General features: G+C 42.3%; 3 protein-coding genes across 4 annotated transcripts; all 3 read left to right on the plus strand.

Moving 5' to 3' along the window:
* The first annotated feature begins 1,826 nt into the window (after positions 1-1,826).
* Positions 1,827-34,002, plus strand: hars (histidyl-tRNA synthetase). 2 transcript variants are annotated; one of them, XM_060837434.1, is made up of 14 exons: positions 1,903-1,992; positions 8,872-9,211; positions 11,170-11,259; positions 11,885-12,004; positions 13,317-13,412; positions 15,176-15,301; positions 16,236-16,343; positions 19,651-19,749; positions 25,316-25,409; positions 27,720-27,847; positions 29,132-29,392; positions 32,040-32,156; positions 32,692-32,838; positions 33,562-34,002. In XM_060837434.1, the coding sequence occupies exons 2-14, from the start codon at positions 9,101-9,103 to the stop codon at positions 33,619-33,621; spliced, it is 1,557 nt and encodes a 518-aa protein (XP_060693417.1). In that variant the 5' UTR covers positions 1,903-1,992; positions 8,872-9,100; the 3' UTR covers positions 33,622-34,002. The 2 variants fall into 2 exon arrangements, with proteins under 2 accessions (XP_060693418.1, XP_060693417.1); XM_060837435.1 differs by lacking the exon at positions 8,872-9,211 and having other exon boundaries at positions 1,827-1,992.
* A 2,239-nt stretch (positions 34,003-36,241) lies between these two features.
* On the plus strand, positions 36,242-58,909 carry dnd1 (DND microRNA-mediated repression inhibitor 1). The gene is made up of 6 exons (XM_060836636.1): positions 36,242-36,267; positions 38,096-38,125; positions 43,748-43,857; positions 44,844-45,311; positions 48,942-49,466; positions 58,839-58,909. Exons 1-6 carry the CDS (start codon positions 36,242-36,244, stop codon positions 58,907-58,909), a joined length of 1,230 nt encoding a protein of 409 aa, XP_060692619.1.
* Positions 58,910-64,429: 5,520 nt separating this feature from the next.
* Positions 64,430-85,900, plus strand: zmat2 (zinc finger, matrin-type 2). The gene is made up of 6 exons (XM_060836959.1): positions 64,430-64,513; positions 74,752-74,845; positions 74,948-75,071; positions 77,073-77,146; positions 83,037-83,182; positions 83,795-85,900. Exons 1-6 carry the CDS (start codon positions 64,496-64,498, stop codon positions 83,936-83,938), a joined length of 600 nt encoding a protein of 199 aa, XP_060692942.1. The 5' UTR covers positions 64,430-64,495; the 3' UTR covers positions 83,939-85,900.
* The last annotated feature ends 58,279 nt before the right edge of the window (positions 85,901-144,179 follow it).

The raw sequence follows: 144,179 nt of genomic DNA on the forward strand, positions 1-144,179 counted from the left end.
ACTGTCTAATACAGCAAGCCAGGCAGCGTCAGGGATGGAGATCAATGTTTAAGGGTTACACTTGAAACGTTGACTTCTTCGCCTCCTGATGCTGCCTGGCTTGCTGTGTTCTTCCAGACTCCTGCTTGTTTATCTTGGATTCCAGTATCTGCAGATTTTTTTGTTTCTAATCTAGTTAAGTCTTTAATCACTTAGAATGGGGATGCAGTTTCGATTTATGAATATTGTAAATCCCAGAGTCTATGGGGTGAATTTGCAATTGCAGATTCTATTTGCAGATACATTCTATTTTGTTCAAAAAGCACATAATCTGTAGGCAGTCAGTCCATGTTGTGTAAAGCTAGTCTTTTTTTAAAGCAGTCCCTTAACTCAAGGATACTCTGTACTTGTTTTTTTCACAGGATTAATAAACCAGGCTGGGCTCCAATCAGTCTGGTTTGGTAGAGAGATGAAAAGGATTTTGAAAGGCATTTTGTTTATATGTAAATAAATGAGACTTCAGACAAAGTGGTCATGTTTGTTAAGTGACCTGTAGAATGAAAGGGGAGTGGTGAGCTCTCTAGCTGGGCAGTTTAGTTCAGTACTGAACTGGTTGGGAGTTCAACAGTGAGCTGTGTGGAAACTCTCTCTTCTGCCCTTCTAACTTCAACCTGTAAGCATCTGATCCTTTTTTGAACTGTGTTTTAAAGGGGGTTTGCTTATTGGGACTGTTTTATATATTCGGATCAGTATAATTAAGTCTAGTTTGGATAGACTGTGTTTTAGATTAGATTACTTACAGTGTGGAAACAGGCCCTTTGGCCCAACAAGTCCACACCGACCCGCCGAAGCGCAACCCACCCATACCCCTACATTCACCCCATACCTAACACTACGGGCAATTTAGCATGGCCAATTCACCTGACCCGCACATCTTTGGACTGTGGGAGGAAACCGGAGCACCCGGAGGAAACCCACGCAGACACGGGGAGAACGTGCAAACTCCACACAGTCAGTCGCCTGAGTCAGGAATTGAAATCGGGTCTCTGGCGCTGTGAGGCAACAGTGCTAACCACTGTGCCACCGTGCCGCCCATTCTGTTCTTTATGTTTCATTGTGTAATTTTGTGAATACATTTTTGTGTGTGTTTTAAACCTGGTAGTCAACCTTGCTAACTTAATCCAAGTAATTTTTACTGTACACTTACCAAAACAAATTGCAAAGTTATGGTCTGGGCTGCCTGCTTAAGAATGTTTTGAATGGACTGGCTTAGTCCTTAACAATGTGACGTTTTATAAATTCCTAATTTGGAGATAGAACCCGGGTTCAATTCCCGACTCAGGCGACTGACTGTGTGGAGTTTGCACGTTCTCCCCGTGTCTGCGTGGGTTTCCCCCGGGTGCTCCGGTTTCCTCCCACAGTCCAAAGATGTGCGGGTCAGGTGAATTGGCCATGCTAAATTGTCCATAGTGTTAGGTAAGGGGTAAATGTAGGGGTATGGGTGGGTTGGTGTGGACTTGTTGGGCCGAAGGGCCTGTTTCCACACTGTAAGTAATCTAATCTAATCTAATCTAAACTTTAACTGTTTGGGCGGGGTTAAATTTCGTGGGCGGGATCGGCGTATATTTGGGCGGGGTCTGAGCGTGACTGGGCGGGGTCTGGGTGCTTATGGGGATTCTTTGTGCCGCCGGTCGGAGTTACGTTATTCTGGGCGGGGTCTGTGTTTCACTGAGCGTGGTCTGATTGGTTCAGGGCAGTGTCTGTATGTCACTGGGCGGGGTCTCTGCGAGTTCCTGGGCGGGGTTTGGGGGTTTTAGGGCGGGGTTTGGATTAAATGGGCGGGGCCTGGCGTGCGTTTGTGTGATTGACGGCTCCACGCGGCGCCGGTTGACGGTTTGACCGGTTTCTCTTTCACTTCAGGACATGGCAGACCGAGCAGCGTTAGAGCTTGCGGTGAAGCAACAGGGCGAATTGGTCCGTAAACTGAAGGCGGACCAAGCTCCTCCGGACCAGGTCGGCTTATTAATAAAATCCGGCTCCTGCGGCCTGTGGATCCGCGGACTCGAGTGGCGGCTGTAGCCGGGAGATATGGCCTGAGCCCTGGGAGGGGTAGCTGGACAGTTAGGACGCAGATTCTGATCCCCGGCCTCTACTGAGGGAAACGACTGGCCCAGCAAGATGAGTCAGTGACCCTCTTTCCATCCCTGATGAGGGGCGGGGGATTCCTATTCCCATTCCTGATGAGGGAATGAAATCTGTACTCCTTCCTAACGAGGATGTGAACACTATTCCCATTCCTGATGGAGTGACCAGTCGCATCCCTGATAATGGGGTGAACTTTGTACCCATTCCTGATGCAGAGGTGATTCCTGCTCCTATTCCCATTCCTGATGAAGGGGTGAAATCTGTTCCCATTCCTGATGACAGGGTGAATCCTATTCCCAATCAGGGGAGTGAATACTTTCTATTCCTGATGAAATTCCTAATTTCCCCTCCCCCCACCTTGTCTCAGTCCCAACCCTCGAACTCAGCACCACCTTCCTAACCTGCAATCTTCCCGATATCTCCATGCCCACCCCCATTCCGGCCTATCACCCTCACCTTAACCTCCTTCCACCTATCGCATTTCCAACACCTCTCCCTCAAGTCCCTCCTCCCTATCTTTTATCTTAGGCTGCTTGGCACACTCTCATTCCTGAAGAAGGGCTCATGCCCGAAACGTCGATTCTCCTGCTCCTTGGATGCTGCCTGACCTGCTGTGCTTTTCCAGCAACACATTTTCAGCTCTGATCTCCAGCATCTGCAGTCCTCACTTTCTCCGAAATGAACCCTATCCCTGATCAGGGGATAAACTCTATTCCCATTCCTGAACAGTTGCCTGCATTCCCATGTCGCAAAGTCTTTGATTTTCCCCCACTGCCCCGTGCCATCATGGATGAGTGTCTGGCTGGCATTCATGTAATTCAAAAGTTTCCGACTTCCTTGTTTGTAAAGTTGGCTAATATGAAAACAAAATACTTTAGATTAGAGGAGGAAGTGCTGGAAGCCTTGAAATGGTTAACGGTGGATAAATCTCCAGGACCTGATCAGGTGTACCCGAGAACTCTGTGTTAAGCTAGAGAAGTAATTTCTGGGCCTCTTGCTGAGATATTTGTATCATTGATAGTCACAGGTGAGGTGCCAGAAGACTGGAGGATGGCAAACGTGGTGCCACTGTTTAAGAAGGGTGGTAAGGACAAGCCAGGGAACTATAGACTGATGAGCCTGACCGGTGGGCAAGTTGTTGGAGCGAATCTGAGGGACAGGATGTACATGTATTTGGAAAGGCAAGGACTGATTCGGGATAGTCAACATGGCATTGTGCATGGGAAATCATGCTACACAAACTCGATTGATTTTTTGAAGAAGTAACAAAGAAGATTGATGCGGGCAGAGCAGTTGATGTGATCTGTATAGACTTCAGTAAGGCATTTGACAAGGTTCCCCCTGGGAGACTGATTAGCAAGGTTAGATCTCATGGAATAGAGGGAGAACTAGCCATTTGGATACAGAACTGGCTCAAAGGTAGAAGACAGAGGGTGGTGGTGGAGGGTTGTTTTTCAGACTGGAGGCCTGTGACCAGTGGAGTGCCATAAGATTCGGTGCTAGCCCTCTACACTTTGTCATTTCCATAAATGATTTGGATGCAAGCATAAGAGGTACAGTTAGTAAGTTTGCAGATGACACCATCAGTGGTCAGCGAAGAGGGTTACATCAGATTACAACAGGATCTTGACCAGATGGGCCAATGGGCTGAGAAATGGCAGATGGAGTTTAATTCAGATAAATGCGAGGTGCTGCATTTTGGGAAAGTAAATCTGAGCAGGACTTATACTCTTAATGGTAAGGTCCTAGAGAGTGTTACAGAACAAAGAGACCTTGGAGTGCAGGTTCATAGCTCCTTGAAAGTGGAGTCGCAGGTAGACAGGATAGTGAAGAAGGCGTTTGGTATGCTTTCCTTTATCAGTCAGAGTATTGAGTACAGGAGTTGGGAGATCATGTTGCGGCTGTACAGGAGATTGGTTAGGCCACTGTTGGATTATTTCATGCAATTCTGGTCTCCTTCCTATCAGAAGGATGTTGTGAAACTTGAAAGGGTTCAGAAAAGATTTAGAAGGATGTTGCCAGGGTTGGAGGATCTGAGTTACAGGGAGAGGCTGAACAGGCTGGGGCTGTTTTCCCTGGAGCGTTGGAGGCTGAGGGATGACCTTATAGAGATTTACAAAATTATGAGGGACATAGATGGGATAAATAGGCAAAGTCTTTTCCTTGGGGTGGGGGAGTCCAGAACTAGAGGGCATAGGTTTAGGGTGAGAGGGGAAAGATATAAAAGAGACCTAAGGGCCAACTTTTTCACGCAGAGGGTGATACGTGTATGGAATGAGCTGCCAGAGGATGTGGTGGAGGCTGGTAGAATTGCAACATTTAAGAGGCATTTGGATGGGTATATGAATAGGAAGGGTTTGGGGGTATATGAATAGGAAGGGTTTGGAGGGATATGGGCCGAGTGTTGGCAGGTGGGACTAGATTGGGTTGGGATATCTGGTCGGCGTGGACGGGTTGGACCGAAGTGTCTGTTTCCATGCTGTACATCTCTGACTCTGAGATGGTGGAGATCTGAAATAGAAAGTGCTTGAGTCGCTCAGTAGGTCTGGTACCATTTGTGGAAAGTAAAACGTTTCAAATCCAATGACTCTTCTTAGTTCTATGTTACTGTAATCTACATTGTGTTGGGACAATCCTGAAATGAAATTTAAAGTCATAGTGCACAGAGGCAAAACTGACTCCTCTCCACATACCGTCATCTTAGTATTTCTTAATGCAATAAAGAGAGGAATAGGTCATTGAGTCACCCAGGACTGCTGTTCTGTTCAATTTGGTAATGAATGAGCTGTAGCCCAAATTGCCTGCTTTTATTCCATCTTTTATGCTACCCCTTACTGTACAAAAATACATGAATCTCAGCCTTGGAAGCTCCAATTAAACACCTGGCATATACAGCATTTTTGAATATTATTTGTACACTGGAATAACTCTGACGTTATAGATTCCAACAATTGCCTGAGCTGGGACATTGTTATTGTAAATAGCAAACAATTGGAAATAGAACAATCCAGATTAGTATCCAAGTATCTCAGAAGCTATCATAGAGTGCTGTTGATTTGCCACGGATGTCCAGTTTATTCCCCACTGTCTCTATCCGTAAAGAGTTATCACTATTGTGTTGTTTTTAAAATTGCTTTCTTTTGTTGTAGAACATTTCTTAATTGGAAAGAGGAAATGTTAAAATTGGAAAGACAACACAGCAGAGAAAGCTCCAGAGAGCAGGCTAGATAACATTTTGCCCTGTGTTGAAGCTCATTGAAATTGCCTATGATGTAATGAGATAAAAGTTTTCTAAGTGCTGACACTGGGGTTTGGATCTGGGTTTTAGGATAAGTAAGATTTTTAAAAAAAGCATTGCAACCCATTTTATACTGTGAGTTGAAATGCAGAATGAGAAAGCTAGTAACGCCTTCTCCAGTTATAATTGGGCACCCACATCCCATGAATGAATTTTTAAAAAGTTAATAGAAAACAGTATGTTTCCTGTCATAATTACAGGCGAAATGCAAGCTAATTGAGCTGAATTGAGATACAGCTGTGTTTAAATCTGCAAAGCCACATTTATTTTGAGCAGTGCTCACTAGACATAGTACAACTTTTTAAAAATTAATGTAATTCCAATAGAGTTTCTGTGAGCTTTTATGGCATTTTAATGTTGTAACGTATTTGTCAGCAATTTTTCCTGATACTATTTATTTATTGATTGGGTGGGGCAGTAACTGCATGATGTAACATTAGTTCAGATTGCCTCAGGCAGTAGAAACAAAATCATCACAGATTTTTATTCTTTCATGGGATGTGAGCATTGCTGACAAGCCCAATAATTGATGCTCTCACCTAATTTCACTTTAACGGAGTGGCTTGCTAGGCTATTGCAGAGGAACATTATAAGCCTTGACATTAAAGTGATTCCAGAGTCACATATAGGCCAAGTTGAGTGAGATTTCCAGAGTGAACCAGATGGATTTTTAATGACAATCAATAATTATTTTACAGTAATCATCAGTAAGATGAGCTTTGTATTTCAGATTTCATTAGTTGATCTGTAATTCCACCTGCTGCCATGCTGGACTGCAAAAGTCCAGCACAAAGGGTAAGAACATTGTGGAAGACCACACACCCCTCACTCAAACTCTTCTCCCTCCTGCCATCTAGCAGAAGATACCGGAGCATTCTGTATCTCACAGCCAGACTGGGCAACAGTTTCTTCCCCCAAGCCATCCGGCTTCTTAACAAGAGTATGATTAGATTCCTTCCCATCTGAAAATCTTTTCACGACTTCAAATTGCTGCAAGAAAAATGTCTACTATTTATCATGCTTCTATTACACTGTAACGTGCATGTTTTGCATTTTATGCCATGTACGATTGTGTAGCTTGTGCTGTCCATGTTGCATCCTTGGTCCTGGAGGACATTGTCATGTTTTTACTGTATCAGTTGTCTATGGTAGAAATGACAATTAAAACCTACTCTACCCATAGACATTAAAACGTCTTACATGATCCAGAATCAATTTCAATATGAAACCCAATGGCTTCAGATGTATTTTCCTGTTAGTATTATGGCAGAAGGTGCTACCCAGTATTGGAACCTGAGTTGATTAGTGTCTTTTTCATTTTTGTAGTTTTATAAAACTCTGGTGAATGTGGATGACCACATTCTTTGAACTATTATAGCTAGAAGGCATGCTCTTAATTTGCTGTTGCAGGTATATAAGAAACAGTGCAATTCTACAATCCAGCATAACCTTCCCCACGGAGATCTGTCTAATATTCTTTGTACAATGTTAATTATAATGTACAAGATGAATTACTCTGACATCTACAGTTATCAAGACTAGATGCTGTATTTTGAGAAAGCAGATCTTAGCAGGACTTATGTGCTTAATGGTAAGGTCCTAAGGAGTGTTGCCAAACAAAGAGATCTTGAAGTGCAGGTTCGTAGCTTCTTGAAAGTAAAGTTGCAGGTAGATGGGATAGTGAAGAAGGTGATTGGTATGCTTTCCTTTATTGCTCAGAGTATTGAGTACAGGAGTTAGGAAGTCATGTTGTGGCTGTACAGGACATTGGTCAGGCCACTTTTGGAATATTGTTTGCAATTCTGGTCTCCTTCCTATCAGAAGGATGTTGTAAAACTTGAAAAGGTTCAGAAAAGATTTACAAGGGTGTTGCCAGGGTTGGAGGATTTGAGCTAAAAGGAGGGGTTAAACAGTCTGGTACTGTTATCTCTGGAGCGTCAGAGGCTGAGGGGTAACCTTATAGAGATTTATAAAATCATGAGGGGCATGGATAGGATAAATAGTTAGGTCTTTTCCCTGGGGCCGGGGAGTCAGAACTAGAGGGTATAGGTTTAGGGTGAGAGGGGAAAGATATAAAAGAGATCTAAGGGGAAACGTTTTCACCCAGATGGTAGTACATGTATGGAATATACTGCCAGAGGAAGTGGTGAAGGCTAGTACAATTGCAACATTTTAAAAGGCATCTGGATGGGTATATGAATAGGAGGGGTTTGGTGGAAATGGGCCTGTTGCTGGCAAGTGGGACTAGATTGGGTTGGGATATCTGGTCGGCATGGACAAGTTGGACCGAAGGGTCTGTTTCCATGCTGTACATCTCCATGACACTAACTATTCTCGAGAGCTATGATACATAGATCTGTATTATGTATATTAATATATAAATAGTTGATCTTAGATAGTGTGGAGGCAGAGCTGCAGATGGAGAGATGGTGGTGGAGTGGCAATGTACAGGTAACCCAGAGACCCTGGACTTAGATGCCACAATGGTAGAATTTAATATTGCTTAATAAACCTAGAATTAAAACCCAGTCTCAGTAGTGGTAAGTATGAACCCATTGCTGTTAAATACCAATCTAATGGAGCTCAGCAGCCTTAAAGCTGGGGTTTATATTAATCCTGCAGCAGATTTTTTTTTTGCTCATCTGGACCCATTGCTAGTTCAGCATCTAGTTCCCAAATAACCTATAGGGCAGGAGTTTGTCCTTATCCAGCTTGGCCTACATCTGACTCCAGGTCCACAACAATGTGTTTGATTCTGAACCTGGGAAGTATCCACGAAGACCGCTGAAACCAATTCTGATGCCTATGACACCATGTTCAAAATGCATATGTGGGTATGCTGGTGAATTGCTGACGATGCAGGTGGGTGATCTCACTGTGTCAGCAACAATGAAGTTTAAATAGGTATTGATTGAGAAAGTGGGCAAATGTGTTTATTCGAAACCATTCTGCTATGTGCTTTCAGAAGGTGATCATGGTAGGGAAATTTATTAACTGTAACAGAACTGGAAGAACCTTGCCAAAATAGGAAAGCATTTGCAAAACAAATCTGATGAGGCATTGTGACATTTAAGAAAGTATGAAGGTGCAAAGTGGGTGAAACATTTATATTCTGATACAAGTGTCGGCAAAACTTGTCCTTAATTACTATTAAAATCCAGGTGGGATTTATATAAATTGAAAATGGTAATTACTTATGCGTTGCACAGCAATCAAGTATCAACTTCATGATATTTGTAATGTTACATTAGTTGCTGAAATAGTCAGCACTGATCTGTTTTGTTTTTATTTGGTAACATGATACTTGGTTGTAACCATCAATACAAAGAACCAACAATTTGCGAGAAGTTCTTCCAGATCTGTGTGATTGAAATTTGTTGTTTGTTTTAGTTAATTATCATTGTTACTCCTCCCACCATGTTTTGCTGCCACCTGAACCACTGGGTTAGTGGTAATTGCTGACCAGTTTTCTCCTGTTCCTTCATGCACGACCCATCTGGAAATTCCTTCCCCTTGTGATTTTTAATTATCGGACCTGGTGAATTCTGAATTATGGATGGAGTCTACGGGAATGGAAATTTTAACGGGTGGATTTCAATGGGACTTGAATATTAACATTGCTTTCTGGGACTTTGATAATTGTTGGAATTAAACTTTTGCATTGAATCTGAAACCAAAATGAACAAATTTGGAACATTTGCTGCAAAATACTGGTCTGGATTTATCTGCAACGGGATTGGACATCACAACATGATTGCACGGGTGATGTGCTCTCTGCCTAATGAGCAGGTGCGTAACTTGTAACAGATGTATGTAAATACTAAAGAAATGTTTTAGCTTGTAGTTCAATGCATTTACCACTTAATATTTAGCCAACACATTAGTGCTCAGATGTTCAGTGACAATAATAATTTGTCTGTGTAATACCTTAAGAATGAAATGACCCAAGTTGATTTGTATTTAAGGCGGGGATCGATTTTTGAACAGTAAAGGAATTTATGTTTATGGTGAGTAGGCAGGTAAATGGAGCTGAGTCCACAATGAGATTAGTCAGGCTCGATGGGCCGGATGGCCTACTCCTCCTATTTCTAATGTTATTATAGGATAACATTTGGCATAAAACCATTTCGTGCAATATTAGAGTAGATGGCCAAAACCGTGGACAAGAGTTAGGTTTTAGGGATGAGAGAGAGGCAGAGAGGTTTAGAGAGGCAACTGTCGGAGTTAAGAGCCTAGACTGTCAAAGGCACAGTTGCCATTGATGGATCACGGTCAAAAGGAGGGGTTAGATGTATGCAGATATCACTAAGCTAAAGCTTGAGGTGATTCCAGAAAACATGAAATAATGTGATATGTCAAGCCTAAAATTTGCTGTTTGAGAATCTTTCTCCCAGGTTGCTGTACCTTCACAAAAGTAAATCTTCCCTGAAGTGTACTTTGTCAGCCAGTCAAGCAACCTCGCTGATTTTCGTTTTTATATTTAGATATTTGTCTTCATAATTAAAGGACGACCTGAATGGAGGAAAAAGATAGTGACTGCAAGTAGTGGTTAGTGTCCCTATCTTTGAACCAGGAGGCCCAGGTTTCAGTAATACCTGCTACGTAGGTGTATCATAACAACTCTGAACAGGTTAGTTTGAAAATATCTGAATGGCCAGCCAAAGCACTGAGGAAAAGTACCACAAAATGAAACAGTCAAATTGCTTAAATAATTTATTTGCATCACTAGCTATGCTCCTCCTTGGAAAGTGGTTGAGAGAAATTCAGAGTTGAAGCAGAGTATGTTAACAGTTCCACAATCCATCATGAACCCCACTGTTAAATACCCTTGTAGCACTTGCAGTTGATACTCATACTTTGTGAAGGTAACTTGACAACCACATAACCATTTTATAATTTAGAGGTAATATTGCTTTTCAGTTACTCACACCAGTGAGACTTGTGAACCTGATTCCTGCAGCTATCTATTTTGAAATGCTGGCAGCCTACAGGACTGTATGTTTTAAATAGATAAAAACAATGACTGCAGATGCTGGAAACCAGATTTTGGATTAGAGTGGTGCTGGAAAAACACAGCCGGTCAGGCAGCATCCGAGGAGCAGAAAAATCGACATTTCGGGCAAAAGCCCTTCATCAGGAATACAGTTTAAATGGGTGTTCTAATGTAACTTTTAACTATTTTGTTCTACATGAGTGGAAGGTGTGTTCCAACCTACTGTAATTTTTGGTACTCTGGAAACTGCTGGGAATTGAGAGCAGAAGCCGTTGTTGCATTTATTCATATTGATTCAGTATTTTGGCCTCTGGAAATTCTTAACATGGAATAAGTAGCACTGAAACGTGTATAATTTTTAAAAATGCACCCCCAGCCCTGGAGTTTTCGTATTATTTCTGTCAAAATGCAGCAATTCTCAGCTTTCAATTTATGGCCTTAAACCAAAGAAAATGCATTTATATTGTGAGTTTCAAGACATACTTTTGAATTGTAGTCAGTGTTGTAACATAGGAAACTAGAAAGCCAATGTTCACGCAGCAGACTCTCACAAATGGCATCTGTGATACTCAATCTGGTTTTGTAGTTTTGATTGAATGACAAATATTGGTCAGGACACAGAATAACTTCCCTGCTTCTGTTTGAAATAGACTATCTGATATAGTTAAGAGAGTTTTTTTACTCATGATGAATGCTGGTTGAAAGAAAGATTTTAGCCCTTTTCTAATGTTTTAAAATTTATTTTTAAAATCAGGTTACAGAAGCATTGGCAAAATTGCTGGAGTTGAAAGCTCAGCTTGGAACTAATGATGGAAAACAAACGTTTGTCCTCAAAACACCCAAGGTATGTTAGATGTGATTGTAAATAAAAGCTTCAGAGAGAGGCAGAACTCCACTTTATGTTGCTGAATATTTTTAACAGCCAGATATCACAGAAATCTTACATGCAGAAGGAGTGAACCCTTTTTCTCATATCACTTTTTTGTTTCTTTTGTTAATCAACTTTTGCTTTTATGAGCAGGAACAGTTTCTCTATCTGTTAATGATTTTGAAAACTACTGTCAGATTTGCTCTAAGCCGCCTTTTCTCCAACAATAACAGGCCCAACTTCTTCAGCCTTTCTTCATAAGTGAAGTTTCTCATTCCTGGAATCATTCCTGTAAATCTCTTCAGTACTCTGTCTAATGTGATTATATTCTCCTTATAACTGAGGCATCCAGAGTGATGCATAATAGATCTGAAAACAACTGCGTTTGTCTGCAGAGAGGCAAGTGACTGAAGTTGACAGCCACATTTACGTACCATCATTGCTTTCAATATCCGTTATATTTGTGTCAGTGGTAGCCATTACACTGCAGTTCTGTTGAGAGCTTCCCAATAGGTTTGAATTTTATTATCTTTATACTGCAGAGTTACACAGAATGGATGTGCTTCTTTTTGTTATCTTAAGTAAGCTTTCAATTTTTCAGGGGACCAGAGACTATAACCCAAAGCAAATGGCTATCCGTGAAAAAGTCTTCAGCACCATCATTAACTGCTTTAAACGTCATGGAGCTGAAACCATTGATACTCCAGTGTTTGAGCTCAAGGTAAAACACTCAATGGGCCTGTGCAACACCTGTTCCAATTTGAATTGGGCAGGATAGAAAAATCTTTGACAGAACAGTGCTATTGTCAAGGTTGTTTGGTAGACTGGTATTTGTGTATCATTATTTGTGTATCTTAGTAGATAAAGATCAACATGTAGTAAGTTTTAGCCTCTGTGGGAAAACCTGGTATTATTCCTGTTACAATAATCAGTCCTGGATATTTAACCGTTGCTACTTTCCCTACATTGTAGAGTTTTTCTCAGTCTTAAGTTCAGAAACATAAAATCTGTCTTGAGGGTCGAATTTATTGCATGTGTTGCGAATGTTAAATACCATGTGGAACTTAACTATGTTCTCATGTAGGGAAGACCTGAGCAGGTTTGGTTCTTGGGCTTGCACAACTGTCCAGAGTTTTTCCTGGTTGCTTTTCTTTTAGTCTGTTGACTTCTGACTTTAATTCCACAAGTTTGTCATGATTTAATTTGAACTCTTAACAGCTGAGTTATTAGTCTATATCATAAATATCAGGCTGACATTTCTCTATGTCTCTGGTTTTGCTTGCAATTGAGAGATTGATAATGTAGTTATCTTGAAATCATCAACGTACAATATTTTTGCAGTCCTGGTGTAACACAGCATCTCCCTAATGAGTGCCTTGTGTCTGTAGCACATTGTGGTCTAATGTTTTGTTTCACCTGTCTTCACTGCACCAAGGCCATATATGTGGTTTTGGACAAAATTGCCATTAGCTTGACTACCACAGACAAAGAACAACAAAGGACAAAGAAAATTTACAGCCCGTCGGCCCTCCAAGCCTGAGCCAATCCAAATCTACTGTCTAAACCTGTCACCCAATACATACTATACAACATGATTAAATAATGCTTAAGTAGCCTGTCACCGCTGCATCTTAAACAGGAGTCAAGTGTACCTTTCTGTCAGTCTGTGTTGTATGTTCGTCAGTGGGCTTTGTTCAGAAAGGTAATAAATAAATGAAAGGGAGAGTTCAGATCATATAAGCTGTTAGCTCTCAGGTTTTGATGAGAGAGAACTGATTAACTGTCACAGCTTGTATTTGTCTTATGATAGTTCAAACCTTATTGGCCACAATTGCAGATAATGGGGAATGAGCAAAGTCATGTTTCAGTTGCTTCATATTAGTCAAACATTCAGTTGATCCCAGCAAAAGTTATTATTTATTGCATGTGAATGTTGCATTTATTCTTATTTCACTCAAAAGATCCTCATTAATTCCTGACAATATGTTTATGAATTATTTCTTGCTAACTCGTTGTTTATTTGTTTTCTTTAGGAAACACTTACTGGAAAATATGGTGAAGACTCAAAACTTATTTATGACTTAAAGGATCAGGGTGGCGAGCTATTGTCATTGCGTTATGATCTGACTGTATCCTTGATGTGAACTAAAATAGTCAAAGAAAACAACCCTATTGCAGCATAAACAGGCCCTTTAGCCCATCTTGTCACTGTCTGTCATCAAGCACCTAACTACTCTAATCCTATTTCCAGAACTTGGTTTACAGCCTTGTGTGTTTTCACGTTTCAAGTATTCATCTAAATACATTTTAAACATTATAATGGTTCTTGACTGTAGCCCCCTTTCAGCCAGCAAGTTCCAGAAATCTATCACACTGGGTGCAAAACAATTCTCATTGAACTCAGTTTAAGTCTCCTGCCCCTACTAAGGGAAATATTTATTCTTATTGACCTTATCTATGCCCCTCATAGTTTTGAGGACTCAGTCAGGCTCTTTCTAAAGAAAACCCTGTCCATTTACCATCTCTTCCTAGTTGAAACATAGTATTTCTCATTGTTGAGATGTGTCGAAGCACTTAACAGCCAGTGAATTACAATCAGCGTATTGTCACAGTCGTAATGTAAACAATTGTCAGCCAATTAAACTTAAGATCTTTTTAAGAGCAATCAAATAATAATCAGATAATCTGTTTGTGCGATGTTTGAAGGATAAATGTTGGCCAGGGCAATAAGGATAACTCAATAAAACCACAAGACCTGTGCAAATCAGAAACAAAAACTGAAATTGCTGGAAAAGCTCATCATGTCTGGCAGCACCTGTGAAGAGAAATTAGAGTTAATGTTCTGGATCAGGTGATCCTTCCCCAGAACTGGGGGAAGGCTCACCAGACCTGAAGCATTAACTCTGATGTCTCTTCACAGATGCTGCCAGACCTGCTGAGCTTTTCCTGCACTTTCAGATTTTGCACCAAGGATATGTCATTGGCCCAGCTTAAAATAGTGGTACAAGATCTTTCACATTCACCAGAATGGACATCTGGGGCCTTGGTTCAACATTTTGTCCAAAAGGTCCCATAACTGACATTGCAAAACTGCCTCAGTACTGCACTGAATTTTCACCCTTTTGTCTTTTCTGCTCATGTGCTGGAGCGATCTTTGAACTGAGAACCTTTTGTCTCAGAGTGCTACCAACTGAGCAATGGCTGAGGCAAGAGTAAGATAAATGCACACAATTCTATAACAGTGGCATTGTATGTAGCAGGCAGGACAGGTTGAATAATGCAATGGATTCTGGAGATTTGTCACTGTGACTTTTTATCTCTGAAAGCTGGCCTCAAGTCCAATTACATATGATGCAAAGGGATCTATTGAGTTTGAGTATATCTCCATCAACTTCCTAATCTGGGTGGACCCATGGCAGAAAAATGCCCCTAATTAGGTGCCTTCATTTGGAGGTCACAGGATTGCTTGTGTAAGAAATGGAAAACCCTCACAGTGCAGTGATGGTTGCTGTTCTGAGTTTAGAACTCAGACAGATTTTTCTGAAGTACTTGATGCTTTGTGTTTGTTATTTGATCTGAACAGTTATCCCTGCTAGGAAAGTCACATGCGGATTTAGATAAGCAGGCTGATGCCATTGAATAACTTTCCAACATTATCAAATTTGTCATTTGTCAAAGCTCAAAATGAAGATAAACTGATCGTGTTAGATACTGGAGGACAATTGGCAGTCAAGGCGCCAAACCTCTGCACTTCCAGAACGCAGATGAAACAAGAATAAATGCAAATTAATTCTTTCAATTCTCTGACAAGCTGAAAAATTATAATATTTCAAGTAGAGCTGTGCAGCCAATCATTGTTATCATTCTGTGTATTTGGCCTTGACCTTTTCAGGTTCCTTTTGCCCGTTATTTAGCGATGAATAAAATTACCAACATAAAGAGGTATCACATTGCTAAAGTATATCGAAGAGATAATCCAGCCATGACCAGAGGCCGCTACAGGGAGTTTTATCAATGTGTGAGTATACATGGAGCTGATGGTTTTGGAGATGCATTCTACTAAGAATTAATTCACCGAGCAAAATGGAATAGTTTTGGAAAAGCTGAATGTTCGTGGCTATTCCAAAAGGCTGCATGCATAATGTCTGAAAGCTGCTCCTTGAGAATCCATTGTGTAGGTAGCACTAGTATAGAAAGTGATATTTTTCAGCGCTTCCATGCTTCAGTTGATGTCTATTATGTACTGAACTGTATGTAGGTTTTCATATTACTGGGATTCTGCAATGTGAGCTGAGGAGATCCACAAAATCATTGGTTTCTCTGTTTTTGGGGTAATGACGGTACAATTCTACAATGTGCACTTTAACCAGTGTCACTGGGGCTTCGGGCTGAGGGTTGCTGAGAGCATGCTATCAATGGCAGGGATCCCAAAGAAGTTTCTCCACTTTGATGGGGAATCCATGGGAGTGAGTCACTATTGGAACGGGTAATTTAAAAGACATGTGCTTCGATTTAGACAATAAGTCAGAATTAATAAACATGATTATCTTTACATGATGCTTTTGTAGAAATTTGTTATTTAATCTGGTCATATACAGTTTGTGGAGTTGTTTTGCCTCTCAGCAAATCCACTTTGTATAGACAATGTTAATCCTAATGTACATTATTCTGCTCACATCATGCATATTGATTCTGTTTTGTTTCATATAGCATCAGCCTGTCTGACTTTTCAATTATTGTAAGTGAAATTTGTAAGCAAATTAGCTGTTTCAAATATGAATATGTAAATTAGGAGCAGGATCAGGGCATTTTGACAATGAGTCTCCTCCACAATTGCTTTCCATTGTTGTAATTTCTCATCAGCTTATACAGTATCCATTGCTGCAAAGCAAAATTTATTTATATTGCTGGGCCCTTTTTTAATTGTTTTAAAAAACTGTTTCCTTTCTCAGGATTTTGATATTGCTGGTCAGTATGATCCAATGATTCCTGATGCTGAATGTCTGAAAATTGTTCATGAGATCTTCAGCGAGCTGCAGCTGGGAGACTTTGTCATTAAGGTAAAGTGAGGGCATTTAAGTCATATTCAAAAGGTTTTAAAACAGTAAAATGTTGGAGATGCCACAGTCGGACGCCACTCCTTTCATTTTATTCCTTTCTTGGTTAGAACCCTGGGCATCAATGTGATGGCTTTGATGATGATATTAGTCTAAAGGCAGGTAAAAATCAGACCAGCATGCAGCTTTTCTCAATGTGCAAAGCTGACGAACAGACTTAGGATGTTTGGCATAATTTTTTTATCTTAACTGCCAGGCATATTTGAGACATTATCTAAGCAGGTAGACATTGTGTCAAAGCCCCAAGTGATCTCCCTACTGTTAGATAATCACTTTGAAACTTTCCTGTGCATCCTAAAGTAGTTAAGGTTGAACTTTGGATTCTCTGTTTACATTAAACCGTCCTGTTGCCTCCAGTTAAAATCAAAACCTAAGTAGGATGGTCAAGCCCATGTCAGAGAACACTGAGTGAAATAAGTTTGAATTTTAAGAATAAAGTGCATTTGTTGTGCTGTCCTGCATGTCCATTGCATGCTAATATTCTTTTTCTAAGTAAGCTGGTTAGAGCGTAAAACGAACTTGAAGGTGATGTGTTGCTAATTGAGGCGAAACAAAACTATAGAGGATATTAGCAAAGGGAAATTTATGAATATGTTATGGGTAGTGCAGCAATGTGAATGATTTTGTAGAACATAACTTGTTAAACTAAAAGCTTTTGTTACAGAAGAACTAAGTGCACAGTTTATTATTGCATAAATCAGGTTTAATCAAAGATGAAACAAATATGAGCAATTGGATTCAAGAACTAATAGGTTGGGGTTAAGAGAGTACATTTTAAGCAGATAGAAGGATTGAAATAGGCAAGTTGTTGTGAAACTTGAAAGGGTTCAGAAAAGATTTGCAAGGATGTTGCCAGGGTTAGATAGGGTAAATAGTCAACTTCTTTTCCCCAGGGTAGGGGAGTCCAAACTGGATTTAAGATGAGAGGGGAAAGATTTAGATGCTCTAAAGCGCAACTTATTCATGCACGCAGTGGTGCATGTATGGAATGAGCTGCCAGAGAAAGTGGTGGAGGCTGGTACAATTACATAATTTCAAAAGGTGTCTGAATGGGTATATGAATAGGAGGGGTTTAGAGGGATGTGGGCCAAATGCTGGCAAATGGGACCAGATTAATTAAGAATATCTTGTCAGCATGGAGATGTTATACTGAAGGGTCTGTTTACATGCTGTACATCTCTATGACTATGATTACCACCTGAAGGTTCCCCTACAAACTACTTGCCATCCTAACTTGGAAATGTATCACCATTCCTTCACTGTGGCTGGGTCAAAATCCTGTAATTCTCTCTCTGAGGACATTGTCGGTCCACAGCTCAACGGTTGCAGCTGTTCAAGTAAACAGCTCACCACCAACTTCTCAAGAGCAACTAGGGACAGGCCCAGCCAATGATGCCTATGCCCCATAGATGAATAATAAAAAGTCAGATAACTTCATTGATAGTTGCTAGTGTCTTTTTTTTAATTAATTCAAATTCAGATTTTCAAACCCTTCATTATTTATCCAGGTATTTAGATTAGCAGCAGCCTTTTGGCTTGTGAGGTGATCATTTGGTGGTCGACTCTATGTTGAGCATCACGTGATGTTTCAGGAATCCAGGTTTGGTGTGGCAGTCTCTGCCACGTACTGCAGAACTCACACTCTTGGCTGAGAAGTTTCAGGATGTGCTGGCCTCCGTTACCTCTGGACTGTCTTCTTAGCCAGCTTTCCCTGCACACAGACCTGATGAGCACCCAGGGGTTGTGACCAGTAGTCACTTCACTGTACAGAAGGTCTTTGTTTGTACATTGGCATCTGTATGAGTGTATGATGAAGGTAGCACAGATGTTGATGGTTTGGCATCTAGTATACACAATGAAGCATCTGGTTTAACCACTGTAACATAACCACTATGTTAGTTGAAAATGTGTTGCTGGTTAAAGCCCAGCAGGTCAGGCAGCATCCAAGGAATAGGAAATTCAACGTTTCGGGCATAAGCCCTTCATCAGGAATGAGGAGAGGGTGCGAGCCTGGCACCCTCTCCTCATTCCTGATGAAGGGCTTATGCCCGAAACGTTGAATTTCCTATTCCTTGGATGCTGCCTGACCTGCTGTGCTTTAACCAGCAACACATTTTCAACTGTGATCTCCAGCATCTGCAGACCTCATTTTTTAACCACTATGTTAGTCAACTTTGATAAAACTGGCCTGTACTTGTTTTGTGTCTGTTGAGGTTTTCAATTTTATACTTTTTGATTTATAAAATCCAGCTGCAATTGTTGTTAAACCTCAGGTTTCTGAAGGAGATTCAAATCTGACTGTGGTGGAAGGGAAACTGGAGTGGTACACATCATGAATACTTCCAGAACTAGTTAGGAACTCCTGTTTATTCGGTACATTTATCGTTTTGCTTGAGAATAGTTTAGAGACGAGCACAGTTCGGAGGTTAAATGTAATTCCTTATTCAACAAGAATAAATAAAACTGCTTAACTGCTTAGTCATGTAAAATTGTTTCTGAATCAAATGTACAATGTAATCAGGATTAAATCAGACATGGAATGTTGTAACAAATCAGTTGTACACTCCGACAACATGTAAGGGTGTTGCTTAACTCTTTCATGGTGAATTTCAGTTTTACTTGTATTATAAAGGGAAACTTAAGGACTGGAATTTTCCAATCAAAGAGAAGAAAGCAGGTCTTTTGCAACTTCTTTGTCTTGTATGTGATGCAAGGAACAGGTTACAAATTTAGGCTTCACCCATCCTGTGATTTATCGTGTGCAAATGTTATAACATACATGGTTCAGGAATGTGCGGAACTACTGTGTGATAAGATGTCATTAAATGAACAAATAAATCTGCATACAGATATACAAACAATTGTTTGATTATGTTATTTTATTACTTACCTGTGTGTCAGTGATTAGAACAGACAAAAGACCCGTGCTTCACTGGGTAGGGCCTATGTTAGTTGCAATGTTGCTGACTTCAAACTGACACTTGAAGTGAGCTCTGATTCTTCAAAAGATTTTTAGTGCAAATTTGTATCTTACTATCGGAAATCTAAATCAGGAGATAATCTTTTTTTCAAACTTAATGTGAAGAGAAAAATGCGCAGATTAACACTAATTTCTCATTAAATTATAATGTTGAAGATATAATTTTGCAGCTTGCAACGATTCATTCAAAGGATTGAAACTGTATCATGCAAAAAAAAACGCGATTCTGATTCAAAGCCATTGTAACTGTGTTCATTTGCCTGTATGCAGGTTAATGACAGACGTGTTCTTGATGGGATGTTTGAAGTGTGTGGAGTCCCAGCTGATAAATTCCGAACAATCTGTTCTGCGGTGGATAAAATGGACAAGGTAAAGGGCTGATGAACCAGACTCGTTAGCCTTTCATGTAGAATTTGTGAAAAACCTGTCCTGTTATTTTCTTCAAACTGTTCCAAACTCTTGTCTAAAATCATTGGTTTATGAGGCTTTATTTTCAGGAGTTTCCAATTGATAATACCAACTTGACTTCAAAAGCGAAAATGATGGGCATTTCAGCAGTTTTGGCAACCGCGCTGGTGTGGAGGATTCATGTTTAAAGTCAGTGACCACTTGTCAGCTCTGTTTAGCTAACCATCTCATCCAGAATGGTTAACGTGTCCCCATTTTCTCAAACTTATGCCACACCCGTCCTTCACAAAAGATCTTGAGATATTGGCAGAGCAATGTTCAGCCAATTCCTCATTGGCAAGTTGCATCCCTTCTTTCACAAATTGATTCATCGATAGATATCTTTTCAGTTTATTTGGGTTGCAGGATAAGCTTTTGACCAGATGAGCCAATGGACTGAAGTGGCAGATGGAGTTTAATTCAGATAAATGCGAGGTGCTGCATTTTGGGAAAGCAAATCTTAGCAGGACGTATACACTTAATGGTAAGGTCCGATGGAGTGTTGCTGAACAAAGAGACCTTGGAGTGAAGGTTCATAGCCCTTTGAAAGTGGAGTCGCAGGTAGATGGGATAGTGAAGAAGGCATTTGTTATGCTTTTGTTTATTAGTCAGAGTATTGAGTACAGGAGTTGGGAGGTCATGTTGTGGCTGTACAGGACATTGGTTTAGGCCACTATTGGAATGTTACATGCAATTCTGGTCTCCTTCCTATCTGAAAGATGTTGCGAAACTTGAAAGGGTTCAGAAAAGATTTACAAGGATGTTGCCAGGGTTGGCGGATTTGAGCTATAGGCAGAGGCTGAACAGGCTGGGACTGTTTTTCCCTGGAGCATTGGAGACTATGGGGTGACCTTATAGAGGTTTACAAAATTATGAAGGGCATGGATAGGGTAAATAAGCAAAATCTTTTCCCTGGGATGGAGGAGTCCAGAACTAAAGGATATTGGTTTAGGGTGAGAGGGGAAGGATATAAAAGAGACCTATGGGGCAACTTTTTCACACACAGTGGTGTGTGTATGGAATGAGCTGCCAGAGGAAGTGGTGGAGGCTGATACAATTGCAACATTTAAGAGGCATTTGGATGGGTATATGAATAGGAAGGGTTCGGAGGGATATAGGCCGGGTGCTGGCAGGTGGGACTAGATTGGGTTGAGACATCTGGTTGGCGTGGACGGGTTGGACCAAAGGGTCTGTTTCCATGCTGTACATCTCAATGACTCTATGACAGTTAATACTCAGCGCAGATACCCATAGTGTTTAATGTAAGGTCTGCATGTGTATCACCCTACTTTGCTTACTTACTTTATTGTATTGATCCTGATTTTCATTTATTCCTTCTGTTTCTGTTAGTCTCTTCTGCCAAAACATTACACGCCTTAAAATCCCAAATTATTGAACATCCCACTTTGCTGTGATGTCACTGTTTGATTTGTTTTTTTCTCAATCAGCAGTGCCCTGAAGCAGCAGCCATTCACCCAGGACTCCCATCCCTCTGTTCAGTTGAAGCTGAAGAATAAAGCCATACAGACTATAAAGCAAAACGAAACTTAGAAATTATGAACCAAGAAAAAAGCAAAATGTACCTCTCCCATTACATTGAGCTCCCATAGTCCTGCAAATTCCCAAAAAGTCCTCACTCCCAACTGCTCATGCAAAGTTTATTGATCATTAACTTTCAGTCCCACTATTGAACCCTGGGTCTCTCAGTTCAGGGGTAGGAAAGTTACCATTGTGCCACAGGAGGGCCCTCCACCTGTTTAATAGAACCGAGTTCAGAAGACTCGAACTGATTAAGTCTCAATAGTAATCACCACGTATTAAGACTCTAAGTCTTCAGATGATTGGCTGATAATACATTTGAATCTGTTCCATGATTAACCTTTCAACTGAACTGTTAATGCCCTTGTAGCACAGTTGTTATGTCCCTACCTTTGAGCCAGGAGACCCACGTTCAAGTCTCATCTGTTTCAGAGGTATGTAATAACACATCTGAACAGGTTGAAGAGAAAATATCCTTAACTAGACTACTACTGAACTTTAAATTGTTAAATAAAATGGAGAGAAAAATAAATATAAATTCATATGGTGTTTCATATTCCCAAAAACACCGTCACTCTGGCTGTGCTCTCTCCCAAATGAGTAAGAAGCTTACTCAGAACAGCACCCCTTCAGCACTGAACTGGACTGTCAGTCCAGATTTTTGTGCTCAAGTAGGAATGCAATAGCCTTACAGCATTATCATTAGATTATTAGCTAAAAAACCAAGGTTCGAATCCTGAGATGGCAGATGGTGGAATTTGAATTCAATAAAAAACTACCTGCAATTAAGAATCTTATGATGGCCGTGAAACTATTATTGATTGTCTGGCTCACTAGTGTCCTTCAGGGAGGAAAATCTGCCATCCTTTCTTGGTCTGGCTTACATATGACTCCAGACCCACAGAAATGCAGTTGACTCTTAACTATCCTCTGAAATGGCCAAGCAAGCCACTCAGTTGTACTAATCGCTCCAAAGTCTTAACAAGGAAATCAAATTGGACAGATGACTTGGCATTGAGCTAAGCATTGGAAACAACGATGGCAGAAATAGCCCTGTCAACCATAGAAAGCTGTTTCCAATGTCTGGGGTCTAGTGTCAAAATTGGGAGAGCTGTCTTGCCAATTGGTCAAGCAACACCCTGACATAGTCATACTCACAGAATCATACCTTACAGACAATCTCTCAGACACCACCATCACCATCCCTTGATATATCTCAGCAGAGGTGAGGGCACAATGGCGTACAGTGGGAGGGAGTTACCCTGGGAGTCTTCAACATATATTCTGGACTCCATGACTTCTGGTTAAACGCGAGCAAGGAAACCTGCTGCTGGTTGTCCAATACTGTCCGTGCTCTGCTGATGAATCAGTATTCCTCCATGTTTGAACAACACTTGGAGGAAGCACTGAGGTTGACAAGAGTGCAAAATATACTCTGGGTAGGGACTTCAATATCCACCAACAGGAGTAGTTCAACGGCAACACTACTGATTGAGCTGGTTGAATCCTAAAGGACATAACTGCTAGACTGGGTCTATGAAAGAGGGAAGAACATACTTAACTTCATCCTTACCAGTCTGCTGGCTGCAGATGCATCAATGCATGACATTGATAAGAGTAACCACCACTTGTGAAAGGGAAATCTCTCACCTTCTCATTGATATTAACCTCCATCATGTTGTGTAACACTATCATCATGTTAAATGTCAGGCAATTACCATCTCCAATAAAAGAGAATCTTAGCACCAGCACTTGACATTCATTGTGTTACCATCATTGAATTCCCCTGCTACAGACAGCATCCTTGAGCTTATTATACACCAGAAACTCAACTGAACTTGACATTTTTAAAGGTGGTGGCAGAGTAGTTGGGCTGAGCCAGGGGCTCATCCGCTACTGTCGGCTTTCTTCTCTCTTTTCTCCTTCTTTTTCTTTGTTTTCTTTTGGGTTTGGAGAGTGATGGGTGAGGAAGGAGTTGTTAGGCGGCTGTGACGACACCAGGTCAAGCCAGACACAACTCCACCCTAGCCTAGGGTCTCCTGGCAAACAAGGAGTAGATGCTGGGCTGACTCCTCTGGGCCGACATCACATGCTAGGCCAAGGCTCCAGGTCCATGGCTAGGCCAGAGTGACTGAAGGAGGAGAGGTGGTGTTCTCTGAAGATCCTTAGACAGCTCTTCCAAACCCACAACCACTTACATCACAAAAACAAAGCCACCAGATCCTGGGGACACCACCTGAAGTTAGCCTGCAAACCACTCACCATCCTGACTTGGAAATATATCGCCGTTCCTTCACTTTCGTTGGGTCAAAATCCTGGAATTCCCTTCCTAATGGCATTATGGGTCTACCTACAGCATATGGACTGCAGCACCACCACCACACCTCAAGCAACTAGATACGGGCAACAAATGCTGGCAAGCCAGCAAAGCCCATCCCATGAATGAATATAAAAACAAAGTCCAAGAACTGGACTTTAACTCACAATTGCTGCCTTCATGCTATCTGCAGAGTCACAGGCTGGCCCAGATGTTTGGAAATATTCTCCTAAACTATGACCATTCCTTTATACATTTGTGCTTCAGTAATAAGAATTTAGATAATGTAATGATAGGCCACCCTAGTTGGGAATTTTCCCATGATTTTTAATTGCAGTGAAATAAATAAACTTTTTTCATCTGGGATTTATTTGTTATCTTTATCAAATGGTTTATCATTGCCTGGTTCAGATGAAATCCTGGAACTTTAAGTGCCCTTGGTTTTAATTGCCTTGATCTTCATGGTCAGATAAATGTCCTGTCAGATGCAAATGGATCCTTATCTTCCTTCTTTCTGTTTACCTGGTAACGCAAGAGAAATTCAATGCAAATTAACCTCCCAAATTGAATTGACCTTCTGATGTACTTGTATTGCAGGAAAACTTCAAATGCTTCTGAAGTGCATTATCTTCTAAGCAGCACCTTAATTTTGTATCTCTCTGCTCTGAATTTATCTTAAAGTAAAAAAAGTAGCCTTTTAAAACATGATTAAAGTGATCCAGATTTAAATTTTGATACTGTTTGTGGTTTTTAAATTTTGAAAATGATGCTGCCTTTAACCTAATGACCTTTGTGTGTATGGCAAAAACTTGATGGGCCAACTAGCCCCCTCCTGTGCTATAAATCACTCTTGGCTCATCAAATGGATTTTGGATAGAGCTCAACATTTGGAAAATCTGGCTGATTTCTTTCTCTGTTTCTTATTGTGATCTCAATAAGCATTGACAGCAACTACTCTGGACCCAGCATAATGCTGGCTGAAGACCATTAAATTTAGGAGATCATTTGGCCCATTTGAATTTCCTCCATCACCCAATGAGATCATGGCTGATGTGATGATCCTTAACTCCTTTCCTCCCATTTTGCATAATCTGTCTATCTCAGTCTTGGATATATTTAATGACACACCCTCCTTATTTTCTGTTTTCAATGGGTGATGTCTTAACTCTAAACTCAACTAGTCAGCATCAATTATAGATCAAATCTCCCTGACCTAAACCATCAGTTCAGTACAGTAAAAGAGTGTAGTTTACTGAATCACTGGTAGACTTGATAAACCTGGCTTGCATTTATCCCTGGCATTTTTGTTATGAAGTTTATTTAATTAAAATAATATACCTTTTGCTGTTAGTTGGGTGATGCTGCGTAAAGTTTTTCATGTAATTGAGTGATGCTGCACTTCTTGTCTCTTTCAGCTAAGCTAAGCATTTGGAGTCTTTTTTTCATGCCTTCCATTGATTTATTTTAAAACATTAATCTGGCACTTTATTGACAGCCAATAACGCACAAAATAAATGTGTTTATTATATGTGTATCTTATTTTATTTCTTACTATTTCTTTAACAATTCTGCATTGGTCACTACATCCAGGTTTCTGTGCATTCACATTTCCTGTTTGATATTCACTTGTAGCTGCCATGGGAGGAAGTGAAGAATGAAATGGTTGCAGAGAAGGGTCTTTCTCCAGAAACTGCTGATAAAATTGGAGAATATGTTCAGCTTAATGGTATGCTTATTTGTTTAATATAGAGTGCTTTTAACTGAAGTCCTCAAAGCTATATCAATCTCCATAAGTTTGTGCTAAGTGCATGCTTATAGCAAGAGCAAAATGTTGTGGATGTTGGAGATCTGAAGTAAAGACATGTTGGAAGAACTCAGCAGGTCTAGCAGCATCCGTGGAGAGAGAAACTGAGTTAACATTTCAAATCTGATATGATTCTTCTTTGGAATTACTGAAGAAGAATCCAAAGAAAAGTTATTTGGAATGTTAACTCTGTCTCTCTCCACAGATACTTCATCAGCAGTTAACAGGAATAAAAACAATGTTAGCTTGTAAAAAAAAATCAAGGAACAAACACAGGATAAAAGCAAATTACTGTGGATGCCGGAATCTGAAACCAAAAGAGAAAATGCTGGAAAATCTCAGCAGATCTGTCAGCATCTGTAAGAAGAGAAAAGAGCTGACGTTTCAGGGTCAGTTAGACTCACAACGTCAGCTCTTTTTTTCTCCTTACAGACGCTGCCAGACCTGCTGAGGTTTTCCAGCATTTTCTCTTTTGGTTTAAGGAACAAACACATATTTACGGATTTAGGGTGTAAGAATGCTTCACAGTCAGTGGACCACTTTTTGAAAAATAGCCACTGGTGTTCAGGCACGTACTGTTTCTGTTTGGCATGCTGCAAGGTGTCACCGATAATGAGACGACCAGACTTTTTTTTATATATATATATACTACTCTGTACAATTTTGGCCCGAACATGGGAAGAGTTCCACTACTGTTCAAGAAAGGCAGTAGGTAATAAGCACAATATGTACTGTCCCCGTTGTCAAATAAATGTTGGTAAATACAGATAATGTGCCTGCCCCATTTGCATGCTTACTCCTGCGGTAAGAAATATGACTGTGATTTGATGGGGAATTTTTCTATACGGATAGACAAAGCTGCTTCAGTAAAAGACACATACAAAGCTCAGACCACAGTAGCTTTGCACAAATTTTCAAGTTAAACTGAAACTTTATTTATCCTTCTCTTATGGGAAATGGGTTTTGCTGGCAAAGCAGCATTTATTGTCCTTCAGCTGAGTGGTCTTAGGCCATTTGAAATCGAAGTCAAGAGTCACTCACATTGCTGTGCATCCAGACTCACCTTTAGGCCAGACCAGGTCAGAGAGTTATACAGCATGTAAACAGACCCTTCAGTTCTAACACCACTATACCGAACAGATATTCGAAATTAACCCATTCCCATTTGCCAACATTTGACCCATAACCCTCTGAACAGTTCTGGTCACCACACTACCAGAAGAATGTGGATACTTTGAAGAGAGTAGAGGAAAGATTTACCAAGATATTGCCTAGTATGGAGGATTTTAGCAGTGAAGAAAGTTTGGATAGACTGGATTTGTTTTCACAGGAACGCAGGAAATTGAGGGACAACCTATAAGATGGTGAATGGCATGGATAGGGTGGAAAGAATGAAGCTTTTTCCCAGGAAGTCAATTACTAGAGGACACAGGTTCAAGGTGCAAAGGGAATGTTTAAAAGAGATGGGCAAGGCAAGTCTTTTTCACCATAAGGATGGTCAGTGCCTGGAACACTTTGACGGAGGAGGTGGAAGAAGCAGACACAATAGCAGCATTCAAGAATCACCCAAATGAATATATGAATAGGAAGGGAAAAGAGGAATACAAATCTTGTAAGTAAGGATGGTTTTAGTATGGAAAAGCAAAATGTGTTGATGCAGGCCTGTTCCTCTGCTGTATTGTTCTTTGTTCAAAATCCTTCCAATTCATATACTTATCTAGATGCCTTTTAAATGTTGCAATTGTATCAACTTCCACCACTTCCTCTGGCAGCTCATTCCATACATCTGCCACTCTCTGGGTGAAAAAGATGAAGTCAACAGGTTTCCTTTCCACAAGCTGTTTTGGAATTTGAACCTGTGTCCCCAGAGCATTAAATCATAAGTCACGTGACACCAGGTTATGGTTCAATGAGTTTATTTGAAATCAGTGCTGCTCCAAAAGCTTGTGATTTCAAATAAACCTATTGAACTATAACCTGGTGTCATGTGACTTCTGACTTTGTCCACCCAGTCCAACACCGGTACCTCCACCCCAAATCATTAATCTGGGCCAAGGGATTACTCATTCAGTGACACCATCGCTATATCACAGTTTCCCTCAGTTTTTAAAGTCAGGTACCTGTTTTGAGTCAGTGATGTAAACCATCAGTAATGTAGTCATTTTTTTTCTTTATCAATTATGTTACTTATTCCTTCATGAAGCAGGGAAACTAATCCCGTGTCTTTTCCAGGTGCAACAGAGTTAGCTGACAAGCTGCTGCAGGATGACAAATTGTCACAAAGCAAGGTGGCTTTGGAAGGTCTAGCTGACATGAAACAGCTCTTTGAGTATTTGACATTTCTTGGTGTTGAAGACAAGGTAAGAAGCTCAGCTGTATACTCTAATATAACCTAATGCTCAGGTCAGCACCCCTGGTTCTCCTTGATGACCTTATCATTTGTGGAATGTAACCCATAGGAATTAATATAGGAATTTTCATTTACATCCGTTTGAGAGAAATGTTGTAATTTTCTTTATTCTAAAGGATTGCGTGCAATTCTGGTCTCCTTCCTATCGGAAAGATGTTGTGAAACTTGAAAGGGTTCAGAAAAAGTTTACACGGATGTTGCCAGGGTTGGAGGATCTGAGCTAAGGGAGAGGCTGAACAGACTGGGGCTGTTTTCCCTGGAGTGTCAGAGGCTGAGGGGTGACCTTATAGAGATTACAAAATTATGAGGGGCATGGATAGGGTAAATAGGCAAAGTCTTTTCCCTGGGGTTGGGGAGTCCAGAACTAGAGGCATAGGTTTAGGGTGAGAGGGGAAAGATATAAAAGAGACCTAAGAGGCAACTTTTTCACGCAGAGGGTGATACATGTATGGAATGAGCTGCCAGAGGATGCGGTGGAGGCTGGTACAATTGCAATATTTAAGAGGCATTTGGATAGGTATATGAATAGGAAGGGTTTGGAGGGATATGGGCTGGGTGTTGGCAGGTGGGACTAGATTGGGTTGGGATATCTGGCCGGCATGGACGGGTTGGACCGAAGGGTCTGTTTCCATGCTGTACATCTCTATGACTCTGATATATGAACAAGAAAGTTTTCCCCTCAAGGTGGAAATTGTACATTGTTCATTGGAAGGAATTAGCTTGCTGGCATTAATATTTTGTTTGTACCACTTCTATTCTCATAGACTCGCAGTTCATTGTTTGAACTCTTGTTTACAACAAGTCGGATAAAAAGCATTAAAGGGAGGCCAGTTTATATGTTTGTGAAATTTACTTGAAGGTTCATTGTCACCTTGCATTTGCTATTGTCCTTAGACAGTAGTGTAGGGATGAAGTGATGGTTGTTGGGTAACCTGTGCACACCGCCCTGAAAACGTCTTACATTTAAGTAAGTTCTTATGTATTTTCTCCGACACACTTTCACCACTTGTTTTGAGAATCTTGCTTCTAAAGCAGCAAATAGCAACCGCATTTAATCTACTACTAATTTATTTAGCACACTTCGAAATAAAATATGGATCTGATAAATGGTGTAAGAAGGATTCAAACTTTTGTTTAGATTCTTTATTACAAAAAATATTTTGGTGGCTGTGGATGCATGCAAATTTCATTTTATATTGATTTTGAGTTGACAATAATTATTTCTGTTTTTCAGGTTGTCTTTGACCTCAGTTTAGCTCGAGGTTTAGACTACTACACCGGTGTGATCTACGAGGCTGTGCTGGTCCAGAATCAGGCTGACACCCAGGTGCAACAGATCGAACATTGTGAACCAGTTGGTGTCGGCAGTGTAGCTGCTGGAGGGCGATACGATGACCTTGTTGGAATGTTTGATCCCAAAAATCGGAAGGTGCCATGCGTGGGAGTCAGCATTGGGATTGAAAGGATATTCTCCATAATGGAACAGAGAATGGAGGTACTACAACTGATCCCTTGTGCCATTTACAGCAAAAAAGGATATTTAAGATGAGAAGCATTGTGTTACTTTGACACTTTACACCTGTTGCCTCACTTTTCAGTCAGGGTTGCAACTTCCATTTTCCATCAAGTTCCTTTAGTTTAGTGTGGCTGTTCTCAAATCAGATTTCATGCATTAGATTGAATTGCACCCCTAATAAAGTGTACCTGCTTGGGAGACCAGAGACACTTTGTTATTTTCAGTGTATTCACCTTCTGGAAGCTATATATTTTAATGGTTTGACACTAAATTTTGATCCTGATACCTGGTCAGTTTGATTTTTGGTTTATGGTATTTATTTTCGATAAAACGGGCATTAAGTTTGTCAGTGTACTCTTTATGTCTCCTTTTGGTTAGCTTTTCAAATGTGACCACCTGTTTTTATCCTATTCACTGGTGCTGCAGTAATTAGGTGCTAGTATTGAGAGTCCTGTATTCCAAAGAAAAACAGAATTTGAATGTAGTTTCTTTAAAGTCTGGAAGTAAAAAGAACTGACAATTGATAAAGTGTTAACAAGTAGCTATTGGATTGTCATAAACAAACAGCTGGGCTCTCCAGTGACCATTTATGAATGAGAGGAGCTATCTTTTTATCCCATTATAGACCTATGTGGTTGTAGTCTCACACCAATGCAGTTAGTGCAGAATTTTTTTCTGTTTAGTTTATGCTATGTGGGCATTACTGACAATGCCACTAATTGCCCATTTCAGTGGACAACTGAGAGTCAACCACATTGCTTTGCGTCTATAGTCACATGTAGGCCAGGCCAAGCCAAGTAAGGATGCTAAATTTAGCTTCTCTAAAAGACGTTAATGAACCAGTTGGGTTTTTATAACAGTTGGTGATAGTTTCATGGCCACCATTACTGAGCCTACCTTTGAATTCCACCAGTCACTGTGGTGGTATTTGAACATATGGTCGAACAGCATTGGCCAGGGTCTCGAGATTACTGGTCCAGTAGCGTTAACACCATGTTACCATCTCCCGTGAAATTTGTAAAATCAAGTAAAATGGGGAAGGACAAGGAGCTAGCAATACCCTCAGCACCTACTTTCTGAAGAAAGGTCACTGGACCTGAAATGTTAACTCTACCTTCTTTCTAAGACCTGCTGAGTTTTGCCAGAAATGTCTGGTCTCGTCTCAGTTAGTATCAGAGATTTTTAATTACTCTGCCTTAGGAAAAATTATTTTTCCAAAAATGTTTTATTCATCAAATGTTATAAAAAGTGCACATAATACCATTCACCATTTACATTACATAAAATGAAAATAAGATCAGTTTTTTCCAATAATCTGCTACTCAGTACATTTAGATTACAGTTAATATTGACTATACGCATCACGTGTCAAATATGCAACCTGAGGGGTTTTACTTAGTTTCCAGCCCTTCTGTTAGCAATGGCCAGCCCCTCTGTTGGCAATGGCTGAAAGGCATTAGCTGGTGCTTTCACCCATTGTGATTTTGCAGTCCTGGAGCTTTATATGTGCCAGCCTTGAACATTTGATTGCAGGTAATTCTTTGCACTGGAAAACTAGCAAAGAGCTTCTTCTATTGATTTGGCAGCTCTTTGGCTCAGTTGATGTTTGTGCTCCACAAGCTGTTCTCCACAACCACCTGATAAACCTTGACAAAGACCACGATATATTTGTTCAAGCCTCCTTTGTAAAGCCTTGAGGGCACAGACTCCGAGACTCCTGGTATACTGGATTGATCTGACAGAGAGGGCTTTTCTCACCACCAACCAGACGATGCTTTGTTGCTTTCTGCCTTACAAACGATGTTCAAATTTTCACACTTATCAACAATGGGGTGTAATTCCACTCAGACTTTCTGGTTTCTTGCTTCTGTGTGACCTGCTTTGAAATTTATTTGGTTCCATTTCAAGTGACATTCAGTTAAAACTGTTGCTGAGTTCTGAAGGATCTTCCTTATCAGACAAAGAAAAATATTACATGTTATTCTCTCTAAATAGAAATAATTGTACTGTGGAGTTCCTACATTGATGAAGGAAATTGCTTTAAAAATAAACTCTCCCTTTCACCTCTTTCTTTTCCTGGAACTTCGATTTCCTCTTTAGACCCAGATTGAATCTAAATCTGGAGATCCAGTGTGAAGGTGCCCTATGTTCAGAAGTGGTGGTGCTTTTACAATTCATGAGGGTTAATTTCAATCAATCACACTTACTGCTTCCCTCACCTGAACCCTAAATGTCATTTCAGAAAACCTCATGGTCATTCTGAAAATATTCCACTAATCTTGCTTGCAATTAAAATGGATAATCTCATACTGCCCCATGTTGAATTGTGTGGTTTTTCCCAGTCACTGAATGTTTGTGTCCCTTTCCACCTTGCTCCCATCTATACAGCCATTAGTAATGTGAAATCTATCCATCTCTGTCTTGAACCTACTCAATGACTGAGTTTCCGCAGCCTTCTGGGACAGAGAATTCACCATCCTCTCAGTGAAGAAATTCCTTCTCATCTCAGCTATAAATAACCTGCTCCTTATTCAGAAACTGCAACTGATCATTAATCTGTTCACAGTATATCCTGAGATCCTTTACTTTGCTGATCAGTGTGTTGACTACTGTTCTGTTTTGCCAGGCCTCTGATCAGAAAGTTCGTACGACAGAGACTCAGGTCCTTGTTGCCACAGCACAAAAGAAGCTTCTGGAAGAGAGGTTGAAATTGGTGGGAGAGCTTTGGAAACATGGGATTAAGGTTTGTGATCTGCTGCAAATGTAGCAACGATGGGGTTGATGAGTTAAGTAGAGGAATTATAGGTTAAGGAGAGATTCAGCAGAGATTTTGAAAATAATGAAGGATTTTGATTGATGGGGAAGCTACTCCCTTCAGCACATTTATCAATAAGGATCACCGTCTTTGGGATGGGGAAAGGTGCTGAGGAGGTCAATAAAATTTAAGAGTACAATTTTTTTCATCTAATGGTGATCAGCTCCCTTCGGCTCACTGCAAGTTTATTCCATATGTAATTATTGCATTCTGCCAGAGTGTAGGATTCTATTGTAAGTGATCAGAATTTGGAATTTGTCTAGGAACTCGCCAGCCCTAGTGGGTAAAACCATTTCAGTGATGATTAGGTACTGTTGAACCCCAATGTTTTAATGCTTCTTCTAACACGATTACTGCAATGAAACTCCAACAGATTTATTACCAATGCCAACTTTGAGCAGCCTCTTGTTAATCCATTCCATGGTATTTACAGTTGTGAATTGTGTATTGTGTAATCCTGCAGGCAGAAATCACCTACAAGAAGAACCCAAAGCTCCTGAACCAGCTGCAGTATTGTGAAGAGACAGGAATTCCCCTGGTGGCTATACTCGGAGAACAAGAACTCCAAGATGGGGTTGTCAAACTTCGAGTTGTTTCTACAAGAGAGGAGGTTAGCTAAATAAAGATATTACTGCAAAAAATGGTAACTGTTTTCCTACATTTCTGTGCACAAAATACTTCAATACATTTGAACCTTTGTAAACAAATGTACCCAAATGATGGACTCCTGTAAAAAAAGATACATATTGAGAGATTCCAATAATGTGCAAGCTAAAACATACAGACACACATTACAACTCACAGACAGCCTGCAATGTATTGGATCCTTTTACACCTTAAAACACAGGGCATGTATATTGATACAGTGCAACAGAGGGTTTTGTGGAATGTAAAGACATAAGATAAAACCAAGAGCTGCAGATGCTAGAGATCTGAAATAAAAAACACGTTGCTGTGAAACTCAGCAGCATCTGTAGAGAGAAAGCAGAGATAACATTTCCAGTCTGACATTCTGATGAAGAGTCACTAAACTCGAAATATTAACTCTGCTTTCTTCCCATAAGAAATAGGAACAAGAAGAACCCATTTGACCCTCTACCTGATGCCAGGCCCAGAGGTGTCTGTGATTTACAGGTTTTATTTATGTATAATTTTGTGACCAAATTTGTGATGATCCATGAACCTTTTGTAAACGTAGTTTAAGTGAGATAATATAAGCAGCCAGGTGAAAGTACAATATTTTATTTTAAATGTTGTAAATGTAATTGGTATTATAAGTGTCTCCTATAATTGCAAATTGAATTGATAATTGGCTTTGGATTATCTTTTGCAGGTTGCTGTTGCAAGAGTAAATCTGATAGAAGAAATCAAGAAGAGATCCTGCCAGTCCTAACCTCTTCTGAAAGATGTAAAATGTCTCACCTTAGAATCTCTGCTACACATTGATCAGTGTCACGGAATACCATGCTACATCATTGACCTGAACCACTGTTCGTCAATATGCACTGTGAACAAGAAATCACCACTCTGTTTGCAGTATGAAACAGAAAAAACATTTTTTTTTGGAATTTACTCATACCGTACTCTAGAGTATATGTTCTATCTCAATCATGTTTGACAAGGGAGGCTAGAAATTGTTGGCCAGCCAATAAAAAAAGCACGCTGGCAAAGTTTCAGTCTGTTTATTGACTTAAAATATTGAATCATCCCCCTGTGTTAGATGCTTTTGGTTGGCTATGAATCTGTACAGCAAATAAATCTAATCTGTTCTGGAGTCTGATCAAATCACCTTGAACATCCAAACAAGCAGGAAGAAACTGTATTTCCTGTAAATATTCCTGCTTTGTGCTTTTCTGCTTCTAGGTACAGCCATTTCTGACCAATTACACCATCCCACATAAATCACAAATTGAAACAGTTTCTACTAGTGTTATAAGACATTGATATTCAAATATTTTTGACATGTCCTGTTTTAGTAATGATAAACTTCTGCTATCATTCCCCTAATCTGTTATAATTCTGTATAGGTCCCTCATGCAATGTACTGCATGTGAAGAGGGTTTGAATATTGCTATTACCTCAAATAGCAGTGCAATGGATAGACCTGCTTCTGACTGGGCCTAGCTAACTTTGGCAGTGGAGCACAGACCTGCAGAAGCTCAAGAACACAGGAGCACTGGGAATACACAACCTAGCAACAGCTGGGCTTATGACACTGGGTGAAGGGGTTGGGTAAGGGCCCCAGAGAAATGATGAGCACAAGCAATACCAGCTGCTGCCAGGTGCCCACTTTCAGCATGCGTGGACTGTCCTGTATCATCAACCCACTGACAAGTCTCTGTGGGCCCCAGAAGTCCTTGGATTTGAATTTGAGAGTCACAGATGTAACATTATTTTATGAATAGGAAATTTTCAATATTTGAGTAGTTATAAAATGTTGATTGCATTCTATATTTATAGTTCATTCATGTTCTAAAGGATTAGAACCTTTTGTGATTTACTACTGAAGAACATTGGCCATTTTGTGTCCAAAAGCAAAATGAGGTGGAAGCTGGAAATATTAAATAACAGCTGGGAGTACCCTGGCACAAATTTGGAGGATGCAACATTAAACAACAAGTTTAGTATTGCACTCCAAAAGATATGACCTTTGGACGAATTAGAAACAAAAGCCCAGCATCCCACACTTTGGGTTAACCACTTCCCAACTCAGAAGCTAGGTCAGCAACGATGATGGAAACTAGTAATTGTGGGACCTCTCTGGTCTCATACTCTACCACAAAAGATGTCTTTAAAGATGTGGATGGCAGGATTGTTGCTGTTCAAACACAAGACACTACCACTGTACCAAGAGAGCCCTCAGGTCTTCACCATAGTGTCCTAGGCCTAACCACCTTTAGCTGCTTCATTAATGACTTTCCCTCTATCATAACTTTGTCCCCATTTCTGATTTTAAGTACAACTTGCAAGTCCTCAAATACTGAAGCATCTTGTAGCAAATGCAGCAAGACCCAAGCAATATCCAGGCTTGGGCTGATAGGTGATAAATAACATATCATTTAAGTGCCAGGCAATAACCATTCCCAATAAGAGAAAATCTAACCGTCTCCTCTTTGAATTCAATGGCCTTACATCAGAACAGGAATAGGACAATCAGCCTGTCTAGCCTGACCTGCCATTTAATATGATCATTTCCTTTTATGCATGTTATGCCCCAAACCCTTTAAGCCGTTAATAATCTCAAAACACGTGACAATAGATTCAATTCAATGAAAAAAACTATCATCCTCTATTTGAAATACAATCAAAGACTGAGCTGCCACAGCCCTCTGGGGTAAGAATTCCAAAGGAACACTACACTTTGAAACAAAGTTTCCTCATCCCAAAATAGGGGGCTGTCCCCATTACTTTTGGATTAGGGAGCCTTGTCCTAGACTTTACCTGCAACTCCTAGTCTAGGGTTTGTAGGTTTTAATGCGATCAACTTTTATTCTTCAAAACTTAGTCTTTGGGTACAAGTTCAGTTTGCCCAATCTCTCTTTACAGGACAGTCCTTCTATCCCAGGAATAAGTCTGGTGAACCTTTGTTGAATTCTTTCTGTCACTGATCTCTCCTAAAATAAGGAGAACAAAACAATACTCAGCACTCTAGATGTCATTTAGCCAAGCTCTAAACAATTGAACTGAGGCTCCACTGTTCCTGTACTCAAATCCTCCTGTGATAAAGGCTGACATTTAATTCACCTTCCTAATAAAGCTTATTGCACCTACATGTTAGCCTTCAGCAACTTATTGACAAGAACACCTAGGACCTTTTATATATCTACACTTTCCAATCTAACCTTCTTACCATTGAATGTCTAGTATCATATCACCATCCTAGAGGTTACCGTTAACTACAGAATGAGCTGGACCAGCCATATAAATACTTTGGTGACAAGAGCAGGTCAGAGGTTGGGAATTCTGCAGGGATTAATTCACTTCCTCATTTCCCCTAAGTGTCTGCCATTTTCATGGGTCAAGTAAGGAACACCACCAAGTAAGTTCCCTTCAACGCCACTCACCATCCTAACTAGGTCATATATCGCCATTCCTTCACAGTCACTGAGTCAGATCCTGGAACTCCCTCCCTAAGGACATTGTTGGTCAACCTACAGCACATGGACTGAAGGGGTTCAAGAAGGCAACTAACCACCAACTTCTCAAGGGCAACAAGGGACAGGCAATAAATGCTGGTTCAGTCAGCGACACCCACATCCCACAAGTCAATAATTTTAACAAGTGAGCAGTGTGATAAAATACTTTTATTTACCTGAATGAGTTCAACTTGAGCAACACTCAAGACACCACCCAGTACAAAGCAGCCTGTTTGACCAGCACCCCTCCACCACCTTCAACAATCACTCCCGCACCATTCGTAGACAGTGGCAGTAGTGTGTACAATTATAAAATGCATGCAGCATCTCACCAAGACTCTTGTCAGTAGCACCTTTTCAAGCCCATGACAGCTAACACCTACAGGGATCAGTTTCCAGTTTCCCTGAAGGAGTTACATTTTTCAAAGATTTGGAGATGCCAGTGTTGGACTGGCATGAACAAAGTTAAAAATCACACAACACCAGGTGATAGTCCAACAGATTTATTTGGAAGCACTAGCTTTCGGAGCGCTGCTTCATTTTTTTTAAAATGCCTCAAGTAAAAACAACTGGGAATTGCAAGATGAAAACTAATCTCTTTTACATTAAATACCCTGTAAATTGTTAAATGTCTTTAATATAATTCATAATGTAACCTTCAGTCCAATTTTAGCAGCTATGAACTGCAGACAAAAGGTCAGTTAAATTGCCCATTGTGTCCAGGGTTATGCAGGCTCGGTGGATTAGCCGTGGGAAATGCAGAATTACATGGATAGGTTTGGGGATGGGTCTGGGTAGGATGCACTGCAGAGGCATAGGGTGGATTCAATGGGCCAAATGACCTGCTTTCACACTGTAGGGATTCTTTGATTCTATGAATACATGGCTCCAGAGCTACATGAGAATCTTTTAACATTTCCTTCCTGAACTCAGTCTTCTCCAGCTAGATTGCAATGATTAATGTGTGGTTTCCTATAGTTGTTGACCATTTATCTCTGATTCAGTTCACTGATGTTAAAGAATTCAGCATTCATAATTAGTTGATGCTGAAATTTCCTAAAATATAGATGATACCCTGAGAAATATCTCACACAGGAAATTTATTGCCTTTGCTGAAGGAATAAGTTTTTTTTATTATCAAGACAAAAGACTAATTATTATTCTGCTCTTTGCAGTTTCAAATTATTATCTTAACAAAAAAGTCATGCTTTAAATGAATTTATTAGAGTGGTATAGCTCTGCTATGCATCCAGATAATGTATTCGGTTTGAGGAATAGATTTCTCAGGTTGGGACCAGTTTTATTTCCAATAAAGATGAAATGATAAATTATTCCGAATGTGTGCTTCAAAGCTTTTTTAATCACAAGAAATGACTTAATTCTCTGCATCTTAAGTCAAAGTTTGTTTTAAAGATGATTTCGCTAACAAAATTGCAGTGGAAACAATAAATCCATTTATTACAAGCATTCTTTCAATTTTTAATGTAAATTTCTCATTACAATTTTATTCAAAGTGGAAATGTGCTGTCTCCATACAAAATAAATATGGTTCACCAATTTTACATTTTATTTCCAAACATGTATAATTCATAAAATTGGTGCAAGAAGACCAAGTACGAGCTATATTAACTATCAACATGCTTTCTCCCTCATCACTCCAAAGACCCTCCCCCCAACCCCCATCACCATACCACTACTGCTTAAATGCTGCCCCCGCACGCTTCACTTCAGCTCTGATGAAGAGTCATCTAGACTTGAAATGTTAGCATGCTTTCTCCCCATGGATGCTGCCTGATCTGCTGTGATCCCCAGCACTTTTTGATTTCAGTTCAGATTCCAGCATCTGCAGTATTTTGCTCCTAGTCAGACTTTTTTTCTGTTGATACATAACTTGAATGCATGTACTTTACTGATTACATATTCAAAACATTACATCCTGCCAGAGGCAATAATAGTCTGATGGTATTGTCACTGGGCTAGCAACCTAGTAACCCAGGTCATGCTCCTGTGAGCAAAACAAAAAAATTGCAGATGCTCAAGATCAGATTTGATCTGCTCAATTCACTTGGAAGAAAGAAGTAGCATTAATTAGTTTGGTAGAACTTTTCTTGATCCTACCAACCCCCTTTGCCTGATGTCAGAGATGGGAAAAGATACAGCATCAAATGAAAACAATAAAGATATTTACACAAGAGCAGTTAAGGCTTTTAAAAGAATATAACATGCATATTAAAGGCCCCTGCGGTGCAATGATAATGACCCTACTTCTGACGCCCGCGTTCAAATCCCACCTGCTCCAGAAGTGTGTCAAAATGTCTCTGAACAGATTAATGAGAAAAAATATATAAGCTGCACAGTTTAAATTGAGCCAAAGGTATTAGACAGAATCAGTGCCAGCAGTGTATTCCTCTCTGCAATACTGCTGTTTCTTCCTCTCAACATTATTTTTAACATTGCCTCATTACTTTTTGGGAGTTTATTTTAACGTGTGGATTTGAACATAAATAATATCATTATTAGCAAGTTGTCCTTGTGTTCATTACAGCTCAGTTGGTAGTACTAGTACCTCCAAGTCTGAAGGTTCTAGGTTTAAATCCCAATTCAGCTCAGATGTCTAGGCTGACACCATGGTCAGAGGTGCTGGCATTTAGATGAAATACTAAACCAAAGCGCCATCTGCTTTCTCAGGTGGATGTAAACAATCCCATGGCACTCTGATAAGGAAGACTAGGGGAGTTGTACACAGTGTCTTAACCAATATTTCTCCTTGAATCAAAATCACAAGACCAGAGACTAGATTATCAAAGTGCTTTATGGGTGTTTACAGGAAATGCAGGGTTATGGGCGGGTGGGGGTTCTGGTGGGAGTACTCTTCAGAGGGTCAGTGTGGACCTGATGGGCTGAATGGCCTGTTTCTGCACTGTAGGGATCTATTAGAGTCATAGATATACAGCATGGAAACAGACCCTTTGGTCCAGCTCATCCATTCTGACCAGATATCTTAAATTAATCTAGTTCTATTTACCAGCATTTGACCCATACCCCTCTAAACCCTTCCTATTTATACGTCCACCCAGATGCCTTTTAAATGCTGTAATTGTATCAGACTCCACCACTTCCTTTGGCAGCTCATTCCATACATGCACCATCATGAAAAGATTGCCCCTTAGATCCCTTTTATATCTTTTCCCCTCTCACCCTGAACCTATTCCCTCCAGTTCTGGACTCCCCCACCTCAGGGAAAATACCTGTCTCTTTACCCTATCATGCCCCTCATGATTTTATAAACTCTATAAGGTCACCCCCTCAGCTTCTGATGCTCCAGAGAAAACAACCCCAGCCTATTCAGCCTCTCCCTATGGCTCAAATCCTCCAACCCTGGCAACATCCTTGTAAATCTTTTCTGAACCCTTTCAAGTTTTACTTCATGCATAAATATTGGATTCAGGATCCTGCTTCAGAAATGTGGAATCCTTTTACCAGCCTTCCTTTAACTATTTTGAGTTTGCCATCACATATATTGTCACATCAAAAGTGGCAGAACTCTCTGATACAACTATTGGTAAACTATATAGGCTCCCTTGGGTTTATTGATAGAGGTGAGGAAGAAAGTAATGATAACTGTTATAAATTATTAGTTAGACCTCATATAGAGTATTGCACTTAATTCTGATCACTGCACTGAGGATAATTAGAGTTGGTGCAAAGAAGATTTGCCAAAGTGAGTCCAGGAAGATAGTTACATTGAAGGAGACTAGGGAAGCTGAGATTGCCTTTATTTAACACTAATCATTCCCAGGTGGAAACAACAAATGGAGGAGATAACGGCAGGTCAGACAGCATCCATGGAGAGACAGCAAACTAACGTTTTGAGTGTGGATGACTCTGACCTGCTGTTATCTGCAGCATTTGCTGTTTTCAGTATAGATTCCAGCATCAACAGTAATTTATTCCTAAATCATTCTTAGATGAGCTGCCTACTGAACTCAACAGATTGTGATTCAGGTCAACCATGCACCCATTAATCTGTGACCAATTAATTCAGGATTTTGGGTTGGGGTAAAGGAGTCATCACTTAAAGATGACTTGCTTTAACATTGTTTTACTTGAAAGCTGCTAATGAAATAGGAACCAATGTGTTTGTTTTAAGCAGTGAGTTTTGGTTTAAGGTTGTTTTCTACAAACCTCCTGTTTTCAAAAACTAGCCCCATGTTTCCATTCCCATATTTCGTTCTCTCTGGCTTTCCCATGTTCCTGTCTTCATCATTTACCATTTAAAAATTCTTTCTTTTAAATCTCCACTTTGGCTTTCTATGCTGCCTGCTGTTCTCAAAGTCCTGGGCTCCATCTCATGCTGAAAAATGTTAAGACCTAACTACAGTTTTTGCTAGGTTTGATAAGTTACTTTGTAAATTACTTAAGGTAGGAATATACATTTACTGCATATGCAGTACAGTTTTTCAGTGTCAATTCCACCCCCCCCCCCCGTCCCAAACAAAAAATGGCTATAGGAACCTGACACTGACTTTAACAATGATTCCTATGGGAGTCAATGTTTCACTTATAGAATCACATAGCACGGAAACAGACACTTTGGTCCAACTAGTCTATGCCAAACATAATCCCAAACTAAGTTAGTCCCACCTGCCTGCTCCTGACCCATATCCCTCCAAACCTTTCCTATTTCTGTACTTATTCAAATGTATTTTGAATGTTATAATTGTATCCGCATCCACCACTTCCTCTGGCAGTTCATTCCACACAGGAACCACTCTCTTAGAAAAAAATCCCTCATCTTTTTTTAATATCTCTCCTCTCATCTTTAAAACTGTGCCCCCGAGTCTTAAATCTCACATCCTAGGGAAAAAGATACCTACCACTAACCCTACCTATAACTCTCTTAAAGTTGTGATTTTCAGAAATTTAAGTGATGAATTCTTGTATTTTTCTGCCTGAAAATTAGGATTCAGCACCATGAGGATTAAATTAATAAATGGAGATGGTCTGAGGTTGTCTTGGAAAATGTTTTTTTGAGCTAGACAGCATATTGTGAGTTTAGCGAATGGGCTTGACCTATCACTGTCTGTGTTTCTCTTGGGAGAATGATCAGAGAGAATGGAGTTTTTAGAACCAATAGTCAATGAGAAACTGTTTCTGCTGGCAAGATCAGTAACAAAAAAAAATACAAATTCAATTGCTGAAGAAGCTGGTAGAGAGATGAGGAATGTTTACCCAGCAAGTTTTTAATAATCTTGAATGCAATGTTTACAACGTGGTGGCAACGGATTTATTCTTTATATTTAAAAGGAGCTTAAGGACAAAATACAGTGCTCTGAAGAAAGGGCAGGGAAATTTGCAGAATTAGGTAATTCTTCTAAGACCAAGTGCACTCTAAATGGCATCCCTCTATATCTGATATTCTCTGAGGGGCTGCAGCTATGGAAAAAAAAACTCTTTAAAAATGCTTTGATTTAAAAATTGATTGGGAAGGAAATCGCATGGCCTAATTAATCATCAAGGTAATAGATTGTTAGTCTGAGTTAAATAGAGTGTCTCCACTGACTGGCAGTGCAAAGATCACAAAGTATAACGGGGATTAGAGATGAGTTTCTTTATGCAGAGAATACTGTAGATAGAACGTGGAATTCTCTGCCACAAAAGCAGAATCCGCAGTTATTTTTAAAAATGGAATTGGGGTCGTTGAAAAAGATAAGATGCAAGAAGACATGTACAGCAGTGGGACTAGACTATCTTCAAGTAAACCTAGTTCAGAAGGTGAACTTATAGCCTGCTATTTACTTTCACGTTGCAACTTGAAATGTTCAACACTGAATTAGTAAGTTAAGAGTTATTTGCGAAACTTAGAATCAAATTGTAAGGCTGTGAAAGCTCCACGTACCGTTTGAGGGTAGTTTCGACTTTGAAAGGTAGATATTAAATATTTGAAGGTAGTTGCTGATTTTAAAAATAATAGTGGTAGAATGATCTAGAAGGACTTTGTTCTACCTTTGTCGGATTCAGAGTTTCTATTTAAACTGCACCTCCACTCACCCCAAAAAAACAATATCTGGCTTTCCCCAAGAGGCTCCTCTCCCCTTCAATCTCTGTTTTCAGACACAGTTTGACCAATGGTTACAATGGGACTCGGGGTCATATAAAAGGGTGGAGAGGTTCAGCTCATAGTTCGACCCCGGCGAGAGAGTAAGTAGATCAATGAATGGCGCAGTTAGTTTGGGTCTGAATCGGTAATTAACAGGTCAGTGAATGGGCTTTTAATCCTAGGGAGGCAAGTCCCAGTTAAAGATTTTTATGTCGCTCAGTTTAAAGAGCTGACACGTTTTTCGTAGTGCAGTATGCATATGTGTTTGGAAGATAATGCAACTTTGCATCATGTACGAATGACGGTAATGAGTTTTGTGATTGTGTCCTGAGACTTTTTCCCCCGTTTGATCTTGGGAGGACTGTAACCCTGGGAGTCTGTCCACTACACAGAGTAAACTTTGGGTGGGCCAGTTCTCTCGCTCGGCGTCGGTCTCCAAATGTTCTTCCTGCTGTGGGGAGCTGAGTGTGAGGCTTGGCAGGTTGTCTCCGTGTTTGGGGAGTATCACGACTCGGTCTGATCACAATTAGCTGCCCTCACGCAAAGCGTGTGGGGACACTGGAACAGCGTTATGATAAGGAACCACAAGCCCTGGTCTTGTTGAATTTTTTTTACCCCATCCTACACCTGGTCCATCCCTGAAGTGTGGAAGTGACACTAGTTAAAAATCACACAACACCAGGTTATAGTCCCAACAGGTTTATTTGGACTGTTGGACTATAGCCTGGTGTTGCGTGATTTGTCCACCCCAGTCCAGCAGCGGCTTCGCCAAATCATAAGTTACACTAGTGAGCATAGAATGGGAATAAATTACCGAACAGTAGGAGGCCATTCGGTTCATTCTGCCTTGTTGGTGCTAACCGCCAAAGTGTAAAGAGAATTTTACCTACCTTAAAATTCAAAACTACCCAAAGTCTGAGCTGGGAGCAAAAAAAATCTCTATACTCTGATAGACCTCCTTTGTACAGTGTTTATGTTTGATTGGGCACTCAACATTTACAAATGCAAAATCTCCAAAATGCAAAGCATTTTAACATTTGACTTTAATTAGCAATATTTAACTTGAATTTTTATTTAGGGAGTCCCCACCTTTATGAATATATTGTAGATTTCATTGTGTGTATATTCTGCAAAAAGGCTTGACTCAGTGCTGAGTTTTTGATCTTTCAAGTACAGTATGTGAGCAGATTACCTTTTCCCTCTTTAATGACTATTGTGCAGTAGAATTTCAGTTTCACTATTCTGTATGTTTTGCAATAATACTTTCCACAGAAGATGGCAAGTGATTTGTTGAACACGCCAAATAAGTTGGCATTCGAAGCATGGGTAGAAGAAACTGGCATCACTCTGGTCCAGATCAATGGTCAAAGGAAGTTTGGTGGACCTCCTCCAGGTTAGTCATAGAGGTGTATAACATGGAAACAGACCCTTCGGTCCAACCCGTCCATGTCGACCAGATATCCCAACCCAATCTAGTCCCACCTGCCAGCACCTGGCCCATATCCCCCTCAACCCTTCCTATTCACGTACCCATCCAAATGCCTCTTAAATGTTGCAATTGTACCAGCCTCCACCACTTCCTCTGGCAGCTCATTCCATACACGTACCACTCTCTGCGTGAAAAAGTTGTCCCTTAGGTCTCTTTTATATTACCTTTCCCCTCTCACCTTAAACCTATGCCCTCTAGTTCTGGACTCTCTGACCCCAGGGAAAAGGTTTTGCCTATTTACCCTATCCATGCCCCTCATAATTTTGTAAACCTCTATAAGGTCACCCCTCAGCCTCTGACACTCCGTAAGGCATTTTCTCTTTATTCCTGAACTACCTGCTGCCAGTGTAGGTTCTATCTTCGTTTTTGTCTGGTGTGACCACTGCTGTAATTTCCAGTTTCCAATTTGTTTTTTGTAAGCTTGTATGAGCTCTGAAGAAGGGTCATTGTTTGGAATGTAGGAACAGGAAGAGGCCATACCCTCAGAGTGACCTCTTGATTCTCATTTTCCCCAGCCAGAGAAAACATCTTCCCTGCATCTAATCTGTCTAGCCCTGTGAGAGTGTTTTTTTTTGTACATTTCAACAGACGTGCATTTCCTCTGAAAAATTTTGTTTGATTCTGGCAGTGACTGCATAGGCAAGCACCTGCAGAAATGCACGTTAATATTAGCAGTATTTACCAGTGTTCTTGGGTACTGGATAGTTTATAAATGTTAGACAAAAAGAACAACGGCTGCTGGAAATCGGAAACAAAAACAGAAATGACTGGAAATTCTCAGCAAGTCTGACAGCATTTGTGAAGAGAAATCAGAGTTAACGTTTCGGGTTAAGTGACCTCTCCTCAGAATGGAGTGTGTGTGTGTGAGAATGTTTCTGCTTACTCCGCAGGCTGGACTGGTCCCTCTCCTCTGGCTGGGTGTGAAGTCTTTATCGGCAAACTACCCCAGGACCTCTACGAGGATAAGCTAATCCCGTTGTTTCAGATGGCCGGGAAACTTTACGAGTTTCGTCTCATGATGACGTTCAGTGGTGAAAACCGAGGATTCGCATATGCCAAGTATGCCAATCGCTGGTACGCTCAGTGTGCCGTTGCCATGTTCAATGGCTACCCAATACGTGATGGTCTCCCCATGGTAGTTTGCAAGAGCACTGAGAAGAATGAGCTTTGTGTCAGAGGCATCCCTTTGGGAAAGCAGAGACTGGAGGTCCTGGAAGTCCTTAAAGAGCTGACTGAGGGTGTAAGTGACCTGTCGCTTTATCTCAACATGGACCGGAGAAAAACGATGGCACTGTTTGCGGTTGTGACATACGAAAATCATCGAGCGGCAGCGATGGCAAAGAAGAAGCTTGTAGAAGGTAGTTCATTCTGTATTTTGCAAGATTCCTAGTGCAGTGACATGACTGTGTCATTCTCCCATCTTCCCCATGCAAGAAACACCTTGTAATCATTTAAGAGTCATCTCTTAGAAATGTCTCCAATCCATCAAACAAATTATCTTGGTTTTCTCTAGATGATCCTGCTAATTTCCCTCATTGTTAATCACAGCCAAACAAGTTTGACCTTTTATCCAGCTCATCACTACTTATCCTATCCCAAACTACACAAAACAGAGGTTGTATTGACTAACACTTCAAATGTTGCATCTTGAACATACTCCAGGGTTTTCAGAAATCCGATTGTGTGGTCAGACTTTTAACCATCTGCTTTCTTCATGTCCATGTCAATGCATCTGAAGTCCACACTGGAATCTTGTTTGAAGAACCAGAATTAACCTTTCAGATTTCATTGAATGGAACAGACTGTGAATCCGTAGCCAGGAGCAATCTGAAAACTGACCCCCTCCCTCCCAACTAAGAGATGGATCAGGTCTCTATGCCCACTCCCCAACCTCTGAATGAGGAATCAAATAACACTGGTTACCATAGTCATAAAGAGGTATACAGAATGAACAGACCCTTTGGTTTAAAATTTCTCAATGACTAGATATCCTAAATTTGATTAAGTCCCATTTGTCAGCAGTTAGTCATTCTCTCTGAACCCTTCCTATTCATATACCCATACAGATGCTTTTTAAATGTTGTAATTGTACCAGCCTCCACCAACACCTCTGGCAGCTTGTTGCATACAGGGACCACCCTCTGTATGATAAAGTTATCCCTCAGCTCCCTTTTAAATCTTTCACTTTTCAGCTTAAACTTATGCCCTCTAGTTTTGGAATCTGCTACCCAAGGGAAAAGTCCTTGTCTATTCACCCTATTTATGCCCCTTATAAGTTTATAAGCATCTACTAAGGTCATCCCCTCAGCTTTTGATATTCCAGGGAAAATAGCCCTAGTCTATTCAGCCTATCCCTATAGTTCAACCTTCCAACCCTGGCAACATCCTTGTAATTCTTCTGTGAACCCTTCCGAGTTTCACAACATTCTCCTTTTTGTGAGGAGACCAGAATTGAATGCCTGGAAGGTTGTGGTAATATACTCATTTCTTTTCTCACAGACAGTTAAAATTGTGGACTTCTCTCCCACAAAGAGCATAAGCTTGAGGGCTGAAGGGCCTGTACTGTTCTATGTTATATAAATAGCAGTAGCTCTTGTGTTCTGCACTCCGCTGAAAATTGCAGATTCATTGGAAGATGCTTTTCATGGGTATGGAGGGATATGGAAGTTGAGGCAGGTGGGTAGTGTTCAGGTATAAGTTACTAAAAACCTCAATGAGAAGTGGTACCAGCTAGAGGATTGAATGCCAGTTTGGATTTTCTGCTGCTTTTCCACACCAATAATTTGCTGGTACAAATCCAAGTGCAAGGTTTGAATCAAGAACACTTCACATCCCATTAGATCTTTAGTGCAAACTTTGTGCTCCCTCCAAGTGTCCTCCCACTTCATCTTCTTCCAACTGCAAAATCCATGTTTAAAACTGAATCCTCATGGTATGAGCTTGGGTGGTTGGGCCAGCATTTATTTCTTATTCCTAACATTCCCAGACAAGGTTGAGATGAGCTGTATTCCTGACCCCCTGCAGTCCATGTTGTGTAGAGCCAGCCAGTGAGTTGTTAGGAAGTTTCAGGATATTGGCCCAGCAATGATGAAGGATCAGCAACAAAGTTCCAAGTCAGCGTGATGTGAGGACTTGATAATCTCACTAATCATTACAAGTGGATATATATAGTTTAGGTGAAGGAGCCAAATTTTGGTAGCTGAAGTTTAAAGATAAGTGTGAGGTTAATCATAAGTGGGATAGAAAAGAGATTATTTAAATGGAGGGAAACTTCAGTGCAAAGGAATCTAGGTGTCCTTGTGCATGAATCAAAGAAAACCAGTATGCAGGTAATAAGGAAGGCAAATAGAATTTTGGCATTTTTTACTAAAGGCATTGAGTATAAAATTAGGGAAGTGTTGCTGTAACTATACAAGACATTAGTGAGACTGAGAAAGTGAGGACTGCAGATGCTGGAGAGTCAAGAGTCTAAAAGTGTGGCACTGTACCTGGAGCATTGCACACAACTTTCTTTCTTCTCCTTACTAGAGAAGGGATGTAGTTCTATTGGAAACAGAGGAGGTTCCGTGGATTAATTCCAGAGATGAGTGGTTTGTCGTATGGAAGAGAGACTGAGCAGTTTATGTCTATACTCTCTCCCTCCCTCATTTAGAGGAGTAAGAGAAGATCTAATTAGGGTATATAAAATATGAAAGGTAATTGACAAAGTAGAGTGGGCATTTCCTTGGGCAATGTAGAATGAGAGCTCCTAGTCTTAGGATGATGGGTGACAGATGTAAAACAAATGAGGAGAAATTAGTTCTCCTAAAGGATGATTAATCTGTGGAATTCATTACTCCTGAATATAGTGGATGCTAGAATGTTGAGTAAACTTTGAGGAGATAGATTAAGGACATGGAAGAGTTATGTGGAATGAGCAGGAAAATGGAACTGAGGCAAAGATATGGTCAGCCATGACTGTACTAAATGATGGCCATGGTGTGGAGGTGCTGATGTTGGACTGGAGTGGACAAAGCCAGAAATCACATGGCACCAGATTATAGTCCCAACAGGTTCCACAACCAACTGAAGAAGGAGCAGCGCTCCAAAAGCTAGTGCTTTCAAATAAATCTGTTGGACTATAACCTGCAGTTGTGATTTTTAACTTGGTTTATTTAAAAGCACAACCTTTTTGGAGCACTGTCCCTTTGTCAGATGAAGCAGAGAGAGGCACAGAATACACGGATGGAGAGATAATGGCAAACTAATTGCAGGTAATTAAATTATTTGGAATTATCTTGCCATTATCTCTCTGACTATATGTTCTGTGCCTCTCCCCACTCACCTAATGAAGGGGCAGTGTCCTAAATGATGGAAAGCTGGCCTCAGTTTCATGATATGATAGAAATGTCTCATGAGAAAGTTAATCTGCTGTCCTTATCTGGTTGGGCCTACATGTGATGCCAGGTCTGCAGTAATATGGTGAACTCAAGTCACCTCCGAAATGGCTGCAAAAGCCCCTCCGTTCAGAGACAGTTGGGGGTGGGCAAAAAATGCTGGTTTTTCCCAGTGACACTCTATCTGATGAAAGGCTAAAGAATGCTTTTTTTTGTAGGTTATAGTTAAGGAGTTGGAGTTTTGCAGATTGTTGTTATTATTAAAGTTTAGAGTCACACTGGGAAACTGAGTAACTGAACCTTGCAACTTTTAAATGTGTGTTAAGCTCTTTTTGACAAGCATTGAGGCAGCTGAAGGCTTACATTGTCTCCAATATGTACCAAGTGTAGAACCTTAGAACAATTGAACTAAATAATTAAACCTTGATCTATCTGCTGTCTAATTTGTTTAGGGGTGAATTGAATTTATTTTGTGGTTTAAAGTTGGTTGCCATGTGGCTAATTCAACAGCTGTAAAAAAAATCACAATTGTTTAATTCAACAAAGTAATGGGTGAAAATTAATTTGCTATTCTGGTTGATGGTAATTTTTTGCTTTTGCTTCTGGTTTCAGGGTGCATTGAGCTCTGGGGCCGAGCCATTGAGGTTGACTGGGTGAAAATGGATGGGAAACAGAAGAATCACCACAGCCTCCTTTCCCAAACCCAGCTGGGCTTGCCAATAGCTCCGTGGTTGGCGTTGCCTCCTGGGCTCTCCCTACCACCACCAAAGGGTTTCACCAAATGCTTCACGCCTGAGTTAAATGTCTCTGCCAACCATGGCCAAAGCATGGCATCAGCTGGATCAATGGACCTGATGACTCGGTGCCTTCACTCGGAGGGTTTGGGTCTCGGTCTCTTAAATGCCCGATGTGATGATGTTCAAATTCTGAATACCTATTGTGCACGTAAGAAGCTAGGGACTCCAGTGTATGACATCCATCCTGTGAGGTCTGACCAGCGTCGCTTTCTGTTTAAAGTGTTCTTGCCAGGGCTTGCTGCCTATTTCAGTGGGACAGTGAGCCTGGCTCCTGATGAGCTGGCTTTGGGGAAGAACAAAGCCAAGCAAGAAGCTGCCCACCAAGTCTTGACGTATTTGGGTGAGTAAATTTACTTCCTTTAGTATTGTGGGAACCTGTTTACTCCACCATCTTGAAGGTCAAGGGCAATGTTGGTCAAGGAACATCCTCCTCCCTGCCGTAGTGTCTCATCATCCTGACTCAGAACTACGTTTCTTTTTTTTTAAAACTGGATTGGTACAAAAATGAATTAAAACAAATGTTGGTTTAAGGAAACTAGAGTATGAAGTGTGTAAGTTAGAATAAAGCTAGAGAGGTGCTATCCAGAATTAATATATTCATTGTATGTGGGGGGTGGGGGGGAGCAGAGAGCAAATGGACTTAATTAACAATTGGCTTTGTGCAGGGAGGCCATTCCTCTCACTTGAGTTTTTTTTGAGGACGTGACAAAGGTGATTGAGGGCAGAGGATTGATGTCGACATGGACTTGACCAAAGCCTTTCACGAGACGAGGCCCCTCATGTAGGTGAAGGTGAAGTCTCACAAGATCCCTGGTGAGCTGATAAGATAGATACAGAATTGGCTTCTTCAAACAGTCCTGGTGGAAGGGTATTTTTCTGACTGGAGATCTGTGACCATAGGTGTTCTACAATGATCAATGCTGGGAGCCCTGTTGTCTGAAATACATGTAAAGTGATTTTTGCAGGAGAATGTTAAGTTTAATGATTAAGTTTTCAGACAACCCAGAGGTGCGGGTTGTGAGGAGAATTGTCAGAGGATACAGCAGGATAAAGATAAAGGAGACTTGGGCAGGGAAATGGTAGATGGAATTTAATCTGGACAAATGCAAGGTGATTTTTTTTTTGGAAGGTCTACTGCAAGATGGAAGTTTACAGTAATGGTTAAAACCGTTATTAGCATCAATACGCAGAGGGATTTAGATGTAGAAATAAACAGTTCCGAGGAAGTGGCAACATAAGGTGGTCAAGAAGGCACGTGGCCTGCTTGCCTTCATCACTTGGGGCACAAAGTATAAAAATTATTAAGTCATGTTGCAGCTGTATAGAAGTTTAGTTAGGCCACATTTTTGTAATGTTATGTATAATTTTGGTCACCATGCTACAAGAAGGATGTGTGGAGTCTTTGAAAACTGTTTACCAGGATTTGGGGAATATGAGCTACAAGGAGAGATGAGACAAACTTGATTTTGTTTCCATTTGAACGTCAGAGGCTTGAGGCATGACCTGATAAGAGTTTACAAAGTTGAGAGGCAGGGATAGAATAGATGGGAGATTTTTTTTCACCGGGAGTAGAAATTCAAATATGAGGAGATGTGGGTTTAAGGGGAAACGTTTTTAAAGGAGGTGAGAAGCAGGTTTTTTTAATACAAAGGTTGGCAAGTGCCTGGAATATGCTGTCTAAGGTAGTGCTGGAAGCAGATACATTAGCAACATTTAAAATGCAGCTGGATAGATATAGGTAGAGAATAGAGGTGAAAGGTTTTTAGTTTAGAAAAACATCATGTGTCTGCATTGGCCCAGTGGGTTGAAGTACCTGTTCCCTTGGTGTACTGTCCTTGTTCTGTTGTGAACACTGAATCTCACAAAGGGTATGTTATATTGGAGATGGTGACATACTAACTCACTGGAATGATACCAGCGGCTCAGCAATTGAAATAAATTAAAGCTGTATTCCTTCAGCTATAATCCAGGTTTTAAAGAGCTTTGTTGGATAGGAGGAGTGACTGGAGCCTCTGGGGGACCCCAAAACAGGGGGGGCGCTGGGTGCTGGGGGCTGTAACCTTAAAAAAATTTAGAACTAGGCCATACAGAGACAATTCCAGGAAGCAGTTCTTCAATGTGCTGGAAGTCAGGAATTCCTCCACACCTGGCTATGGACTACCCCAGTGTTTTTTAAATAAAGGAGCCTCGAGTATTTTTTTTATTTGAGGGGAGGGTAAGTAACCAACGAGTTTCAGTAAATGACCACCAAATGTTAATTGTTGAGGAAAGGAAAGATAAGATTTCTGTTTGAGAAATTTTCAAATTATACAACTTCTAATATGGGCTGCATGAGTGTCTTCTACTTGTATATTCAGAAAAATGTACATTTTAGATTTCCCAAAGAAGGCCCTACTCTCCTCCATCCCAGCCCTTCTATGTCTTGGTAGCAAATATTGTGAGAACGTAAAGCCAAACCTTAACTTCAGCACAGATTAATCCTTTAGAGAGTATTAAGAAGTGAGGGATGAAGTTATCGTGCCTCAAGGTTTGATTAAATGTTGGAAAAGGGTGGACAGGTTGAATAGCTGACCCATGTCATTAATGGGGAAAACACATTGGAAGAAGTTTGACATTCTTAAATGTGCTGATTTAAATTTGATGTTCTCGTTGCATCATTGTTTTACTCATTTGTGGGATGTGGGTGTTGCTGGCTGGCCAGCATTTATTGCCCATCGCTAATTGCCCTGAGAAGATGGTGGTGAGTTGCCTCCTTGAACCACTGCAGTCTACCTGCTGTCGGTTGACCCACAATGCCATTAGGGAGGGAATTCCAGGTATTTGGACCCAGTGACCGTGGAAGGGATGGTGATGTATTTCCAAGTCAGAATAGTGAGTGGCTTGGTGGGGGTGTTCCCATATCTGCTGCCCTTGTCCTAGATGGAAATGGTCTGGGTTTGGAAAGTGTTGTCTGAGGATCTTGATGACTGTCCAGCTGCCTTAATCTGCACAGGTAAGCAATGAATTGTATGTCATTAATTTCTGTCTAGGAAATAACTATATATTTGTGATGGCTAGGTGGTGAAAATTGACTTTGGCTCCCAATCTGGTAAGCAGCAACCTCCCCTCCAACTTTAACTCCTGGGGTCCAGATGTGATCAAAAGCTGGTGGGGTCGCACAGTAGGAAGGGGACATGAGATTGGATTGGCTGGGGAGAACGTGTGTGTACGTACGTGTGTGTGTGTGTGTGTGTGTGTGTACGTACGTGTGTGTGTGTGTGTACGTACGTGTGTGTGTGTGTGTGTGTGTGTGTGTGTGTACGTACGTGTGTGTGTGTACGTACGTGTGTGTGTGTACGTACGTGTGTGTGTGTGTGGAGTCTTGATGTCTGTGGTAGGTTGTTCAGAGACCATCCATGGAGCATTCCTGGAGGAGGCAGGGAGATTAGGTTGGAGAAAGTCAACTAGGGATTTATAATCTGTAAATGGGATGGGAGTGGTGCTGGTGGGGGGAGAGGGCATAAGTTTTCACCATTATTTTACAGATCTGCCATTTTTAACTTGGAATAGAGGCTACATGCATTGTTAATAGGCCCACATTCCCACTTATTGTTTTCTTAATAGATTCTCAATTTGCTTTCTATTTAGCTTTTAAAAGCAGTGTTGGAGTTTTTTTCAATTTATTGCACCATTTGCTTTCTTCATGAGGAGAACTCTTAAAAAGCAACCTGCTTGGTTTCCATTGTTTTCCTGCATTTGTGTAAAAGCTTCTGGACCAAGTTGTCGTTAAAAGCCTTGGGACTCCATTTTATAATGCTGCTGTTGTAACCAAGGATGAAATAATGTCTCTGTGGATGTGTACAGTCCATTTGTGCATGTTTAAATCGACACAGGTTTTAGTCTTGTTTGCCTAATACACTTGAGATAGAATACTTAAAACACCTTTCTCTGTGCTGCTAATGGTCTTTATTTCCATTACAGGTCGTTCCTTGGGTTTTGATGGTTTTAATCTTCCTAATACTCTGACTGTGAACAACCCATTTTGAATTCTAGGCTTTACTCTGAACTATAATTTTTTTAATTCTGTAATTGTTTTTCAAAGAAAAATTGTATCTGAGCACAAGTTTATTGTTGTTGTTGCACCTTCACATGTTTGTTTCTTTTTTAATCTGAACATGTTTGCCACTCCTTAAAAAAAAGTTTAATAATTGGTAAGTTTGCCTACTCATTCTAAGCTCTGCCAGGATACTTTCTTTTGCACTTAACTAGAGATGAGCGATCAAGTATGATTTTAATTCCTTTGTCTGTACCAGTTTAAGCTGAGCTCCTGATATGTTTACACTTTATAAAATTAAATGAGGAAAGACACCTTTAATGTGCCAATAAGAAGCTTGCTTTTTTTCATCTTTTTTAAACCATATTTAACTCTCCAGGAACAGACTTTTAATGCAAGATTTTCAAATAACTTTTTTCCTTAAATTTTCAAGTGTCCAAATTCTTGATGGAGCCAGTCGTTTCATGAAACTCAAACTGGTTAATATTGGAGGACCTGAAGTATTTATAGCCACGTTGAGTGTGTTATCCTCCCCATGTACATGAGTGCTGAATTATCAATAGAAGCTTTTTTAGCACAATGTGAACTATCCAGTCATTCAGACTGACTGTGGACTGTATTCAGTTGCTTTAGAAAAAAAAATACTGAAAATAAAGAATAAATGTAGTTGGATTTCTGTTCTCTTTGCGATTGGGGATTTCTGCTGCATTTAGTCAGCTCACTTAAGTATAATGTTGTAAATATTGCATTGCAGTCCAGTGACTTTTAAAGAGAAAAACCTTTTTTACTTGTGCTTTTTGGTATTTTGCCCACTGGGACTGAGACGAGTCATTACGTGTTAGAATCTAGATGGAACACAGATGGATTAAGGTTTTGCTCCCAAGGTACAGGTGCAATATTGTTCAGTATTTTGTTGAGGACCGCAGTAAATGGGTCACAGCTTTCTAACTACAAAAGGTCTGTAATGTTCTCGAATTTTCAGTCTCACTTTCTGCTGCTGTGATTGTTTGATAGTGTGCATGCTGGGGTTAACACATCTACCAGCTACAATCTTGCTCACAAATGGTTTTGATATGACAGTCTAGAAGATAAAACTAAGGAAGCGGGAATTCAGCACCCCTTACCTTTTTACCCCCATTTTATACAAACATGGCTGATCTCATCTGGGCCTCAACTCCACTTCCCTGTCCACTTTCCATAACCCTTCAACTCATTATGGATTAAGAATCTGTCTGTGCCCTCCTTTTAAATTTTATATAATGTCCCCAAATCCACCACTGTCTGGGATAGTGAATTCTAAGGTTCACAACTACTGGGGAGAAGTAGTTCCTCCTCGTCTCTGTTTGAAATCCGGTACTCCTTAACTTTCAGACCATGACAAGTGTTCCCTCTAATTTTCTTTAGGGCTGTGCAGGCCTTGAGAGGCCTGTGCACAGTAGCAGCTTCCAATTGCAGGAGTTAATGCCACCATTGCTGTTGGCAGATCATTAGAAAGGCTGCACAGCTTAAAGAAAGCATTGACTGATTGCTTCATCAGGAGCAATGTCCATTCTCCATCTATTTTGTTAGTCCCCTTTTAATATCTTTGTATCTCAAATGGATCTGATGTCATTCTCCTAAAGTCTAGAGTGTAGGCCTAAACTGCTCAATCTCTTAAGACAAAGTCTTTTTTACTGGAATTGATCTAGCGAACCTCCTCTGAACTGGAATGTGGAGAAAAAGATCATTTCTAGTTAGTTATTGACCTAGTAAATGCCATGGCCTGGAATAACCAGATTGAGGCGCTAACAGTAGGTTAACTCTGCAATGCTACTTCCATTTGATACCTGCCCTTTTGTCTTCCCACATGAAAAGTTCTGCAAATCAAAAATAGTCTGTCTGTAGTAATGCTGTTTAGCTGCCACTTGCTATCACACAAATCTCTCTTTAAATCCAATTGTGCCATAGCTATGCAGTGTGCTTGGGGAGAGTAAATGTTCAAATCGATAATAGATTGTTGTATTATTTGACCCAAGCCCATCAGTGTTGCATACACATTGCAATCTCATATCAATAAGATGCCCCCTCTGGTGAATCTCCATGCTGGCCTTATGAAAGTGAGACTTGATTTTAAGATTGATGTTTTCTTACTTTTTGCGCAAATGTTTTTGTTCCAAATAACTTAATGTTGTAAAAACATGTTCTTGTTTAAAATTGGCTGTGGTTTTGTTCATGTTTTTGACTTGTACGAAGTTCTGTTGGAAGGAAGTATTACTACTTAATTTTATTAAACTGCATGCTTCAAAATAGTGTCTCTTGTGTCTCTTTCTTCTCTCTCTCACTGCCCCTTTGCATTATCAATTGAGACTGATGTCTGGTCAGTAACTGTTTAAAGTATAAGGGGACAGCTTGAATTTGCTGGGACATTAGTCAGCATGGAATCTAGCAGTCCTCATATACTGCTCTGAATTCCTAAGGTTTTTTTTGTGAAATTGCAATTCATTTACAAAATGGGTTTAGTTCTAACTCCTTGAATACACAGTGACATTTGGGGCGGGGGCGGAAATTAAGAAGCTTGCGTTGAGCCACTCAGTGGGCATACAAGATTTTAGGTGAAAGTGAGGAGTGCAGATGTTTTTAGCAAGTTCAAGTCAACAAAGTGTTTTGCACATTTGCTAATAAGAAAGGGCTCTTAAAATCAGAATGAGAGGATTGCCAGTCTGTAGAATTGAGTCTTGCTGCAGAAAAGCAGGCCTTTTCAAAAAAGTTTTAAACTGGGGCTTGACTTACCGTATTATTAGAATCATAGAATTCCTATTGTGTGGAAGTAGGCCATTCCACCCATTAAGTCCACACTTGCCTTTCAAAGAGCATCCATCCGAGATCCATCCCATCTCTATAATCTTGTTCTTCCCATGGCTAATCCAGATTTCCTGGACAATTTAGCATGGCTAATCCACCTAACCTGCACATCTTTGGACTATGGTAGGAAACCAAAGCACTCAGAGTAAACCTACGCAGACACCAAGAACATGCAAACTCCACACAGTCACCCGAGGGTGGGGCGAAACCCAAATCTATAAGACATAAGAGCAGAAATTAGGCCATTCAGCCCATCAAGTCTTAGCTACCATTCAATCATGGCCATTTTCTCAACTGGAGATTCCACTGGCCCTTTGATCCGAGTGTAGTGAGTCCAGCCTTTCTCCACCGTCCTTATTGCCGTCTCAGTCGTTAAAAGAGCCTGGTACGGCCCTTCCCAGTCCGGCTGCAATTTAATCTCTGTCCATGATTTTACTAAAACCCAATCTCCCGGCTGGATGGGATGAACGGTGAATTCTAGAGGTGGAGTCTATGCCAATAAACCCTGTTTCCTGAGGAAAGACAAAGAGGAGGACAAGCCCAGTATACACTTCTTTAAGAACAAATCTTTAGTTTCGGGAATTGGCAATTCTCCAATCGTTCCCAGATAAGGTAATCCAAATAAGATTTCATAGGGGGATAGTCCCAAATCTTTCCTTGGGGCTGTTCGTACTCACAAGAGAGCTATAGGTAAACATTTGGTCCAAGGGAGTCTGGTTTCTATTATCAATTTAGAGAGCTGTTGTTTGAGTGTTTCCAATATTGTTTTAGATACCCCACTCGCAGTGGCTGTAGCTAGGGGGTATGCCTCAACCTAACCGGATAAATGATCTACTATGACCAACATATATTTTAGTCTCCCTTCCCTGGGTAACTCAGTATAATCTACTTGTATACTCTGGAAGGGTCTCAATCCTGGGTCTCTTCCTCCTGGGGTCTGTTTTCTCAAGACTTTTTTATTTACTTTTCTGCTGATTATAAATTGTATATATTCCTTTACATCCATATTCCCTAAGAACTAAATCACACAGTGTTTGTACTCCCCAATGACTGCCTTGGTGTAGGACAGCCATAATCTCTTGCATCATCATTTTGTTCAACATCTGTCCAAATAAATTCGGGGATTCTGTAAACCCCTGAGGGAGCACAGTCCACCAGTATTGCTGTGTCCCCAATCTTTCCTGTCATGGGGTCTTCCCATTCAAAGGTGAAGAAATTCCTACTTTTCTCCGCCAAGGAACAAGCCCAAAAGGCATCCTTTAAATCTATCACACTAAACCATTTGTGGTCATGATGGATCTTACTCAATCTCTAATCAGTCCCTCAATTACTGGCTGCAGTCCTCGTTTACCCTCTATAGAAATGGGATATTGTTGCTCACAGACAATGTCCCCTTTCCTTTCTAAATTTACTTCAAGGGGAGGGATCTGTAGTTCTCCACAATTCCCTTCCCTAGCCCATACAATAGGGTCTATCTCTCTCTCCATATCCTCTGTCAACATTGCCAAATGTACAATAATTCTTTTTCCTGAATTCCAACCTCCAGTCCTAAGAGGATAATTAAATCTCTCCCTAATAAGTTACTTCCTATATCGGGGATTTACAACAATTCCCCTGTGACCCTGTCCTTAGGACCTTCTATCATCATAGGTTCAAATACTGGGACAGTAAATCCCTCCTCTTTTACCCTGGAAACAGTAATTGAACGTGTCGACATTTCTACTTTCTTCGGTTTAAAATTCAGCGATGACTGTGCTGCCCCCGTATCTACTAGGAAGACTACCTCTTCCCCACAGGGTCCCATCTTCAAGTTTATCAAGGGTTCCTGGTGGGTCCCCGAGGGCAGGAATCCCTGATACCCCTATTCATTATAAATATTCATAAGCAGAATGGCCCTTGCTTCCCTTTGTAGATCAGGACACTCCCGCCTAAAATGCCCTATCTTTCCACAATAATAGCATCCTTAATGTGGAGACCCCCATCTCTGCCCCTGTCGCTCAAACCCTCTATCAAATGCTCCCCCTTGTGTCTCCCTCTCCCCTTTCCTCTCTGCCCTACATGCTGTCACCCGCTGCTCCGGTTGCTCACTATCGGTTCCATTCTTTTCTTAATTACCTCATCAACCGCAGCTACCATCATTTTCGCCTTCTGTTTCTGTCTCTCATCCTCTCTCTTTACAAACACTTTCTGTGCCTCTCTTAACAGTTCACCTAATGGTTTTTCGCTCCACCCTTCTATCTTCTGTATCTTTCTCTGTGTGTCTGGCCATGCCTTTATCACAAAATGTACTCTCAAAAGACCCTGTGCCACTGGGTCCTCAGGGTTCATGCCAGAATATTTTCACATTGAGTCTCTTAAACTCTACAAGAAAGCTGAAGGAGTCTCATCTTTCTCCTGACTAACTTCAAAGGCTTTAATCAGAATCTGCGACTTCGGAACTGCCTCTCTTATTCCTTTTAGAATCAGGTCTTTCAATTCCCTCATTTCTGCTCTATGCTCCGGGTTTTGATTTTCCCACTGGGGGTCTCTGAGGGGAAACTTCATCTCTCCCTGTCCAGCATCCCCATATAAGTCCCCTTTCTTCCCCAGTAAATAGTATATTCAAAATAGACATTAACTCAGCCCACGTATACAGACTGGGCCCCAAACATTGATCAATTTGTTCAGACAATCCTATCGGATCCTCAACCAGGACCATCATTTCCTTTTTACGTGTTCTGACCTCCCCACTGGTGAGGGGGGTGCACACCAACCCAATCTCCTTGTCCCCTATTGGTACTTCCCGAAGGGGACAAGTCATTACATTCTTCCCCTTTTTCTTTTGTTTTGCCCCCTTAGGCTTTGATTTAGGCCCTCCGGAGGCCTCCTCTACGTCTACTTTAGCTTCTCTTTCTTCTGCCGAGGAGTGAAGGTCAGGAACAACAACATCCCCGTCCACCGCTTGTGAGTCATCTGTTCCCTGTCCCTGTCTGTCTGATTCCCCTCCTCCCCCGTCTTCACCTAATCTGATTCTATGGTTCAGGGGGGTGGGGGGGCAAACAGCTAAGAGGATCCCAGGGACTGGGTGGGGCAGAGGGGGAATCCTTTGTCTTCACTACCAGCATTCCCAAACTGCCCTTCCAACAGGACGCATAGTCCGCCTCCTCTTGGCTAAAAGGTTGCCTTGCGTGCACATACAACTCTAAATACTGACATACCCAATCCTCGTCTGAACCGTACTTTGGCCTAAAGACGGCGGGACGAAAAATTCCTTAGTCCATATAAAGCAACAATATTTAATCATTCTCTTTTTATCCTTTACCCTTGTACAAGTATTGTGTGTCCATTCACGCAACATCCTCCCCAACGGACTTTCAGGAGGTACACTGCAAGGGACCCCGTCTCCTCTTTCATTGCCTTGTTATCCCCAGAGGCTTGTCCCTTATCCACGGCACAATCCATATTGAGTTCCTTCGTTAGTCCCTTACTAACTACTAAAACTCAATCCCGGCCACTAAGGCAATACTTAAAAGTCAGTTTTCTTACCTTGGTCTGTGCACAGAGTTGCCTGCCCTTTTCCACCGTATATTCTATCAACTGCCTGTCACTGTCTGATTCAGATGTCTCTCTTGTGGGATTCGTACCAGTCGCCCAAGGGAGCAGACCAAACCGGGACATGAGACCGCTCCTCAATGGGGAACGGGACGCGTCTTCCCAGTGTCCAGGGCCAGCCACTTCCCCTGGCGATGGAAGAACTTCCCGGACTGCCCCACGTTGGGCACTAATTGTGAGAAACAAAGCTCACACACTTCAATAATTTCAGTCCGAGACAAAATCTGAATCAGCAGAGCTCTTTATTTCACACTTGCAAGTGGGTGTGATGTCCACAAGGCAGGGACAAAACACACCCCAAATTCAACAAATACTCGATATTTAGACAATTTGGTTCCTATATGTTTTTTTCTTATTTCATTGTTTCCCTCCCTGTTTACATCCTCCACTTCCCTGAGACCCTCCTGCTTATCTCACGTCTTATCCGGTCTTGTCTGTGAAAAACATGCTCATTCCTATTCTCAGGGCTGTTTGCCCTTACCCTGCTTCCCTAACCATGATTTACTCCTTCCATTGGTGCTGCTCCTCTCAGCATCCTGCCATTAAGACTCGTTTAATTGTGGTCTGCTCCTGCACCTCTGCAAAAGTGGGAAACAGACGTCCACACCAATTGTTTATTACAGGCATATTGAACCCAACCGTCTGCTTTCACAACATCTTATCACGAAGCCCTTTTAAATGGGGTTACCATTTGTTACATCCTTAGCAAACCAATTAGCATTTCCTCCACAGAGTTCACATTCTTGTTGACTCAGCTCCTGGCTGAAACAGTTACACACTAATGGAGTTCAGTTATTTTTTATATAATGAATTTTAGAATTGCAGAAGAAACATAAATTTCCTATATCCCACAAGAATGAAAACTATATGAAGGAAATACAAATTTGTTTTGGTATTAGCTAAAATATACATGCAAGAATGATAGATGTTACAGACAAATAGATAAGGTGCTGTGAGGGGAGGGGGTTAAGCGAGATATGCCTGTACAAACAGGAGTTATAGGTATCTGTTTCCCCACTTCTGCAAAAACAAGAACAAACTACAATCATAAGATCATAACAAGTAAGGGAGGATATATCTAACAATGGCCCACAGCAGGATGTGGTAAAAAGGCCTTGTGAGGCCAGAAATAAGCATTTTGTCACAGACAAGGCTGGATAAGGCAAGAAATAAAGAAGAGTAAATGGGCACCGGTCTTAGGTGGGAGATGTAAACAGGGGAGGAGCAATGGGATGAAAGAATAGGAACCAAATTACATAAATATTGTGTACTAGTTGAATTCAGTGTTTGTGTCCCTGCCTTGTGTACAGTGGACACCACACCCTCTTGCAAGAGTAAAATAAATGACACTACTGATTCAGATCTTGTCTCGGACTGAAATTATTGAAATGAGTGAGTTTTGTTTCTCACAGCTCAGTTTGTATCATCATTTGCCTTGTGGTCAGAATTACAGTGGTTAGTAGGTGGAATGGCATTGAAGATGATTGAGGTTAAGATAGTAGAGTCTAAAACCTGTTGCAATGTGAAGAAGATGAGATAGAAAATGTAGACATTAGGAAACATTAGAATGAGCAGAAACAATGGCGTAGCTGTTCATTAGGATGGCTTTTTTTCTTTGGAAATTCAGCTTGTCATTGTCAGTGAGCCTGGCTAAATAGGCTTATGGTACATAAGGCAGGTTGTCTCTGGAGATAATTAGATCTAGAGTGCAAGTTGTCAAGATGGAATAAATGGCCCACCATATCTTTCAAACTACCTTGGAATCATTGCATCTATGTTCACCAGCTAAGAAATTAGCTGTACATTTGCCCATAGTTTACTGGGCAGCATTTCCAAGTGTGGAGTCTCCGAGTACCTTCAGTGCAGCATCCTAGGGTGGCTTCCCCATTGCAGTGTGCAGTAGGTGACCCCATACCCCACCACTCTCCAAGGGCTGGAAATTCCCATCAAGGTCAGCCTGAAGCTTCCATCAGATGAGGTGAGTTACTTTACTTCTCCAACAGTTGTCATGTGTTACAATGTTTAATGCTAAAAATCAGGTTATAGTCCAATGGGTTTATTTGGAAGCACTAGCTTTCGGAGCATTGCTCCTTCATCAGGTGGTTGTGAAGGAGCAGTGCTCCGAAAGCTAGTGCTTCCAAATAAACCTGTTGAACTATAAACTGGCGTTGTGTGATTTTTAACTTTGTCCACCCCAGTACAACACTGGCTCCTCCACATAATGATTAATGCACTGATGCAGGAGGAATGGAGTCAGAATCTCCAGAATGTGATGACCACTCTTTGAAGGGAGGCGTTGTTGAATTGTGAAAAGTAGACAAGCGAAGCAGCCCAGGAAACTGATTTCCTCGGTCTGCAAGGATGTGCCGTAGTGCAGGCAGTAAAATGGAAATGTGTGCCCATCTTCAAATTCAGGGAAAAAAATGATCTGAGAACATAGGAATAAAATTAGACTATTCGGCCCCTCCAATCGGTTCTGACATTCAGTGAGATAACTGATGCATAGCCTATCTTTGGCGCATATCCTTTAATAAACCTTTGTTTAACAAAAATATATGTATCCCTGATTTAAAGTTATCTAGCATGTAAGCGACTCAACTATACACTCTGGATGATTGTGGATTAGTTGAATTTTGATGATTATATATTTAAGATCTATTTTTATATTAATGTTTGTGCTTGAAAATTCTGCTTATTTTTGTAAATTTGTCAAAATGTTAAATTCCCAATAAAAATATCTATTAAAAAAAAGTTATCTAGCATCAACTGCTGTTTGTGTAGGGGTTCCAAACGCGTACCACATTTGCCACGGCATCTGCACATAAGTTTTAAAGTGCTACTGCGTGGGTTTAAAGTGCAGAAAGGTCACAATTGTTTTTGTTTATTATAAAATACAATTGCATTGGCAATGCTTTCGACTTTAATTAGTTTTGTCTGTAAATACAAGCCAGCAACCTCCACCTCAGCAGCATACTTTGCAAACTGTCTCCAGTTTTTGCAAAACATGTTTAGAGATGGGGTTACAGCAGTCTTGCGGGGAAGGGGGGGGGGGGAGGGGAATGCTTGAAAGATTCAGCAGATTAGACAGCAATAATAGTTTCAGGTCAGTGACCTTGCATCACAACCGAAGGAAGACAGACACGTAAAAGTTTTTAAGTGGATGGACGATGGTAGTGGGCAGGAAGAGCAAAAATGAACTTTTTTGCAAGGATGGGAGGCGGGGGAGATTGGGATTTATGCACCAGTTGTAGCGGTCGTGAGGGTGCTGGGGTGGTGGGGCAAACAAATGTTGTGACCAATGAGCTATGAATGGCTACATTAATAACAATCTGAATACAACTTAAGGGGATATGGAAAGAAACAAGTTGAGTACTGACCCAATAAAACAAATAATGAAACATACAGAATGTGATGAGGCCAAAGTGCACGGGAACACCTTAGCAGGGTAGGACCAACATGGGGATTTAAAATGAATAGCATTTGGAAGGTCATGGTCACACTTATGGATTGAAAAAGTGTGTTCCCCAAAGCAGTCATCCTCTAACTGTTTTTATGTTTGGCTCACGAATGTGAATAGCAAGTCCAGCATTATTTTCCATCTCTAATTGTCCTTGAGAGGGTGACATCGAGCTGTCGTCTTTAACTGCTGCAATCCCATTATGTGTAGGGACACTCGCAATGCTGTTGAGGAGGGAGTTTCATGATTTTATAATCATAGAGATGTGTAGCACGGAAACAAACCATTCGGTCCAACTTGTCCATGCCGACCAGATATCCCTAACCAATCGAGTCCCACCTGCCAGCATCTGGCCCATATCGCTCCAAACCCTTTCTATTCATATACCCATCCAAATGCCTCTTACATGTTGCAATTGTATCATCCTCCACCACTTCCTCTTGGCAGCTCATTCCATACACCTACCACCCTCTGCATGGAAAAAGTTGCCCATTAGGTCTCTTTTATATGTTCCCCCTAAACCTCTGCCCTCTAGTTCTGTAATCCCCACCCCAGGAAAAAAAACTTTGTCTATTTATCCTATCCATGGCCCTCATGATTTTGTAAACCTCTATAAGGTCACCCCATAGCCTCTGACGCTCCAGGGAAAACAGCCCCAGCATATTCAACCTCTCCCAATAGCTCAAATCCTCCAGAACTAGAGGGCATAGGTTTAGGGTGACCTATAAAAGTGACCTAAGTGGCCATGTTTTCATGCAGAGGGTGGTACGTGTATGGAATGAGCTGCCAGATGAAGTGGTGGAGGCTGGTACAATTGCAACATTTAAGAGGCATTTGGATGGGTATATGAATGGGAAGGGTTTGGAGGGATATGGACCGGGTACTGGCAGGTGGGACTAGATTGAGTTAGGATATCTGATTGGCATGGACGAGTTGGACTGAAGGGTCTGTTTCCATGCTGTACATCTCTGTGACTCTATTCTGTACCAGTATCTGTGGGGAGGGTAAGGCTGGTTAAAGCTGCAAATGTGTTGCTGGTCAAAGCACAGCAGGCCAGGCAGCATCTCAGGAATAGAGAATTTGACGTTTCGAGCATAAGCCCTTCTCTTATTCCTGATGAAGGGCTTATGCTCGAAACGTCGAATTCTCTATTCCTGAGATGCTGCCTAACCTGCTGTGCTTTGACCAGCAACACATTTGCAGCTGTGATCTCCAGCATCTGCAGACCTCATTTTTTACTCTAAGGCTGGTTAAACCCAGGAACCGGTCCTCCCAATCCGAGAGGGGGCGCTGTGCTTCGTAGGTGGGGCTCCCACTGAGCGGGAGCCTCTTGTCAGGTTCGAGCGGTCTTTGGCGTGAGTGGTTGTTGTGGGGAGGGATTACTCAGTTTACGGCAGTGGGGGCGAGCTCCGCGCGACAGTTTTGCGGCAGAAGGAGAGGAGTCGGAATGGCGTCGGGGAGTGGGGTGAGTCCCCGGGGGGGGGGGGATTGGGGGTAATGGTCGGTTCAGCGGAAGTGGAGGGCAGGCTGAGTCCGGTGTGACCGGGGCCCGGCCTTAACCGAGATCTACCCCGGAATAAACACACACCGGGCCCGAGAGGAAGGGGGGGGGAGGGAAGGGGGGGGGAGAAAGGAAGGAGGGGAGAGGGGAGAGGGGAAGGGAAGGGGGGGAGGGGAGAGGGGAAGGGAAGGGGGGGGGGGGAGAGGGGAAGGGGGGGGGAGGGAGAGGGGAGGGGAAGGGGGGGGGGAGGGGAGAGGGGAAGGGGGGGGGGAGGGGAGAGGGGAAGGGGAGAGGGGAAGGGGGGGGGAGGGGAGAGGGGAAGGGGGGGAGAGGGGGGGGGGGGGAGGGGAGAGGGGAAGGGGGGAGAGGGGAAGGGGGGGAGAGGGGAAGGGGGGGAGAAAGGAAGGAGGGGAGAGGGGAGAGGGGAAGGGAAGGGGGGGGAGGGGAGAGGGGAAGGGAAGGGGGGGGAGGGGAAGGGGAGAGGGGAAGGGGGGGAGGGGAGAGGGGAAGGGAAGGGGGGGGAGGGGAGAGGGGAAGGGGAGAGGGGAAGGGGGGGGAGGGGAAGGGGGGGGGGGGGGGAGGGGGGGGGAGGGGAGGGGAAGGGGGGGAGGGGAAGGGGGGGGAGGGGAAGGGGGGGAGGGGAGAGGGGGGGGGGGGGGAGGGGGGAGGAAGGAGGAGGGAGCAGCGAGTGGGTAATGGGGAGAAGGGAGGGGGAGAGGGGGTTAATGAGAGGGGAGAAGGGAGTGGAAGAAGGGGTAGTAACGGGGGGGAAGGAAGCACTGAGTGGGGGAGGGGAGTGGGAGCAAGAACTGGGGGGAGTGGGAGAGAGAGAGAGAGCGGGCACTGGGGGGAGTGGGAGAGAGGGAGCGGGAACTGGGGGGAGTGGGAGAGAGGGAGCGGGCACTGGGGGGAGTGGGAGAGAGGGAGCGGGAGCAAGAACTGGGGGGAGTGGGAGAGAGAGAGGGAGCAAGAACTGGGGGGAGTGGGAGAGAGAGAGGGAGCAAGAACTGGGGGGAGTGGGAGAGAGAGAGGGAGCAAGAACTGGGGGGAGTGGGAGAGAGAGAGAGAGCGGGAACTGGGGGGAGTGGGAGTGGGAGAGAGAGCGGGCACTGGGGGGAGTGGGAGAGAGAGCGAGAGCGGGCACTGGGGGGAGTGGGAGAGAGAGAGAGAGCGGGCACTGGGGGGAGTGGGAGAGAGAGAGAGAGCGGGCACTGGGGGGAGTGGGAGAGAGAGAGAGAGCGGGCACTGGGGGGAGTGGGAGAGAGAGAGAGAGCGGGCACTGGGGGGAGTGGGAGAGAGGGAGCGGGCACTGGGGGGAGTGGGAGAGAGGGAGCGGGAGCAAGAACTGGGGGGAGTGGGAGAGAGAGAGGGAGCGGGCACTGGGGGGAGTGGGAGAGAGAGAGGGAGCAGGCACTGGGGGGAGTGGGAGAGAGAGAGAGAGAGAGAGAGGGGGGAGTGGGAGAGAGAGAGGGATCAGGCACTGACTTGAATGCTGTCCAAAAAAGGGAAGAGGAGGAGGAGAGTAGTGGGGGCAACAACTTGGAGAGGTCAAAAGTGAGTTGGCAGTAACAGGACGGAGTGTGAAAATAATTGAGACAATAAATGTGTACAATAAATTCATATTAATAAATATGTGCAAGATATATGGAAAAGGGCTACAGTTAATTTATGAAAACTTTTAGAAGTATTTGTGTGAGTTGGGAGCTCTTTAAAAACTTGGAGGTCTTTAAGTTTGGGACAAATTTGTCGCACTAGGTGCAGACAGTGTATGGTTGCACCTCTAGATGAGATGAAAACCAGGAAGTATCAATCTGAAAGGGTATTCAGGAGAAACATCTGTACCTGAAGAGAGTTAAGAATGTGGAACTCGCTACCAAAGGGGGTGGTTGATGTGACTGGAATAGATGCATTTAAGATTAAGTTAAGCATCTGTGTGATAGAGAAAGGAAGAGGATGGTTGGCATGTTGTGTGGAGCACAAACACTGACAGAAACCGTTTGAGCTGAACAGCTTGTGTGTGTCTGTGCTGTACAGGCTTTGTAATAAATACTGTGTTGTCAACAGGCAAAATAGTTTAATCTTTTAGTCTTTGGAATTTTTTTCCTTGAAATTAATCTCTTGTCGTTGTTGCTTGTGAACATTTACAAAAGGAAGTCTGGACAAATGTCTGTTTAGCAGAATTCCTGATCTATCCTCTGGTGATCCAATGTTGTTATCAGCCAAAGAATCGCTCGTTACGTAGGTGGATATATCTGAATAGTAAGATTCCATAGGGGAGGAAGCCTCAATTGCTAAGGCAACATAAGGGCAAATCCACTTACGTTAACGTTTTAATGAATAATATTTGGAAGGAAGTGTACTTTGGAGAGGGGAGGGCATATCCAAAAGCAAACCTTGATTTAAATTCAAAAAGAATTATTCAAACATGCATTCCAGTAAAGACATTTTACCACCTTTACTCTATTCTCTGCTCAATGAGATAGTTGTTGATGTGATGTAACACTACATACGCACCGTGGTCACATTGAGGTTAAGACCTGTTATTAACACATCTTTCAACCAAATTTTAAAATTTATCCACAGTGCTGAATACAGAAAAGAGTTCCAAAATTGCATCAAATATAAGAAAAATGTTGCTAATGCTGGAAATCTAAAGAAACAGAAAATGTTGGAGAAACTCAGCAGGTCTGACCGCATCTGTGGGTGAACTGTTCTGAAGAAGACTCTTATTGGACCTGAAACATGAACAGTGCTTCTCTCTCCCGAAATGCTACCAGACCTGTGGAGTTTCTTTCTTCTTATACTTTCTCATTCTAGTACTTTTTTTATTTATCTTAAATAAGATAAATAAAAGGTCAGGCTTTAGTTTTTTGAATGTGTCCTCTGGATCTTTGACTTCCTAGCAGTGGAAATAGTTTTCTGTTCACAAAAGGTTAATCCAATCAGCCTTTACCTTTCTAAATTCTGAAAGTGCAATCTAAAGTTAGGTAACTTCCCTTGTAATTTTAACTTTGGAGTTTACTTTGTGTGCTCCAATTTCAAGAGAAAGACCATTTAAATGGCCATTATGTCAAGATTTTGCTTTTCTTCACCCTGCTTCTCGATCAAATATTTTAAGGCTGAAGCTTCAACATGCACAAATACCTGTCTCTGGGTGAAAAACAAATCCAAACATTGCAAGTTTCCATCATTTGTGGTAAATTAGCAATTTTAGAATTTTAATAAATCAGTAATTTGATCTGCTCCAGAGATCTTGGTAAGAAAATCACAGGAGCGTTTCATGGAGAATTGGAGAGAATGAAATACAATTTGAGTATGTAACTTTGCATTTGGAGTTGTCAAGTTAAAAGCAGTCTGCTTGATTACTATCCCATCTACAATCTTTAATTCGTTCTCTCCACCACTCATGTATGATGTGTATCACATAAAATTTGCATTGTAACAACATGCAGATTCCTCAGGTTGTACCTTCTAAATCTGTGATATCTATATCGCAACGCCACCATTAAGTTCTCTCTCAAGCTACGCAGCATCCTAACTCAAAATTACTGCCATTTCTTCACTTTCATTAAGTCAAAATCCTGGAACTCAGAGTCATACAGCATGGAAACAAACCCTTCAGTCCAATCAGTCCATGTTGATCATATTCCCAAACCTGCCTAAGCTTGGCCCATATTTGTCCTATTCATGTACTTATTTTAATGTCTTTTAAATGTTGTACCTCTAGCTGCATCCACCACTTCCTTGGGAAATTCATTCCACACTCAAACCACTCTTGTGTTAAAAAAAAATGCCTCTCACGCACTTAAGTCTTTCTCCTCTCACCTTAAAAATATGCAATCTAGTCTTGAAATCTCCCACCCGAGGGAAAAGACACCTGCCATTCACCTTATCCATACCCCTCATTATTTTATAAAACACTAAGGTCATCTCTCAGCCCCTCACGCTTCAGTGAAAAAGTCCCAGCTTATCCAGCCTCTCCTTATAACTTAAACCCTCCATTCCTGGCAATATCCTGGTAAATCTCTTCTGAACTCTCTCCAGCTTAATAATGTCCTTCCTATAACAGGGAAACCATAACTGGACACAGTACTCCAGAGGAGGCCTCACTAACACATTGTACAGCCACAGCATCACGTCGCAACTTCTATAACCAGATGTCTGAGCAATGAAGGCAAATGTGCTAAACGTCTTCTTAAAGACCCTATCTATATGTGATGCAAACTTCAAAGAATTACATACCTGATTCCCTATGTGTCTCTGTTCTACAACACTGCCCAAGGCCCTACTTTTAATTGTATAAGTGTTGTCTTTGTTTTACCAAAATGTAATACTGTACCTCACATTAAACATGCTCCCTAACATGAAGGGCTTTTGCCCAAAACGTCGATTTCGCTGCTCCTTGGATGTTGCCTGAACTGCTGTGCTCTTCCAGCACCACTAATCCAGAATGCTCCCGAACAGCAATGTGGATCTACTTTCACCACTTGGACTGCAGCAGTTCAAGAAGGTAGCTCAGTGCTACCTTCATGACGGCAGTTCGAGATGGGCAACAAATGCTGGGCTTGATTTTTATCCTCATTGTTCCACGAATGAATAAAATGAAAGTGGTAGATGGTCGATAAAAGAAAATATAAAGAACAATCTGCATTGAAGGAGAATAAATGAGCTAATAATTTGTTGGTGGTGGTCAGGCAAGAGATGAAATTTAACAATAAATACCATGTGTTAAAAAAGAGGGAAATGGTCTCAATTAATTTTTCTACTAAACATTTATAGAACACGAAACATTACAGCGCAGTACAGGCCCTTTGGTTTCACAGGTCAGTGCAACATCGAGGACCAATCTGAGGCCCATCTAACCTGCACTATTCCATTTTCATCCATATGCCTATCCAATGACGGTTTAAATGTTGGGAGTCTACTACTGTTGCAGGAAGGCTTGAACAGTTTTGGGGTCTTTCATCTAAAAAAGACGAAAACTGGCCGTATAGAGGTCTTTAAATTGTGAACGGATTTGAAAGAGTAGAGGAGAGCTTTCTAATTGTCAGAGAGTTTAAAGCTAGGCTTCATGAATAGAAATAAAGGTCATTGATAAATTCAAGCATGAATCCTGGTGAAACTTTACACATATAGGGTACAGTGCGGAACTCTATGCAAGGCAAATTGAGGTAATTGCATGGGGCAAGAAAGAGGTTATGCTGATGTATATAATCATGGTTGAGGAGGTTTCTTAGAAACGCTATACACATTTTAATTTGGTGACCTCAATTTTTATTGATACTTCCCTCCTTTATCTCCCAAACAAAGATAAAGGTTTGCTCCATTGATATTGGTTCTAGCTACTGGTCACAAAATGTGCATGTGCATCCACATTCCACAACTCCTGAGTCACTTTCCTTACTAATCCTTATTAAAATGCATTTAGGCCTGTTTATGGTCCCAAAGTTTGTTTGCTTTAGTAAATCCCCAAGAAAGGAACAGAGTTTCCAATTTGCAGGATCATAAAATTCAAATGTAAACAAGGAGTGACCTCTTTCAGAGGTAGATTGGTCATGACTTCTGCACAGATACATTTGGAACAGTCTTTCCACTTGAAGCATTTTAAATTAGAGTAAGAATTAAAAATGGAATCTGGTATGAAGTGGACTTTCTCACCACTTTTAAATCTCTAATAAAAACTGTTGGAATAGATGGACAGGTGAGAGCTGCAATTTAAGTTGTGTGAAATGGAAGTGTAAATAGAAGTATTACAAAGTTGGGGTCTGCCTCTGATATCCTTTTGGTTACAGTGGTTCTGATCATTTCTGTATGAGATCTTGTGTCTTGCTGTTTCATGTCTAATTATAAATGAAGTAACCCAGGGATGCAACGAAAATTATGCATTTTGATGTAGTTTAATGGTGGATTCAAGAAAGAGACTTGGAAGTGTTGCTGCAAAAGGTAGGAAGATTGTTAGGTTAACAAAGCCATTCATAAAGCATGTGAAATCCTGGGTTTTATAAGTAAAGGTATGTATTGTGAAGGCAAGGATATTATGATGGTATGCTAAACGTTTCACAAAAGATTTGAGGGGCGCTAGCTGGAGTATTGGGTTATTTCTGATCACTATGTTTGGGAAGCACATGAAGGCTTTGGAAAGATTATAAAATGATGGAACAGAAAGTTTCCCAGAATTACAGTAATGTGGGTAGGCAGGGGAAACTGGATGTGTTTTTCGTAGAACAGAAAAAGTGAAGATTTTTTTTAAAGAGGTATTTAGAATAAGGTTTCCAGTGGCTGCCATATAAATAAAGGGGGAACATTTAATATGATTGTTGAGAACCAGAGGTGACAAAGCTATTTTTGCAACAATTGGTGTGGGTTTGGAATACACTGAAGATGCTGGAAACATCTTCATTGCCAGCCTTAAAAAGTAAATTTCATAAATAATTTAAGCAAAAGTGAATTACAGACTCTGTATGCCAGCCTATTCACTCTATAGGCTGAATGGCCTTCTATAACGCACTATTTGATGCTATCATATGATGTGGTTACCTTATTTTTTTCCATTGTGTATTTTTCTTGTCCTAACAAAGAGAGCCTGGCAAATACTTTTAAGTTCACGCTTCATTTTGTTAGTCTTGTGAATAGATAGGCCAACAGTCAAAACAAGCTCCACCCCTTCCACTGGACCCCAATGTTGCCTTATAATGTGAAGGGTAATAACTAATTAATTATGTGCTCCATTCTTCTTTGTGATAGTGCCCAAGTTGTTTCTGGCATTTACGTTTCTGTGCAGACGTTTATTACAAAAACTGACCTACACTTTGAGGTTCTGCGATTCGAAGCTTCGTTGCATCAATGCTCGCCCAAGTGTTTTCTCAGTTTCCATGCTCCCTTAAAAGCCTGGGGACCTCCCCTTCTGTGTTTGCTAGCAGGTCTATTGACCCAAAAGAATATTGTCATGACACTGTGATAGTGTCCTTGGAATCAACACTGCCCCATTCCCAGAGATTGATTTCTTGATGTTATCAGCTCAGCGATGATAAGTCTTTAGCTCATTAGTTGCAGGATTGGACCTTTAGAAGATTTAGATTTATTTCTCGTTTTCTCTCTGTGCTCAGACTTCAGGAGGTCTCCTTGCTTCTCACTGGGTGTGGATTAAACTGCAACCTGACCAATCAGAGGCTTGTTGCTATTCTGAGCTCTCCTTAACCCGTAACAAATGGTGCTACTTTTGGGCTCAATCTTTCCAAAAAGTAACATTGTTCCATATTCATCAGTTAGCTTCACTTGTTTTTCCAAAGCTGCAAACAATTTGTATATTTTTCTCTTTTTAAATTGGTATTTGTTTTTCTCATTTTCAGCTCATAGTCCAAAAAAAGTGGTCTCTTACAATATTATCTTAGTATACGTTTTTCACAAACTTAATTTATATTTTGTAACTGTTGTTCTTTAACCCCATGAGATATGAATTTAATCCCTCGCATGCTGCTTTTAACTTTGTATCAGGAATTAGATGAGGATTGTCCTGCAGTGACAGTCGGAAATCCTAAATGTGATGAAACAAAATGGAAAATGAATAGTAAGATGCTGATATGTGGATGGTGGAAAGATTGGGTTAAAATACATAATTCTGTCCAGGAATGGTAAGGTAATGCCATTTTAAAAAAAAACAGACCATTTCTTTACTTTTTATAATCGTGGCAAGAGTAAAAATAAATGATTGTGGATTTCTTGATGCTCTTCATAAGGCTTCGAATGAAATTGATTCCTTATTGTTCCAGTGTTATAACCAAGACCTGGGTGATTGTGCACAGTTCCTTAATGCTGAGCAGGACAATTCAGTTTCTTAATAATATTCAGTGAATGCCAGCAGATTATTTTACAATTGGGAGTATTGCAGTGGAACTTGTTCCATTGCTGATCCTATTGTAGTCTCCTTCTCAGTTGTACAGCACAGATGGAATCCATTGGGCCCATCAACCTGTGACAGCTCTTTGAAAATCAGATTAGATTAGATTACGTACAGTGTGGAAACAGGCCCTTCAGCCCAACAAGTCCACACTGACCCGCTGAAGCGTGAACCCACCCATTCCCTATTAGTTGAAGATGAATGTAACGCTGGCCTTTATATTGCCAGACACAGAATTAAGGGTAAAATTCATGTTTTAGTAATACTAAACCCTGATTAGAGCACATCAGGAGAATTGTGCGCAGCTCAGCATGTTGCAGTATAGGAAGGATTGACTTTGGAGGGATTTACCAGAATGATACTTGGACACAAACCATTAAACTACAAATAACATTAATGTGAACTAGGGTTGTATTTCTTGGAGCTTTGAAGGTTAAGGATTCATTTGATTAAAGTTTAAGATTTTACGGGAGATATATACAGTGAGGAATAACCACTTCTGTTGAAAGATCAAGCACACGTAGGCAGAACCTGCAGATTAGAGCCACACGATTCAGGAGAGGAATTAGGAAATGCACAAGATGGCAGAAGAAAGAGTAACAAATTTCTGCAAATGATAACAACTACAAGGTCAGTTATTATATTTAAATCTGAGATTGATGGATGTTATTCAGGGTATTCAGGGTTAAGTGGAAAAGCTGGGTGTGTGGACTTAGATCGCAGACTAGCCATGATCTCACTGAGTAACAAATTAGGCATGAGGTGTAAATTGACCTTATCTTGTACCTATGCAAATATTTCATTTCCCAGTTCTATCCAGATTCCTCTTGACAGTTACTATTACATGTGCTTCCACCATCCTTTTCGCCAGTTCATTCCAGATCACAATTGATTGCAACACCTGATTCTTTTATCAATTAACTTAAGTCTATGTCCTCTGGTTACTGACCTATTTACCAAAACACTGTGTCCAATTAGTTGCTTTATTGTTGAACACACCTCTGTTAAATCTCCTAATAATCATCTCTGCCTAAGAAGAGCCATCCTCTTTCATGAAACGTAGTCCCTAATCCCCTGTAAATCGTTGTTTGTTTTTTCACCTCCTTTGGAGGAGAAAGTGAGGACTGCAGATGCTGGAGATCAGAACTGAAAATGTGTTGCTGGAAAATCGCAGCAAGTCAGACAGCATCCAAGGAGCAGGAAAATCGACGTTTCGGGCATAAGCCTTCCTGAAGAAGGGCTTATGCCCGAAATATCGATTCTCCTGCTCCTTGGATGCTGCCTGACCTGCTGCGCTTTTCCAGCAACACATTTTCAGTTTTCGTCTCCCTTGCCACTCACTTAATAGCAGCTAGGAAGGGGAAGCCTGGCTGATTTTCTTCTCTATCCCTTTCTGTTTTCCCACATGCATTTGGAGGCATCAAGGCCATTTCTAATAACTCAGCAATATGAAATAAATCAGTTCAGCACCTACTTGCAGTCTTAATCACATTTCTGGGAGGTTTCCTCCAAGAAGGTTCAACAAAACCGAACTAAAAACTGTGTTGAACAGGAAGAAATCCAATATTTCCAACATTAGCACCATTCATCTGAATTGGATCAGTTCCTTTCTCTGAGCTGTATCCCTGTGGGTAGCATTCTCACCAGAGAGTCAAAAGGTTCTGCATTTAAATCTGTCTTCCAGGGACTTGAATAATCCAGGCTTTCACTGCCCAGTGTAGCACTGAGAGAGTACTGCTTTGTCAGCCTTGCTATTGCAGGTATTAAGCCCCTCTGACAGGTAAACAGATTCAATGGCACTACCTTCAGAAGAGGAGAGAATTCTTCAGTGCCTTTTGATCATCCTGCATTACAAAAACAGATTATCTGGTCATCGTCACCTTGCTATCTGTAGGATCTTGAGAGTAACATGGCTCATATGTTTTTGATTTTGTAACTAACTCGAGTTCAAGTATTCTTAATTGGTTGTAAGGTACTTTTAAGAAGACCTGAGGCAATGAAAGGTGCTATATAAATCTTTTTCTTTCTTTTCCACTCAAGCTGGTACCTACTTGCAGGGCACACGTAATTTCCAGGGAATGAAACACATTTGATTGTTTTAATAAAAGCAAAATGCTGGCTATACTGAAAATCGGAAATTTTAAAAAAAGTTAGAGAAACTCTACAGGTCTGGCAGCTTCTGTGGACAGGGCAACAAAGTTAGCATCTTCAGTCTGATATAACTTTCTTTTTGGAGCAGTTTTGATCAGTGAGTGTTTCATTTTGTTCTGTTCCTAATTTTATCTTGGCTCTGTCCTCCATCCAGACAAAAAACATGGACTTCCGCAAGAAGTGGGACAAAGATGAGTACGAGAAATTGGCGCAGAAGCGGTTGCAAGAAGAAAGGGAGAAGCGAGATGGTGAGTTGATGTTTGAAGTGGCCGATCTGACCTGTTACAGGAGGTACTCTGAAGTAACCTATAGCTAGCTCCATATCCTAATCCATTCTGTTTTGGTTTCAGCAAAGCCTCCAGTACCCATCAAGCGTGAACTTTTACGTCACAGAGATTATAAAGTGGATTTGGAATCCAAATTAGGAAAAACCATCGTCATCACAAAAACGACACCCCAATCTGAAATGGGAGGGTGAGTGTTTTCTTTCTTTCCTGTTTCCTCCTCTGAAGATACTGTCTGTGGCAGTACAGGCTGCCTACAGGAAAGGCTGATGGGATGGAGGAGGTAGAGTTTGTGCTGGGGTATTGTTTCAACAGAAGCAACCTGCCTTGCCCTCTCCACTACTTTAGATCTGCTATCAAAATGTCACTGGACTGGGCTCAAGAACCCAGGATATTGGTCAGGGACATGAATTAAGATCCCACCATGACAGCTAGTGGAATTTAAATTCAATTATGTCTGGAGTCGAAAGCTGGTTTCAGTAGAATCATAGAATCTCTACAGTGTGGAAACAGGCCATTTGGCCCTGGAAGTGCACCTTGACCCTCCAAAGAGTAATCCTCCCAGACCCATTCCCCTATTCTATTACTCTACATTTGCCCCTAACTAGTGCACCTAACCTATCCATCCCTGAACATTATGGGCAATTGTAGCATGGCCAATCCACCTAACGTGCACACCTTTGTATTGTGGGAGGAAACTGGAGCACCCAGAGAAAACCCATGCAGACACTGGGAGAACATGCAAACTCCACACACACAGTCGCCCGAGGCTGGAATCGAACCTGGCTTCCTGGTGCTCTGTAATATTCATAATGAAAAACTTCAATTGATTTTCATAAAACCTCATCTGGTTCATTGTCTTTCGGGAGGGCAATCTGCCTCCCTTTTTGGTTCTGGCCTCCATATGAATTCCAGATTCTCGGCAATCTTAACCTTTCTTGGAAGAATGGGCTTATATTAGACAATTAGTTCAAGGACAACTGGGGATGGACAACAAATCCTGGCATTGCCACTTATGCTAATGCATCATGAAAGGATAAAAACAAAACTTGTGTCTAAGACTGGTGCTAGACTGGCATGTTGTGTTCAATGTTAGTTTTTTTGAGTATATATCGTGAAAATTAGGAGTCAGGGTAAGAGAGTTTTGAACTGCATGTGAGTTAAGATCTAGCTTTGACTCGAGGAGTGTCACTCCCACCTCTGACTTTGAAAAATGTGAATTTAGGTGCCCAAAGCAAAGTTGTTCTAAATTTACTGACAGTAAACTTTTTCTGAAAGAGTAAATATTATTCTTGTCAAATGCATCAAAACTTGTTCACCTGTAAGTTGTATTAAAGAATAGACTGAGCATGAGTTTTGCACACCTATGCAGTGGAAATATAATCTTAAAGTGAGAGAGCAGTTTGGAAACGTCTGCAGACCCATAACCCTCTGAGATATCTGTGCTTCCTAATTGTGGACTTTGGGAGCATTCCCAATTTGAATCACACCATTCGTTGTGCCCCAAGCTTTTGAATACTCCCGGTTCCTCTCTTTGCTCACTTTAAAGCACTCCTTAAAATCAACCTCTTTGAGCAAACATTTTAGTCATCTGATCTAAAATGCCTTTATGCTCCTCAGTTTCATAGTAAATTCTATAGTCTCCTGGTGAAACAACCTTGGGATGTTTTGTTCTGCTAAAGTTGCTCTATGAATATCATTGTTCAGACGCACGTAGAAGTACAGAACGTGGTCCCACAAAAAGTACAGATGCTAGTACAATTAACCATTTTAAATGAGATCAATATATTTTTGCTGACCAAGTACTTAAAGGAAAATGATGCCAATGTAAGGGGATGGAGAGTTAAGATTACAGATCTGACCTGATCTCCCTGAGTGATGGAGCAGGTTGAATGGACTAACTGACTTCTTTCTACTATTGTGGACCATGGAATGATGTAGTTGTAAACTGCTAGGCTAAAGTAGAAGGTGGATTTTTCACGAAGAAGGGAGTTTCGGGTTATCTGGGTAAGTGGAAAATGGGGTTCAGGCCAAAATCAGATCAACCAAGAACCTTACTAAATGGTGTAGGTTCAAGGGTCTAAATGTCCTACTTTCCTAATTTGTTTGTAAGAATTATCGTATGTAAAATAATCCTTTTTCACTGCCTCCCATCTTTTAAACTTAGTTTGACTGTGGTTTCTTTTGACAGATATTACTGTAATGTTTGCGACTGTGTAGTGAAGGATTCCATCAACTTCCTGGATCATATCAATGGCAAAAAGCGTAAGTGAACAGTACAGGAATGGGTGGCAGATGACAGCAGTGTAACCGTACGTAGTTCTATTATTTCAGGATTTTAGTTCATGTGGTTGCTGTACACTTATAAAACATGTTACTTATTGTGCAGACTGTCACTATTTCATTAACGCAAATTGGCAGTAACGCGATTGGTGAATGGGGAATGCTGTTTCTAAAGTGTGAACTTTAAAAGTGTGTGCTAGCTATAATGTGATTAGAAAGCCAATGTTTTGTGCAATTTTTGTGTGGCGTGGGGTCGCGCAGGAACACAACTATCGTGTTCTTGAAGAGCTACCTCTATATTGGTAAAAATACATTGTTGGGGGGAAAGGTGTCTGAACCTTGTGCAGTCCTCTCAATTCAGCAAAGCATCAGTAATCAAAAAAAGCAGATACTTATCTGAAAGGATTGTGGAAAGAGGTTTTTTAGTTTGATTTATTATTGTCACATGTACCTCGGTACAGTGTAAAATTTTGTTTTGCGTGCAGTACAGGTAGATCATACCATACAAAGTGCATAATAGAACAGAGCAAGGAATACAATGTTAAGGCTGCAGGGAAAGTACACACAAAACGATTCAAATTTTAAATTTAAACACTGATGAGGTCCATTCAGAAATCTGATAACAGGGAAGAAACTGTTGGTATCTGGAATCTGTTGGTAACTTCCAAATTGAATTGAGAAGAGCAATTTTACAAGCTAGTGGGAAAAAGACAGTTAAAAGATTAAGTTCTTTCACACAGCTCGCATAAGCAGGATCTCCTCTTTCTATATATGATTCTGTTAAGTTGTTACCCACCTCTGCCACTCGCAGTGATGTAGCTGGAATTCAGAGTACTTGAACCTGCTGTTACAAAACTCAAGATCTATCACTGGTTGCTAGCATCATGTGGAATGACAGTGTGGTTCAGTAATTTTCTAGTGACAACACCAGGTCATGATTTTTCAAAGTCCATCAAAATATGAGCTGCGCCTGTTCAGTAACAGTATGGGTTGTAGGTTACAGTGATGGGAGAAATGGTGATTGATGAAATGGGTGTACTACAGCAATGGAGAATGACCATGTTGATAGGTGTCAGAAGGCTGTAGAAATATCACTTTGCTGGGAGAGGCAGTTACATCACAATAATGGGAGAAGCTAGATAGATATGCAGGATGAGGACTGTGGTCATGGGAGAAGCAGGGGAGTAGTGATCATGAGATTGGGTGGCTACTATGAATTGAGAAAAATGAAAGGTGCAGATTGCCGTTTGAGAGGGTGTGGAATCTTGTTCAAGCAGAGGCCACATTAATAGAGGAAGAGGGAGTGAGTAGAAGAAATGTTGAGCTTGATAAAATAAAAATGGGAGATGCCATTGAGGGGAATTGAGGCATCTAAGGATTTAAAGGAAAGAAGAGCAATGGTTACATCCTCAGATACTAAAGGAAGTAGCTGCAGAGATAGTGGATGCACTGTTAGTAATCTTCCAAAAATTCTTTGAATATGGATTCCCAGAGGATTGGAAAACTGCCCATGTAACACTGCTAATCAAAAAAAGCAGGGAGACAAAATAATGTAACTATAAACTTGTTATCTGTCATTGGGAAAATACTCAGGACTAATAGAATATTTAAAAATACATAATATATTCAGGTTTCATGAAGAGGAAATGATGCATGAATAATGTATTATAATTCTTTGAGGGGCTAACAAACTAGTAGATGAGGGGGAACCAGTAGCCATAATGTGTTTGGATTTCCAAAAGCCATTCGATAAGGTACTCGTCAAAAGCTACTTAATAAGGTAAGAGCCCATGTTTTTGGGGATGGTATATTAGCAGGATTAGTGGAGTGGCTAACTAACAGAAAACAGTTTAATTCAAGGTGGCATTTCAGGATGGCCATCTGTAACTAATGGAGTACCAAAGGGATTAGTGCTCTGGCCCTGATTATTGAGTCTTTATTAATGACTTGGATGGGTGAAGTGAATGTACTACAGCCAGGTTTGTGAATGGCATAAAAATAGCTGAGCGTGGAAATCGTGAGGATGACACAAAACATCTTCAGAGGGATCGACAGGCTAAGCACGTGAGCAGAAACTTGGTAGATGGAATATAATGTGGAAGAATTAGGTTATGCACTTTGGCAAGAAAAATAGAGGAGCTGAATTTATTTAAGTGGAAAAAGACTGCAGAAAACTGCAGCCCATTGGGAATTTAGGATCCTTGTGCATGAATCACAAAAAGCTAGAATCCAAGCTCAGCAGGTAATTGGGAAGGAAAATGAAATCTTCACCTTTGCTTTAAAGGGAATGGAATACAAAAATAAGGAGGCCTTGCTGAGATTAAAGAAGGCACAAGTCAGACCACAACAGGACTGCCATGCACAGTTTTGGTCCCCTTACCTAATGATATAGATACTAGTGTTGGAGATAGTTTGGGAGGTTCACTAGCTTGGGGAGGTTTTAATGATGAGACTAAAGTAGGTTGGGCCTATATTCATTAAAGTTTAAAACAGTGAGAGCTGGCCTTATTGGAACATGTAAGGTTCTTAGGGGACTTGACAGGATCTATGGAATCAAAGAGCTGCCAAGACTGATACTTGAGTATATTCAAGGCTGAGATAGTCTGACTTTGTTTATCAGTGAGGGAATCGAGGGTTATGGGGAGGAAGGAAGGAAAATGGAGTTGAGGATTATCCGATCAGCCATGATCTCTTTGAATAGTAGAGCAGACTCGATTGGCTGAATGGCCTCCTGCGGTTTCTTTGTCTTGGCCTTGTTACTCAGACTGGCTTAATGTTCCAAATGTATTAATTACATTTAGGAAACAGTGTCTCCCACAGCATTATTTCCAGCCTTTGGATTACTACTATGGTACCACTATGCCACCACCTGAATCTTCAAAGCTTGTCCACTATCTCCAAGGCAAAGTCAGGAGTGTGATGGAATACTCCCACTTGCCTGGATGATTCCAGTTCCGGCAACTCTGGACTACTTGCACCTAGAAGGACAAGGTCAGCAGATACATGGGAACACCAGTGCACACAATTTCCTGTCTGAGTTCTGACTTTGAACTTAATCTGTCTTCCATCTGTGTTGCTGGGTCAGAAAGTTGGAACTCCCTTACTGACAGCACTGGTGTATCCACACACCGTGCACTGCAGCAGTTCAAGAAGGCAGCTTACCTTCTCCAGGTTAATTCAAGTTGGGCAATAAATGATTACCAAAAAATTATCACTCATTTCCCCCCACAACTTCCCCATTGTCACATTACATCGACACTGAGACCAGTTTTAGCATGCTGCCCTGTGGAATTTGCTGTCTTTAAAGGCACAGGGAATATCATTGGATTTTGTTATTTGTGTAAATCTAATACTACAGTAGACCATCGTGGGAAGGTGGGTTGTATACTAACTCCAGAACCACTGTCTACATTGTTCTGTTATCTGAGAGATTTGGAGAGCCAGTAATCCCAAATGATTTCACCTACATTAAATACAAAACACCTTAACTGGATCAGATAATCCAGCTCATGCTTTGATGTATACTGTTTGTCTGATTTCTATATTGAATAAATCAGAAGAATGGTTGATGGCTTGACAGAGCCCTGAGAGATAAAATGGACTCACATCCACGTTAAGCTGGGTTAATTTTTATGCTCTCAGTGCAAGAAGTTATGAAACTCTATTTATCCCATAAAATTGGCTGCTGTTCACAGTAAGGTTTGGATCTAGTTCAGTAATGATTAGATGCAGAATTAAAATTCCACTGTGTTCAAAAAATACATTCCAAAGGAGCCAAAATACTGTCCAGGCTGCACATCACGTTGTGGTCAGGTGCATTGAGTTTATTGGCGATTATGGTAAGATAGGACATGAGTACAGAATGGATCTAAATCTTACGAGCATGTCATGGTACTTTATATTTGTGTGAACACCTGGGCTCTTTGCTCTAAGCTGAGCATTAGTATGGTGTGTTCCAGTTCATGAATGAAGTATTGGATGACATGTAAAATAGACTCTGCTTTCATTCAGTTGACAAACATTGGCTGTTTTGGCATGGGTTTTAAACAAGTTTCCAACTGTTACGACCTGTGGCCCTCCCTATCACCCTACTATAGATCTCATGGGTATTGTTGTGTGAATGTGCCAACTGGGAGCAGGGAGTAGGCAATTTAGCCCCTGAAACTTGCTGTGTCTTTCTGTAAGATTCTGACCAATTTGGTTTCTCCTCTTTCAAGCCTATTCCCAATAACCTTTTACAACTTGTCAGAGTGTCTTTCTCATAAGGCATTTGTTTCTGATTGTCTGGTATTTTTAATTAAACTAATAAAAGATAGGTGTAAAATCATTCTTGGATAAATAACAATTTTGAGATCTCTGGATTTGGCTTCATCCAAATTCAGCTAGACTAGGGGAGGCAATGGCCTAGTGGTATTTTCACTGGACTGTTAATCTGGGGACCCGAGTTTGAATCTCACCATGACAGATGGTGGAATTTGAATTCAATAAGTATCTGAAATTAAGAATCTAATGACTACTATAAATCCATTGCCAATTGTCAGAAAAAAAAATCTGGTTCACGAACATCCTTTTGGGAAGGAAACTGCCATTCTGAACTAGTCTGGCCTACATGTGACTCCAGACCCACAGCAATGTGGTTGACTCTCAACTGCCTATGGGTAATTAGGGATGGGGAATAAATGCTGCCTAGCCAGTGACGCCCTCATCCTGTTACAGAATTTGCTTTCATTTAAGCTCCCCCCTTTTAAATTCATGGCAGCTGAACCAATTTTGCACAAACAGCAGCAGAAATGAGACATTCATGCCACCTGCTTTAGGGAATGATGCAGCATTAAATGAGGCCATGCAGTCCATCCTGTCTCTGCCAGCTGTTTGAAAGAGCTGTCCAATTTGAACCACTCCTCTTGCTCTTTAACTATAACCCAAGTATTTCTCCTCTATTGCACTTGTAATATGGTCAAAGTAGTCAGTTGGTGATGAGGAAATCCTTTTGCTGTTGGTTAAGGGATATAGCAGATCTATCTGAGCAGGTGTGGGTCAGTTAGCCCTTTGAACCAGTTCTATGATTCATTTAGATCAATATCTTATCTGCAAACAGCCACCTTAATTCATTAACCACAGAGCTGTCCAGACCTGATGGTAATCTTCCAATCTCCGTTTTAAGTTTTAATTGAACTCCAGCCTCAGCAGCTTTTAGGAAGAGAGTTCCAGATTTCCCCTCCCCTTTGAATGAGGAATTGTTTATTCACGTCTTAAATGGCCTAGCTCTAAGTTTATGATTGTAACTCTTGTTCTAATCTCTCACATTTGCCTACTGGGCCCAATTCCTACTTTAGACTCTTAGATTAACCTGCAAACATCTATACAGTAGGTGGTACAAGTTGAAAAGTGTGGCGCTGGAAAAGCACAGCCGGTCAGGCAGCATCCGAGGAGCAAGAGAGTTGACATTTCGAGCATGAGCTCTTCATTAGGAATAAAGAGCTGTTGATGAAGAGCTCATGTTCAAAACATTGACACTCCTGCTCCTCGGATGCTGCCTGACCTGTTGTGCTTTTCCAGTGCCACACTTTTCAACTCTGATCTCCAGCATCTGCAGTCCTCACTTTCCCCTGCTGTGAGGTGCAAGCCTAATTTAATGCAATCTGTCTTCATTATTTACCATTTCAACATGCTGTCATTCTGGTGAAACTGTTTTATGCTCTTTTGCATTCTAGACATCATTCATGATGTGCGGTGTCAGACAGAATGCAACACTGAGTAAGTGCGGCAGAATGACGTGTTGCCTTGATTCTTCCTTCAAGTGTGTCTTTTGTACTTGCGGGTCAGTGAGCTGTGCCAACAGATTTGATTTGATGTTGTTATTACTCGATAGACCAACGGAATTTGGGGATGTCAATGAAGGTGGAACGCTCGACTCTGGACCAAGTAAAGAAACGTTTTGAGGTCAATAAGAAGAAAATAGAGGAAAAGCAAAAGGAATATGATTTTGAGGAGCGCATGAAGGAACTCCGGGAAGAGGTAAGATTTGATTGGGGCCTTGGTGGAGATGAGGGCACCTCTATTACCTTGGGTACTTAATTATATGACTCTTTTTGCTTATAGGTTGCCGTATGAAAACAGTCCCTCAACCTGCATCACTTTTCAAAAGAAATTTCACAGTTTCACTGCTGTTTACTGTGTGCAAGTTTTTATATTTCCTATATCACAGCGGCGACTACACTTCAAAGCAAGTACTTGTTTGGGTGTAGGGTGGTTTGAGATGACATGACATTGTGCCAGATGCTACACAAATGTACATTTGCTCTTTTTGTTCAGAAGGAGTATGCAGCCTGACCAAAGCGAAATGGTTAGCAGTTCTCCCTCTTGTGTTGGCCTGATTTCATTGCTGGAATGTTGGTCGCTGTGCCTTCAACTCTGGAATTCACTCCCTGATTCACACCGTCTGTTCACCTGCACACTGTGTTCACCTCTCTTGCACCTTAGAATCTGAATGTTTTGATCAACTCCTCTGCCCTATTGTTTCCTTATCCTACTCTGTGTTACCTGTTTCCCTAATTATGCTTCAGTGGAACGCTTGGGGGTGTTTTGCATTGTAAAGGGAAGTATTTAATGCAAGTTGTGTTGTTGTAGGAGGAGAAAGCGAAGGCATACCGGAAAGAGAAACTGAAGGAGAAAAAGCGGAAAGCGGAGGAGGAGTTGACATTTGAAGACGACGATGAAATGGCAGCCGTGATGGGATTTTCTGGCTTTGGTTCGTCAAAAAAGAATAGCTGACCGATCCCACCAGATTGATACAAGACAGCCCTTTACTGACTTTTATCTCTTTCCCACCTCCCCTTGTGGTCCTTTTTTAATTCCACCCCCCCTCCCCCAAAAACCCAATTGAGTGGGAATGTGAACAGCGTGACTGAAGGTGCATTTATTAATAAAGGATTCTTCTGTTTAAAGTTACAAGTACCCCTTCTCCAAAACCTTTTTACAGAAAGGTTTCAGCAGTATTTAGGCTGCAGGTTGCATGGCTTTTGCCTTCAACTATTCCATGTTTAGGAATGGTAAAGGAGAAGCCATGAAATGTCCCCCATTTCCTGAGCTTATTCCTGAGTTCTTGCTTGGTTAAATCCCTGTTAACCAGGAAGCAACAGTTCCACTGAGTTTGATCTGTGCTGGCATGGGTGATCATGTCCAGGACAATGTTTATGGAGGTACACTTGGGTTCAGCACCCTTTGGGCCAAGGAGGTGGAAATCGGGCAAAGTTCCCACTGATTATTTTGTAGTGATCTTGCAGAAAATATGCATGCGTGCACAGTCTCTTCTGATTGAAGCCAAGCTGCCACATGAGGCATGGCCACTTGATGGAGGCTCCTGCCCTACACAGTAAGCAAACCGGCAATTCTAATGATGCATCTTTTGTTTTTCTTCAATTCGGTCCATTTCAGTCCAGGTGAAATCCTTTATTATGCATCTTAAAATTGACCAACTGATGATCTGAATTCAGGCCCTCAAATAATTCAATGAATTGAATGTAATTGTCTGTTTCTGTGAAGGAGAGATTCAAACATTGAGCTACAAGAATGAAGGTCTGAAGTTCTTTTTAATGGCAAGATGTTTTCTAAGCCTCTCAAATTCATTGTTGACTGCTGTTTTCTATGAAATTTGCAATCTTTGTAGAATTTTAACATGGAGATATTATCCATAGCAGATATAACAAATAATAGTGACAAGCTTTCCTTTGTGGTTTGATGTGTCTGGTCCTGACTCTCAAACAGCAGAATGTCTGCCCATTAAGTTCGCCAATCTCAGTCAATTGATTTCCACAACTTTGAATTGAACGTAGATGAAATAAATCAAAAAGTGTATTCCTGGTTCTCATTGATGTGGAGGTGCTGGTGTTGGACTGGGGTGGACAAGGTCAGAAGCCACGTGACACCAAGTTATAGTCGGTCAACAGGTTTATTTGAAATCACAAGCTTCCAGAGTACTGCTCTGTTGTCAGGAGAAGAAGCAGACTATAACCTGGTGTCGTGTGACTTCTGACCTGATTCTCATTAGCAGCTTGCACTGAATATGTCTGAAGTCGAACTGATGATGCTTTCTTTCCCATAGCCCTATATTTTTGTTTCTGTTTACATGTACAGTATGTTTCCAATTCCCATTTAAAATTACTGACGAATCTGTTTTCATGATTGTTTTAGGCAGTGAATTCCAGATCATCCTTACCTGGGTGTTTAAAGAAAATAATGCTACTTCTTATTCCCCTATGATTATTCTGCTAATTTTTTTATACTGTTTGACCTCTCACCCAGTTTGGGAATGTTTTTGAGAAATGATCTTCAAATGGAAAATGGTTGGGGATATGGTCCTGTGTAATGGGGCATGGGTAAAGTTTATTTCTATGTTCCTGGATAATAGAGGAAACATGAAGACTTCGAAAAACTGCAAGTTGCCCAGAGCCTAGGTGTTTTCAAGAGTAATGGATTGCCCTGAAATTCTTCATCCTGCCAGGCTAATTTATAAACCAACTCAATCAGAAAGTCAAACAGTGAATGATTTGTATCTGAAGAGTTGTTTAAATGCAGTGAGATGTTCCTGTTTTGGATTTTCTTTGTGTTGTGTGTTGTGCTCTGAAGTTTCTACTTGTGCTTTACTTTCTTCTCTTTCAGTTGACACTTGCAAGTACAAGAGGTTATTTTTATTTCTTACTGTGTGTGATCTCCATTAAAATAACTTGGCATCTGTGACGTTTTTTTTTAATTAAAGGTGACCGAAATTTTCAATTGACTTTAAGACATTTTCCTAAAGAAAAAGCAACTTAATTCCCAAATTTCCCTCCTATGTGGCTATTTAATCAGCTGCCATCTTCACTGATTGACATATGTACACCTCCGCTCTCCCTTTCACTGCCATTAATATACAGTTTAGTTCATTGTTTGCTGTGACATTTGAACCATAACTTATATTCCTGTGTGGACAGGCCTTGAATTAATAGTGATATACTCTGCTATATCCACAATGCACAGTGGTAGTAATGTATATTATTGACAAGATGCACAACTCACCAAGGCTCCTTTGATCTCTACCACTGAAAAACCAGGATAGCCGATGCCTAGGAGCACAGCTAATTGCAACTTCCCGTCCAAGCCACACACTGTCCTAACTTGGAACTACATTGCCATTCCTTCATTGTCACTAGGTTAATATTTAGCAATTTCCTCACTATCAGCACTGTGATTGTATTGCTGAAGTACTTGCAAGAATGCAGCTCACAACCACTTTCTCAAAGGGAATTCGGCATATGTCATAATCCTTGTCAGCTATATACACAATGAATTAGAAAAACATTATGGATCAATTGGTTTCAATGCATAAGGGCAGCAGCTTTAAGGAAATGGCTATAAATTTTAGTTTCAAGAAACACAGAAGGAAAGTTCAAACCAGTATTGACTTGGGCAAAGACACATTTTCTGATTGGACGGTCCCATTTGATGATTTCATTAGTTATCTGCAAGGATAGCAGCAGCCAAAAGGCCTAGCTTTACAACAGGAGAACGTTCACTCACATTAGGAGAAAATGAGGACTGCATATGCTGCGGAGTCAAGAAGTGTGGCCATAATTTTTGATATTAACTCTCATTGCAAACAAAAGGTCACAGTTTATGCCCTATGGCAATGCAAATTTCAGTGTTTCACTCCCTGTAAGAAATTAGTGTTATAAAAATTTCGAGTAAAAAATGAGGTCTGCAGATGCTGGCGATCACAGCTGCAAATGTGTTGCTGGTCAAAGCACAGCAGGCCAGGCAGCATCTCAGGAATAGAGAATTCGACGTGTTTCGATATAAAAATTTCACCTAGAGAAAGAGGAGGGGAAAGAATTGCAGGGCTTTGAATATCGCAATGGCTATTGATATTATAAAGGTGCAAGGCAATTAACAGGGCTGATTGTCAAATAAGACTCAAGTCAAGCCGCAAAGGCAGCATTAGAATAGGTTAGCAAAACTGCCTATAGAGATGGATTTTAAGAGAATTAAAGGAGAGTCATACAACACAAGCACATCCTTTGGTCCGACCATTCCATGCCAAATATAATCCCAAACTAAACTAGTCCCACCTGCCTCCTATTGGCATGTATCCCTCCCAACTCTTCCCATCATGTACTTATCTAAATGTCCTTTAAACATTGTAACTGTGCTCACATTCACCATTTCATTGAAGTTTATTCCACACGTGAACCACCCTTGTGTAAAAAATTGCTCCTCAAGAATTTTTAAAATCTCTCTTCCTTTCACCTTAACAATATGCCCCCAGTCTTGAAATCACCCATTCGAGTTGGAAGACAGCTACGGTTAATACTATTGAGAAGCAAAATGAGACCAGGGAAGTATTCCAGAACTGGAGCCAATGTTGGTCAATGAGCATCGCATGAATGGAATCCAGTGTGAGTTACTACAGACATCAGAGTTTTGGAATGCATAAAGTTAATCCAGGGTTGAAAATGGATGGTTGGCCAGGAATGTGTCAGGATATGCAAGATTAGAGGAAACAGCAACTGGAACAGGATTTCATCAACAGAAGAACTGAGGCAATGATGGAAATGTGCTGCAATACTTGGTTCATGGAACTTAACATATGGTCAGAAGTTCACTGCAGGGTCAAACAGAACGTCAAGCTTGTAACCTGTCTGGTTCAGCATCAGTGAGAAAAAGGAGGGTTAGATTTGTCAGTTGGAGAACAGCTGGTGGCAGGGACTGAGGACAATACAGGAACATAAGGACAAGAGCACTTGGCCCTTTGAGTCTGCTCTACCTTTCTATGAGATCATAGCTGATCTAATTTTAACCACAACTCTACATTGCTGCATGTCCCAGTTAAACTTCCATCCCTCTTGTTCGTACTATCTACTTTCACCTAAAAAAAACTTTTATAGGTTCTGCCTTTTAAGGAAGTGATTACCAAAAACTCACAACTGTCTGAGAAAGAAAAAAATGTTTCCCATCTCTATTTTAAATGCTTGGCTCCTTATTTTTAAACTATGATCCCCTATTCTAGACAATAACTGATTTTGATATTTAATTGGAGCAAATACTGATTAAAATTTGGCAGTTACTGAGCCTGAGATGTGACCTTATTATAGAAGCAGGATGGTGATTGATTACAGTGCTAATGATTATAGTGTGACTAGAATTCAGAAAGCTAAATTATCAATTGTGATGATCTGCTTCTTACAACTGAGCCAAAGAAAGTCAAGCGCTGACAAAGAAACCACGTTTCTCTGCCTTCATCCCCTCAAGATGAAAATCAATTTTAATCAAAACAGGCGACAGCAGATTGACTTTACATCACATCTGGCTCCCTTCTTGGCCCAGGTTTTCCAATCAGTTTCAGAAACCCAAGGCCTAGGAATTCTGATTGCCTGTTGATTGTTTCTGCACAATTGACTAGAGTTGCAGGTAGGGATCACGCAGGAATCCAGATACAGCTGACTGCACGGGATTTGCCCAAGAAATTGAAGTTTCCGTGGGGTAATTACTCAGCTTCTGGAATCCACTGATAACGTCACCAACTCTGAGTTAGAGTTTGATATTTTGAAGCATCTGTTTCACTTAAGCTTAACAGTCACCCTGGAAATCTTAGAGGATTAAAAGCCTACTCTGACTCCTCAATTATTCAAAGAAAAAGAAGGAAGCATATGTAAGGTCCAGACAGGATAGATCGAGTGAATCCTTACAAGGGTATACAGGCAGGAGGAGTATATTTAAGAGGGAAATCAGGAAGGCGAAAAGGGGACATGAGATAGCTTTGGCAAAGGAAATTAAGGAAAATCCAAAGGGTTTTTACAAATACATTAAGGGTAACTAGGGAGAGAATAGGGCCCCTTTGTATGGAGCTGCAGAAAATGGGGGAGATACTAAAAGAGTATTTTGCATCAGTATTTACTGTGTAAAGGATTTGGAAGATATATAATGTAGGGAAATAGATGGTGACACCTTGCAAAATGCCCATATTACAAAGGAAGAAGTGTTGGTTGTCTTGAAACACATAAAGGTGGATAAATCCCCAGGACCTGAGCAGGCATACCCGAGAACTCTGTGGGAAACTAGGGAAGTGTTTGCTGGGCCTCTTGCTGAGATATTTGTTCCATCGATCGTCACAAGTGAGGTGCCGGAAGACTGGAGGTTGGCTAACGTGGTGCCACTGTTTAAGAAAGGTGGTAAGGACAAGCCAGGAAACTATAGACCAGTGAGTTTGACGTTGGTGGTGGGCAAGTTGTTGGAGGGAATCCTGATGGATAGGATGTACATGTATTTGGAAAGGCAAAGACTGATTAGGGATAGTCAACAAGGCTTTGTGTGAGGGAAATCATGTATCACAAACTTGATTGAGTTTTTTTGAAGAAGTAACAAAGGGGATTGCTGAGGGCAGAGTGGTAGGTTGTAATCTATATGAATTTCAGTGAGGCATTCGACAAGGTTTCCCATGGGAGACTGGTTAACAAGGTTGGATCTCACAGAATACAAAGAGAACTAGCTATTTGGATACAGAACTGTCTCAAAGGTAGAAGACAGAGGGTGGTGGTGGAGGGTCATTTTTCAGACTGGAGGCCTGTGACCAGTGGAGTGCCACAAGGATCAGTGCTGGGCCCTCTACTTTTTGTCATTTACATAAATGATTTGGGTGCAAGCACGAGAGGTACAGATTGTAAGTTTGCAGATGACACCAAAATTGGAGGTGTAGTGGAAGCAAAGAAGGTTACCTCAGATTACAACAGGATCTTGACTAGATGGGCCAATGGGCTGAGAAGTTGCAGATAGAGTTTAATTCAGATAAATGCAAGGTGCTGCATTTTGGGAAAGCAAATCATAGCAGAACTTATACACTTAATTGTCAGCACCTAGGAAGTGTTGCTGAACAAAGAGACCTTGGAATGCAGATTCATAGCTCCCTGAAAGTGGAGTCGCAGGTAGATAAGATAGTGAAGGCATTTGGTATGCTTTCCTTTATTGGTCAGAGTATTGAATACAGGAGTTGGGAGGTCATGTTGTGGCTGGACAGGACATTGGTTAGGCCACTGTTGGAATATTGCGTGCAATTCTGGTCTCCTTCCTATTGGAAAGATGTTGTGAAACTTGAAAAGGTTCAGAAAAGATTTACAAGGATGTTGCAGTGTTGGAGGATTTGAGCTATAGGGAGAGGCTGAACAGGCTGGGGCTGTTTTCCCTGGAGTGTCGGAGACTGAGGGGTGACCTTATAGAGGATTACAAAATTATGAGGGGCATGGATAGGATAAATAGACACAGTCTTTTCCCTGGGGCCAGAGAGCCCAGAACGAGACAGCATAGGTTTCAGGTGAGAGAGGAAAGGTATAAAAGAGACCTCAGGGGCAACTTTTTTACGTAGACGGGGGTACATGTATGGAATGAGCTGCTCGAGGAAGTGGTGGAGGCTGGTAGAATTGCATCATTTAAAAGGCATTTGGATGGATTTATGAATAGGAAAGATTTGAAGGGATATGGGCCGGGTGCTGGCAGGTGGAACTAGATTGGGTTGCGATATCTGGTCGGCATGGATAGGTTGGACCGAAGGGTCAGTTTCCGTGCTGTACATCTCTATGACTCTATGACTCTAAAGATTAAGGGTTAGACAGGAAGGCAGAAAAGAATGTCAATTTCCGCAAGGTTTGTGAAGGTTTGTAGCTCAGGTTGAGGTTTAGGGTGTAGGTTTGCTCGCTGAGCTGTAGGTTTGATATCCAGACATTTCATTACCTGGCTAGGTAACATCATCAGTGGCGACCTCCAAGTGAAGCGAAGCTGTTGTCTCCTGCTTTCTATTTATACCTTTCTCCAGGATGGGGTTCCTGGGGTTTGTGGTGATGTCATTTGCTGTTCGTTTTCTGAGGGGTTGATAGATGGCATCTAGATCTATGTGTTTGTTTATGGCGTTGTGGTTGGAGTGCCAGGCCTCTAGGAATTCTCTGGCATGTCTTTGCTGAGCCTGTCCCAGGATAGATGTGTTGTCATGGTCGAAATGGTGTTTTTTTTCATCTGTGTGTAGGGCTATGAGGGAGAGGGGGCCGTGTCTTTTTGTGGCTAGCTGGTGTTCATGTATCCTGGTGGCTAACTTCCTTCGTGTTTGTCCTACGTAATGTTTGTAGCCGTCCTTGCATGGAATTTTATACATTAAGTTGGTTTTGTCCATGGGTTGTACTGGGTCTTTTAAGTTTGTTAGTTTTTGTTTGAGAGTGTTGGCGGATTTGTGTTGCTGTCAATGACAGTAGTCTTGCTGTCATTTCTGAAACTTCTTTGATATGTGGTAAGGTGGTTAGGGTTTCTGGCTTTGTTTTGTCTGCTTGTCGTGGTTTGTTCTTGAGGAATCCGCACACTGTGTTTTTTGAGTATCTGTTCTTCTTGAATACATCGTATAGGTGGTTCTCCTCTGTTTTTCAAAGTTCGTCTGTGCTGCAGTGTGTGGTGGCTCATTGGAATAGTGTTCTGATACAGCTTCGTTTGTGTGTGTTGGGATGGTTGCTGGTGTAGTTGAGTATTTGGTCAGTGTTTGTCGGTTTTCTGCATACGCAGGTTTGTAATTCTCCCTTGTGTTTTCTTTCTACTGTGATGTCCAGAAATGCGAGTTTGTTGTCAGTTTCTTCCTCCTTGGTGAACTTTACGCCTGTGAGGGTGTTGTTGATGATGTTAAATGTCTCTTCTGTCTTGTTTCGTTTTGTGATGACAAAGGTGTCATCTACGTAGTGAACTCAGATTTTTGATTTGATAATTGGTAGGGCTGTTTGTTCTAGCCTTTGCATTACTGCTTCTGCTATGAATCCTGATAGTGGAGATCCCATGGGTGTGCTGTGGATTTGTTTGTAGACTATGGTGTTGAAAGTGAAGTGGGTGGTGAGGCATAGGTCCACTAGCTTCATGACGTTTTCATTGGTAAAGTGATTGATGGTGGTTGGTGTGTGTGTGATGGTCTGTTCTAAAAGTGTGGTGAGTGTTTCCTTTGCTAGGTCGATGTTGCTGGAGGTGAACAGTGCTGTCACGTCGAATGAGATCATTGCTTTGTCTTCCTCTATTTTGATGTTTTTGATGATTTTTAGGAATTCCTGGATGGAGTGCTGTGACTCTTCTACTAGGTATTTCAGTCTCGCGTGTAGTTCTTTGGCCAGTCTGTAAGTTGGTGTTCCGGGTAGTGAGACTATGGGTCTGAGGGGGGCTCCTGGTATATGGATTTTTGGTAGTCCATAGAATTGTGGGGTGTTGGTCCCGTCGGGTTTCATTTTCTGGAATTCCGTCTTGTTTAATTGTCCGGAATTGTGTAATTTTCCTAGGAGATATGCAAGTTTGTTTCCTAGTTGGGTGCAACACGCTACAACTGTCCCGAAGATGGGAAAGGAATGCCATCCCAGAGAGTTCCACCTGCGAACAACTGTACTTCCTGCATGAATGTTTAAGAAAACAGGTACTGCCAAAATGTCTCCAATATAAACCGCCGATAAAAACACTTTCCAAACAACGTTTATCCTTTTATTCCAAGCAATAATTACGCACAAAAGGTGTTGCTTTTTAGTGTTGAACAGCCCAACAACGGCAAGGAAAAACTGTTGATAATTTGGATGGGGCTTTTTGGTTTGATTAAGGCAAAAAATGCGCTCCAAATTTTAATGTTATTGTTAAACTTGAAATCACCTTGTTCCAGTACACACGAGAGTTGCCAGGAGGAGGCGCTGCCTCCTCTCTCCCGTCTCAAAGCTGTCACTCTGTCTCACTGGGGTCACTCTGTCTCACTGGGGTCACTCATCCGTACATTTCAGATTTGGAGATGCCGGTGTTGGGCTGGGGTGTACAATGTTAAAAATCACACAACACCAGGTTATAGTCCAACAGGTTTAATTGGAAGCACACTAGCTTTCGGAGCGACGCTCCTTTCATCAGGTGATAGTCACAGTAATGATCTGATTATCGGCAGCTCAAAGACACGCTGGAAATTTGGATAAATGCGTTGTACTCCGGTAAAACGATCAAAGAAAGGCTGATACAATTAAAAGTATCGCCTTCCCGATAGTGTTGTAGAACAAAGTGACTAAGAGGTTCAGAGCTGACTCTGTTAAATCACTTTTTGGATTAGAATCAGTTTAAACATTATGACACAGACAGGGAGCTAACACCTTCAACATATTGTCTGGCTGACACCAATTGTTACAGTTAACTCGAGAATGTAACTTTTAAAAAAAGTTTTGTGATTTACATATGAAAGAAGTGAAACTATCATGGTATTCGAACAGATGAAAGACTCAACAAACAATCAAGGTATTTTTCAATGTATAATTTCAGTTACATCGCACTGTAAACTTTTGCTATAAATTCTGTGCCTTACAATTGTGTCCTCCACATCCACTTGATGAAGGAGCGGCGCTTCGAAAGCTAGTGCTTCCAATTAAACCTGTTGAACTATAACCTGGTGTTGTAGTGCAACACTGGCACCTCCAAATCAGAGCTGAATGTGTAAGCAGAGAGAGAGGGAGAAGAAAGCATTAAATAAGAAGCAGTGGTTAGAGGTAAGGGGTTAGGCAGGAGAAAATAAGTTTGCATTTGAAACGCCTTGAAGTTTGAACAACATAATAATCCCAATACAGGAAATACATTGCTTCTGACATCAGCAGAGAAATAGCTTTTCCCGAATACCAATTCCTGACGTCGGCTTTAGCTCAGTAGTTACTTCGATTTCGCTCAAATCCCTCTGGTCGTGTGTTCGCGTCCAGTTTACTACGGGCGCTGCCCGGCGTTTTTATGCTTTTTGATAAAAATCACACAACACCAGGTTAAAGTCCAACCGGTTTAATTGGAAGCACTAGCTTTCGGGCACTGCTTCTTCATCAAGTGGTTGTTTTCTTCCTTCAGTAACTTCTTTTGTGATCCCACCGGGACATGTACGCAATTTACAAACAAACGCACTTTATTTTGTGATTTATCTCTTTTTCCAAGCAATAATCACGCATAAAAGGTGTTGCTTTTGAAGTGGAACTGTCCAACAGCAAAAAAAAGACTATTGACAATTGGGACGGGGCTTTTCGGGTTGTTTAAGGGAAAATAAACCACTTCAAGTTTAACATTATTTTTAAACCTGCAATCACCTTGTCACATACGCGAGCTGCCAGGAGGGGGCGGTGACACCTCACTCCCGACTCAAGGTCTCATTGGGGTCACTCATCTTTACATTTCAGAGACAATTATTGACAGCTCAAGGACACGTTGGAAATGTGTACTGACGAAGAATGGGGAAAAAAACAAACAATAATGTAATTTTCTCTGAATTGTTACAGTGCAAAAGGAGGTTTTTTGGCCCATCGATTCTGTCTCTACTCTGAGCGTTTCAATGAATTAGTTTTATTGTCCCAGATAATGAGTACAGAGGAAAGTTTACACGTCACCACTTACAGCGTCATCTTAGGTACAAAGGTACCTCGGTACAGCTTCTTTAGTTATAAGATTTTGGAAAATAGAGAAATAAAATGTCCAGCATTGTAGAAATAAAAGTCTAGAAGCACAGTCTCCCAACCCAGACCAAGCTGGCACCTACTCTCCAGTCCGCACTGGGCCTTGGCTCCAGACTGAGCCTGATGATCATGAGGCTGGGAGATTGCTCTAGACTCGAGAGTGTGGCGCTGTAAAAGCACAGCAGGTCAAGCAGCATTCCAAGGAGCAGGAGAATCGACGTTCTGGGCAACAATTGTCCTGCTCCTCGGATGCTGCCTGACCTGCTTTACTCTTCCAGCACCACACCCTCGACTCTAATCTCCAGTATCTGCAGTTCTCACTTTCATCTGATCACTCTAGACTGCCAGGCTGGGCCGAGGATGCCATGCCATACCTGAAGGCTGCCACAGGAGGTAAAGTGAAATGAGGATCGAGTTGGGTAAAGTGACCTGGGTGGATAGAGTAGCAGGATTGACAGTAAGAAATCAGTGGCAGACATTTAAGGAGTTAATTCGGGACTCTCAGCAAAAATGCATCTCAGTCAGCAGGAAAGATTCTAACAGAAAGATACACCAATACAGGCTAACCAAGAAAGTTAATGAGAATGTTAAGTTGAAAGAAAATGCATCCAAAAAAGCCAAAGTCAGTGATCAGCATGAAGTCTGGGGTTAATTTAGAATCCGACAAAGGAGAAAATAAAAAGATTGAAAAAAATCAATATCAGTGCAAACCAATACAGAATGTTTAAATTGAAAATAGGAACTTGCAAGTAGATAGGATAGTGAAGAAGGCGTTTGTTATGCTTTCTTTTATTGGTCAGAGTATTGAGTACAGAAGTTGGGAGGTCATGTTGTGGCTGTTCAGGACATTGGTTAGGCCACTTTTGGAATATTGTGTGCAGATCTGGTCTACTTTCTATCAGAAACATGTTGTGAAACTTGAAAGGGTTCAGAAAGGATTTATAAGGATTTTGCCAGGGTTGGAGGATTTGAGCTATAGGGAGAGGCTGAACAGGCTGCGACTGTTTTCCCTCCAGTGTTGAAGGCTGAGGGGTGACCTCATAGAGGTTTATAAAATCATGAGGGGCATGGATAGGGTAAATAGAGTCTCTTCCCTTGGGTGAGGGAGTCCAGAACTAGAGGGCATAGGTTTAAGGTGAGAGGGGAAAGATATAAAAGAGACCTGAGGGGCAACCTTTTCACGCAGAGGGTGGTATATGTATGGAATGAGCTGCCAGAGGAAGTGGCGAAGGCAAGAGCAAAATTTGAAAGGCTTCTGGATGGGGATATGAATTGGAAAGGTTTGGAGGGATATGGGCCAGGTGCTGGCAGGTGGGGCTAGATTGGTTCGGGATAACTGGTCCGCATGGACGAGTTGGACTGAAGGGTCTGTTTCTGTGAAGCACATCTCTATAATTCTATGACTCTAAAAGGGAAGAGAGGGGTCAAAGTGATCATAGGCCACTTAGAAAGGTTCACTTTTATTTGTGATTTTATTTAAATGATCTGGATGAGAATATAAGAGGCATGGTGAATAAGTTTGAGGATGCCACCAAGGTGGTACAGTGGACAGTGAAGAAGGTTATCCATGAATACAAAGAACTTTTGATCAATTGGATCAAAAGGCTGAAGACTGGTAGATGAAGTTTAATTCGGATAAATGCGTTGCATTTTGGTAAAACGAACAAAAGGCAAGATTAATACAATTAAAAGTAGGGTCTTGGGTAGTGTTGAGCTGAAAATGTGTTGCTGGAAAAGCGCAGCAGGTCAGGCAGCATCCAAGGAACAGGAGATTCGACGTTTCGGGCATAAGCCCTTCTTCATTCCGGAATGATGAAGGGCTTATGCCCGAAACGTCGAATCTCCTGTTCCTTGGATGCTGCCTGACCTGCTGCGCTTTTCCAGCAACACATTTTCAGCTCTGATCTCCAGCATCTGCAGTCCTCACTTTCTCCTCTTGGGTAGTGTTGTAGAACAAAGAGACTCAGTGGTTCAGAACTGAATGTGCGAGCAGAGAGAGAAATAAATAAGAAGCGGTGGTTAGAGGTAAGGGATTAGGCAGGAAACTATGAGTTTCCATTTGAGAAGCCTTGAAGTTTGAACAATACAATATTCCAAATACAGAAAGATAATACTCCTGACATCAGCAGTGAAATAGTCTTTTCCGAGTATCCGCTAGCGGGCCGGCTTTAGCTCAGTAGTTACTTCGCGTTTACTCGCATTGCACTGGTCGCGCGTTCGCAGCCAGGTTACTACGGGCGCTGCCTGGTCACTTATTCCTTCAGTGTCTTCTTTTGTGACCCCACGGGGAAATGCACATATTTTCCGAGTAGCGTCGGTCCTATCATTTCTGTCTTATTCCAAGCAATAATTACGCATAAAAGGTATTGCTTTTGGAGTTGAACAGTCCAACGAGAGCAAGAAAGATCTGTTGACAATTGGGTCGGGGCTTTTTGGGTTGTTTAAGGAAAAAAAACCGCTCCAAATTTAACATTATTTTTAACCTGAAATTACTTTGTTCCATTTCACACGAGAGTTGCCAGGAGGGGGCGCTGCCTCCTCTCTCCCGTCTCAAGGTTGTCACTATTTGAGAGACACAGTAATGATCTGATTATTGATAACTCAAGGTCAGACTGGAAATGTGTATTGGGCAAAGAATGGAAACAAACAAATAATTATGTAATTTTCTCTGAATTGTTACAGCGCAGAATGAGGTTTTTTGGATCATTGATTCAGTCTCTCTGAGTTTTTCAGTGAATCAGTTTTAATTTCCCAAATACTTAAACAGTACAGAGAAAAGTTTACATGTTGCCACTTACAACGCCATCTTAAGTACAAAGGTACCTCGGTACAGCTTCTTTAGTTATAAGATTTTGGAAAATAGAGAAATAAAATGTCCAGCATTGTAGAAATAAAAGTCTAGAAGCACGGTCTTCCAACACAAACCAATCTGGCACCTAGCCTCCAGTCTGCACTGGGCCTTGGCTCCAGACCGCGCCAGACGATCTTGAGGCTGGGTGATTGCTCTACACCACCAAGCCAGGCCAAGGATACCATGCCACTCCTGGACGCCCCTCCCAGGAGGCAGCTACACTAGACTGGGAGGTCGCCACACCAGGCCATGAGTGTCAGAGGCCAGCAACCATTGTTGGAGGCTGGGAGAGAAGAACCAGCAAAAAACACCAAGAGGGGGAAAATAATGAGAAGAAAAGAGTAAGTGGAATGGGTGGAGCAGATTAATGAGAATTTAATGAAAGAAAAAGCCTCAAAGAAGGCCAAAATCAGTGATAGCCTGAAGACTGGGATTAATTTGGAAGTCAGCAAAGCAGGGCATAAAAAGAGAGAGGAATAATCAATATGAATACAAACTGATCAGGAATGTTTAAACTGACAATAAGAGCTTCCGTTAATAAAGGGAAGAGAGGGAGCAAAGTGAACGAAGCCACTTAGAAACATGCACTTTTGTTTGCAATTTTATATATATGATCTGGATGAGAATATAAACGGCATTGTCAGTAAGTTTGAGGATGACACTGCCACCTACAAATGGACCCTACTACCAGAGATATATTCTCCTCCCCACCACAATCAGCATTCTGGAGACACCATTCCCTCCTCAAGTCCCTCGTCAGGATCACACCTTCCACTAGCCCTCATTCCACCCCCAGCACCTTTCCCTGCTACAACAGGAAGTACAAAACCTGTGCCCACACCACTCCACTCACCTCTGACCAAGACCCCAAAGGATCCTTCCACATTCGACAGAAATTTACCTGTACTTCCACCAATGTCATCTACTGTATCCATTGTGGTATCCTCTAAATTGAGGAGACAGGATGCCTTCTTGCAGATCATTTCAGAGAACATATCTGGGACACTTGTACCAAACAACCCCATCGCCCCATGGCTGAACACTTCAACTCCCCCTCCCACTCCATCAATGACATGTAGGTCCTGGGTCTCCTCCATCAAACCCTTATGCCTGGAGGAAGAACACCTCATATTCCGCCTTGGGACCATGCAACCACACGGGATCAATGTGGATTTCAACAGTTTCCTCATTTCCACTCCCCCTCCACATTATCCCAGTCCCAAACCTTCAACTCCGCATGGCCTTTCTGATCTGTCCATCACATTTCCCATCTATCCACTCCACCCCCTTCTCTGACCTATCACCTCTCCCTGACCTTTATTGACCTATCACATTCTCAGGTACCTGCCCCCCCAACCACACCCTCTCCCATTTATCTCTCAGCACCCCCAGCCCACAAGCCTCATTCCTGATGAAGGGCTTCTGACCGAAACATCGATTCTCCTGCTCTTCAGGTACTGCCTGACCTGCTGTGCTTTTCCAGCACCACACTCTCGACTTTGATCTCCAGTATCTGCCGTCTTCACTTTCTTCCAGTGAAGACTGTTATCCATGATTGGAAAGAACTTATGTCCAATTGGATCAAAGGGCTGAAGAGTAGTAGATGGAGCTTAATTTGGATAAATGCGTTGCATTTTGGTAAAATGAACAAAAGGCAAGAGTGCTACAATTAAAAGGAGGGCCTTGGATAGTGTTGTAGAACAAAGAGACCTAGTGATTCAAAGCTGAATGTGTAAGCAGAGGGAGAGAAAGAGAGAGAGCAATAAATAATAAGCAATGGCTAGAGGTAAGGGGATAGGCAGGAGACAGAGATTCCATTTGAAACACATTGAATGTTGAAGAACAGAGTAGTTCCTATAGGAAAATAAAACGTTCCTGATATCAGCAGTGAAGTCGCTCTTTTTCCAGGAGATGTTGCTCAGCGCTGGCTTTAGCTCAGTAGTTGCTTCAATTTTACTCAAATCCTTCTAGTTGCATGTTCATAACTCATTAACTGTGGATGCTGCCTGGCGTTTTATTCCTTCATAATCTTCTTTTGCTATCCCACTGGAAAATGTACACACTTTCTGAATAATGTTTGTCCTGTCATTTCTCTCTTATTGCAATCTATGTTTGCGCATAAGATGCATTGCTTTTGAAGTGGAACTTGTCCAATAACAGCAAGAAGAGACTGTTGACAATTGGCTCAGGGCTTTTTTGGTCTGGGTTTAAGGAAATAAAATCTCTCCAAAATGTAATATTACTTTGTAACCTGAAATCACCTTATTACATTTCACATGAGAGTGGCCAGGAAGGGGCAATGCTTCCTCTCACCCGATTCAAGGTTGTCACTCACTGTCTCACTAGGGTCATTTGTAGAGTCATAGAGATGTACAGCATGGAAACAGACCCTTTGGTCCAACTCCCTCATGCCGACCACATATCCCAACCCAATCTAGTCCCACCTGCCAGCACCCGGCCCATATTTCTCCAAACCCTTCCTGTTCATAGAACACAGAACACAGAACACAGAAGGATACAGCACAGTACAGGCCCTTCGGCCCTCGATGTTGCGCCGACCGAATCCTACCTAACCTATACTAGCCCAATAACTTCCAAATGCCTATCCAATGCCCGCTTAAATGACCATAAAGAAGGAGAATTCACCACTGATACAGGCAGGGCATTCCATGAACTCACAACCCGCTGTGTGAAGAATCTACCCCTAACATCTGTCCTATACCTACCACCCCTTAATTTAAAGCTATAAATATATATCCATCCAGATGCCTTTTAAATGTTACAATCATACTAGCCTCCACCACTTCTACTGGCAGCTCATTCCATACATGTACCACCCTCTGTGTGAAAAAGTTGCCCCTTAGACCTCTTTTATATCTTTCCCCTCTCACCCTAAACCTATGCCCTCTAGTTCTGGACTCCCCAAACCCAGTGAAGAGACTTTGTCTATTTATCCAATCCATGCCCCTCATGATTTTATAAACCTCTATAAGGTCACCCTTCAGCCTCCGAAGCTCCAGGGAAAACAGCCACAGCCTATTCAGCCTCTCCCTATAGTTCAAATCCTCCAACCCTGACAACATCCTTGTAAATCTTTTCAGAACCCTTTCAGGTTTCACAACATCATTCCAATAGGAAGGAGATCAGAATTGCACACAATATTCCAAAAGTGACCTAACCAATGACCTGTACAGCCACAACATGACCTCCCAACCCCTGTACTCAATACTCTGATCAATAAAGGAAAGCATACCAAATGCTTTCTTCACTACCCTATCTACCTGCAACTCCACTTTCAAGGAGCTATGAACCTGCACTCCAAGGTCTCTTTGTTCAGCAACACTCCTTAGGACCTTATCATTAAGTGTATAAGTCCTGCTAAGATTTGCCTTTCCAAAATACAACACCTCACATTTATTTGGATTAAACTCCATCTGTCACTCATTAAATCCTGTTCTAATCTGCGGTAACCTTCTTCACTGTCCACAACACCTCTAACTTTGGTGTCATCTGCAAATTTACTAACTATACCTCTTCTGCTCACATCCAAATCATTTATATAAATGATGATAAGAAGTGCACCCAGCACCGATCCTTGTGGCACTCCACGAGTCACAGGCCTCCAGTCTGAAAAATAACCCCCACTACCACCCTCTGTCTTCTCTCTTTGAACCAGTTCAGAATCCAAATGGCTAGTTCTCCCTGTAGTCCATGAGATCTAACCTTGCTAACCAGTCTCTCATGAGGAACCATGTCAAACACCTGATGGAAGTCTATTTAGATCACATCTACTGCTCTGCCCTCATCAAGCCTCTTTGTTACTTCTTCAAAAAACTCCATCAAGTTTGTGAGACATGATTTCCCATGCACTATCCCTCATCAGTCCTTGCCTTTCCAAGTACACGTACATCCTGTCCCTCAGGATTCACTCCAACAATGTGCCCACCATCGATGTCAGGCTCTCTGGTCTATAGTTCCCTGGTTTGCCCTTACCACGTTTCTTAAATAATGGTCACACATTAGCCAATCCTTGGTCTTCCAGTACCCCACCTGTGACTATTGATGATACAAATGTCTCAGCAAGAGGCCCAGCAATCACTTCCCTAGCTTCCCACAGAGTTCTAGGGTACACCTGATCAGGTCCTGGGGATTTATCTACTTTTATATGTTTCAAAACATCGAGCCCTTCCTCCTCTGTAAGATGGAGATTTTTCAAGATGTCACCATCTATTTCCCTACATCCTATGTTTCCCATGTCCTTTTCCACAATAAATACTGACACAAAATACTTGTTTAGTATCTCCCTCATCTCCTGCGGCTCCATACAAAGGCTGCCTTGCTGATCTTCGAGGGACCTTTTCTCTCCCTAGTTACCCTTTTGTCCTTACTGTATTTGTAAAAACCCTTTGGATTCTCCTTAACTCTATTTGCCAAAGCTATTTCATGTCCCCTTTTTGCCCTCCTGATTTCCCTCTTAAGTATACTCCCACTGCCTTTGTACTCTTCTAAGGATTAATTCGATCTATCCTATCTGTACCTGACATATGCTTCCTTCTTTTTCTTAACCAAGCCCTCAATTTCTTTAGTGCAGCATTCCCTACACCTACCAGCCTCTCTTTTCAGCCCAACAGGAATATCCTGCCTCTGGACTCTCATTATCTCATTTCTGAAGCTTCCCATTTTGCAGCCATCCCTTTACCCGTGAACATTTACCCCCAATCAGCTTTTGAAAGTTCTTGCCTAATATCATTAAAATTAGTCTTCCTCCAATTTAGAAGTTCAACTGTTAGATCTGGTCTATTTTTTTCCACCACTATTTTAAAACTAAAGGAATTATGGTCGCTGGCCCGAAAGTGCTCCCCCACTGACACCTCAGTCATCTACCCTGCTTTATTTCCCAAGAGTAGGTCAAGTTTTGCACCTTCGCTAGTAAGTACATTCACATACTGAATCAGAAAATTTTCTTGTACACATTTAACAAATTCCTCTCCATCTAAACTCTTAACACTATGGCAGTCCCAGTTTATGTTTAGAAAGTTAAAATCTCCCTACCATAATACCCTATTATTCTTACAGATAACTTAGATCTCCTTACAAATCTGTTTCTCAATTTCCCTCTGACTATTAGGGAGTCTATAATATGATCCCAATGAAGAGGTCATCCCTTTCTTATTTCTCAGTTTAACCCAAATAACTTCCCTGGATGTATTTCTGGGAATATCATCCCTCAGTACAGCTGTAATGCTATCCCTTATCAAAAGCATCACTCCCCCTCCACTCTTGCTTCCTTTTCTGTCCTTCCTGTAGCATTTGTATACTGGAACATTAAGCTGCCAGTCCTGTCCATCCCTGAGCCACTTTTCTGAAATTGCTATGATATCCCAGTCCCATGTTCATAACCATGCCCTGAGTTAATCTGCCTTCCTTGTTAGACCTCTTGTATTGAAATAAATGCAGTTTAACTTATCAGTCCTACCTTGTTCTCTGCTTTGTTCCTGCCTGGCCTGACTGTTTGACTCACTTCTTTTCTCAACTGTATCAGTTTCAGATTGATCTCTTTCCTCACTAGCTCCCTTGGTCCCACGCAACACCTCCCCCGCCCCCCAATTACTAGTTTATATCCTCCTGAGCAGCTCTAGCAAATTTCCCTGCCAGTATATTAGTCCCCTTCCAAAGCAGGTGCAATCCGTCATTCCTGTACAGGTCACTTCTACCCCAGAAGAGATTCCAATGGTCCAAAAATGTGAATCCTTCTCCCATATGCCAGCTCTTCAGCTGGCATTCATTGGCTCTATCCTCCTATTCCTACCCTCACTAGCTCGTAGCACCAGGAGTAATCCAGATATTACTACTCTCGAGGATCTCTTTTTTAAATTCCTGCCTAACTCTACACATTCTCTCTTTAGAATCTCATCCTTTTCCCTTCCCATGTTACTGGTTCCAATATATAGAATGACCTCCTGCTGGTCACTCTCCCCCTTGACAACATTCTGCACCCTCTCTGAGACATCCTTGATCCTGGCACCAGGGAAGCAAAACGCCTGTCTGTGGCTCAGATTAGATAGTCCCCTAACACAATTGATCTTTTGGAATCTGACATACCCCTCGTTGCATTAGAGCCAGTTTCAATACGAGAAACTTGACTGTTTGTGCTATATTCCCCTGAGAATGCATCACCCTGACATTTTCCAAAACAGCATACTTGTTTGAAATGGGGCTAACGACAGAAGACTCCTGCACTACCTGCCTACCTCTCTTACCTTCCTGGAGTTAACTCATCTATGAGACCGTGTCTGCAACTTTCTTCACTTCCTATAACTACCATCCATTACATCCCCTTGCTCTTGAAAATTCCTCATTACCTCTAACTGTCTCTCCAACCAATCCATTTGATCTGATAGGATTTGCAATCAATAACATTTTTTTTAGATTACTTACAGTGTGGAAACAGGCCCTTCGGCCCAACAAGTCCACACTGACCCGCCGAAGCACAACCCACCCACACCCCTACAATTTCTTGAAGATATAATCCTCAGTAACATATAAACTCTCCCTAAACTCTCACATGTGACAATGAGAGCATATCACTCTACAATATGTCATTTTTGCTCCTTCCAATGTACTGCCCCAGAAAATAGCACTGTCTTATTCCTTGACAAAACACTGCTCCAGGTTAACTTAGTACTAATGGCTTATGTTTTTAAGTTTAATCAAGAGACATATCTCAATAAAACATATAATCAAGAAAGAATCCACTCGACTCACTTATGCAAGCCACACTGAAAAATATTCAGTTATTTATTTCTGTGCTGTGACCATTTCCAAACAGGTTCCTCCAAGACTAATTGTGTATTTCACTGTTTGTTAATTTTCCCAGACGCACTCCGATGTCAAGCGATACATGAATTCAACAGCAAAGGTAGCAACTGTGCAGGTTCACTGCTGTGTCATTTATCTTCACATTACAGAGAAACAGTAATGATCTGATATAAGGCATAAGTGAGGATGGGGATGCTGGAGATCAGAGTCTAGTTTAGAATGGTGCTGGAAAAGCACAACAGCTCAGGCAGCATCTGAGGAGCTCTAATCTAATCTAGACAATGATCTGATGATTGACAGCTCAAAGATACACTGAAAATATGTATTGGGAAAAATGGGGAAAAAAAAACATTTTCATAGAATTGTTAAAATGCAGGAGGAGGCTTTTAGACCGATCATTTTAATCTCTGCTCTCTGAGCATTTTGACTCAGTATCAAACTTCTGCCTTTCCCCCATCATCCTGCGCGCTGCTGCTATTTAAACACAATGTGCAGGTGCTACAGCTACATGATGAAGGAACAGCACTCCAAAAGCTAGACCTTCCAAATAATCCTGTTGGACTATAACCTGGTGTTGTGAGTCTTTTTTTAATGCTATTAAAATAATCAGACAGTGCCTTCCTGAAATTGCCTCCACCATATTTCTGGGCTGTGTGTTCGAAACCAGTGCACTCACCATATCAAGTTAAAATGAGGATAGAGTTGGTTATAATGACCTGGGTGGATACATTAGCAGGAACGACAGTAAGCAAAGAGAGGCAGATATTTAAGGAGGTAATTCATGACTATCAGCAAATATGCATCGCAATAAGGAAGAAAAGATTATCACAGAGGAATGAACTGAACTAGGCTAATCAAGAAACTTAATGTTATTAAGAGTCATAGAGAAACACAGCATTCAGACAAACCCTTCAGTCCAAATTATCCATTCTGAACAGCATATCCAACATTAATCTAGTTCCATTTGCCAGCGTTTGGCCCATGTATATTTGAATCCTTCTAATTCATCTACCTATCAAGAAGCATTTTAAATGTTGTAATTGTACTAGTCTCCAGCACTTCCTTTGGCAGCTCATTCTGTACTTACACCAGCTTCTGCCAGAAAATATTGCCCCTTAGGTACCCTATAAATATTATTCCTCTCACGTTAAACTTATGTCCTCTAGTTTTAGAATCTCACGCTCTGGGAAAACTATTTTGGCTCCCCACCTGGTCCATGTCCGACAAGATTTCATAAACCGGTATATAATCTCAGCCCTCCTTCACTCCAGGGAAAATTGCCCCAGCCGATACAGCCTCTCTGTACAGGTCAAACCCTCCAAGCTGGCAACATCCTTGTCAAACTTTTCGGAACCCTTTCAAGTTTCCCAACGGATTAGCTTGAAAGAAAAAGCATCTAAAGAGGCCAAAGTCAGTGATGCATCTAAAGATTGATCCGAGCAGGTTGTAAAGTGACGAGTTTGAAGATGAGGTATTGCTTTACAGTTTGCACTGCGATTCACTGGAACATGCCACGGACAGACAAATGGGCATGTGAGCGGGACACTGTGTTAAAATGACCGGTTTCGGGTAGGTCAAGGTCAAACTTGCAGACAGAATGAAGGGGTTCTGCAAAGAGGTCACCCAGTCTGCGTTTGGTTTCTCCAGTGTAGATTAGGTCAGATTGGGTGCAGGCCAATTCATACACAAGAGCGGAGGAGGTAGTGGTGAAAGAGTGCTTGAGCTGGAAAGAGTGTTTAGGCCCTTGGAAGGTGGGCAGGCAGGAGGTAAAAGGGCCGGTGTTGCATCTTCTGCAGTTATGTGGGAAGGTGAGGTGGGAAGGGGAGTGTTGTTGGTGTCAAGAAATGTGGTAGGCTGTCCTGGAGGGTAGGATCCCTGTGAAATGCAGACGGGGGAGTTGGGGGAAGATGTGTTTGGTGGTGGCATTGTACTGGAGTTGAATGTGGAGGCTGGTGCGAGGAAAAGTGAGAAGAATGGGGACTCTGGTGTTTTGATTGGGTGTTGCGTTGTGTGTGAGTCTGTGTTCGCCACTCCAATGGGACAGTGTGTTGTTTGCAGTGTGGCAGTTAGACACACCATAGTTGTGGCAGTTGCAGATTGCGATGAATTGTTGAAAAGTATCAAGAGCTTTTCTCCCGCCCCCAGAGTCCGTCCGAGCTGGTGGAGCCCAGTATTGCATAAATGCTGGCTTGTCCACAGCAGTGAGCTGTGATGAAGAGTGATGAAGACTGGAGAGGTGAGCTTGCAGTTTTGTGGATGGATGGTGCGTGAGCGGCTGTGATGTGCAGCACTTGTTGTTTTGAATTGGAGGTAAGGACTTAGGAAGGAAGGCAGGAAGGAGAGAGTGAGTTTGAAAGTGTAACGCCTTGAAGTGTGAAAAAAAAACAGAGCGCATATCCAGAAAGAAACGATTCTTGATATCAGCAGTGAAATAGCAGTTGGTAGGCTCGCAATTTCGGCGCTGGCTTTAGCTCAGTAGTTACTTCGATTTCTCTCAAATCCTCCTGGCCGCGAGTTCGCGTCCAGTTAACTACGGGCGCTGCCCGGCGTTTTATTCCTTCGGTAACTTGGCTTGTTTATCCCACCGGGAACTCGACACACTTTTCCAATAACGTTCATCCTGTCATTTCTCTCTTATTGCAATCTATGAACATAGATTGCGTATAAGATGTGTTGCTTTTCAAGTGGAACTGCCCAACGACAGCAGAAAGAGACCGTTAGCAACTTGGACGGGTCTTTTGGATCAAAGTTTAAGAAATTTAAAACGCTCCAACAGTAACACTATTTTCATACCTGAAACCACCTTGCTACAGTTCACGCCGGAGTTGCCGAGAAGGGGAGCTGCCTCCTCTCTCCCGTCTCAAAGCTGTCACTCTGTCTCAGTGGGCTCACTCATCCGTACATTTCACAGACACAGTCACGCTGGGATTATAGGCAGCTCAAAGACACGCTGGAAGTGCCAATTGGCAAAGAATGTGATTTTAAAAACCCGGCATTTTCGCAGAAGGAGGCTTTTTGCCCGACCGTTTTAGTCTCAGCTCTGTCAGCGTTTTGAGTCAGGATCAAACTCCCGCCTTTTCGCCATCATCCTGCGCGCTGCTGCTGCTGCTGCTGCTATTTAAACATGATGTGGAGGTGCCAGAGCGACCTGATGAAGGAGCAGCACGACGAAAGCAAGTGATTCCAAATAAACCTGTTTAACTATAACCTGGTGCTGTGGTTTTTTTTTAAAGCTCTATTTAAATAATCACATCATGCCCTGCTGAACCTGCCTCCATCACATTTCAGGACAATGTTTTCCAAACCAGTGCACTCGCCATCTCAAGACCAAATGATGATCGAGTTGGCGAAACTGGCCTGAGTGGATCGCTTAGCAGGAATGAGAATAAGTAAACAGAGGAAGACATTTGAGAAGGTAATTCGTGCCTATCAGCAAAAATACATCCCAGGACGTAGGAAAGATTCTCAAAGAGGGATAAGCCGATTGAGGTTAATCAAGTGTTATTCCGAGTCACGGAGATACACAGCACACAGAGAGACCCTTCGCTGCAACTCATAACCACGCTGACCAGATATCCAACATTAATCTAGTTCCATTTGCCAGCGTTTGGCCCATGTACATTTGAATCCTTCTAATTCATCTACCTATCTAGAAGCATCTTAAATGTTGTAATCGTACTAGTCTCCAGCACTTCCTTTGGCAGCTCATTCCGTACCTACACCGGCTTCTGCCAGAAAATATTGCCCCTTAGGTACCCTATAAATATTATTCCTCTCACGTTAAACTTATGTCCTCTAGTTTGAGAATCTCACGCTCTGGGAAAACTATTTTGGCTCCCCACCTGATCCATGTCCGACAAGATTTCATAAACCTGTATCACCTCAGCCTCCTTCACTCCAGGGAAAATTGCCCCAGCCTATACAGCCTCTCTGTACAGCTCAAACCCTCCAAGCTGGCAACATCCTTGTCAATCTTTTCGGACCCCTTTCAAGTTCCACAATGTATTAGCTTGAAAGAAAAAGCATCTAAAGAGGCCAAAGTCAGTGACGCATCTGAAGATTGGACTAAAGTCAGATGATAGCAAAGGAAGATTAAAAGAGAATAAAGATAGAAAAAGAAATGTGAAGACAAACTAATGAGGAATATATAAAATGACAGTTAGAGCTTCCTTAAATATCTAAAAAGTAAGACCGAGGTCAAAGTGAAGGTAAGCGCTTTAGAAAGGTCAGCTTTTGTTTGTCATTTCTATAAACGATTGAGATAAGAATATAGAAGGCATGGCTACTAAGGGAGAGGATGACACCAAGATTGATGGTGCAGTGGACAGTGAAGAGGTTTTCTAAGTTGCGAAAGAGATCGTGATCCATTGCGTCAATGGGCTGAGGAGTGGCAGATGGAGTTTAATTGGGATGCATGCAGGGAATTTCATTTTGGTAAAAGAAAGAAAGGCAAGACTTATACAAAGAAAGGCAGGGCGTTGGGTCCTGTTGCAGACCAGAGAGACCTACGGGTTCAGGTGCATACAAGTTTTTGTAATTTGCATCACATCTAGACAAGGAGGTTAAGAAGTTGGTTAGCACACTTGCTGTCATTTGCTCAGACTTTGAGTTTAGGAGTTGTCATGTTGTGTTGAGGTTGTGCGGGATTTGAAGGTATCGAACTGATTATTGATCCGAGCAGGTTGTAAAGTGACGAGTTTGAAGATGAGGTATGGCTTTACAGTTTGCACTACGATTGACTGGAACATGCCAAGGACAGACAAATGGGCATGTGAGCGGGACACTGTGTTAAAATGACCGGTTTCGAGTAGGTGAAGGTCAAGCTTGCAGAGAGAATGAAGGGGTTCTGCAAAGAGGTCACCCAGTCTGCGTTTGGTTTCTCCAGTGTAGATGAGGTCAGATTGGGTGCAGGCTTGCTGTTTGTGGATGGATGGTGCGTGAGCGGCTGTGATGTGCAGCACTTGTTGTTTTGAATTGGAGGTAAGGACTTAGGAAGGAAGGCAGGAAGGAGAGAGTGAGTTTGAAAGTGTAACGCCTTGAAGGGGGAAAAAAAAACAGAACGCATATCCAGAAAGAAACGATTCTTGATATCAGCAGTGAAATAGCAGTTGGTAGGCTCGCAATTTCGGCGCTGGCTTTAGCTCAGTAGTTACTTCGATTTCGCTCCAAATCCTCCTGGCCGCGAGTTCGCGTCCAGTTAACTACGGGCGCTGCCCGGCGTTTTATTCCTTCGGTAACTTGGCTTGTTTATCCCACCGGGAACTCGACACACTTTTCCAATAACGTTCATCCTGTCATTTCTCTCTTATTGCAATCTATGAACATAGATTGCGTATAAGATGTGTTGCTTTTCAAGTGGAACTGCCCAACGACAGCAGAAAGAGACCGTTAGCAACTTGGACGGGTCTTTTGGATCAAAGTTTAAGAAATTTAAAACCAGTAACACTATTTTCATACCTGAAACCACCTTGCTACAGTTCACGCCGGAGTTGCCGAGAAGGGGAGCTGCCTCCTCTCTCCCGTCTCAAAGCTGTCACTCTGTCTCAGTGGGCTCACTCATCCGTACATTTCACAGACACAGTCACGCTGGGATTATCGGCAGCTCAAAGACACGCTGGAAGTGCCAATTGGCAAAGAATGTGATTTTAAAAACCCGGCATTTTCGCAGAAGGAGGCTTTTTGCCCGACCGTTTTAGTCTCAGCTCTGTCAGCGTTTTGAGTCAGGATCAAACTCCCGCCTTTTCGCCATCATCCTGCGCGCTGCTGCTGCTGCTGCTGCTGCTGCTATTTAAACATGATGTGGAGGTGCCAGAGCGACCTGATGAAGGAGCAGCACGACGAAAGCAAGTGATTCCAAATAAACCTGTTTAACTATAACCTGGTGCTGTGGTTTTTTTTAAAGCTCTATTTAAATAATCACATCATGCCCTGCTGAACCTGCCTCCATCACATTTCAGGACAATGTTTTCCAAACCAGTGCACTCGCCATCTCAAGACCAAATGATGATCGAGTTGGCGAAACTGGCCTGAGTGGATCGCTTAGCAGGAATGAGAATAAGTAAACAGAGGAAGACATTTGAGAAGGTAATTCGTGCCTATCAGCAAAAATACATCCCAGGACGTAGGAAAGATTCTCAAAGAGGGATGAGCCGATTGAGGTTAATCAAGTGTTATTCCGAGTCACGGAGATACACAGCACACAGAGAGACCCTTCGCTGCAACTCATAACCACGCTGACCAGATATCCAACATTAATCTAGTTCCATTTGCCAGCGTTTGGCCCATGTACATTTGAATCCTTCTAATTCATCTACCTATCTAGAAGCATCTTAAATGTTGTAATCGTACTAGTCTCCAGCACTTCCTTTGGCAGCTCATTCCGTACCTACACCGGCTTCTGCCAGAAAATATTGCCCCTTAGGTACCCTATAAATATTATTCCTCTCACGTTAAACTTATGTCCTCTAGTTTGAGAATCTCACGCTCTGGGAAAACTATTTTGGCTCCCCACCTGATCCATGTCCGACAAGATTTCATAAACCTGTATCACCTCAGCCTCCTTCACTCCAGGGAAAATTGCCCCAGCCTATACAGCCTCTCTGTACAGCTCAAACCCTCCAAGCTGGCAACATCCTTGTCAATCTTTTCGGACCCCTTTCAAGTTCCACAATGTATTAGCTTGAAAGAAAAAGCATCTAAAGAGGCCAAAGTCAGTGACGCATCTGAAGATTGGACTAAAGTCAGATGATAGCAAAGGAAGATTAAAAGAGAATAAAGATAGAAAAAGAAATGTGAAGACAAACTAATGAGGAATATATAAAATGACAGTTAGAGCTTCCTTAAATATCTAAAAAGTAAGACCGAGGTCAAAGTGAAGGTAAGCGCTTTAGAAAGGTCAGCTTTTGTTTGTCATTTCTATAAACGATTGAGATAAGAATATAGAAGGCATGGCTACTAAGGGAGAGGATGACACCAAGATTGATGGTGCAGTGGACAGTGAAGAGGTTTTCTAAGTTGCGAAAGAGATCGTGATCCATTGCGTCAATGGGCTGAGGAGTGGCAGATGGAGTTTAATTGGGATGCATGCAGGGAATTTCATTTTGGTAAAAGAAAGAAAGGCAAGACTTATACAAAGAAAGGCAGGGCGTTGGGTCCTGTTGCAGACCAGAGAGACCTACGGGTTCAGGTGCATACAAGTTTTTGTAATTTGCATCACATCTAGACAAGGAGGTTAAGAAGTTGGTTAGCACACTTGCTGTCATTTGCTCAGACTTTGAGTTTAGGAGTTGTCATGTTGTGTTGAGGTTGTGCGGGATTTGAAGGTATCGAACTGATTATTGATCCGAGCAGGTTGTAAAGTGACGAGTTTGAAGATGAGGTATGGCTTTACAGTTTGCACTGCGATTGACTGGAACATGCCAAGGACAGACAAATGGGCATGTGAGCGGGACACTGTGTTAAAATGACCGGTTTCGAGTAGGTGAAGGTCAAGCTTGCAGAGAGAATGAAGGGGTTCTGCAAAGAGGTCACCCAGTCTGCGTTTGGTTTCTCCAGTGTAGATGAGGTCAGATTGGGTGCAGGCTTGCTGTTTGTGGATGGATGGTGCGTGAGCGGCTGTGATGTGCAGCACTTGTTGTTTTGAATTGGAGGTAAGGACTTAGGAAGGAAGGCAGGAAGGAGAGAGTGAGTTTGAAAGTGTAACGCCTTGAAGGGGGAAAAAAAAACAGAACGCATATCCAGAAAGAAACGATTCTTGATATCAGCAGTGAAATAGCAGTTGGTAGGCTCGCAATTTCGGCGCTGGCTTTAGCTCAGTAGTTACTTCGATTTCGCTCCAAATCCTCCTGGCCGCGAGTTCGCGTCCAGTTAACTACGGGCGCTGCCCGGCGTTTTATTCCTTCGGTAACTTGGCTTGTTTATCCCACCGGGAACTCGACACACTTTTCCAATAACGTTCATCCTGTCATTTCTCTCTTATTGCAATCTATGAACATAGATTGCGTATAAGATGTGTTGCTTTTCAAGTGGAACTGCCCAACGACAGCAGAAAGAGACCGTTAGCAACTTGGACGGGTCTTTTGGATCAAAGTTTAAGAAATTTAAAACGCTCCAACAGTAACACTATTTTCATACCTGAAACCACCTTGCTACAGTTCACGCCGGAGTTGCCGAGAAGGGGAGCTGCCTCCTCTCTCCCGTCTCAAAGCTGTCACTCTGTCTCAGTGGGCTCACTCATCCGTACATTTCACAGACACAGTCACGCTGGGATTATCGGCAGCTCAAAGACACGCTGGAAGTGCCAATTGGCAAAGAATGTGATTTTAAAAACCCGGCATTTTCGCAGAAGGAGGCTTTTTGCCCGACCGTTTTAGTCTCAGCTCTGTCAGCGTTTTGAGTCAGGATCAAACTCCCGCCTTTTCGCCATCATCCTGCGCGCTGCTGCTGCTGCTGCTGCTGCTGCTATTTAAACATGATGTGGAGGTGCCAGAGCGACCTGATGAAGGAGCAGCACGACGAAAGCAAGTGATTCCAAATAAACCTGTTTAACTATAACCTGGTGCTGTGGTTTTTTTTAAAGCTCTATTTAAATAATCACATCATGCCCTGCTGAACCTGCCTCCATCACATTTCAGGACAATGTTTTCCAAACCAGTGCACTCGCCATCTCAAGACCAAATGATGATCGAGTTGGCGAAACTGGCCTGAGTGGATCGCTTAGCAGGAATGAGAATAAGTAAACAGAGGAAGACATTTGAGAAGGTAATTCGTGCCTATCAGCAAAAATACATCCCAGGACGTAGGAAAGATTCTCAAAGAGGGATGAGCCGATTGAGGTTAATCAAGTGTTATTCCGAGTCACGGAGATACACAGCACACAGAGAGACCCTTCGCTGCAACTCATAACCACGCTGACCAGATATCCAACATTAATCTAGTTCCATTTGCCAGCGTTTGGCCCATGTACATTTGAATCCTTCTAATTCATCTACCTATCTAGAAGCATCTTAAATGTTGTAATCGTACTAGTCTCCAGCACTTCCTTTGGCAGCTCATTCCGTACCTACACCGGCTTCTGCCAGAAAATATTGCCCCTTAGGTACCCTATAAATATTATTCCTCTCACGTTAAACTTATGTCCTCTAGTTTGAGAATCTCACGCTCTGGGAAAACTATTTTGGCTCCCCACCTGATCCATGTCCGACAAGATTTCATAAACCTGTATCACCTCAGCCTCCTTCACTCCAGGGAAAATTGCCCCAGCCTATACAGCCTCTCTGTACAGCTCAAACCCTCCAAGCTGGCAACATCCTTGTCAATCTTTTCGGACCCCTTTCAAGTTCCACAATGTATTAGCTTGAAAGAAAAAGCATCTAAAGAGGCCAAAGTCAGTGACGCATCTGAAGATTGGACTAAAGTCAGATGATAGCAAAGGAAGATTAAAAGAGAATAAAGATAGAAAAAGAAATGTGAAGACAAACTAATGAGGAATATATAAAATGACAGTTAGAGCTTCCTTAAATATCTAAAAAGTAAGACCGAGGTCAAAGTGAAGGTAAGCGCTTTAGAAAGGTCAGCTTTTGTTTGTCATTTCTATAAACGATTGAGATAAGAATATAGAAGGCATGGCTACTAAGGGAGAGGATGACACCAAGATTGATGGTGCAGTGGACAGTGAAGAGGTTTTCTAAGTTGCGAAAGAGATCGTGATCCATTGCGTCAATGGGCTGAGGAGTGGCAGATGGAGTTTAATTGGGATGCATGCAGGGAATTTCATTTTGGTATAAGAAAGAAAGGCAAGACTTATACAAAGAAAGGCAGGGCGTTGGGTCCTGTTGCAGACCAGAGAGACCTACGGGTTCAGGTGCATACAAGTTTTTGTAATTTGCATCACATCTAGACAAGGAGGTTAAGAAGTTGGTTAGCACACTTGCTGTCATTTGCTCAGACTTTGAGTTTAGGAGTTGTCATGTTGTGTTGAGGTTGTGCGGGATTTGAAGGTATCGAACTGATTATTGATCCGAGCAGGTTGTAAAGTGACGAGTTTGAAGATGAGGTATGGCTTTACAGTTTGCACTGCGATTGACTGGAACATGCCAAGGACAGACAAATGGGCATGTGAGCGGGACACTGTGTTAAAATGACCGGTTTCGAGTAGGTGAAGGTCAAGCTTGCAGAGAGAATGAAGGGGTTCTGCAAAGAGGTCACCCAGTCTGCGTTTGGTTTCTCCAGTGTAGATGAGGTCAGATTGGGTGCAGGCTTGCTGTTTGTGGATGGATGGTGCGTGAGCGGCTGTGATGTGCAGCACTTGTTGTTTTGAATTGGAGGTAAGGACTTAGGAAGGAAGGCAGGAAGGAGAGAGTGAGTTTGAAAGTGTAACGCCTTGAAGGGGGAAAAAAAAACAGAACGCATATCCAGAAAGAAACGATTCTTGATATCAGCAGTGAAATAGCAGTTGGTAGGCTCGCAATTTCGGCGCTGGCTTTAGCTCAGTAGTTACTTCGATTTCACTCCAAATCCTCCTGGCCGCGAGTTCGCGTCCAGTTAACTACGGGCGCTGCCCGGCGTTTTATTCCTTCGGTAACTTGGCTTGTTTATCCCACCGGGAACTCGACACACTTTTCCAATAACGTTCATCCTGTCATTTCTCTCTTATTGCAATCTATGAACATAGATTGCGTATAAGATGTGTTGCTTTTCAAGTGGAACTGCCCAACGACAGCAGAAAGAGACCGTTAGCAACTTGGACGGGTCTTTTGGATCAAAGTTTAAGAAATTTAAAACGCTCCAACAGTAACACTATTTTCATACCTGAAACCACCTTGCTACAGTTCACGCCGGAGTTGCCGAGAAGGGGAGCTGCCTCCTCTCTCCCGTCTCAAAGCTGTCACTCTGTCTCAGTGGGCTCACTCATCCGTACATTTCACAGACACAGTCACGCTGGGATTATCGGCAGCTCAAAGACACGCTGGAAGTGCCAATTGGCAAAGAATGTGATTTTAAAAACCCGGCATTTTCGCAGAAGGAGGCTTTTTGCCCGACCGTTTTAGTCTCAGCTCTGTCAGCGTTTTGAGTCAGGATCAAACTCCCGCCTTTTCGCCATCATCCTGCGCGCTGCTGCTGCTGCTGCTGCTGCTGCTATTTAAACATGATGTGGAGGTGCCAGAGCGACCTGATGAAGGAGCAGCACGACGAAAGCAAGTGATTCCAAATAAACCTGTTTAACTATAACCTGGTGCTGTGGTTTTTTTTAAAGCTCTATTTAAATAATCACATCATGCCCTGCTGAACCTGCCTCCATCACATTTCAGGACAATGTTTTCCAAACCAGTGCACTCGCCATCTCAAGACCAAATGATGATCGAGTTGGCGAAACTGGCCTGAGTGGATCGCTTAGCAGGAATGAGAATAAGTAAACAGAGGAAGACATTTGAGAAGGTAATTCGTGCCTATCAGCAAAAATACATCCCAGGACGTAGGAAAGATTCTCAAAGAGGGATGAGCCGATTGAGGTTAATCAAGTGTTATTCCGAGTCACGGAGATACACAGCACACAGAGAGACCCTTCGCTGCAACTCATAACCACGCTGACCAGATATCCAACATTAATCTAGTTCCATTTGCCAGCGTTTGGCCCATGTACATTTGAATCCTTCTAATTCATCTACCTATCTAGAAGCATCTTAAATGTTGTAATCGTACTAGTCTCCAGCACTTCCTTTGGCAGCTCATTCCGTACCTACACCGGCTTCTGCCAGAAAATATTGCCCCTTAGGTACCCTATAAATATTATTCCTCTCACGTTAAACTTATGTCCTCTAGTTTGAGAATCTCACGCTCTGGGAAAACTATTTTGGCTCCCCACCTGATCCATGTCCGACAAGATTTCATAAACCTGTATCACCTCAGCCTCCTTCACTCCAGGGAAAATTGCCCCAGTCTATACAGCCTCTCTGTACAGCTCAAACCCTCCAAGCTGGCAACATCCTTGTCAATCTTTTCGGACCCCTTTCAAGTTCCACAATGTATTAGCTTGAAAGAAAAAGCATCTAAAGAGGCCAAAGTCAGTGACGCATCTGAAGATTGGACTAAAGTCAGATGATAGCAAAGGAAGATTAAAAGAGAATAAAGATAGAAAAAGAAATGTGAAGACAAACTAATGAGGAATATATAAAATGACAGTTAGAGCTTCCTTAAATATCTAAAAAGTAAGACCGAGGTCAAAGTGAAGGTAAGCGCTTTAGAAAGGTCAGCTTTTGTTTGTCATTTCTATAAACGATTGAGATAAGAATATAGAAGGCATGGCTACTAAGGGAGAGGATGACACCAAGATTGATGGTGCAGTGGACAGTGAAGAGGTTTTCTAAGTTGCGAAAGAGATCGTGATCCATTGCGTCAATGGGCTGAGGAGTGGCAGATGGAGTTTAATTGGGATGCATGCAGGGAATTTCATTTTGGTATAAGAAAGAAAGGCAAGACTTATACAAAGAAAGGCAGGGCGTTGGGTCCTGTTGCAGACCAGAGAGACCTACGGGTTCAGGTGCATACAAGTTTTTGTAATTTGCATCACATCTAGACAAGGAGGTTAAGAAGTTGGTTAGCACACTTGCTGTCATTTGCTCAGACTTTGAGTTTAGGAGTTGTCATGTTGTGTTGAGGTTGTGCGGGATTTGAAGGTATCGAACTGATTATTGATCCGAGCAGGTTGTAAAGTGACGAGTTTGAAGATGAGGTATGGCTTTACAGTTTGCACTGCGATTGACTGGAACATGCCAAGGACAGACAAATGGGCATGTGAGCGGGACACTGTGTTAAAATGACCGGTTTCGAGTAGGTGAAGGTCAAGCTTGCAGAGAGAATGAAGGGGTTCTGCAAAGAGGTCACCCAGTCTGCGTTTGGTTTCTCCAGTGTAGATGAGGTCAGATTGGGTGCAGGCTTGCTGTTTGTGGATGGATGGTGCGTGAGCGGCTGTGATGTGCAGCACTTGTTGTTTTGAATTGGAGGTAAGGACTTAGGAAGGAAGGCAGGAAGGAGAGAGTGAGTTTGAAAGTGTAACGCCTTGAAGGGGGGAAAAAAAAACAGAACGCATATCCAGAAAGAAACGATTCTTGATATCAGCAGTGAAATAGCAGTTGGTAGGCTCGCAATTTCGGCGCTGGCTTTAGCTCAGTAGTTACTTCGATTTCACTCCAAATCCTCCTGACCGCGAGTTCGCGTCCAGTTAACTACGGGCGCTGCCCGGCGTTTTATTCCTTCGGTAACTTGGCTTGTTTATCCCACCGGGAACTCGACACACTTTTCCAATAACGTTCATCCTGTCATTTCTCTCTTATTGCAATCTATGAACATAGATTGCGTATAAGATGTGTTGCTTTTCAAGTGGAACTGCCCAACGACAGCAGAAAGAGACCGTTAGCAACTTGGACGGGTCTTTTGGATCAAAGTTTAAGAAATTTAAAACGCTCCAACAGTAACACTATTTTCATACCTGAAACCACCTTGCTACAGTTCACGCCGGAGTTGCCGAGAAGGGGAGCTGCCTCCTCTCTCCCGTCTCAAAGCTGTCACTCTGTCTCAGTGGGCTCACTCATCCGTACATTTCACAGACACAGTCACGCTGGGATTATCGGCAGCTCAAAGACACGCTGGAAGTGCCAATTGGCAAAGAATGTGATTTTAAAAACCCGGCATTTTCGCAGAAGGAGGCTTTTTGCCCGACCGTTTTAGTCTCAGCTCTGTCAGCGTTTTGAGTCAGGATCAAACTCCCGCCTTTTCGCCATCATCCTGCGCGCTGCTGCTGCTGCTGCTGCTGCTATTTAAACATGATGTGGAGGTGCCAGAGCGACCTGATGAAGGAGCAGCACGACGAAAGCAAGTGATTCCAAATAAACCTGTTTAACTATAACCTGGTGCTGTGGTTTTTTTTAAAGCTCTATTTAAATAATCACATCATGCCCTGCTGAACCTGCCTCCATCACATTTCAGGACAATGTTTTCCAAACCAGTGCACTCGCCATCTCAAGACCAAATGATGATCGAGTTGGCGAAACTGGCCTGAGTGGATCGCTTAGCAGGAATGAGAATAAGTAAACAGAGGAAGACATTTGAGAAGGTAATTCGTGCCTATCAGCAAAAATACATCCCAGGACGTAGGAAAGATTCTCAAAGAGGGATGAGCCGATTGAGGTTAATCAAGTGTTATTCCGAGTCACGGAGATACACAGCACACAGAGAGACCCTTCGCTGCAACTCATAACCACGCTGACCAGATATCCAACATTAATCTAGTTCCATTTGCCAGCGTTTGGCCCATGTACATTTGAATCCTTCTAATTCATCTACCTATCTAGAAGCATCTTAAATGTTGTAATCGTACTAGTCTCCAGCACTTCCTTTGGCAGCTCATTCCGTACCTACACCGGCTTCTGCCAGAAAATATTGCCCCTTAGGTACCCTATAAATATTATTCCTCTCACGTTAAACTTATGTCCTCTAGTTTGAGAATCTCACGCTCTGGGAAAACTATTTTGGCTCCCCACCTGATCCATGTCCGACAAGATTTCATAAACCTGTATCACCTCAGCCTCCTTCACTCCAGGGAAAATTGCCCCAGCCTATACAGCCTCTCTGTACAGCTCAAACCCTCCAAGCTGGCAACATCCTTGTCAATCTTTTCGGACCCCTTTCAAGTTCCACAATGTATTAGCTTGAAAGAAAAAGCATCTAAAGAGGCCAAAGTCAGTGACGCATCTGAAGATTGGACTAAAGTCAGATGATAGCAAAGGAAGATTAAAAGAGAATAAAGATAGAAAAAGAAATGTGAAGACAAACTAATGAGGAATATATAAAATGACAGTTAGAGCTTCCTTAAATATCTAAAAAGTAAGACCGAGGTCAAAGTGAAGGTAAGCGCTTTAGAAAGGTCAGCTTTTGTTTGTCATTTCTATAAACGATTGAGATAAGAATATAGAAGGCATGGCTACTAAGGGAGAGGATGACACCAAGATTGATGGTGCAGTGGACAGTGAAGAGGTTTTCTAAGTTGCGAAAGAGATCGTGATCCATTGCGTCAATGGGCTGAGGAGTGGCAGATGGAGTTTAATTGGGATGCATGCAGGGAATTTCATTTTGGTAAAAGAAAGAAAGGCAAGACTTATACAAAGAAAGGCAGGGCGTTGGGTCCTGTTGCAGACCAGAGAGACCTACGGGTTCAGGTGCATACAAGTTTTTGTAATTTGCATCACATCTAGACAAGGAGGTTAAGAAGTTGGTTAGCACACTTGCTGTCATTTGCTCAGACTTTGAGTTTAGGAGTTGTCATGTTGTGTTGAGGTTGTGCGGGATTTGAAGGTATCGAACTGATTATTGATCCGAGCAGGTTGTAAAGTGACGAGTTTGAAGATGAGGTATGGCTTTACAGTTTGCACTGCGATTGACTGGAACATGCCAAGGACAGACAAATGGGCATGTGAGCGGGACACTGTGTTAAAATGACCGGTTTCGAGTAGGTCAAGGTCAAGCTTGCAGAGAGAATGAAGGGGTTCTGCAAAGAGGTCACCCAGTCTGCGTTTGGTTTCTCCAGTGTAGATGAGGTCAGATTGGGTGCAGGCTTGCTGTTTGTGGATGGATGGTGCGTGAGCGGCTGTGATGTGCAGCACTTGTTGTTTTGAATTGGAGGTAAGGACTTAGGAAGGAAGGCAGGAAGGAGAGAGTGAGTTTGAAAGTGTAACGCCTTGAAGGGGGAAAAAAAAACAGAACGCATATCCAGAAAGAAACGATTCTTGATATCAGCAGTGAAATAGCAGTTGGTAGGCTCGCAATTTCGGCGCTGGCTTTAGCTCAGTAGTTACTTCGATTTCGCTCCAAATCCTCCTGGCCGCGAGTTCGCGTCCAGTTAACTACGGGCGCTGCCCGGCGTTTTATTCCTTCGGTAACTTGGCTTGTTTATCCCACCGGGAACTCGACACACTTTTCCAATAACGTTCATCCTGTCATTTCTCTCTTATTGCAATCTATGAACATAGATTGCGTATAAGATGTGTTGCTTTTCAAGTGGAACTGCCCAACGACAGCAGAAAGAGACCGTTAGCAACTTGGACGGGTCTTTTGGATCAAAGTTTAAGAAATTTAAAACGCTCCAACAGTAACACTATTTTCATACCTGAAACCACCTTGCTACAGTTCACGCCGGAGTTGCCGAGAAGGGGAGCTGCCTCCTCTCTCCCGTCTCAAAGCTGTCACTCTGTCTCAGTGGGCTCACTCATCCGTACATTTCACAGACACAGTCACGCTGGGATTATCGGCAGCTCAAAGACACGCTGGAAGTGCCAATTGGCAAAGAATGTGATTTTAAAAACCCGGCATTTTCGCAGAAGGAGGCTTTTTGCCCGACCGTTTTAGTCTCAGCTCTGTCAGCGTTTTGAGTCAGGATCAAACTCCCGCCTTTTCGCCATCATCCTGCGCGCTGCTGCTGCTGCTGCTGCTATTTAAACATGATGTGGAGGTGCCAGAGCGACCTGATGAAGGAGCAGCACGACGAAAGCAAGTGATTCCAAATAAACCTGTTTAACTATAACCTGGTGCTGTGGTTTTTTTTAAAGCTCTATTTAAATAATCACATCATGCCCTGCTGAACCTGCCTCCATCACATTTCAGGACAATGTTTTCCAAACCAGTGCACTCGCCATCTCAAGACCAAATGATGATCGAGTTGGCGAAACTGGCCTGAGTGGATCGCTTAGCAGGAATGAGAATAAGTAAACAGAGGAAGACATTTGAGAAGGTAATTCGTGCCTATCAGCAAAAATACATCCCAGGACGTAGGAAAGATTCTCAAAGAGGGATGAGCCGATTGAGGTTAATCAAGTGTTATTCCGAGTCACGGAGATACACAGCACACAGAGAGACCCTTCGCTGCAACTCATAACCACGCTGACCAGATATCCAACATTAATCTAGTTCCATTTGCCAGCGTTTGGCCCATGTACATTTGAATCCTTCTAATTCATCTACCTATCTAGAAGCATCTTAAATGTTGTAATCGTACTAGTCTCCAGCACTTCCTTTGGCAGCTCATTCCGTACCTACACCGGCTTCTGCCAGAAAATATTGCCCCTTAGGTACCCTATAAATATTATTCCTCTCACGTTAAACTTATGTCCTCTAGTTTGAGAATCTCACGCTCTGGGAAAACTATTTTGGCTCCCCACCTGATCCATGTCCGACAAGATTTCATAAACCTGTATCACCTCAGCCTCCTTCACTCCAGGGAAAATTGCCCCAGCCTATACAGCCTCTCTGTACAGCTCAAACCCTCCAAGCTGGCAACATCCTTGTCAATCTTTTCGGACCCCTTTCAAGTTCCACAATGTATTAGCTTGAAAGAAAAAGCATCTAAAGAGGCCAAAGTCAGTGACGCATCTGAAGATTGGACTAAAGTCAGATGATAGCAAAGGAAGATTAAAAGAGAATAAAGATAGAAAAAGAAATGTGAAGACAAACTAATGAGGAATATATAAAATGACAGTTAGAGCTTCCTTAAATATCTAAAAAGTAAGACCGAGGTCAAAGTGAAGGTAAGCGCTTTAGAAAGGTCAGCTTTTGTTTGTCATTTCTATAAACGATTGAGATAAGAATATAGAAGGCATGGCTACTAAGGGAGAGGATGACACCAAGATTGATGGTGCAGTGGACAGTGAAGAGGTTTTCTAAGTTGCGAAAGAGATCGTGATCCATTGCGTCAATGGGCTGAGGAGTGGCAGATGGAGTTTAATTGGGATGCATGCAGGGAATTTCATTTTGGTAAAAGAAAGAAAGGCAAGACTTATACAAAGAAAGGCAGGGCGTTGGGTCCTGTTGCAGACCAGAGAGACCTACGGGTTCAGGTGCATACAAGTTTTTGTAATTTGCATCACATCTAGACAAGGAGGTTAAGAAGTTGGTTAGCACACTTGCTGTCATTTGCTCAGACTTTGAGTTTAGGAGTTGTCATGTTGTGTTGAGGTTGTGCGGGATTTGAAGGTATCGAACTGATTATTGATCCGAGCAGGTTGTAAAGTGACGAGTTTGAAGATGAGGTATGGCTTTACAGTTTGCACTGCGATTGACTGGAACATGCCAAGGACAGACAAATGGGCATGTGAGCGGGACACTGTGTTAAAATGACCGGTTTCGAGTAGGTGAAGGTCAAGCTTGCAGAGAGAATGAAGGGGTTCTGCAAAGAGGTCACCCAGTCTGCGTTTGGTTTCTCCAGTGTAGATGAGGTCAGATTGGGTGCAGGCTTGCTGTTTGTGGATGGATGGTGCGTGAGCGGCTGTGATGTGCAGCACTTGTTGTTTTGAATTGGAGGTAAGGACTTAGGAAGGAAGGCAGGAAGGAGAGAGTGAGTTTGAAAGTGTAACGCCTTGAAGGGGGAAAAAAAAACAGAACGCATATCCAGAAAGAAACGATTCTTGATATCAGCAGTGAAATAGCAGTTGGTAGGCTCGCAATTTCGGCGCTGGCTTTAGCTCAGTAGTTACTTCGATTTCGCTCCAAATCCTCCTGGCCGCGAGTTCGCGTCCAGTTAACTACGGGCGCTGCCCGGCGTTTTATTCCTTCGGTAACTTGGCTTGTTTATCCCACCGGGAACTCGACACACTTTTCCAATAACGTTCATCCTGTCATTTCTCTCTTATTGCAATCTATGAACATAGATTGCGTATAAGATGTGTTGCTTTTCAAGTGGAACTGCCCAACGACAGCAGAAAGAGACCGTTAGCAACTTGGACGGGTCTTTTGGATCAAAGTTTAAGAAATTTAAAACGCTCCAACAGTAACACTATTTTCATACCTGAAACCACCTTGCTACAGTTCACGCCGGAGTTGCCGAGAAGGGGAGCTGCCTCCTCTCTCCCGTCTCAAAGCTGTCACTCTGTCTCAGTGGGCTCACTCATCCGTACATTTCACAGACACAGTCACGCTGGGATTATCGGCAGCTCAAAGACACGCTGGAAGTGCCAATTGGCAAAGAATGTGATTTTAAAAACCCGGCATTTTCGCAGAAGGAGGCTTTTTGCCCGACCGTTTTAGTCTCAGCTCTGTCAGCGTTTTGAGTCAGGATCAAACTCCCGCCTTTTCGCCATCATCCTGCGCGCTGCTGCTGCTGCTGCTATTTAAACATGATGTGGAGGTGCCAGAGCGACCTGATGAAGGAGCAGCACGACGAAAGCAAGTGATTCCAAATAAACCTGTTTAACTATAACCTGGTGCTGTGGTTTTTTTTAAAGCTCTATTTAAATAATCACATCATGCCCTGCTGAACCTGCCTCCATCACATTTCAGGACAATGTTTTCCAAACCAGTGCACTCGCCATCTCAAGACCAAATGATGATCGAGTTGGCGAAACTGGCCTGAGTGGATCGCTTAGCAGGAATGAGAATAAGTAAACAGAGGAAGACATTTGAGAAGGTAATTCGTGCCTATCAGCAAAAATACATCCCAGGACGTAGGAAAGATTCTCAAAGAGGGATGAGCCGATTGAGGTTAATCAAGTGTTATTCCGAGTCACGGAGATACACAGCACACAGAGAGACCCTTCGCTGCAACTCATAACCACGCTGACCAGATATCCAACATTAATCTAGTTCCATTTGCCAGCGTTTGGCCCATGTACATTTGAATCCTTCTAATTCATCTACCTATCTAGAAGCATCTTAAATGTTGTAATCGTACTAGTCTCCAGCACTTCCTTTGGCAGCTCATTCCGTACCTACACCGGCTTCTGCCAGAAAATATTGCCCCTTAGGTACCCTATAAATATTATTCCTCTCACGTTAAACTTATGTCCTCTAGTTTGAGAATCTCACGCTCTGGGAAAACTATTTTGGCTCCCCACCTGATCCATGTCCGACAAGATTTCATAAACCTGTATCACCTCAGCCTCCTTCACTCCAGGGAAAATTGCCCCAGCCTATACAGCCTCTCTGTACAGCTCAAACCCTCCAAGCTGGCAACATCCTTGTCAATCTTTTCGGACCCCTTTCAAGTTCCACAATGTATTAGCTTGAAAGAAAAAGCATCTAAAGAGGCCAAAGTCAGTGACGCATCTGAAGATTGGACTAAAGTCAGATGATAGCAAAGGAAGATTAAAAGAGAATAAAGATAGAAAAAGAAATGTGAAGACAAACTAATGAGGAATATATAAAATGACAGTTAGAGCTTCCTTAAATATCTAAAAAGTAAGACCGAGGTCAAAGTGAAGGTAAGCGCTTTAGAAAGGTCAGCTTTTGTTTGTCATTTCTATAAACGATTGAGATAAGAATATAGAAGGCATGGCTACTAAGGGAGAGGATGACACCAAGATTGATGGTGCAGTGGACAGTGAAGAGGTTTTCTAAGTTGCGAAAGAGATCGTGATCCATTGCGTCAATGGGCTGAGGAGTGGCAGATGGAGTTTAATTGGGATGCATGCAGGGAATTTCATTTTGGTAAAAGAAAGAAAGGCAAGACTTATACAAAGAAAGGCAGGGCGTTGGGTCCTGTTGCAGACCAGAGAGACCTACGGGTTCAGGTGCATACAAGTTTTTGTAATTTGCATCACATCTAGACAAGGAGGTTAAGAAGTTGGTTAGCACACTTGCTGTCATTTGCTCAGACTTTGAGTTTAGGAGTTGTCATGTTGTGTTGAGGTTGTGCGGGATTTGAAGGTATCGAACTGATTATTGATCCGAGCAGGTTGTAAAGTGACGAGTTTGAAGATGAGGTATGGCTTTACAGTTTGCACTGCGATTGACTGGAACATGCCAAGGACAGACAAATGGGCATGTGAGCGGGACACTGTGTTAAAATGACCGGTTTCGAGTAGGTGAAGGTCAAGCTTGCAGAGAGAATGAAGGGGTTCTGCAAAGAGGTCACCCAGTCTGCGTTTGGTTTCTCCAGTGTAGATGAGGTCAGATTGGGTGCAGGCTTGCTGTTTGTGGATGGATGGTGCGTGAGCGGCTGTGATGTGCAGCACTTGTTGTTTTGAATTGGAGGTAAGGACTTAGGAAGGAAGGCAGGAAGGAGAGAGTGAGTTTGAAAGTGTAACGCCTTGAAGGGGGGAAAAAAAAACAGAACGCATATCCAGAAAGAAACGATTCTTGATATCAGCAGTGAAATAGCAGTTGGTAGGCTCGCAATTTCGGCGCTGGCTTTAGCTCAGTAGTTACTTCGATTTCACTCCAAATCCTCCTGACCGCGAGTTCGCGTCCAGTTAACTACGGGCGCTGCCCGGCGTTTTATTCCTTCGGTAACTTGGCTTGTTTATCCCACCGGGAACTCGACACACTTTTCCAATAACGTTCATCCTGTCATTTCTCTCTTATTGCAATCTATGAACATAGATTGCGTATAAGATGTGTTGCTTTTCAAGTGGAACTGCCCAACGACAGCAGAAAGAGACCGTTAGCAACTTGGACGGGTCTTTTGGATCAAAGTTTAAGAAATTTAAAACGCTCCAACAGTAACACTATTTTCATACCTGAAACCACCTTGCTACAGTTCACGCCGGAGTTGCCGAGAAGGGGAGCTGCCTCCTCTCTCCCGTCTCAAAGCTGTCACTCTGTCTCAGTGGGCTCACTCATCCGTACATTTCACAGACACAGTCACGCTGGGATTATCGGCAGCTCAAAGACACGCTGGAAGTGCCAATTGGCAAAGAATGTGATTTTAAAAACCCGGCATTTTCGCAGAAGGAGGCTTTTTGCCCGACCGTTTTAGTCTCAGCTCTGTCAGCGTTTTGAGTCAGGATCAAACTCCCGCCTTTTCGCCATCATCCTGCGCGCTGCTGCTGCTGCTGCTGCTGCTGCTATTTAAACATGATGTGGAGGTGCCAGAGCGACCTGATGAAGGAGCAGCACGACGAAAGCAAGTGATTCCAAATAAACCTGTTTAACTATAACCTGGTGCTGTGGTTTTTTTTAAAGCTCTATTTAAATAATCACATCATGCCCTGCTGAACCTGCCTCCATCACATTTCAGGACAATGTTTTCCAAACCAGTGCACTCGCCATCTCAAGACCAAATGATGATCGAGTTGGCGAAACTGGCCTGAGTGGATCGCTTAGCAGGAATGAGAATAAGTAAACAGAGGAAGACATTTGAGAAGGTAATTCGTGCCTATCAGCAAAAATACATCCCAGGACGTAGGAAAGATTCTCAAAGAGGGATGAGCCGATTGAGGTTAATCAAGTGTTATTCCGAGTCACGGAGATACACAGCACACAGAGAGACCCTTCGCTGCAACTCATAACCACGCTGACCAGATATCCAACATTAATCTAGTTCCATTTGCCAGCGTTTGGCCCATGTACATTTGAATCCTTCTAATTCATCTACCTATCTAGAAGCATCTTAAATGTTGTAATCGTACTAGTCTCCAGCACTTCCTTTGGCAGCTCATTCCGTACCTACACCGGCTTCTGCCAGAAAATATTGCCCCTTAGGTACCCTATAAATATTATTCCTCTCACGTTAAACTTATGTCCTCTAGTTTGAGAATCTCACGCTCTGGGAAAACTATTTTGGCTCCCCACCTGATCCATGTCCGACAAGATTTCATAAACCTGTATCACCTCAGCCTCCTTCACTCCAGGGAAAATTGCCCCAGCCTATACAGCCTCTCTGTACAGCTCAAACCCTCCAAGCTGGCAACATCCTTGTCAATCTTTTCGGACCCCTTTCAAGTTCCACAATGTATTAGCTTGAAAGAAAAAGCATCTAAAGAGGCCAAAGTCAGTGACGCATCTGAAGATTGGACTAAAGTCAGATGATAGCAAAGGAAGATTAAAAGAGAATAAAGATAGAAAAAGAAATGTGAAGACAAACTAATGAGGAATATATAAAATGACAGTTAGAGCTTCCTTAAATATCTAAAAAGTAAGACCGAGGTCAAAGTGAAGGTAAGCGCTTTAGAAAGGTCAGCTTTTGTTTGTCATTTCTATAAACGATTGAGATAAGAATATAGAAGGCATGGCTACTAAGGGAGAGGATGACACCAAGATTGATGGTGCAGTGGACAGTGAAGAGGTTTTCTAAGTTGCGAAAGAGATCGTGATCCATTGCGTCAATGGGCTGAGGAGTGGCAGATGGAGTTTAATTGGGATGCATGCAGGGAATTTCATTTTGGTAAAAGAAAGAAAGGCAAGACTTATACAAAGAAAGGCAGGGCGTTGGGTCCTGTTGCAGACCAGAGAGACCTACGGGTTCAGGTGCATACAAGTTTTTGTAATTTGCATCACATCTAGACAAGGAGGTTAAGAAGTTGGTTAGCACACTTGCTGTCATTTGCTCAGACTTTGAGTTTAGGAGTTGTCATGTTGTGTTGAGGTTGTGCGGGATTTGAAGGTATCGAACTGATTATTGATCCGAGCAGGTTGTAAAGTGACGAGTTTGAAGATGAGGTATGGCTTTACAGTTTGCACTGCGATTGACTGGAACATGCCAAGGACAGACAAATGGGCATGTGAGCGGGACACTGTGTTAAAATGACCGGTTTCGAGTAGGTGAAGGTCAAGCTTGCAGAGAGAATGAAGGGGTTCTGCAAAGAGGTCACCCAGTCTGCGTTTGGTTTCTCCAGTGTAGATGAGGTCAGATTGGGTGCAGGCTTGCTGTTTGTGGATGGATGGTGCGTGAGCGGCTGTGATGTGCAGCACTTGTTGTTTTGAATTGGAGGTAAGGACTTAGGAAGGAAGGCAGGAAGGAGAGAGTGAGTTTGAAAGTGTAACGCCTTGAAGGGGGAAAAAAAAACAGAACGCATATCCAGAAAGAAACGATTCTTGATATCAGCAGTGAAATAGCAGTTGGTAGGCTCGCAATTTCGGCGCTGGCTTTAGCTCAGTAGTTACTTCGATTTCACTCAAATCCTCCTGGCCGCGAGTTCGCGTCCAGTTAACTACGGGCGCTGCCCGGCGTTTTATTCCTTCGGTAACTTGGCTTGTTTATCCCACCGGGAACTCGACACACTTTTCCAATAACGTTCATCCTGTCATTTCTCTCTTATTGCAATCTATGAACATAGATTGCGTATAAGATGTGTTGCTTTTCAAGTGGAACTGCCCAACGACAGCAGAAAGAGACCGTTAGCAACTTGGACGGGTCTTTTGGATCAAAGTTTAAGAAATTTAAAACGCTCCAACAGTAACACTATTTTCATACCTGAAACCACCTTGCTACAGTTCACGCCGGAGTTGCCGAGAAGGGGAGCTGCCTCCTCTCTCCCGTCTCAAAGCTGTCACTCTGTCTCAGTGGGCTCACTCATCCGTACATTTCACAGACACAGTCACGCTGGGATTATCGGCAGCTCAAAGACACGCTGGAAGTGCCAATTGGCAAAGAATGTGATTTTAAAAACCCGGCATTTTCGCAGAAGGAGGCTTTTTGCCCGACCGTTTTAGTCTCAGCTCTGTCAGCGTTTTGAGTCAGGATCAAACTCCCGCCTTTTCGCCATCATCCTGCGCTGCTGCTGCTGCTGCTGCTATTTAAACATGATGTGGAGGTGCCAGAGCGACCTGATGAAGGAGCAGCACGACGAAAGCAAGTGATTCCAAATAAACCTGTTTAACTATAACCTGGTGCTGTGGTTTTTTTTAAAGCTCTATTTAAATAATCACATCATGCCCTGCTGAACCTGCCTCCATCACATTTCAGGACAATGTTTTCCAAACCAGTGCACTCGCCATCTCAAGACCAAATGATGATCGAGTTGGCGAAACTGGCCTGAGTGGATCGCTTAGCAGGAATGAGAATAAGTAAACAGAGGAAGACATTTGAGAAGGTAATTCGTGCCTATCAGCAAAAATACATCCCAGGACGTAGGAAAGATTCTCAAAGAGGGATGAGCCGATTGAGGTTAATCAAGTGTTATTCCGAGTCACGGAGATACACAGCACACAGAGAGACCCTTCGCTGCAACTCATAACCACGCTGACCAGATATCCAACATTAATCTAGTTCCATTTGCCAGCGTTTGGCCCATGTACATTTGAATCCTTCTAATTCATCTACCTATCTAGAAGCATCTTAAATGTTGTAATCGTACTAGTCTCCAGCACTTCCTTTGGCAGCTCATTCCGTACCTACACCGGCTTCTGCCAGAAAATATTGCCCCTTAGGTACCCTATAAATATTATTCCTCTCACGTTAAACTTATGTCCTCTAGTTTGAGAATCTCACGCTCTGGGAAAACTATTTTGGCTCCCCACCTGATCCATGTCCGACAAGATTTCATAAACCTGTATCACCTCAGCCTCCTTCACTCCAGGGAAAATTGCCCCAGCCTATACAGCCTCTCTGTACAGCTCAAACCCTCCAAGCTGGCAACATCCTTGTCAATCTTTTCGGACCCCTTTCAAGTTCCACAATGTATTAGCTTGAAAGAAAAAGCATCTAAAGAGGCCAAAGTCAGTGACGCATCTGAAGATTGGACTAAAGTCAGATGATAGCAAAGGAAGATTAAAAGAGAATAAAGATAGAAAAAGAAATGTGAAGACAAACTAATGAGGAATATATAAAATGACAGTTAGAGCTTCCTTAAATATCTAAAAAGTAAGACCGAGGTCAAAGTGAAGGTAAGCGCTTTAGAAAGGTCAGCTTTTGTTTGTCATTTCTATAAACGATTGAGATAAGAATATAGAAGGCATGGCTACTAAGGGAGAGGATGACACCAAGATTGATGGTGCAGTGGACAGTGAAGAGGTTTTCTAAGTTGCGAAAGAGATCGTGATCCATTGCGTCAATGGGCTGAGGAGTGGCAGATGGAGTTTAATTGGGATGCATGCAGGGAATTTCATTTTGGTATAAGAAAGAAAGGCAAGACTTATACAAAGAAAGGCAGGGCGTTGGGTCCTGTTGCAGACCAGAGAGACCTACGGGTTCAGGTGCATACAAGTTTTTGTAATTTGCATCACATCTAGACAAGGAGGTTAAGAAGTTGGTTAGCACACTTGCTGTCATTTGCTCAGACTTTGAGTTTAGGAGTTGTCATGTTGTGTTGAGGTTGTGCGGGATTTGAAGGTATCGAACTGATTATTGATCCGAGCAGGTTGTAAAGTGACGAGTTTGAAGATGAGGTATGGCTTTACAGTTTGCACTGCGATTGACTGGAACATGCCAAGGACAGACAAATGGGCATGTGAGCGGGACACTGTGTTAAAATGACCGGTTTCGAGTAGGTGAAGGTCAAGCTTGCAGAGAGAATGAAGGGGTTCTGCAAAGAGGTCACCCAGTCTGCGTTTGGTTTCTCCAGTGTAGATGAGGTCAGATTGGGTGCAGGCTTGCTGTTTGTGGATGGATGGTGCGTGAGCGGCTGTGATGTGCAGCACTTGTTGTTTTGAATTGGAGGTAAGGACTTAGGAAGGAAGGCAGGAAGGAGAGAGTGAGTTTGAAAGTGTAACGCCTTGAAGGGGGGAAAAAAAAACAGAACGCATATCCAGAAAGAAACGATTCTTGATATCAGCAGTGAAATAGCAGTTGGTAGGCTCGCAAATTCGGCGCTGGCTTTAGCTCAGTAGTTACTTCGATTTCACTCAAATCCTCCTGGCCGCGAGTTCGCGTCCAGTTAACTACGGGCGCTGCCCGGCGTTTTATTCCTTCGGTAACTTGGCTTGTTTATCCCACCGGGAACTCGACACACTTTTCCAATAACGTTCATCCTGTCATTTCTCTCTTATTGCAATCTATGAACATAGATTGCGTATAAGATGTGTTGCTTTTCAAGTGGAACTGCCCAACGACAGCAGAAAGAGACCGTTAGCAACTTGGACGGGTCTTTTGGATCAAAGTTTAAGAAATTTAAAACGCTCCAACAGTAACACTATTTTCATACCTGAAACCACCTTGCTACAGTTCACGCCGGAGTTGCCGAGAAGGGGAGCTGCCTCCTCTCTCCCGTCTCAAAGCTGTCACTCTGTCTCAGTGGGCTCACTCATCCGTACATTTCACAGACACAGTCACGCTGGGATTATCGGCAGCTCAAAGACACGCTGGAAGTGCCAATTGGCAAAGAATGTGATTTTAAAAACCCGGCATTTTCGCAGAAGGAGGCTTTTTGCCCGACCGTTTTAGTCTCAGCTCTGTCAGCGTTTTGAGTCAGGATCAAACTCCCGCCTTTTCGCCATCATCCTGCGCGCTGCTGCTGCTGCTGCTGCTGCTATTTAAACATGATGTGGAGGTGCCAGAGCGACCTGATGAAGGAGCAGCACGACGAAAGCAAGTGATTCCAAATAAACCTGTTTAACTATAACCTGGTGCTGTGGTTTTTTTTAAAGCTCTATTTAAATAATCACATCATGCCCTGCTGAACCTGCCTCCATCACATTTCAGGACAATGTTTTCCAAACCAGTGCACTCGCCATCTCAAGACCAAATGATGATCGAGTTGGCGAAACTGGCCTGAGTGGATCGCTTAGCAGGAATGAGAATAAGTAAACAGAGGAAGACATTTGAGAAGGTAATTCGTGCCTATCAGCAAAAATACATCCCAGGACGTAGGAAAGATTCTCAAAGAGGGATGAGCCGATTGAGGTTAATCAAGTGTTATTCCGAGTCACGGAGATACACAGCACACAGAGAGACCCTTCGCTGCAACTCATAACCACGCTGACCAGATATCCAACATTAATCTAGTTCCATTTGCCAGCGTTTGGCCCATGTACATTTGAATCCTTCTAATTCATCTACCTATCTAGAAGCATCTTAAATGTTGTAATCGTACTAGTCTCCAGCACTTCCTTTGGCAGCTCATTCCGTACCTACACCGGCTTCTGCCAGAAAATATTGCCCCTTAGGTACCCTATAAATATTATTCCTCTCACGTTAAACTTATGTCCTCTAGTTTGAGAATCTCACGCTCTGGGAAAACTATTTTGGCTCCCCACCTGATCCATGTCCGACAAGATTTCATAAACCTGTATCACCTCAGCCTCCTTCACTCCAGGGAAAATTGCCCCAGCCTATACAGCCTCTCTGTACAGCTCAAACCCTCCAAGCTGGCAACATCCTTGTCAATCTTTTCGGACCCCTTTCAAGTTCCACAATGTATTAGCTTGAAAGAAAAAGCATCTAAAGAGGCCAAAGTCAGTGACGCATCTGAAGATTGGACTAAAGTCAGATGATAGCAAAGGAAGATTAAAAGAGAATAAAGATAGAAAAAGAAATGTGAAGACAAACTAATGAGGAATATATAAAATGACAGTTAGAGCTTCCTTAAATATCTAAAAAGTAAGACCGAGGTCAAAGTGAAGGTAAGCGCTTTAGAAAGGTCAGCTTTTGTTTGTCATTTCTATAAACGATTGAGATAAGAATATAGAAGGCATGGCTACTAAGGGAGAGGATGACACCAAGATTGATGGTGCAGTGGACAGTGAAGAGGTTTTCTAAGTTGCGAAAGAGATCGTGATCCATTGCGTCAATGGGCTGAGGAGTGGCAGATGGAGTTTAATTGGGATGCATGCAGGGAATTTCATTTTGGTAAAAGAAAGAAAGGCAAGACTTATACAAAGAAAGGCAGGGCGTTGGGTCCTGTTGCAGACCAGAGAGACCTACGGGTTCAGGTGCATACAAGTTTTTGTAATTTGCATCACATCTAGACAAGGAGGTTAAGAAGTTGGTTAGCACACTTGCTGTCATTTGCTCAGACTTTGAGTTTAGGAGTTGTCATGTTGTGTTGAGGTTGTGCGGGATTTGAAGGTATCGAACTGATTATTGATCCGAGCAGGTTGTAAAGTGACGAGTTTGAAGATGAGGTATGGCTTTACAGTTTGCACTGCGATTGACTGGAACATGCCAAGGACAGACAAATGGGCATGTGAGCGGGACACTGTGTTAAAATGACCGGTTTCGAGTAGGTGAAGGTCAAGCTTGCAGAGAGAATGAAGGGGTTCTGCAAAGAGGTCACCCAGTCTGCGTTTGGTTTCTCCAGTGTAGATGAGGTCAGATTGGGTGCAGGCTTGCTGTTTGTGGATGGATGGTGCGTGAGCGGCTGTGATGTGCAGCACTTGTTGTTTTGAATTGGAGGTAAGGACTTAGGAAGGAAGGCAGGAAGGAGAGAGTGAGTTTGAAAGTGTAACGCCTTGAAGGGGGAAAAAAAAACAGAACGCACATCCAGAAAGAAACGATTCTTGATATCAGCAGTGAAATAGCAGTTGGTAGGCTCGCAATTTCGGCGCTGGCTTTAGCTCAGTAGTTACTTCGATTTCACTCAAATCCTCCTGGCCGCGAGTTCGCGTCCAGTTAACTACGGGCGCTGCCCGGCGTTTTATTCCTTCGGTAACTTGGCTTGTTTATCCCACCGGGAACTCGACACACTTTTCCAATAACGTTCATCCTGTCATTTCTCTCTTATTGCAATCTATGAACATAGATTGCGTATAAGATGTGTTGCTTTTCAAGTGGAACTGCCCAACGACAGCAGAAAGAGACCGTTAGCAACTTGGACGGGTCTTTTGGATCAAAGTTTAAGAAATTTAAAACGCTCCAACAGTAACACTATTTTCATACCTGAAACCACCTTGCTACAGTTCACGCCGGAGTTGCCGAGAAGGGGAGCTGCCTCCTCTCTCCCGTCTCAAAGCTGTCACTCTGTCTCAGTGGGCTCACTCATCCGTACATTTCACAGACACAGTCACGCTGGGATTATCGGCAGCTCAAAGACACGCTGGAAGTGCCAATTGGCAAAGAATGTGATTTTAAAAACCCGGCATTTTCGCAGAAGGAGGCTTTTTGCCCGACCGTTTTAGTCTCAGCTCTGTCAGCGTTTTGAGTCAGGATCAAACTCCCGCCTTTTCGCCATCATCCTGCGCGCTGCTGCTGCTGCTGCTGCTGCTGCTATTTAAACATGATGTGGAGGTGCCAGAGCGACCTGATGAAGGAGCAGCACGACGAAAGCAAGTGATTCCAAATAAACCTGTTTAACTATAACCTGGTGCTGTGGTTTTTTTTAAAGCTCTATTTAAATAATCACATCATGCCCTGCTGAACCTGCCTCCATCACATTTCAGGACAATGTTTTCCAAACCAGTGCACTCGCCATCTCAAGACCAAATGATGATCGAGTTGGCGAAACTGGCCTGAGTGGATCGCTTAGCAGGAATGAGAATAAGTAAACAGAGGAAGACATTTGAGAAGGTAATTCGTGCCTATCAGCAAAAATACATCCCAGGACGTAGGAAAGATTCTCAAAGAGGGATGAGCCGATTGAGGTTAATCAAGTGTTATTCCGAGTCACGGAGATACACAGCACACAGAGAGACCCTTCGCTGCAACTCATAACCACGCTGACCAGATATCCAACATTAATCTAGTTCCATTTGCCAGCGTTTGGCCCATGTACATTTGAATCCTTCTAATTCATCTACCTATCTAGAAGCATCTTAAATGTTGTAATCGTACTAGTCTCCAGCACTTCCTTTGGCAGCTCATTCCGTACCTACACCGGCTTCTGCCAGAAAATATTGCCCCTTAGGTACCCTATAAATATTATTCCTCTCACGTTAAACTTATGTCCTCTAGTTTGAGAATCTCACGCTCTGGGAAAACTATTTTGGCTCCCCACCTGATCCATGTCCGACAAGATTTCATAAACCTGTATCACCTCAGCCTCCTTCACTCCAGGGAAAATTGCCCCAGCCTATACAGCCTCTCTGTACAGCTCAAACCCTCCAAGCTGGCAACATCCTTGTCAATCTTTTCGGACCCCTTTCAAGTTCCACAATGTATTAGCTTGAAAGAAAAAGCATCTAAAGAGGCCAAAGTCAGTGACGCATCTGAAGATTGGACTAAAGTCAGATGATAGCAAAGGAAGATTAAAAGAGAATAAAGATAGAAAAAGAAATGTGAAGACAAACTAATGAGGAATATATAAAATGACAGTTAGAGCTTCCTTAAATATCTAAAAAGTAAGACCGAGGTCAAAGTGAAGGTAAGCGCTTTAGAAAGGTCAGCTTTTGTTTGTCATTTCTATAAACGATTGAGATAAGAATATAGAAGGCATGGCTACTAAGGGAGAGGATGACACCAAGATTGATGGTGCAGTGGACAGTGAAGAGGTTTTCTAAGTTGCGAAAGAGATCGTGATCCATTGCGTCAATGGGCTGAGGAGTGGCAGATGGAGTTTAATTGGGATGCATGCAGGGAATTTCATTTTGGTAAAAGAAAGAAAGGCAAGACTTATACAAAGAAAGGCAGGGCGTTGGGTCCTGTTGCAGACCAGAGAGACCTACGGGTTCAGGTGCATACAAGTTTTTGTAATTTGCATCACATCTAGACAAGGAGGTTAAGAAGTTGGTTAGCACACTTGCTGTCATTTGCTCAGACTTTGAGTTTAGGAGTTGTCATGTTGTGTTGAGGTTGTGCGGGATTTGAAGGTATCGAACTGATTATTGATCCGAGCAGGTTGTAAAGTGACGAGTTTGAAGATGAGGTATGGCTTTACAGTTTGCACTGCGATTGACTGGAACATGCCAAGGACAGACAAATGGGCATGTGAGCGGGACACTGTGTTAAAATGACCGGTTTCGAGTAGGTGAAGGTCAAGCTTGCAGAGAGAATGAAGGGGTTCTGCAAAGAGGTCACCCAGTCTGCGTTTGGTTTCTCCAGTGTAGATGAGGTCAGATTGGGTGCAGGCTTGCTGTTTGTGGATGGATGGTGCGTGAGCGGCTGTGATGTGCAGCACTTGTTGTTTTGAATTGGAGGTAAGGACTTAGGAAGGAAGGCAGGAAGGAGAGAGTGAGTTTGAAAGTGTAACGCCTTGAAGGGGGAAAAAAAAACAGAACGCATATCCAGAAAGAAACGATTCTTGATATCAGCAGTGAAATAGCAGTTGGTAGGCTCGCAATTTCGGCGCTGGCTTTAGCTCAGTAGTTACTTCGATTTCGCTCCAAATCCTCCTGGCCGCGAGTTCGCGTCCAGTTAACTACGGGCGCTGCCCGGCGTTTTATTCCTTCGGTAACTTGGCTTGTTTATCCCACCGGGAACTCGACACACTTTTCCAATAACGTTCATCCTGTCATTTCTCTCTTATTGCAATCTATGAACATAGATTGCGTATAAGATGTGTTGCTTTTCAAGTGGAACTGCCCAACGACAGCAGAAAGAGACCGTTAGCAACTTGGACGGGTCTTTTGGATCAAAGTTTAAGAAATTTAAAACGCTCCAACAGTAACACTATTTTCATACCTGAAACCACCTTGCTACAGTTCACGCCGGAGTTGCCGAGAAGGGGAGCTGCCTCCTCTCTCCCGTCTCAAAGCTGTCACTCTGTCTCAGTGGGCTCACTCATCCGTACATTTCACAGACACAGTCACGCTGGGATTATCGGCAGCTCAAAGACACGCTGGAAGTGCCAATTGGCAAAGAATGTGATTTTAAAAACCCGGCATTTTCGCAGAAGGAGGCTTTTTGCCCGACCGTTTTAGTCTCAGCTCTGTCAGCGTTTTGAGTCAGGATCAAACTCCCGCCTTTTCGCCATCATCCTGCGCTGCTGCTGCTGCTGCTGCTGCTATTTAAACATGATGTGGAGGTGCCAGAGCGACCTGATGAAGGAGCAGCACGACGAAAGCAAGTGATTCCAAATAAACCTGTTTAACTATAACCTGGTGCTGTGGTTTTTTTTAAAGCTCTATTTAAATAATCACATCATGCCCTGCTGAACCTGCCTCCATCACATTTCAGGACAATGTTTTCCAAACCAGTGCACTCGCCATCTCAAGACCAAATGATGATCGAGTTGGCGAAACTGGCCTGAGTGGATCGCTTAGCAGGAATGAGAATAAGTAAACAGAGGAAGACATTTGAGAAGGTAATTCGTGCCTATCAGCAAAAATACATCCCAGGACGTAGGAAAGATTCTCAAAGAGGGATGAGCCGATTGAGGTTAATCAAGTGTTATTCCGAGTCACGGAGATACACAGCACACAGAGAGACCCTTCGCTGCAACTCATAACCACGCTGACCAGATATCCAACATTAATCTAGTTCCATTTGCCAGCGTTTGGCCCATGTACATTTGAATCCTTCTAATTCATCTACCTATCTAGAAGCATCTTAAATGTTGTAATCGTACTAGTCTCCAGCACTTCCTTTGGCAGCTCATTCCGTACCTACACCGGCTTCTGCCAGAAAATATTGCCCCTTAGGTACCCTATAAATATTATTCCTCTCACGTTAAACTTATGTCCTCTAGTTTGAGAATCTCACGCTCTGGGAAAACTATTTTGGCTCCCCACCTGATCCATGTCCGACAAGATTTCATAAACCTGTATCACCTCAGCCTCCTTCACTCCAGGGAAAATTGCCCCAGCCTATACAGCCTCTCTGTACAGCTCAAACCCTCCAAGCTGGCAACATCCTTGTCAATCTTTTCGGACCCCTTTCAAGTTCCACAATGTATTAGCTTGAAAGAAAAAGCATCTAAAGAGGCCAAAGTCAGTGACGCATCTGAAGATTGGACTAAAGTCAGATGATAGCAAAGGAAGATTAAAAGAGAATAAAGATAGAAAAAGAAATGTGAAGACAAACTAATGAGGAATATATAAAATGACAGTTAGAGCTTCCTTAAATATCTAAAAAGTAAGACCGAGGTCAAAGTGAAGGTAAGCGCTTTAGAAAGGTCAGCTTTTGTTTGTCATTTCTATAAACGATTGAGATAAGAATATAGAAGGCATGGCTACTAAGGGAGAGGATGACACCAAGATTGATGGTGCAGTGGACAGTGAAGAGGTTTTCTAAGTTGCGAAAGAGATCGTGATCCATTGCGTCAATGGGCTGAGGAGTGGCAGATGGAGTTTAATTGGGATGCATGCAGGGAATTTCATTTTGGTATAAGAAAGAAAGGCAAGACTTATACAAAGAAAGGCAGGGCGTTGGGTCCTGTTGCAGACCAGAGAGACCTACGGGTTCAGGTGCATACAAGTTTTTGTAATTTGCATCACATCTAGACAAGGAGGTTAAGAAGTTGGTTAGCACACTTGCTGTCATTTGCTCAGACTTTGAGTTTAGGAGTTGTCATGTTGTGTTGAGGTTGTGCGGGATTTGAAGGTATCGAACTGATTATTGATCCGAGCAGGTTGTAAAGTGACGAGTTTGAAGATGAGGTATGGCTTTACAGTTTGCACTGCGATTGACTGGAACATGCCAAGGACAGACAAATGGGCATGTGAGCGGGACACTGTGTTAAAATGACCGGTTTCGAGTAGGTGAAGGTCAAGCTTGCAGAGAGAATGAAGGGGTTCTGCAAAGAGGTCACCCAGTCTGCGTTTGGTTTCTCCAGTGTAGATGAGGTCAGATTGGGTGCAGGCTTGCTGTTTGTGGATGGATGGTGCGTGAGCGGCTGTGATGTGCAGCACTTGTTGTTTTGAATTGGAGGTAAGGACTTAGGAAGGAAGGCAGGAAGGAGAGAGTGAGTTTGAAAGTGTAACGCCTTGAAGGGGGAAAAAAAACAGAACGCATATCCAGAAAGAAACGATTCTTGATATCAGCAGTGAAATAGCAGTTGGTAGGCTCGCAATTTCGGCGCTGGCTTTAGCTCAGTAGTTACTTCGATTTCACTCAAATCCTCCTGGCCGCGAGTTCGCGTCCAGTTAACTACGGGCGCTGCCCGGCGTTTTATTCCTTCGGTAACTTGGCTTGTTTATCCCACCGGGAACTCGACACACTTTTCCAATAACGTTCATCCTGTCATTTCTCTCTTATTGCAATCTATGAACATAGATTGCGTATAAGATGTGTTGCTTTTCAAGTGGAACTGCCCAACGACAGCAGAAAGAGACCGTTAGCAACTTGGACGGGTCTTTTGGATCAAAGTTTAAGAAATTTAAAACGCTCCAACAGTAACACTATTTTCATACCTGAAACCACCTTGCTACAGTTCACGCCGGAGTTGCCGAGAAGGGGAGCTGCCTCCTCTCTCCCGTCTCAAAGCTGTCACTCTGTCTCAGTGGGCTCACTCATCCGTACATTTCACAGACACAGTCACGCTGGGATTATCGGCAGCTCAAAGACACGCTGGAAGTGCCAATTGGCAAAGAATGTGATTTTAAAAACCCGGCATTTTCGCAGAAGGAGGCTTTTTGCCCGACCGTTTTAGTCTCAGCTCTGTCAGCGTTTTGAGTCAGGATCAAACTCCCGCCTTTTCGCCATCATCCTGCGCGCTGCTGCTGCTGCTGCTATTTAAACATGATGTGGAGGTGCCAGAGCGACCTGATGAAGGAGCAGCACGACGAAAGCAAGTGATTCCAAATAAACCTGTTTAACTATAACCTGGTGCTGTGGTTTTTTTTAAAGCTCTATTTAAATAATCACATCATGCCCTGCTGAACCTGCCTCCATCACATTTCAGGACAATGTTTTCCAAACCAGTGCACTCGCCATCTCAAGACCAAATGATGATCGAGTTGGCGAAACTGGCCTGAGTGGATCGCTTAGCAGGAATGAGAATAAGTAAACAGAGGAAGACATTTGAGAAGGTAATTCGTGCCTATCAGCAAAAATACATCCCAGGACGTAGGAAAGATTCTCAAAGAGGGATGAGCCGATTGAGGTTAATCAAGTGTTATTCCGAGTCACGGAGATACACAGCACACAGAGAGACCCTTCGCTGCAACTCATAACCACGCTGACCAGATATCCAACATTAATCTAGTTCCATTTGCCAGCGTTTGGCCCATGTACATTTGAATCCTTCTAATTCATCTACCTATCTAGAAGCATCTTAAATGTTGTAATCGTACTAGTCTCCAGCACTTCCTTTGGCAGCTCATTCCGTACCTACACCGGCTTCTGCCAGAAAATATTGCCCCTTAGGTACCCTATAAATATTATTCCTCTCACGTTAAACTTATGTCCTCTAGTTTGAGAATCTCACGCTCTGGGAAAACTATTTTGGCTCCCCACCTGATCCATGTCCGACAAGATTTCATAAACCTGTATCACCTCAGCCTCCTTCACTCCAGGGAAAATTGCCCCAGCCTATACAGCCTCTCTGTACAGCTCAAACCCTCCAAGCTGGCAACATCCTTGTCAATCTTTTCGGACCCCTTTCAAGTTCCACAATGTATTAGCTTGAAAGAAAAAGCATCTAAAGAGGCCAAAGTCAGTGACGCATCTGAAGATTGGACTAAAGTCAGATGATAGCAAAGGAAGATTAAAAGAGAATAAAGATAGAAAAAGAAATGTGAAGACAAACTAATGAGGAATATATAAAATGACAGTTAGAGCTTCCTTAAATATCTAAAAAGTAAGACCGAGGTCAAAGTGAAGGTAAGCGCTTTAGAAAGGTCAGCTTTTGTTTGTCATTTCTATAAACGATTGAGATAAGAATATAGAAGGCATGGCTACTAAGGGAGAGGATGACACCAAGATTGATGGTGCAGTGGACAGTGAAGAGGTTTTCTAAGTTGCGAAAGAGATCGTGATCCATTGCGTCAATGGGCTGAGGAGTGGCAGATGGAGTTTAATTGGGATGCATGCAGGGAATTTCATTTTGGTATAAGAAAGAAAGGCAAGACTTATACAAAGAAAGGCAGGGCGTTGGGTCCTGTTGCAGACCAGAGAGACCTACGGGTTCAGGTGCATACAAGTTTTTGTAATTTGCATCACATCTAGACAAGGAGGTTAAGAAGTTGGTTAGCACACTTGCTGTCATTTGCTCAGACTTTGAGTTTAGGAGTTGTCATGTTGTGTTGAGGTTGTGCGGGATTTGAAGGTATCGAACTGATTATTGATCCGAGCAGGTTGTAAAGTGACGAGTTTGAAGATGAGGTATGGCTTTACAGTTTGCACTGCGATTGACTGGAACATGCCAAGGACAGACAAATGGGCATGTGAGCGGGACACTGTGTTAAAATGACCGGTTTCGAGTAGGTGAAGGTCAAGCTTGCAGAGAGAATGAAGGGGTTCTGCAAAGAGGTCACCCAGTCTGCGTTTGGTTTCTCCAGTGTAGATGAGGTCAGATTGGGTGCAGGCTTGCTGTTTGTGGATGGATGGTGCGTGAGCGGCTGTGATGTGCAGCACTTGTTGTTTTGAATTGGAGGTAAGGACTTAGGAAGGAAGGCAGGAAGGAGAGAGTGAGTTTGAAAGTGTAACGCCTTGAAGGGGGGAAAAAAAAACAGAACGCATATCCAGAAAGAAACGATTCTTGATATCAGCAGTGAAATAGCAGTTGGTAGGCTCGCAAATTCGGCGCTGGCTTTAGCTCAGTAGTTACTTCGATTTCACTCAAATCCTCCTGGCCGCGAGTTCGCGTCCAGTTAACTACGGGCGCTGCCCGGCGTTTTATTCCTTCGGTAACTTGGCTTGTTTATCCCACCGGGAACTCGACACACTTTTCCAATAACGTTCATCCTGTCATTTCTCTCTTATTGCAATCTATGAACATAGATTGCGTATAAGATGTGTTGCTTTTCAAGTGGAACTGCCCAACGACAGCAGAAAGAGACCGTTAGCAACTTGGACGGGTCTTTTGGATCAAAGTTTAAGAAATTTAAAACGCTCCAACAGTAACACTATTTTCATACCTGAAACCACCTTGCTACAGTTCACGCCGGAGTTGCCGAGAAGGGGAGCTGCCTCCTCTCTCCCGTCTCAAAGCTGTCACTCTGTCTCAGTGGGCTCACTCATCCGTACATTTCACAGACACAGTCACGCTGGGATTATCGGCAGCTCAAAGACACGCTGGAAGTGCCAATTGGCAAAGAATGTGATTTTAAAAACCCGGCATTTTCGCAGAAGGAGGCTTTTTGCCCGACCGTTTTAGTCTCAGCTCTGTCAGCGTTTTGAGTCAGGATCAAACTCCCGCCTTTTCGCCATCATCCTGCGCGCTGCTGCTGCTGCTGCTGCTGCTATTTAAACATGATGTGGAGGTGCCAGAGCGACCTGATGAAGGAGCAGCACGACGAAAGCAAGTGATTCCAAATAAACCTGTTTAACTATAACCTGGTGCTGTGGTTTTTTTTAAAGCTCTATTTAAATAATCACATCATGCCCTGCTGAACCTGCCTCCATCACATTTCAGGACAATGTTTTCCAAACCAGTGCACTCGCCATCTCAAGACCAAATGATGATCGAGTTGGCGAAACTGGCCTGAGTGGATCGCTTAGCAGGAATGAGAATAAGTAAACAGAGGAAGACATTTGAGAAGGTAATTCGTGCCTATCAGCAAAAATACATCCCAGGACGTAGGAAAGATTCTCAAAGAGGGATGAGCCGATTGAGGTTAATCAAGTGTTATTCCGAGTCACGGAGATACACAGCACACAGAGAGACCCTTCGCTGCAACTCATAACCACGCTGACCAGATATCCAACATTAATCTAGTTCCATTTGCCAGCGTTTGGCCCATGTACATTTGAATCCTTCTAATTCATCTACCTATCTAGAAGCATCTTAAATGTTGTAATCGTACTAGTCTCCAGCACTTCCTTTGGCAGCTCATTCCGTACCTACACCGGCTTCTGCCAGAAAATATTGCCCCTTAGGTACCCTATAAATATTATTCCTCTCACGTTAAACTTATGTCCTCTAGTTTGAGAATCTCACGCTCTGGGAAAACTATTTTGGCTCCCCACCTGATCCATGTCCGACAAGATTTCATAAACCTGTATCACCTCAGCCTCCTTCACTCCAGGGAAAATTGCCCCAGCCTATACAGCCTCTCTGTACAGCTCAAACCCTCCAAGCTGGCAACATCCTTGTCAATCTTTTCGGACCCCTTTCAAGTTCCACAATGTATTAGCTTGAAAGAAAAAGCATCTAAAGAGGCCAAAGTCAGTGACGCATCTGAAGATTGGACTAAAGTCAGATGATAGCAAAGGAAGATTAAAAGAGAATAAAGATAGAAAAAGAAATGTGAAGACAAACTAATGAGGAATATATAAAATGACAGTTAGAGCTTCCTTAAATATCTAAAAAGTAAGACCGAGGTCAAAGTGAAGGTAAGCGCTTTAGAAAGGTCAGCTTTTGTTTGTCATTTCTATAAACGATTGAGATAAGAATATAGAAGGCATGGCTACTAAGGGAGAGGATGACACCAAGATTGATGGTGCAGTGGACAGTGAAGAGGTTTTCTAAGTTGCGAAAGAGATCGTGATCCATTGCGTCAATGGGCTGAGGAGTGGCAGATGGAGTTTAATTGGGATGCATGCAGGGAATTTCATTTTGGTAAAAGAAAGAAAGGCAAGACTTATACAAAGAAAGGCAGGGCGTTGGGTCCTGTTGCAGACCAGAGAGACCTACGGGTTCAGGTGCATACAAGTTTTTGTAATTTGCATCACATCTAGACAAGGAGGTTAAGAAGTTGGTTAGCACACTTGCTGTCATTTGCTCAGACTTTGAGTTTAGGAGTTGTCATGTTGTGTTGAGGTTGTGCGGGATTTGAAGGTATCGAACTGATTATTGATCCGAGCAGGTTGTAAAGTGACGAGTTTGAAGATGAGGTATGGCTTTACAGTTTGCACTGCGATTGACTGGAACATGCCAAGGACAGACAAATGGGCATGTGAGCGGGACACTGTGTTAAAATGACCGGTTTCGAGTAGGTGAAGGTCAAGCTTGCAGAGAGAATGAAGGGGTTCTGCAAAGAGGTCACCCAGTCTGCGTTTGGTTTCTCCAGTGTAGATGAGGTCAGATTGGGTGCAGGCTTGCTGTTTGTGGATGGATGGTGCGTGAGCGGCTGTGATGTGCAGCACTTGTTGTTTTGAATTGGAGGTAAGGACTTAGGAAGGAAGGCAGGAAGGAGAGAGTGAGTTTGAAAGTGTAACGCCTTGAAGGGGGAAAAAAAAACAGAACGCATATCCAGAAAGAAACGATTCTTGATATCAGCAGTGAAATAGCAGTTGGTAGGCTCGCAA

The sequence above is a fragment of the Hemiscyllium ocellatum genome, chromosome 16, assembly GCF_020745735.1.
Source record: "Hemiscyllium ocellatum isolate sHemOce1 chromosome 16, sHemOce1.pat.X.cur, whole genome shotgun sequence".
NCBI lineage: Eukaryota > Metazoa > Chordata > Chondrichthyes > Orectolobiformes > Hemiscylliidae > Hemiscyllium > Hemiscyllium ocellatum.

Excerpts from the sequence above, each read along its gene's own strand:
- dnd1 (XM_060836636.1), top strand. The coding sequence starts at position 36,242 with ATGGGTCAAGTAAGGAACACCACCAA. Across the intron at positions 36,268-38,095 it reads CAAGTAAGGAACACCACCAA|CTCTGATGAAGAGTCATCTA; the intron begins GTAAGTTCCCTT and ends GCTTCACTTCAG. Across the intron at positions 43,858-44,843 it reads GTTTGGTGGACCTCCTCCAG|GCTGGACTGGTCCCTCTCCT; the intron begins GTTAGTCATAGA and ends CTTACTCCGCAG.
- hars (XM_060837434.1), top strand. The coding sequence starts at position 9,101 with ATGAACAAATTTGGAACATTTGCTGCAAAATACTGGTCTGGATTTATC. Across the intron at positions 11,260-11,884 it reads TTGTCCTCAAAACACCCAAG|GGGACCAGAGACTATAACCC; the intron begins GTATGTTAGATG and ends TCAATTTTTCAG. Across the intron at positions 12,005-13,316 it reads CTCCAGTGTTTGAGCTCAAG|GAAACACTTACTGGAAAATA; the intron begins GTAAAACACTCA and ends TGTTTTCTTTAG.
- zmat2 (XM_060836959.1), top strand. Across the intron at positions 74,846-74,947 it reads AGAAAGGGAGAAGCGAGATG|CAAAGCCTCCAGTACCCATC; the intron begins GTGAGTTGATGT and ends TTTTGGTTTCAG. Across the intron at positions 77,147-83,036 it reads TCATATCAATGGCAAAAAGC|ACCAACGGAATTTGGGGATG; the intron begins GTAAGTGAACAG and ends ATTACTCGATAG.